General features: G+C 35.8%; 4 protein-coding genes across 20 annotated transcripts; 2 read left to right on the forward strand and 2 right to left on the reverse strand.

Moving 5' to 3' along the window:
* Positions 1-2,796: 2,796 nt before the first annotated feature.
* On the reverse strand, positions 2,797-37,957 carry TMTC3 (transmembrane O-mannosyltransferase targeting cadherins 3). 4 transcript variants are annotated; one of them, XM_051770036.1, is made up of 16 exons: positions 37,430-37,719; positions 31,158-31,273; positions 30,356-30,572; positions 28,475-28,693; positions 24,847-24,946; positions 24,044-24,159; positions 22,236-22,408; positions 21,154-21,406; positions 20,107-20,255; positions 17,716-17,836; positions 17,022-17,133; positions 16,161-16,264; positions 14,819-14,988; positions 13,752-13,978; positions 11,465-12,271; positions 2,797-6,962 (listed from the first exon to the last, which is right to left on the reverse strand). In XM_051770036.1, the coding sequence occupies exons 3-16, from the start codon at positions 30,542-30,544 to the stop codon at positions 6,958-6,960; spliced, it is 2,745 nt and encodes a 914-aa protein (XP_051625996.1). In that variant the 5' UTR covers positions 30,545-30,572; positions 31,158-31,273; positions 37,430-37,719; the 3' UTR covers positions 2,797-6,957. The 4 variants fall into 4 exon arrangements, with proteins under 4 accessions (XP_051625996.1, XP_051625994.1, XP_051625995.1 ...); XM_051770034.1 differs by lacking the exons at positions 2,797-6,962; positions 37,430-37,719 and adding an exon at positions 37,848-37,957 and having other exon boundaries at positions 10,321-12,271; XM_051770035.1 differs by lacking the exons at positions 2,797-6,962; positions 37,430-37,719 and adding an exon at positions 37,836-37,915 and having other exon boundaries at positions 10,321-12,271.
* An 11-nt stretch (positions 37,958-37,968) lies between these two features.
* On the forward strand, positions 37,969-93,987 carry CEP290 (centrosomal protein 290). 11 transcript variants are annotated; one of them, XM_051770013.1, is made up of 55 exons: positions 37,970-38,249; positions 40,310-40,424; positions 40,988-41,110; positions 41,250-41,327; positions 42,044-42,113; positions 42,411-42,457; positions 42,748-42,891; positions 43,088-43,141; positions 43,831-43,983; positions 44,322-44,504; positions 44,857-44,946; positions 45,022-45,144; positions 47,048-47,171; positions 47,700-47,872; positions 48,238-48,400; positions 49,023-49,123; positions 49,216-49,303; positions 49,782-49,894; positions 51,430-51,514; positions 52,620-52,762; positions 53,343-53,507; positions 54,480-54,629; positions 55,632-55,747; positions 58,648-58,750; positions 61,401-61,631; positions 62,886-63,059; positions 64,433-64,544; positions 65,338-65,543; positions 69,140-69,291; positions 70,275-70,386; positions 71,161-71,616; positions 72,674-72,838; positions 73,058-73,165; positions 73,253-73,387; positions 74,072-74,335; positions 75,093-75,200; positions 75,772-75,962; positions 76,634-76,847; positions 77,035-77,172; positions 77,275-77,496; positions 77,834-77,950; positions 79,350-79,495; positions 80,571-80,726; positions 81,312-81,435; positions 82,004-82,651; positions 83,702-83,836; positions 84,132-84,218; positions 85,941-86,105; positions 86,433-86,555; positions 86,861-87,021; positions 89,934-90,075; positions 91,651-91,724; positions 91,871-91,965; positions 92,812-92,897; positions 93,185-93,987. In XM_051770013.1, the coding sequence occupies exons 3-55, from the start codon at positions 41,009-41,011 to the stop codon at positions 93,371-93,373; spliced, it is 8,004 nt and encodes a 2,667-aa protein (XP_051625973.1). In that variant the 5' UTR covers positions 37,970-38,249; positions 40,310-40,424; positions 40,988-41,008; the 3' UTR covers positions 93,374-93,987. The 11 variants fall into 11 exon arrangements, with proteins under 11 accessions (XP_051625982.1, XP_051625973.1, XP_051625974.1 ...); XM_051770014.1 differs by having other exon boundaries at positions 40,310-40,366; XM_051770011.1 differs by lacking the exon at positions 40,310-40,424.
* Positions 93,988-93,997: 10 nt separating this feature from the next.
* CUNH12orf29 (chromosome unknown C12orf29 homolog) lies at positions 93,998-100,546 on the reverse strand. Its single transcript, XM_051770069.1, has 7 exons — positions 100,404-100,546; positions 98,581-98,698; positions 97,868-97,963; positions 97,345-97,461; positions 96,813-97,007; positions 95,511-95,680; positions 93,998-94,943 (listed from the first exon to the last, which is right to left on the reverse strand). The coding sequence occupies exons 1-7, from the start codon at positions 100,491-100,493 to the stop codon at positions 94,755-94,757; spliced, it is 975 nt and encodes a 324-aa protein (XP_051626029.1). The 5' UTR covers positions 100,494-100,546; the 3' UTR covers positions 93,998-94,754.
* A 706-nt stretch (positions 100,547-101,252) lies between these two features.
* Positions 101,253-117,582, forward strand: CUNH12orf50 (chromosome unknown C12orf50 homolog). 4 transcript variants are annotated; one of them, XM_051770066.1, is made up of 12 exons: positions 101,253-101,368; positions 102,813-102,936; positions 105,131-105,250; positions 106,572-106,649; positions 106,744-106,857; positions 108,150-108,269; positions 109,337-109,447; positions 110,743-110,850; positions 111,079-111,276; positions 112,731-112,820; positions 113,468-113,559; positions 114,123-117,582. In XM_051770066.1, the coding sequence occupies exons 1-12, from the start codon at positions 101,360-101,362 to the stop codon at positions 114,183-114,185; spliced, it is 1,227 nt and encodes a 408-aa protein (XP_051626026.1). In that variant the 5' UTR covers positions 101,253-101,359; the 3' UTR covers positions 114,186-117,582. The 4 variants fall into 4 exon arrangements, with proteins under 4 accessions (XP_051626026.1, XP_051626025.1, XP_051626023.1 ...); XM_051770065.1 differs by having other exon boundaries at positions 105,131-105,295; positions 114,126-117,579; XM_051770063.1 differs by having other exon boundaries at positions 105,131-105,295; positions 114,123-117,578.
* The last annotated feature ends 26,597 nt before the right edge of the window (positions 117,583-144,179 follow it).

Genomic DNA, 144,179 nt, shown 5'->3' on the forward strand with positions numbered 1-144,179 from the left:
CCTGAATCACAAAATGTAGTTCTATATTATTACAGGTAGCATTTCATGCATTCACTTTCAAAACTGTTCATAGCCTTAGTTTAAAATACCTTTTTTTTCCCTCCCCTCACCAGTCTCTTTTAGAGATAGTATCAAAATATATCGTTCCAGTAGACTGGGCCTTTTACCTCATTTCCAGTCTGAGTATATTTATAATTGTTTTCTCTCTTTTTGCTCTTGTACAAACATTGGCTTTTAGCCTAAATGGTAACATTTCTGCCAGTTTTTATCCTCCTACTAAATATCTTAACAAAGACATGCCCTTTTGACTTGTTTAGCCTCAGATAACAAGCTCTAGTTCTTAGCAGAAGTCACTTCAGCTTTACTTATTCACTCAGTAGAGATTTCACATAACTGTTTTGGTTTGAATTTATTGATCTTGGACATAGGCAATCAAAATAAGCAAGTATTCCAGATAAGCATCACCAGTGTCTTTATTTCTACTGGAGTTAACTTTTCAACACAGTTATCTCATTATCTGGCTAAATGAACTCACTAATTTATAATCATGCAGTTATGTAGGACAGCCAGTACATTTCCACCTTATTTCTTTGCAAAATTCTAGCTTTCAACAGAAGTGTTGATACCAGTAGCAGGGTTGTGATGACCCACCCTTAAGGGGAAGTGGGCATCACTTGATATTATCTATTATTGAATTTCATCCCATTTCTACTAATCCAGTTGTAACGAGATTTTCATACAACACCCTACCTTGTATTGACAATGCTTATATATTTATATTGTCACCAAATACAATCAGCATTTTTAGTGTATTTCTACCAGAGCCATGCCTGACATTATTAAAGAAGTTCAGTACTAAGTTATTTTAGGAACATCACTAGTAACTACTGTGATATCAGATATTGCAGAACTGTCTGCTGCTCTTTCCCTTTTGCAAAGCTTTTATCCATCTGCCAATAATTCCACCAATTCTTGTCATTTGTACTTTAACTATTAGTTGCTCCTGAGCTGAATTTTAGAAAGATGATATCAACTGTTTTCTTCATCTGTTAAATCAACTATAGAATAGCATCTCAATCTACATAGATTGAGAACATTATGGTATTTTACTTCCACCTTTCTCTTTATTTATCCTATCCTTTTAATTGTCTTAGTATATCTGTGTATAAAATCCGCCTTTTGCAGAATGAGACATGGATAACAGCCATTTAATTCCACTTAATTCAAAATAAATCCATCTGAGTTTGTTTTTTGTCTTTGTTTTTAATGAAAAACTAGTTTTGGTTTGGTTTTTGTTGTGTGGTTTTTGGTTTTTTTTTTGTCATTATTTTTACAGCCATAACCTCTCAAACACTCCACTGTTTATCAAAACTCATTTTAATGAATGCCACCTTCTGCAGGTTCACAGCCTATCTACCTAAAAATCGGCTGGTCAGCATGCACACAACTATCCAGGTCCTACCATATCCTTGGTATTTGTCCTCTAGTCTGTATCTGCAAAGTCAAAGTTTCCCAAGCATTTCTCTGTCCAAAAACATTACAGACAAAATCTTCATCTATATTTATACAACCAAAACTGGAGCTACAATAGATAATTGTTTATTCTATGTTACTCCAAACAAAACTTTTCTACTTTTTTTTCTCTCTAATGATTTTGAACTTAAGAATAATATTTTTTATGGTATGGGTCAGACCAAAAGTCAATTTTGCTTGCTGTGGAGTCTCTGACTGTTTCTACTGCCAAATGGTTAGGGGAAGAGTTTAGGAATCATGCAAATAACACGGTAGTTTTTCTCTTGGTACATCCTACCAGGTTTTGGGAATTTGCATGAGTGTCTTCCTAAATCAAAAGTTGCATCATATTTCATAGATCTTCACTTTCATGAATGTCGCTATTTGGTTCTTAGGATCTTTTAACCGCAGCATCTTGCAATGAACAACAATTTAATTTTGTGCTCTGTGAAGATCTTATTTTTACCAACAAAATTTTCATCCATTGAAGTCATTCAGACTGGTACTAAGAAAAATAAAGAAATGTCAATTCTGGTTCACTTTTCTTCCCTGGAAAATCCTTGCATAAGTAATGCTTGACTTTTGTGATGCCTTTGCATTAATTTAGTCACTGTTATCCTTCTCTGTACCTTTTACAATTCTAACATGTATGCCCGGACTTTGCCCCTGTGGTATCTGTCACTGCAAAATGTCTCACCCTGGCTCTGCTGAAGTAGTTGGCCAGCAGTCCTCTTCTCACTGGGACATGGCTGTTGAAGAGTCTGAAGCAGGCAATATGTCAAAGGGGTGATGTGCCTCTGAATAGTATGATCATCTGCAAATGGGAATGCTGAGAACAATTATTTTCTTGCATTTAGTTAGAATTTCCCCTGCTGCAGCTTGTGTCTATTATCTTAAGCATTATTTGCTTCTGTGCAAATACCTCCATAGAGTTGAAGATGGCAGTAAGAAGCCCCTATAACCTTGTCTCTTCAGGCAAAACAGAACGAGCTGCTTCAGCCTCTCTTCACACCTCATATGCTACAGCCCCCAAACACCTTGGGTACACCACGGAATTCCTTTTAAGAGCTACCACACCAAATGAAACCATAGTCTATGTCTATGTAACCCACTTTCAGATACCGAAGGTGAATGCTTAGAAAAAGTGAAAAGCAAGTTGAAGTGACACTGATCCAGCGTATACTCAAGCATCCAGTACTCTGTGGAATAAACACGTCTTGACACACTGATTGTACCTTTGTACCCAAAAGTCTTGGACTTATGTTTTTTATTCCTCTTAATGCTTTCCAGTCATGTTGTTCCTGCAATACTCCAAACATGGTCTTCACAGCACTTTAACTATTTGGTGCAATTCTATGTACAGATGCTTCAGGATTTATGCACAGTCATGCTGAATTAAAATTAAAAATTTGTGATTATGAGATTTGACAGTAACATTTAAAAGCAAATTACTAATTTTCCTTTAATTATGCAGTTGCAGATAAGCAATAAATCCTTAAGAAAAAAGTCACAGGCCTGGAGAACTGTTAACAAGCAATATCGTGAAGATTGTCATATTTCAGTAGAATTAAGAAGCTTTCTAAGACACTAGATGCTTTATTGCTAGTTCCAAACATACAATGAAAATGCCATTTTTATTTATTTCCTAGTTTAGATCATCACATTCTTCCATGATGACAAATTTCTCAGGCCAGAGGCCACATCTTCCAGTGGTGTTATCGAAAGCATTGCAATTTATCCTGTCACATATAGAACAGGAGTTGGATTGCTGTTTAAGATTTATAGTTACTGGCCTAAGCTGTACCAAAGCTGCTACTAGGACTATGAGGATGACATTCTGTAACTTGCTGAATGTAGGACAGAACTACAGAACAACGGCAGCTAATTTCATCCTTATCTGTAGATTGATATAAACATGATCTGGAAATCTTGTTCTAGTTTAGCCTGTTGACTGAACACTCTGCTTCTCTTTTTAACAAGAGAGTTACCAAGAGGTCAACTACAAAGATAACAGCCTTCACCTCTGAAGTGATAGTGAACAGCAGATGAACAACAGTCTGTACAGTTGCTGTCCCTGGAAGCAGAAACTCCTACCTTTTCAACATCCTGTCAGATCATGAGCAATAAAGAAATCCAGTGTTAGGACACAACAGCAAAATTCAGTCACACATGGTGTTATGCTCTCTATATTACACAACTATATTGATTTATTTATGCAAGTCTCTACTGTTAGCTGATCATTTGTGTGATTTATGCAACTGCTTCACAACAGGTAATAACCTGAAGCAGTAACTTGGTCATCACTGCTTGTATGAATTTTTCTGCATTGCTGTTCCAAATAACAATAGTTTTGAATAATAAACAACAATGAGCACTTTTCATAGTGAATGTTGAAATAATTGTGTTCCGGTTCTTTAGCAAAGTCTTACATTTGCAATTTATATACTTATATATTTTATTCATATGTATTTTAATCAAAAGCAAAGAGCAGAACACTAAAGATGCTTATTAGTTATATATAAATACTTAAAAACCTTCAACTAGCTCCTCTTTTCACCCTTCTGTCCTAGAACACTTGCAGTGTAAGAAAGTATCACTGCCACAGAAACAAAAAAAGAGAACAAAGAAAAGACAACCTAAAGATATTAAAAAAATACAGAGACTGTGCTACTGAAATTCAATCTCACCTTCATTCCCTTTATATAATTTTATTTAGTGCTGAACAAGAAGCAGTATAGTAGTAAAAACAACCATGTAGCATGGTTTTTAGACTCTGAAGTTGCTTTATTTCCTCATCAGCTAGAAGGTTTAGGACATCCAGATATGAAACAGCCTAAGATAACAGTATTTGTTATTTTGTTATTAACTTTTTAAAACAAAACTGCCTAGATGTCTTCTTGCATTTCAGTTGCTTTCTGCTTTATGTATTTTTTTCTTTTTCTACAGTCACTGTGTGTATTGTGTTTGCAAGTTCAAGGATTATCTATCAATTTTGTACTCAGAATTTTTCTAAAAAGCTGTTATTTAGGGGAAAAGGTCTTACAGTCAACAAAAAAAATCAAAAGATAAAAGGAAGTCAATGGAAAGAGGGTTCCTTTTTATCACAAGAGAAAACAGTGCAGATAATTAGAAAATCTTTGAAAAATTCTTTTGCAGCATTTTAATTTCTGAATCTTTATAATTTCAGTGGTGCTTTTATCATTGTGCAATACATATATTTTTTATTCCAACCTATATTTTTCATGTATGTTGATCAGAAGGAAAAAACTCCTAAAACTTAATTATGCTTCTTATTTTTGCTTTTCATGAATATTCTAGCCAATTAGCTGTTTTGCACTATCTATTAAGACATCTGAAGGATTACCTCTGGAAAGACAGATTTAAACCTAAATATTTGTACTAAAACTTTGATTGTATTCACCCAAGTAAGGGGCAGAAACACAGTGTGACTTATACAAATAATACTTGGCATTAAAGATCATACTGTAACTTCATGGAAACCCTCTCATATAAATACATCTAAAGAAGTACTACAGAATTCAGCTTATGTTTTTGCACAGTATTTGCATTTCATGAGATTTAAGCTTTCACATACCTTTCCATTGTCTTTATGTATTTGTTTGTAGCTATTTATTGTGGAAAACTGATAAATGTTTGGAGTTGAAGAAAGCCTAGCATTCCAGATCTGTTTAAAATTTACTCAAGGGGGCAGGAAGGGTATTCAGAAGCTCCCTTTGAACTTCTTTTATCAACAGAGAAAGCACTATATCTTGCAAACTGACATAATCATCCATAATGACTGATATTTTTGTAGATGAAATGAGCAGTCCACCCAAACAAACAAGCAAGCCTTGATTATTCACCCCGAGGTTGAGAAGTGATAACAACTAATTCCCTTCTCTATAAGCACCAGCTGTCAGAATCTCATTTGAGCTCTTGGTACTGGGCAGTCGGTGCTATAGACTGATGCTCACGTACAACAGAAGTGCAGGACTGGGTTAAAAATTGTAAAGGTGAATGCATGTTCAAGATGGTATTTTAAAATCAAGATTTATGACTTCTACTTTTGGTAAGACATCCTGTAATTGTTGTACTTTCCTCCTCCACCTACTCTCATTGTGCGTAGATGAATACACATATAATTAAAAATACCTTGCTATGTCTATTTAAAAAAGCAATACCTTAATAATTACATGTAAGGAACAAACATACATGCTAAATAGGTGTAGGATATCTGAACAGCATGTTTTATTGCAGTGTTCACTTCTGCTCTATATGGAATCCTTCAAGGCTTCACATTTCCAACAGTTACCATGTAGAAAAGACAAAGAATTCATAGACTTATATAAAGCTTTTGAGTTGTATCACCCTCCAAAACTATATCAAATACACCGATTTGCCTGCTACATTGACCTACCAGTAACTAAAATTTTGCCAAGCATATATACATTTTTCCACAATGCCAAGGTCTAGTCTAGCATGCAAAGCCCCACCAATCCCAAGTGTTTCGATTTTTCTCTGTTTCTGTCAACATCTGCAAAAGGCTGAGTTCACCCAAGTAAGCATGTAACCTCTAAACTTGCTGTAAAGAAAGTCAGTGCTTCTGTATGAATGCTTAGCAAAAGACATTTACAGTTCTGTAAGCACTGGTGAGAACACAAGCTGAACAGGGACCTTTTACTCACTTTTATTGTATCTTTTTTATACTGGTAAAGATGTACCAGCTAACAGTTGTTTGCATTATGCTGGAGTAATAACATTATATTAATATTTTATTTTAAACAGAACTCCTTAGTTCAGAGTAAATGGTATCCATAAAGTTCAATTCTCTTTCCAGCAGTCTTTTAAAGTATGACTGCCAGGGAAGGTTAAATGTGTTTTTCCAGGATGATTTCATAGGCCAAGAAAGTTATATAGCTTTTTATATCATTCCTGTACCAGGATAATTATGCACAAAGTTCTGTGATATTTTTCTTTTCTTTTTTTTCCAGTTTTGGTTTGGTTTTGTTACTCTTGTTTTTTGTGAGTTGATGTGTGTATGACTTCTTCTTGCTGTTCACGAGAGACAGATAACGCACATGCAGAATCACTAATTTGTAGACAGGTACTAGACCGTAGAGAGCAGTTTTTTTCTAAGAATATTAGCTGCATTACCACTTACTCAATGCTATAAAAATAATGTCATATCCATCTAGGATTATTTAAAAAAAAAAAGCATTATAATGGATGTAACATAGTAAGCTATGTTATTTTGAACTTGAGCAGGAATATCTTACCTTTTCGTAAACTAGGTTGGAGGTTTGCTGGACAGGTTCTTCTTGCTCAGTTGGAACACTACACAGAATGTTACATTTTTGAAGGGAGAGGAAATGAAGTGAAGGATGGGTGGAAGGTGTTTTCCAGCCTTTCCATTCTCAAGCTTTCTGTCTAAGCAAAGCAGGATTCCTAGGCTGAAAGTCAAAGCATAATTTTGGTTACACAGCAGTAGCTGAAGTAGTACTTTACAGGAGTAGCAGGTTCTGCTGTACTTCCAGACATTGTGCCAGGCAGAGGTGGATTCCAGAACTTTCAAGAAAAAGCCCAGCCATGTACACTTAGTCAAATTGGGACCCTTCCTGGAGCTCTTGTGCAACCCAAAGTTTGCAAGAGCCTGGGGCGGGCTGCTAACTTCCCAGAATTGTTTTGATCTTCACTGAGTCTTTCCAAAAGAAACTTCAGGAAGGAACAGATGCCTGCATGTTCAGCACAAAGTTCCATACCCTGGAAGAAGGTATGTGAGCAGCTTTAAATCTACAAAGCACAGCTAGGTCTTGCAAAAACCTCATCTGACGAGAGAGGCAGATGGCTGAATGACTGGGCCTGAAGAGCTGCTCTCAGTGCCCCTTGGTCTTGGATTGACCAACAGCTGCAAGGAAAGAAAAGCTGCTGATATGTTGCGATGGACAAACCTACACGCATAGTGCCAAAATGTTTCAGGACCTTTTGCTTTGTGAGTTCTTACTCCTCTTTCAGCAAACTGACTTTTCTCACTGCTTTGCTTTGAAATCCCATTAAACATGAGGCTGCATATCCCCCAAGCCTATGGTTCAGCCAGCTGTGCTAAATGAAGGTTAAGTTACACACCTTACTGTTGTCTGCAATTTAAACACATTTAGGGGGAACTCAGAAACCATACTGTTGTAACTCCCAGAAAACAAAGAACATGTGCATCTGTTGCATCCCACGGGCACAGAACAAACCTGTGCCCCCTCGAGTGGGATCTTCCAAACTTGTCTGCTTCATGCCAGAGCCAGTGGGGAATGACAAGCTGGATGAGAAGTCTCTGTAGGTTTTACAGCTATGCAGGTATTATTTCCCAGGTTGAAGCCAAGACCCACTTACCTAAGATTTTAACATGTAATTTTCCTTATAAATATACAGAAATTACTGTTAGGTTCCAAGAATAAGGTGCAGTTCAACAAGTCTCCACAGCTGGGCATAAATCTAAAACTTCCTACTTCTTTCAGCTAAAGGCTCTGGCAGCACAGGTGTTGCATGCTTTCTTTTCTTTATATGAAACTCTCCATTCACAGCAATCTTCCTCTATGCCTAGTCCTAGCTTGACTTTATCTCTTCCAGTATTGCCTAATCAAGGTACAAACTGCATTGAACAATGCAACAAATTTTCTGTCCCACTTAATCCTTTGACTCCAATCTCCAACACTTTGTACATGCCTTTTTGTAGGAAAATACTTCCCAGTCTTCACAAGACAAGACTACTTCACTGGCAGCTGATAAAAAAAAATCGACAATTAAAAAAAAAGAGATCTGACCAATCATGTTTTTAACCAGTTGTGATGCAAAGGATAATATTTTGAAAATAAAGAATACTTGCAATACTTAGAAAATTAAGTCCTAGGATGTTTCTTTCATGGGCAAAAGAGACAAAAAAAATTCTATACTCAAAGGTTAACCTACACTTGCATGTTGTCCTTCTGCAATTGCACTACCTGTAAGTATTAAAGTGTCCCAAATATATGCATGCATATCAAATTAATCCATATGTTTATATGAGTTTCTCTCTCTTTATGCATATACTCACCTGCAAAAGATCCAAAATCTAATCTGACAAATGCATGAGTCTGTACTGAAATTGCACGCACAAACGTGTGTAACACCTAAAATGCTTAGTGCAGCTGTACAGGTAAGTTTGAATAATTTTGTGTATGTATGCAAAGATGATAGAAGACATCTTTTCATGGTTTTTCAGCAACCACAGCAATTGCATTCTATGGTAAGAGGGGTACAAGTTGTTTTAGTATGCCTGTCCCACTCTCAGAAATTCCTAATTCTTGCGTATTAGTGAAACTGGGAGTTCTGAAAAGGGATGACATTTGTAGTGTTCTTGCACATGATGATGGTAGGGAGGGGAGAAAGGATAAGTTGAACTGGAAGGGGAGAAACACCTGTTGATTATTCTGTTTTACCTGCAAGCAGACAAAAATGAATCTATTCTCTCTTTGATAATTTTCCTATGCACAAATGCTATTTTGACTATTTTTCACAAGTTATGCCACTTCCATTTACTGAACAGTTTTTCTCATGACAGCTTAATTTTAAAATGGTTGACACATCCTAACAGGCTAAATACAACTCAGCACATTGATGTTAGCAAAAATATTTGTTTTTACTAAAATTTCTTTAACAGAGACAAAGGGGAAATAATACCTGGTAACAGACTGAAAGACATCCAGCATCCTTCCATTTACATTCACCTGGTGATTTTAGGTAAACCTGATGGCACTTCTTAGCGTCAATAAATCTAACAGTTCTGGCTAGTCCCTAAAGAGCCACTTGGATGGCCAAGATGAGAGCAGCATGACAGAGGCTCAAATGCAGAAATCAAGAATGTGTCTTTCCTCCCCCCTTCAATTCAGAGACCAAATAAAAATGGTGACAGTAGGATTCTAGGAGCTTTTAATATAGAAGAGGGAAGAATCCTGATCTCCTCTATCAGAAAGTACCTTTTCATACTACTTAGTTCCTGCCATTTTCAAATGAACATTCCTTCATATTGTGCAGAACAATGACTAATCCTTTTGCAAAACAAAGGTTTGCAGGAAGACTTAATATGCAAGTTAAAGTTTCTATAAAGGTCAACATAGCAGCTATTTTAGTTACAAGTATTTGAGTCATTCACAGACAAGTGATTTTCAAGGTGTGGTCAACAGATTCCTGTGAGCACTTCACTACAAGTAGCACGTCAGTTTTTTGTATGATGAACAGTTGCACACCATGCACTTGTTCCTGTCAGCTGCTTGTAAATCATGTTTTGTAAAACCCACTTTTTTCCCCCCGGTTATTACCATGCAAGCAATTGTTGTGCTAACATTATGAATGACACATAACAAAGAAAAGGTCCATGCAAGGAAGGCCTTTAACCATTTCAGATCCCTCCCACAGAGATAATTATTACATCTTACAGCTGGATTACTGCTTGAAGCAGAAAACTGAGCAAGTATGCAAAGGATTAAGTTCCAGGAGTAGAGTTGTTAAGGAATACTTCCACATTGTGAAATAAGACGAAACATAAAGAGTAAGTTAGATTTAATGATTAATGAAACTACTAACGAACCCAGCTCTTACACTTCTTTTCTTTTTTTCTTTCTCAGAATTAAGGAAAACATTGGGTTTAGGTAATCGGTAGTATATTTGAAAAAAAAAATATATGCATTGCAAAAGAATAAAAGCAACACTGAAACTGCAAAGATATTCATTTCATATAAGAAATTAAAATGATGCATTAGTGAAAAAGTGTAAATGGAAATATTTTAGTAGTCAAAATAAATATTTAATAAAAACCACACACCCAAGACAAAGTATCAAAACAACAAAACTCAGTATTTGAAAGGACACTACCTACATTGCCTTGTGTTAAACATTGCTAAGTTCAGTTGGCTTAATTATTATCACACTTCCTTCAGCAATCATTGCTTATATTAGTGTTGTAAAAAGTCATGAGAATAGAAATTCTGTTCCAATGGTAGAAATAGTAAAACCAGATAAAACAAGGAAGAATTTACTACACTAAGGAGTCAATCCACAGCCATTGATACAAAGTCAACAAGGACTACTGCATAGCATACTGGTTACTGTACCAAAGTGCATTTATCAGAATTCAATGAACTGGGGAAAAGTGACAAACCCATCCTTTTTAGTATAATTTTACATGATTGACAGTTGAAGAAAAAAACCACATTTCTTTTAAAAGAAAAAGCTTTGTCTAAAGATGTTAAGAGCACCATAAGATTTCATATCAGGTAAAAGATTAAAAACCATTAGCATTGTAAGTAAAGAACATCTAAAAAGTTATTATATCATTCCATATTTAGAATGCAATTGAAAGTTTTAGTGTGTTGTTGCATCTTCCTATACTACAGTCAGTGGCGTTTTGATGACTTTTTGTTAAGTTCTGGAAACAAATAACACAAAGAAAAACAGTTTTTCTTGTGTAACAGAGGTCTAGAAAAATTTCAACTGATGATGTGTAAACCAAAATGTAGATAATGTTAGTACAAAGAGATCTGTATGGGGGAAAGAAGCAGTGCCTGGCTTATCCTGGTAATTCTCCATTCAGCTCTTCCACTGATTCTTTGAAAGTAGCATTACTTAATATCCCTGACTACCAATGATTTTTATGAGTGCTATTTCCTCACTTTTAGGGTCCTGCATTGAAGATTATTCTCAACCTTTTATCCTTTGATTCCCACCCATCCCTCCATCATATTTAAAAGTTGCAGTTTTCTCACATAGAGCATTGTAATGTCTTTTGCTGCTTGATAACTGATATGCAGTCAACATTATTTCTATTTTCAAAGCACTGAGAACACTTTCCAATTGGCTTACAAATTAAACAATAATTAAAAATAGTATTCTCCCCTTATTCTTTTGTGACATGATAAAGTCTATTCACCATTTAATATACGTTCAATCTCTTCGAGTCTTTTCAAAGCAGCAACTCTCTTTTTCTCAATGTCTTTGATTTCTTTTGTAGATTTTTTGGGAGTCTCTTTGTCTACACTGTTTTTCTCTGTTAGTTTCTTATTTTTTGAGTGTTCTTTATTGTTATCAACTGCTGATTGGGTGGTTGTCTTCTCATTTTTTACTTCTTTCAAATTCTGAAATGATTTTTTTTTTTCTTCTGCAGCTGCAGTTCCCTCTGATGGAAGTGATGACTGTTCCATAACACCGAGCGATGCAATTTTACTTCTAACTATGTTTAGATGACGCTGAATATATTCTTCATGAGGTGCCAGTGCTAGTGTTTCAACCAGACATTTTTCTGCCTTTATTAAGTCTCGTTCTTCAAAATAAACCACACAAAGATTATGCTTTCCTTGTACATTGTTGGGATCCAATTCCAAAATTTTTTCAAAACACATTTTTGCTCCAACGATATCCTTCTTTTGGTTCATAAGGATATCTCCTTTCAAAATCAGACCTTTGGTATGATCAGGGTAGTATCTCAATAGGTCTTCCAAGACGGGCAAAGCCATCAATTCTTTTGCTGTCTGAGAATAAAGCAGGGCCAAATTGAACAAAGCACTTCGGAAGTTTGGCTGTAACCTTATGGCTTTCTTCATCCATGCCTCTGCTTCCATATCTTTTTTATCATCCATTGCCAGCATACCCAAATTGAAGTATCCATTTGCATCCTGGGGTTCTTCTTTCACATAATGTAACAGTCTTTGTTTAGCTTCAGGTCTAAGCCGAGCATCACCTAAATGATGGAGAAAACATTTAATTCTACATTTAGTCTGAAGGACTTTTAGACCAGGCCTGTGAAAGGCTAATCTTTATACAACATAAAATGCAACTGTAAAAGGGAAAGGGTTTAAAATGCTATTTTTTATCATTGTTGTGTAACAGCAAAAATAAATGACATCTACCTTCTTTACAGAATGAAACTATGTACAGTTGATTTGTAGCCAAAGTCAGCATCATTACTCTATTAGCTGTTGAATAGTATTTAGGTTTGGTATAACAGACACAAAAGGTGTCTCTATAAGTTAAAAAAAGTTATTTTCATGCAGAGTTTAGCAAATGGAATGTAGAGCAGATGTCAGTTCTGACAAACCAGCTCTTACAGAGCCAAACTTTGAGCAGATCTAATTTTATGAAAGACAGACTGAAAAAATTTAGACAGAGATCACATAGGGTGACTTCTAATGTAACCAGGCTAAAATATCTTCTAAACCCAAAACAATAAAATCTGTAACTCCCATATTTTAATTTGCATCAAAGTTTGAAAAAGATATAGTAAAACAATTTTATCTCGATATACCAGGACTGGCTAGATGAGCTTGTGGCCTGCACTATTTTACTGAATAAGCCAGTGAATATATTTTAGTAAAGAATTTCAGTCCCAGACTTACTGAAGGACCAGGAGCTGCTTTCAACTGCCCTCGTTCAACCTCCTGAAACAGTGTTGCACTTTTTAATATGAAAAATTGAATACTAGATCATTAATGCTTCTGCTTGTTTGAAGCAACCTGTGCTTCTACAGACAAGGAACAATGCATGTCTTCAACTTACAATGTGTGAAGAGATGAAAAATTATCAATTGGCCTCTGTTTCTTAGAGGGAAAACAAATTTTACCAGTTCACTTGCCAGTACTCTTTGCAACAGCTTTAATTCACCAAAGGCTCACACTTATCCTTACCCACAGAGCTAGAAGCTACACTCATGAAAAAAATACACTCATGAAAAAAATAAATTCATGAAAATCCAACTGAATTATCTTAATTAGCAGTAGCACAGAGGAACCTACGAATGCATTCACTGTTCTGGAGCTAGACATAAGCCCACAGAAGTCAGCTATATTTCTGAGTCAATCATTAAATCAATCACTATAAATGCAAAACATAGATATTACACATTTTACTAAATATTACTTTTTAAGATTATATAGGCACAATTTTGAAGATGTTTGTGTAACACTACTCTTTATATGTATAAGACGTTATATTGTAAAATAGCACTTGTATTAAAGATGCCAATCAGCTAAGGTGTATGCACACTTTGGACAAATTCTATACACTACAAATTACAAAGCTGTTATAAATAAACAGTTTCTTTTTTGATGATGCTATGTACTTCTCCTTTCCAAAAATAAAAAAGTTAATTAAAAAAAAAATTAAATAGTATGGATCCTATAAATGCAAATATGCAATAATTATAAAAGGGACAATTAACATACCAGATTCCTGCATTAGCAGTGCTGAGTTGAATAACGCCAGTTTATGCGTTGGGTTGAGTTCTAGCGCTCGGTTGAAATTCTTCAGAGCTTCCGCTGGATCTTTCAGTTCAATGTAAACAATTGCCAAGTTGTACCACAGGTCTGCATTGGTTCTGTCTAGTTCTAGAGCTCTAAGGTAAGCTTCCTTAGCTTTCAGAGGTTTGTTCATTTTTAAAAGTAATTCTCCCCTGTTAAAGAACCAGATTGAACTTTCAACTTTTATTCAAAACCATATGAAAATAATTGACAGGTTTTTTTAAACGTTTGCCTTCCTATAGACAGTAGATGTGAGATGACAGTGTTTTTTCTATTTTGTTTGTTTTAAACACAAAACAATACAAGACCCTATTTACATAACATTTCTAAAGCTTTCAGGTCTCCGAAGTCTGTATACAACAAATGCATAAGCAGGAAAACAAAAAAAAGTGATCAAGGGTTCCTGATTCAGCTCTTTAATTACACCGCAGCAGCTATAGTTTAGCCATTTTGCACCACCCTAAGTCCCAATGGGATCACAACAAACTAAATAGTGAACAGAAGCCTCAGTAACCATATTCATATTACTCTTAACTCATCATGGCTAGGCTTCGCGAACGAAGATTTGGGACTCTTAACTAAAAAGTACACTAATATCAGCTAAATAGTTAATTCTTGCATTTTCTGGACAATCTTTAACGAAGAAGCATAAAGAAAGTTCCATGATTCAGACTAACCAAAAGTTTTTCAGTTCAAAACTAAACTAGGAGATTGGAAATTTCAGTTAGAGATTCATAAAGAAAGCTAATGGAAGTGTCTTGCTATACAATGTTTGAATACAAAACCTATGTGGAAACATGCCATTTCAAGTAGGAATTTAAAAGAACAGGGCTTTTAATGAATAACTGATAATTGTCCCAAATCATCATCTCATTTGGAAATGAAGAAAATCCAGCAGCTAATTCAACTGTATGAACTAAATACTGTCCATAACACTGTAAATACAAAAATGTTTATTCAAGAATATATATGTCTAAAATTAGAAAATATACCTGCTGATGTAAGCCTGCTTGAAATCCGGCCTCATACTAATTGCCTGTCGATACAACTGATCTGCTTCCTCAAGGCGAGATTCGTTTGCTCGAATTAAGTTTGCAAGATTGATATAAACGTTCAGATGGTTAGGAGCAACTCTTGCTGCATACTTTTTACCTGGAATAATCTGTCAAAGAGAATATATGTACCAAGTACAGATGGGTAAAAATATGAAAGACGATCAGTATAGAACTCCTCTTCACTCTGCCACTTTTGTTTTAGGGTACTACTGGACATTAGTGTGCAGGCTCTTAATGATCACAAAAAGCAATTCTTCTTTCCCAGAAAATCATACCCCAATATAAACAAGAGTATTTTTTATTCTTTATTTGTATGAAGACACAGGCGACTTATATCATATTTAAGGTATCAGGTAACTAAGTTCTGCTACTACCTAACTGGGCTCATGCAGATAGCCATTAGAAACCAATCAGACCTTGCAAAACTTTCCCTATTCAGACAAAAAATATTTCCTAATGCCTAAACTGACATTCTATCAAACATTTCCATTCCTTTTAATAACCCTTCAGCCTAAGGTAAGTGTTTAAGTAAGATTTTACCAGCCACTGATATAGCAAATGAAAAGTAGTCAGGAAAGATAAAAATGCTATGACATTGCAACAGTTGTAGTGTTTATACTTCATCCATTTAGAGTCTTCATACTGATGCACAATATAAACTTCTGAATGCCATGCTTCTAATCAAGGGGCTGCTGATTTTTGTTGTTAGTCTCATTGTAACCACAGCTTTTGTTACCTTCATACATTCTCCAAAATACTTCTCTGTTTTTCTCCTAAAGAGCTGAACAAGTAACATTTGCTAGCTATAAAAATAACTTAACAAATGGTAAAGGTAACAAAACATGTTTATAAAAGCATGTTAAGGCAACAATTTTTTTGTTGCTGCTCTGGCTACTTTCTCGAACCTACAATAATGTATTTAAGCCTTGTCTTGAGGGATCAAACTCAGTCACCATCAATGTATTAGCTGTAATTGAAAATAAACCTATTGTCACCAGAAACTGTAGGTGTACATTTTTAGATGCTGCTTTCTTTTACATCCTCAATTTCAGGAAAAAAACCCCACAACACAGTATTATAAAAAGCAAATCAAAACAATTTTAACAGAATTCTCAATTAGCATTTTTAACAGCCATGATTGTATTCTTCTCATAGATCAGTTTTAAAAAAACCCTGACAAACTTTAAAGACTACAGCCACACAAAATTACAGGAAAAATACAAAAAATGTATATTGAATATAGGTTCTCTCCTGTGGTGGTAGATAAAGTTATACTGACCTGTGGCATCAATGATTTAGCAATCATATATGATTCTTCAGCTTCTTTAGTTTTGTTTAGGTTCTTGTAAGTTCTTCCTACATTCATGTGGGCACCAATATCATCTTAATAAAGAAAAGAATGAAATCTAAAATACTTCCATGCACTGAGTATCGTGAAAATAAACACCTCTGCCTTCAGAGTAGTGTGAAGTACAGGTACTCTGCATAGACCACCACCATCACAAAAAAAAAAAATAAATCCAATTCTATATAATTTTTCATCTTAATTATGAAGCTAATAGTTTAGCCATGAACTAAGGAGGGATTATAAAGTTACTCAGGAAACTGTAAAAAGTTCTAGGTCATATCATATACTTCCAGGTATCTATCTTTAATTTCTTGCTATAATAGAGGTACATAAATTGAAGGTTATTTATTAGACTTCTAAAAGGAAAAAGGAAAGATGGTCCAGTACTATCTAGAACTTCTTTTGCAACAATATGTAAAATAGATTAAATATGTACTTTGATGTTATCTAGATTTTTTCACTTTCTTACACACCTCCTTAGTTTTAAATAAGAAAATGAAGTAATAAGTAGCCTCCATAAGAAATTACAGTTTAAGTTACTTCAAAAAGAATGTCATCCAAATAATAGTTTTTAATCATAAGTTTTTGCATCTTTTTATAGACAGAAACTTTTTCTGAAGGACTTTTTTAGATTATTTCCAAAAACTATGGACCAAATAATTTATTATATGACATTGTTTGATGTTCAGTTTAAGAAAAACAGATCATTGAGAAGATGCTAATTAAGCTAAGCATATTGAAATACCAGGAGTGCAGAGATGACATTCAAAGGTAGTTAGTTAAAGCTTTTACCTGGTTGCACTTGTGTGGCCTGTATGAAAAACTGCAAAGCTCTTTCAAAGTTCTTTTCATTTTCTAATGCATGCCCCACATTGTTCCATAGTTTTGCATTATTCTTATTTACCTAAAACCACCAGAAAGATATCAATGCATAAGGTATTAAGCAGAAATTACATGGCAATTGATTTTTTCTTATCTATGCCTTAAGACATAAAAATGCACAGCAAATGACTGATTTCATGAAGCTTCTATATGTAAAGGATAACAAAACACCATATCCAGAATGATTACATTCAACTTGTTGCTCAACATCAATTTATTTTAGTTATTTGGCCCTAGAAATACCAAATATTATAACATTCATTGTAATTGTTATAGGATCTTTTACAAACTGTCTTATCATGCCATATGAACTTTAAAGACATTATTCTATGAATCAACCTTTTAGCAGATTTTTGTACTGAAACATATCTTGCTTTGATCCAGACAAGAAAAATTACCATCTATTTCTTGCATGAGAATTCCCATGTATGCATGACACTGCTTTTAAAGCATTTCCCAAAGCAACTGATTATATGTCAATACTGTCAACATAGAAATTAATGTGCCAAAATAAGCATAATTTTTCTCCATTTTTATCATGCTCTACTGCAGCTTTACAACAGCAACAAACTTTCCATTATCCTTTCCAAACAGAATACAGTACCTTTAAAGCTGACATAAATAGCGTGTACTCCGACTCCCAATCCCAGTTCCTGTGCAGTGTTTTTAAGGCATGAGTGAATAGTACCGCAGCCAAACAAACCCAAGAAATTTTTCTTAGCATGCTATTAAATAAAACAGAGATTTGTTGTAAGCACACAAACAATTCTAATCTTAATTAAATATCTCATGCTGAGGCAAACAAACCAAGAACCACATTTGTGAATGGCGCACTCTAGAGTTTGAAAGGAAATAATGCCTAATTTCAAATTAATTTTGGTTTTTACCTGATGTTTTTGTTATGACTATGTAATTCCCTTAAGAACAAATGCAATTCACATAATAGAAAGTAAACAAAAATATACAAAAATTATACATCTGTTAAAACTTAGCTGTAATTTAAAACAATAAACATGATGGCAAAACCTGAGGTTCTCCAAAACACTATACAAAATTTTAAAAAATAAAAAAAGCAACTAAAATATCATCCCATTCTTTTGTTTCATATCAGACAATTCCACACAGGTTTTTTACTGCACACATTGCCAATCTTCCCCACACTGCAGAATACATCTTAACAGAGAGGTAAGTGGAGACTATGCAATCTTCCATAAACAAATATAATCCTAGTGCTACTGTAATATCTAAATAGGAGAAAGGTTTAATGTCCTTCTAGCGATTTTATTTTTAAAGCTGCAAATTGGGGCAGAAGTCATCCTCTATGGCAAGCTTGTCAGGAATAATCTTGATTTTGTGCAGTTTATTTTTCTGGAGTTTAAACATAACATATAAAACATATGCCTTAACATGCTGATCATTTTGTTTCTGAATTCTAACTTCATTATGAAAAAGCATGTCAAACAGTCAGTAGCCTTCCTACAATTATAATTTTGTTTTAAGGAAATGTAATTCTCGAGAGGACATACAGTTGTTCAGCATGAACAGCTATTTCTTATACTTGACTTATGCAATGGCTGTTCACACCACTACCTACTTCACAGGGGTTTGCTAAAAACTGAAAGGTTTTTTTTCCCTCCACTTTTTAAGATATACAAAATGTTGTGCAGACTTAGACTACCATGACTGGTTTTAAAAATACTAAAAAAGTGGAACTGTAAAATTGTAAGCGAGAAATTCTTAAACACTAGCAAAGTGATCAATGAGAACTTGCATATACAGTAATCTATATGCCCATCAGGCTTACAAGAAAACTTTTTCTTTCCACATATTTCTAAAGCAAGGAGTCTTCTCTCTCTCATAAGACTTTTTAGAGTGCTGATCCTCAGTATTTTTGTAGTAAATGACACTGCTGCCTGATTTTTCTCCCCAGCCATCTTCTCCTGGTTCCTTGCTTTCTTTCACATCACTTCTATTTTTACTGCCTTGTAGTGGGATTTGTGAGAATACTTTCTCCTCACTCCCACAAGGTATCACTAATTTCTCGTTATGCAGGTGCTGTCAGCTTCAGCAGCACCCGCTGGCATAAGTGATACTGCCAGGCCTCAGCTCTTATGATAGCAGACAACACAGGACTGTGAATTGCTGCCTTTCCATTTGTCTGAACTAGCATTAGGATGCCATCAGGGTAATAAGGGTAAAGCATCCACGTCAGTGGGAGGCTTGTGCAGATCAATGTAGAAGATACCAGAAAAAAACAAAAGCATGTGCAAAAAATGCTTTTAAAGCAGAATTTCATAAGGAGAAATTGTTATCCGAAGAATTCTTTAGTTTAGCAAATACTGAATGGCTCTGATAGACATTCCTAGCACAGCATATCTGAAAATTTAATCAACAGAAGATATTTTAACTTGCTGATGCACACACATTATATAAACTTCAGTCAGTAATCACCAGAATAGAGTATAAATTAAATCTGGCCAAGAAATACTTTTTGCCTAATCCTTAAAAACGTCTAGGACTTAAACAGAAAATATTTTCTTTTACAGAAAAGAGATGGGTTATACTACTAGGATCATAGGAAAAGTCTATTCTGTAGCAATGTGTAATATAAGGTACACTGCATTCTAAAAAGGTTTGGTGCAGGCTGAGGTTCTTTCTATGTATACATGTATGCTTATATATAAAATAAAAAATATATTATGCACTTGTGTGTGTATATAGATATATTTGTATATCTTTTAAATAAATTTTATAACACTGTCAGGATAATCCACCAGTTGCCTAAGAACTTCCTTGTTGTTGTTTGTTCACATAACTGTGAAATGGTTTCTTGGTCATTACTCTGCAGTCATAAAGAACTTGAAACAGAGTAAGAGCTATAATGTAATAAATTCATACTGATAAAAGCTCTAATGGGAAATCTTGTAGTTATAAATGGTTATCTTCTGTGAAAGTAAGAGATGAGTTAAACTAGTTTTAGGTAACACCACCTTACCTTTTATTTGATAATTTCCTCCATCCATGGGCTACTAAAATGCAGAATCCCATGCTAGGAACATACAACACTCGTTCTGCTACTACGAATCCAACAGGAAAAAACAGGTTTGATGCAGGAATGAATGGCAGCACTATTAAGCAGAGCGCCTAGAAAAGAAATGCAAATGGCATTAGTAATCAAGATCAGGTGGTGACAAACTGTACCCAGGAAACAAATTACATACTAACTACAAAAATAATCCCAGAAAAACAGACATAGATAGTAGATATTTGGCTGTTTTTCTTTTCAACAGTAAGATCTGTTTTACATGGAGACATCTCTGAATATGGCAAGTAGTAACCTGCAAATGATTCTACTCCTTATTTAAGGGCTTACAAGTCTATTCACTTTTCTATGCTATTGAAAAGAGCAGCTGTATGATAAATCACTAGGATCAAAAGATTAATTTCAAAACAATGTTTTAATAAGAGTTCCAGATACAAAAATAAGACAGTCTAAGAACCTTGGGCATTGTGTTTTATAACACTTAAAATTTTTTATCAATCAATATGATGCCTAAAGCAGCTATTTTTACATTACAACAGAGTCTGTTTTAGGTTTCTGTAAGAAATGTGAAGAAATAACATAAAAACCAAAATCAGCCACTGAATGAATAAACATCAGTGTTTAGACAGTGCACTAAGAGCACCCTAGAATACTTAAAGCGACAATGATCTTAAGAACTGTATAACTGCAGGTCTTAGGTTGGTGACAGACTTCTTATCAAAAAGTGTGTTTATTAAAAGGCAGAGAAATCCATCTACTGCAAAGGAAGTGGACATGACCATTTCCTTTATGTCCTGGGTCACTGTTAAATAGCAGCTTTCCAATCTCTGGTCCAAAAAAAGACATGAATAATTATTCCAAAATATCTGGCCTCCAAGTTACAAAAAACCTGACAAAACCAAACCCGCAGAAATGGAATGTTTCTTTGAATAAAGAAGAATTTTCTAGAAATTTTCAGTACAACTGGTTGATAGATTTAAGCAAAACTTGAATTCATACCATCAATACTGTCTTGGAGGAATTATCAGGATATCGGAGACTGAAGACAATCAAAGCTCCCAGAAAGCAAAAGAAGGTCAGGGTGGCAACATTTCTAACATCTAACAAAGACTCCACAAGAGGAATAGTTCCCATTGTCCAGTCACAGCATAGTTCTGAGGGGTTGAGAAGAAGCCAAGCATTTACAGGGAGGAGGTAGTTGAAAGTCAGCTGTCTTGCTGGGGATGGACTAACAGCAGCTGGGTTATCAAACCTTAAGCAAAAGAAAGGAGAAAAAGGAGCTTTTAATGAAAAAAGATGTAGTCTTGATTCACTTTGTGACAAACATCAGATTCATAGCTAGAACTACCAATTACAGACATGTACAATATCCTAATCTTTCTGCATTTGTCAGGTGTGGAACTTTGGAATCACGTACAATGATTCACTGCAGAACAGGACAGAGCCTCCAAGTTTATGAAACTGGTTTGGGATATAATCAACTTAAGTTTGAAGAAACAGAATGATTTACACCTAAGGTTGAGTTCAGTGGCCCTTGTTCATGTTTTTAATAGTTTGTCTAATTTTTTTCAGGGACAGTAACAGATTCTTGCATTTCTACATTGCTCAAACTTAGGATAAATTAGTTTTTCAGTTCTAATGCCATTCATATACACTTACCTTCAAGCAGTCTATCCGAAGACAACCATGTTTTCTGCATATACATACCTAAAATGTATGTTTTTCCTCTTGAGGAAAAACTCAAGAGGTTTAAAGTATTCAGCAAATGTCCACATAAAGAGACAATAAAAAATACCTAAGCAATAAGACATTAAATTTACGAATTACTAAGACAAAGTCTTACAACTGTAAGTTTTTAAAAAAGGCTGCCTGCTCAGATACCTCAATACCTTGGACATTCTTGTCAACAGGTGCTGAAATATATCATCAATTTCTCAAAAAACGTAGTATTGTACAGACATTGGTTACCAATATTAAAATTAGTTCATAGCACTGAAGGTGATGTATTTTTGGCCATTTCATTCAGACCTCATTAAGTCATATCTTATTTATCGGCATCTGTAAATAAGAGACACTATTACCTTGTAAACACTGGAAGTTGAGACTGGATAACCTGGACTCTGACAACTACAAGCAGCAGTGTACTGAACATTAGGACTATGAGCTTCAACAGTGTTTGGAGCATAGAGAAAGGAATACTGCCCTTCCCTCGAAGAATCTGTACAGCTGTATCCAACAGCGTTGGCAAGGTGTACTGCAAAGCAAAACAGTGTTTATAATCAGTGTACTCATTACACTGAGCTTAAATATGAGCTACCTAATTTTTTTTTCCTTAGTTGTCTCTAAATGTCTGCTCCCAAGAGTTACTTAATTCAGCTTCTTAGTGTTTTCATGACAAACCCCCAAACCAAGTCCACCATTCTAATAATCTCTATTCAAGTATTCTTGCTAACACTACCACAGTTGAACCTGTATGCCTGGAGCTCTGTATTTTGCACTGACAGATTCAAAAATATTGTGCCAACTTTGGAGACTTCAATAAATGAATCATAGGTATGACATAAACTGTCAAGAAGAAAAATCACTATTTTTAGAATTCTCAGCTCTTCTGAAAACTTGTCCTATAAACAAAATTCCTTACAAACGGTAGAAATGCTATTCACTTTCTGATTACCCTGGCTTTCTATTTTATATTATATATATTATATATTAAATAATGTTATATTTTATATAACATTATGATCTTTCATTATTCCCCTTTACATGGCTTAATTTCTTCCCTGTGTACCTCTTTCTCTAAGTCTTCACGACTTCTGCTGGAGATGATTTATTGCTTCATATACACTGGTTGGCTAAACTACAGAAACTGAGAGGTTTCTGAGAACTGGTCAAATTCTAAGTTCATACGACACGTGTGCATTCAGAAGAAGCCTCAGCTTGGATTCTATCTTTCCTATTTAGTTGACTTACACAAACTAAACTTTCATGAAATTGAGATCAGACCTCAAGATACTAAAAGAAAGGAAGAGTGGATTTAAAACCAGTCACACACTGATGATTTCCTTAGAAACCCAGTTTGAAAATTGTATGTTTATTCACTAGACTTGTAAAGGCAACAGTTACAAAGACATCTATGTGATTTTGGTATTTTGGCCTTGAATATGTATTCCCCAAACAGATAATCTTTCAGCTTTTATTTGGTGCATTTTTTACAAAATATTCCTTCAAATAATTAATTTAAACTACAAAATTTTCTTGTAATATGCAGTCATACATTTTTTAATTGCATTTGTTTTGACTATTAAAATCCAAGAATTATTTAATTGCAGGAACAACTTGTTTCTTTAAGCAAATTTACGATTAAAGGTTTATCAATGCTTAAAATGAAACCTATCAGCTAACAAAAAATTTTGAAAGAATATTACTTATTCAATAGGACTACTCCAAAACATCTGGTTACCCATTAGAAAATGATAAAGTATATTTGTATATAATGTGTTCTCTGTTTTTACTAGAGGGATTAAAAACAAATAATCCCCCATCTTTATGCACCTCAGACTTTAATCAAGACTGTTACATGTTAGTATTTGCAAATTTCAGTTAACTAAAACCTTAGGTTTCCATTAAGACCTATTAAGTCTTTATTGAATATATTTGCTAACATCTCTGTATGGCATGTAAAGGATAACTTGGAAATCATTTGATTCCCTCACCATGAACCATTTATGTCAACCATTAACTGACTTGGAAAAAATCTGAAAAATGTAAAAGAAGTATTGAGTTTGCCTAAACTGAGAAAAATCAGCACTGAAATAGGATGCTTCAAAGTACTTTATGCATCATAACAGAATTCCTGAGATGAAATCCACTCTATTTTTCAACAGCTTACCCCTTGAGCAATAAATACTTCATACACACAGCATATTCCAACCACTGTTATTCCTTGTTCTTTACACAGTGTTGCAACAGCTACTAGAAACACAGTCACTGCAATTGGAGTCCACACTGCAAATAAAGAAGACATTACTGAAAATGCTCCATCTTACAAAAAACACAAACACACAATAAAGTAAATTAACCTAAAAAGTGAAGACTTTGGCTCTTCATGTTTGAATATGCCAGGTTTTATAAACTTGTTCAGTATGTAATTTCTTAGTAAAGGGAAGATCACCAGTTTTACTCTACAGAAAATAATACATATGTATCAATTTTAAAACTGTCTCTCTTAAATTGAAAGAACTAAATGAAAGGTAAAAGACTAAGCTATAATAAAGAAAACAAAAAACCTTCTTTCTTAAATCACCAGAGCACTTTTAGAAATGGAATACTTTATAGGGAGTCATGAATTTGCACAGGGAGAATTTAACTCTGGAAAGGAGGAAAGCCTCCTTCACTTACACTGAAACTTTGCAGCTTATTTGTGATTGAACATCTGAAGCACCTCAGCATACTTCCACTTAACTTGCAATAAAAGTCAGTGCATGAGTCCCCTACTGCAGATGTTACAAAACTAATGAAGAAATGCCTAAGTCTTGAATTAAAAACAAAAGGAAAGCAGTATTACATGGGTATCTTGGGGCTGATGGGGTTTTTTACACACTTGCTGAACCAGTACACCTCTATTACAGTTTTAAGAGCTTTGTTATCAGTGATAAAGAAATTAAGTTATATATCTATTTGTCAATCATTTACCTATGGTATTATCCGGTCCTTTAGATTTTGTATATGACAAAAAAGCAGCTAGGAAAAAAATAGATGATAAAAGCTCTGCTCTGCCCACAACTCCAGTTACCTGAAAAGTAAAAGAAGAAAAACCATAATTATTATATTTATTATTATATTTTAAGATAGTACTTGACTAGCCTCACAACAACTCACAGAAGCTGTGATTGTTATTTTTGTTTGTAGCTTTTCTAACCTGTTGAACAGACCTGAATCTGAAAGCAGCATTCCCTCAACCGGTGCTATGGCAGCTCTCAGGTGAGCAGTCAACAGTCACAAATAAATTGATGGGAAGCCAAGTGCAATAACGTTAAAGAATGACTCAGGCTTTACTACAGGTCTGGCAATTTTCTGAATGAAAATTTGGTTGGCAATATAAAAATTACAGGTAGTGACCCCTTGATAATGAGAGAGACAGGAATGGATTTTATGAAAATCTGGAGAAGTGCTAAAACCCATAGGGCAGAAGGTTGTTTCAGAATCCCCAATGAAATACAGATTAATTTCCACTTCAGGAACTGTTTTCAAAAAACACTGAAGTGAAACCAACCAGAGATGGAAGACAGATCACTATATTAATGGTTACTGCAGTAGCCACTGTGTTGACTGGAGTACCTTCTAGGACCACTGTTCCTCCTCACTTGTCCTCTTCTGTAATGCCTCTGACTGCTTCCAAACTTTTGCAAGTAAGATAGCTGAAAAATGGCATGCTATCCTGAGGTAGATGGTCGTATTCAGCTAAGGAAACCTCATAGCTCATGCTTTAACTATGATGATGTTGAAACCTGACTTTTTGCTGTCCAGCCCCAGCTCAAAATTTTTATTGCTAGGTACATTCTTGGTCAAGCATGATTGATCCGGCACAGCGTAAAATGAGAAAGTAACTCAATATCCAAGGTCACAGTGTAAAGATAACCATTCAAATCTGAATCTGAAATCATACACTAGTGTTTCTTTTTGGAGCACTGTATGTTTACTAAACAAGTCACCGAATCATGCACAAACACTGGTAAGACACCACAGTTTGTGTTAACATTTTGAATAGTATGTAGTTGTTTGTTTCCAAAATATCTTAAGATGTTTCAAGGATTCCTGGTCTGGATCTCAAAATTGTCCAGCATTAAGACAGACATTAAAGAAAACTTTATCTGTAGATCAGTTGGGAGACCATTAGTAAAGCAAGTGTGCTGGTGTGCCTCCAGGGTCCCCCGCCAACAAAAGAGATTCTATTTTTGGATACAAAGGTGATTTATGAGAGAAAATTCCAGCATTCACACTGTTAGTTGTAGCTATAAAGGTGATCAACATGCTTCTGGCCAGAACAGTAGCAAAGCAGCTAGAAACACTAAACTGGAAAGACAAGGACAAATGAAACTACAGTGCTGTTATTCAACCTATTTCATCACAACTTAGATATTACCACTGCAAGAGCCTACTACTCCCTGAAGTCAAACAAAAAATTAATTTCTATCTATCTTGCTCTGCTAACTTTTCCAGGAAAAATATGTTTATCCTAAGATAGGCAAAAAGTGTTGAAATATTTATGTATTGCATCTGCTGTTTCAAACTCTTGTGCAGGTGACTAATAAGTAGTAAATTAATTTGAAGGCATTTAAATCAGACACATTTCAATTATAAAAGATACAAAAGATGCCATCAAATGACATAAAATGTGGAAGTGAGATCTGGTTTAGAGTTTTCACTAAAACCTGAGTAAGTCAGTCAGGACCCAAATCCCCAGCCCTAACCTAAGTCTCATTATTAGCTCCTCTCTTCCATGCATGGAAACTGTCAGTTATTCTGCCTTTTATACATCTGTAAAAGTCTCAACTGCCAACTCTACAAATTCTCGGTTGCATATTAAGCAGAATTCTCAATACAAACATATGTAAGGATAAAATGCACTACTTCTCAGAAGCAGAGAGCTTAAATTGAAAAAGATGGGGGTAGGCAGAAGAAAACCCTCTAACTGATTCTTCATTGACTAGTTAAGTACAACAGCAGGGGAATTCAGCTACAATTGCACTTTAAACCTTACACTAAATATTTCAAGCACACCTCCAAGTTCCACCAATCCCAGTGTTACAGTGCCCTCATGTGGCTGATATCAGGCTTTACACAGTAACTATGTAATACATTGCCTTACACAAGTAGTTTTTGTTACAGATTGTGTTATAGGATTTGTATAATACTTTTTGCTAACTCTGATGCACAGTATAAAAGCACTTGTGTTAACTTGTTATTTCAGACAGAATTGACAGTTCAAGCATAATCACTGAATTTGGAATGAAAGTGATAAAAATACATAGTCAGATCTAAGCCGTGACCCACCACTATTAGTCACTGGCAAGTTGCTAATGCTCCTGTAAAGATACTATCACATTTATAACACAGATGCAAAGCCAAACATGGGAATTTAAAGCACGTTTTTTCAAAGAGCAAGAAAACCTAAAGAAATAAACACATTTTTTTTGCTTTGGAACAAGCAAAAATTTTTAGATGGTTAACTTTTGCATTTTTAAACATTCCACTAATTTCTAGTAAGGACATTTTAGTAGCTCGAATAGCAGCCAATTTTAAACTCAACTCAGTTCCTATAAAGATTTGCTCAAAATACATGGATGTAGTTTTCCGAATTGTAACTGACAGGGATTTGTGTTGTTACTGATTAAAAGAGAGATGTAAACTCTTCACATAAAAAAGACAACACCTCCAAAGAATCAAAAGATCCAAACACTTTCAGTTTTCTGAAAATCAGCTAATGCTGTAAGAAAAAAAGAGACTGAATAAGGGCTTTGCAAAACCTCTGTACTGGAATCGAGGAAAGCCAATCGAAGTGATGCAGAAATAACAGCAGAAAATGCCACAAATCTGCTTTATCAGTGTTTCTGATGGAAACAAATCTAGTTAATGGCAATCACAAGACTTCATTTACTCCACAACACTGCAAGCTTGGTTGGCCATTAAAAGGTATATAATCAGACAGCTTGTACAAATAAAGCTTTTCATAGCAGTGAAAAACTCCCTCAGAACCACAGGAAATATGAGAGGACAGAAACATCTTTCTTCTTCCTTCTATCATATATGTTAAAAAAATGGAAGGTTTAAACAGAATGGCCCTAAGTTGGATATAGCGTTAGCAACAACAATCCCAGAGAAAGTCACACTGAGATAGAGATATCGACATAAAAGAAAGCAGACAGAATAGACTTGGTGATTAGCCAGAGGGGAGTGCTTATTGATTCCGGAAATGAATTAGGCATTCAGAGTATTTGAAAATAGGATACTGGATGAATCATCCTGGAACATGTCTATGTAAACTAAAGTAGTCATCACCACAAAAGCCAGTGTTCATAGCAGAGACCTAAGTTATTTAATAACTAAATTAACATTTCTTTATTTTTCAGTAGTTGCAAGTAATATAAAACAACTTTGAGCATTAAAATTTGTCACTTCCACCAGTCATTGCAAAGGGAAGAGTAAGTATGAGTAAAACTACATTTTCTGGAGTTACAACATATATACAAACTTAGAAACAAATCCCGCAAAGTTTAATTAACACAGTTTGAACAAATTAGCCCATCACAGCTATACCTACCGCTTCCGTATGTATTGGGTGCACTGCAAAGAGTAAGGATGCAACTATGCTGCTCCTGTTGTCCAGAAAGAGCTTACAGACTTTGAGGAAGACTATGCAAACCACCACATGAAAGACCAGATTTAGAAAGTGGTACGAAACTGCATTTAATTCGCTGAACAAGTAGTTTAAGCGAAACGTAAGAACTGTAAGGGGACGGTAAGATTTGTGACTCCTCTCCTAAAAGAAAATAAAACAAATCAATCAGTCACCACCAATTTACAAAGTGACTTTCACTCCAAGATACCTTTCTAAAAACCTATGCATACATGACTCCCCCTCTGTTCTCAAGCATCTACTTTCAAAATAAAGGTACAATTGGTAATAGGAAAAAAAAATTTAAAAATCTAGTTAATTTAATAAAAATCTGATTTAAAATTACAACGTTAAGCAGAAAAAGTTAATTCTGACTATTTTTCCTACTTTCACATAGTTTTAATGTATTATTCAAGTATTTTGATTACTCTCCAATTTCATGTTTTAGATCAGTATTTTATAAAATAAAAATGTGGTGTACTGAGCTAAATGTATTATTTACATATTTGCAATATATCTACCAGTCAATATGTGTATGTTGCCACTGACTCCATCCAAAAACCCTTTTAAATACTACAATAACACCACCTTCATGTTCCAAAATGCATTTGTTAACAAACAGCCTATTGATATTTTGATGAATTTGTCCACAAAACAAAGGAAGAAAATCTAAGAAAAAAATGGGAGGTGGGATGGGGAGGAAAACAGATGGAAGGCGAATCAAACTGAACAGACAGACAAAACCACAAAATAAGAAAAAGTATTCTAAAAGCCATGAACAATCAAATTAATCTCACTTAATTTAGTTAATTTAAGATGACTTTCAGTTGGTTTTAAGTGCAAAATCAACTCTGAATGAGACTTTTTTTTTCTACTACACATGGTTAGGGATTTTTTTTGAGAAATGACATGTTGAAAAATACTACTTGGAACTTTACTGAGAGAGTTAGGGGAACCCACTTAACCCTCAATGAATACAGGACTAAATAACTGAAAGAATCTGGAAGTTCTTCTTAAAGGGTTATATGAAAATTATGTATCAATGTCTACTCATAGAGCTAGCAATTAGTATCTCACAAGTATGTTATTGACATAAGAAAATATTATATGGTAGAATACCTTGATAGGCAGAAAACCTATGACTGTCAGAGAATTTTTGTTCATTTGCTCAGCAATGGCACCATCTGTAACTTTTTAAACTGTATCTAAATCCTTTAGCCCTTGCCATGTAATGATGCTTATCAACAACTTCAATGCCAATGCAGCTTTTCAGCCACTCTACATGGGTTACAAAGCAGAAACTCTGATTTCACACAGATACACTTACTCAAATAAATTTAAAGGATTCAGTGTCTGTTCTCTAAGTCCAAGTTTTTTTGCTTAAGTGTTATCTTTCCTTCCAGACTGCATTTAGAAATAAATACCCCTGTATGTCAACATATAACTTTTGCAGGGAAGAGAAATTGGTCAGAGTTGTGTAATTTTGATACTGGAATTAGATAGTAATCAGCATTTTGCAGCTGTGTGCTGTCTATACAACTTTATATATATATATATTTTTATATATATATATATATATATATATATACACACGACTTTTCTTGCCAGTTCTTTTAGTGAACAAAGGGAAAGAATATAAGCAACATATGTTCCTGATATTATAGTACAAAACACTAACACCTCCAAATTCCGTCTAATCCAAAATATTCTCTTAAAATCACATTAGGAAAAGAAGTGGAAAAACTCTCTGCAAGGGTGTTGTTTTTTTTCATTTCCTAAAGCCTCAAAGTGTTTTACAAAGTTTACCTCAGACATGGGAGTGCCCCAGAAGTCATTTTGAAAAAGATTTTTTAATGGAGTAGAAGGATGCAAATCTTTATTGTCCAAAATCGCTGAAACGTCATCAAAAACAAAGCCACAAAAGAGACTGTTCCAGTAGCAGGCTGCCACCACACCAACTATCAGTGCTGCTTCCTTCAGGCTTACATCAGCCATCTTCTCTAAGAGTTTTCATGGACAAAAGCTGAAATACATGGACAGAAACTTAAGTAATTTTAGTAATTAGAAACTAAACTTGACAAAGAAAGTGAAATTAAAACAGTATTTTATAAGTTAATGACACTACCTACCGAAAAATCAGTAAGATAGAAAGTTTTCCTCAAGTCTCATGCATGTTACACAATTTAGTGTTTAAAAACTCTCATTAAGAAGTCTCACCCTTAAAAAGCCTTTGCAGAAGTTGGATACACTGCTATCTTTCATGTTTTACAGAAAAAAAAAAAGTATTGATAACATATTGTGATGTAGTTTTTGCAGACAGCTATGCAGTTCAAGCAAATGCTGCAAACTGAAGAACTATGAAAATTAAGTTCTCTAGAATCCTGAGTAATTTAAAATATTGACACAAAATTCTAAGTTACAGGACACATATGTGTTAATTATTGATGGGGTTTAGGTTTAAAGTTGTTTTTCAAAATATTTCAGAAGTAATTAAAACAAAGACAAATTTCAAATAATCAGAAGATCAAACAGGAAACTTCAAGAAGTTCATAAATACACGTGTTCAACAGGTAAAGGACATTAATAATAATTAAAAAGTTAAATTTACCATTGAAGCTCAAACCTTGCTCATTTGCATTCTTCATAGAAGTTCATGAAAAGGTCATTTTTTCTCTCCACTCTGCCAATTGCTCTGGTGTCACTGACTGTTCATGAGAGTCCTGTCTAAAAAAAATAGATACAAAAAAGACACTACAAATGAACTTTAGCTTACATTATTTTCTCTCATCTTGCATAAACTTCCTAAACCCTAGAAATTATTAATCAGCAATATTATGATTATTTACAAAATACTATGTGGGTGAACTGATCAAAAGGTGAAATTACTGTGTATTGTGTTGTTTTAAATTACTGTTCTGCCTTGGAAGAATAAGAAGGTAACTACAGGTCAAAGGCATTATTTTTGACCACTGGTTGACACAGCATGGATCACTGCCAACTGTTGGGACCAAAGACATTGAAAAGCTACAGAGAGTTAAACAATTACTTCATTTTGAGAAAAAGAAGAGATGACCGAACAAAAAATATTTTCCCCCAAACTACAGAGGGACACAGAGCAGCTAACATTAGCCAGATAATGCAGAGCCATAAATATGTAAAAACCCCAGCCTTATGTTTATCAGGGTTCACACATCAAAGCTGATGAGCTCTTCAGAAGCTGTAGTCTGTTTTACCATCCTAAACCCTGAAATCGTGGTGATATTTTTTTCCTTTGGTTTGTTGATTTTTTTTTTAATTGTGCAGATTTATCACATAATACCTGGGGTTGGAAGGGACCCACAAGGATCACTGAGTCCAATTCCTGGCCCTGCACAGAACAACCCCAAGAATCACACGATGTGCCTGAGAGCATTGTCCAAACCCTTCTTAAACTCTAAGAACAGGCCACAGAGATCTCATCTAGAGAGGTGACCTTGGTTGTGGTTTGCAGCCTGGACCTGAGAGCATGTCAATCACCTACCACAACTGGGGACAAAGGAGTAGTGGTACAGGAAGGAATACATGTGAAGCAAGATGCTGGTGCAGTTAAACTAAAAACCAGGACACAGATCATTTAAGAGGAATGAAACCAAACCATTCCTTATTACTCACATAATGGCAGTGAAGGGCTTTTTTTACTTTTCCAGTAAAAAACCCCAAAACAATGTTAAAGGATGTTGCTACATCTGTTTCATAGAATCATACAATGGTTTGGGTTGGAAGGGATCTTAAAGATCATCCAATTCCAATGACCCTACCATGGGCTCAGAGTACTTTAAACCACTAAACCAAGATTACACCTGAACATATTTACAGTCTTCTTGGCAACCAGAGATATCTTATTAAAAAAAAAAGAAAACAAATCATACTGCAGGAATACATGAAAAGACAGTCCACTTTTGAACTTCAACTTAAAGTATTTTAGTTCCCCCTCTTTCAAAGGATGTGGATAAGAAACTGATGTTTCTCTCTCTGCTAGAATTTTTGCAACAGCTTCTGAATAGTGCGCTTTCTACTTCTTGAAGGTCACTAATTCTACTGAAAAGCACTGACATCTGAAAAGCACCGAAAATCAATATGTAATGACTTTCCAACATACAAGCCTTTATTTTTTAAAATACTGTGAAAAGATAACATTGTGGCACAGAACCAATTTTAAGGTTTATTTAAATTCACCCTTTAAGAAACAGCATTGTAAAACAAGTAGGGTTTTGGTGACCTGAGGTATTAACAATATGAATTTACTGTATTGGTTGAAGCATCAAGCCCTTGCAGTTACTGCTTGCGCATCAAAGAGAAATTGTGGTAATCCTTTAGCAATACTTTTCAGAAACAGCTACTGCTACCCAACAAGCAAAAAACTAAGACCGATTCCCAAGTATTGCTTCCTATCAAAAGGAAAAGCTTAACCAATCTCATTAGCTCCTTCAACTACGTTTTGTAGTAGAACTACTACTTCCTGCTGGGTCCACCATCACACTCCAAGCTTCAAACCTGCAATCATCATTAACATGTTGAGAATGCAAAACTAAAGCAGAGGGAGGCTTGTAAAAGCTCATCTGTACTTGGTAAGCCAGGCTAAAGTATGCCTGCCATTAATCTCAAGTAGAAAACAGCAATTGCTACCAAAACTCTTCTCATGCCAACTAATCTGTTATCACTTTGATGCTGGAAACTAGGAAACCATGTAAGGAGTACACAAGACTGAGAAGCTCATAAATCACAGATGTGCAAGAGGCTGCTGAAGCCTTGGTATGACTGGGCTCCTCAAGTGAATGGATACATTCCCCTTCTTACCCAATAGACATGTTGATCAACCCAAGTATCGTCTTGCAAGTGCCAGTATTTCACCACTCCCAGTGTTGATAAACTCTTGTAAAATACCGCCTAACAACTCCTTTCTTAACACAGACTTGCTGTGAGAGAACTGCATCACTGTTTGATAACCACTGAAAGTCCTACACGTGTAAACAGACTGACAATCCCTCAAGTCATTTTTTCATCTTACCTACCTGCTACTTTCACAGCTTCTAAGGCTGCCCATCAGATACCTTAACCACCCTTTAGGCTGTATGACTGCCAGTTCATGGTCTAGTACACAGACACAGAGCCACTGTTTGACTGGATGAACTCAGGACAGACACATAGTTTATTACAAAGACCTCTGTTGGATGTTCTAATTTACAACAATATCTGACCATGCCATGAGGAATACACAGCTGAAAACATTAAACAGCAAGATAAGCCTTGAGAGGCAGAAACTGCACAGTCATGAGAGCCAACTGTGTCAAAAATACCCAAGCTGTGCAAAACACCCGATCGTTGGTCTAAATTTCTTAAGCTGTTTGGCACAGAAATCTGCATTTTGCACTGCACTGTTTCCACGTTTGTACAGAGAGATTAAGTGGAAAGGACCAAAGAGAACTAGAACTCTCAAGGTAGTTTGGCTTGTAAGGCCAAAGTTTTCCTCTTCCAACTTCTTGAGATCCCTCTAACAATTCATCCAGTCTTCTCCTTCAAGAATTACAAACAAGACATAAGAAAACCCTGTAAAACTGAAAAAATACACCAACAAAAAACCCAACCAACCAACAACAACCAAAAGCCAAAGCACTTTTAGAAAGGTAGGAAAACAAAATATTTCTCTTCTCTAAACCCATGACACTATAGATGGTGCAGCACCACATGCTGCAAAATACAGTAGTCTGCACAGAAAAACTCCAACATAAATAAAAAAAGGCATAATGATGTTCTAAAAGTATCCTCAGTTGGGAAATTTGGGAGTGCAGAAGACATTTTCTACCCATATCAATTTAGAAAAAAATAGGAAGTGTGTATTTTGGTAGGAATGGAGCTGCAATCCCTAAACATGCAAAAGCTATTTAGCACTCCATAATTAGCTATCAGCTAATAATCATGCTATCTGCCACATTATATTAACAGACCCTCACAGACACAAATATATTTGTGTAAGTAAGTCAGATAGTAAGGCACATCTTACTATCTAACTTCAGAAACTTAAAACATACATTTAAATTTTTTCTTCTAGGGAGTAATGGCACTTTTCACACCCTGAAGGTCATTAATAACAACATGTGTTATGACTGTTTGCTAAAAAAAATAGTCAGGCATTTCTGGAAATTTATTCACTACAGAGACATAAACTTTGCTAACCACTGAAGGTCTTGAACTGTTTAAAACGTATTTACAGTTCAAACAGAAATCCATCAAAGGTGGAAGAAAACAAAGAGCCACTCCCAAATTTAATTTTTTTTATTTTTAAACAATTGAGCAATAAGTTCATCTAAGAGGGGTGGCTTGAACTGATGAATATCAGCAGAGATATATATATATAAACCAGTAGTGCAGTCACTTAAAACTAGCATTTTAATTCAGCTTCTAAGGCTCTGCTAAATATCCTACTAACTTTTGCATACTTTTATTTTGGGCTAAATCGAACATTCTTCCTGCTGATTTGATACAAGTGTTTAATGACAGAAATCATAACTTTGTTTCTGTTGTCCCTTTCCAACACAGCCATTAAATTTATCTTCTCTTAAAAATGTCACTCTAACGTACAACTCAAATGCAAAATAACTTAGATGCACAGTTGAGATTTAAATGATTGAGTCTGAATCTGATCTAGAAGGGAAGCAGTATTTGGGAAGATGGGAGGAGAAGTGATACAAAGCATGCCTGGATTCCCCTTTCATCTTGCTGAGATCCTAGAAGAGAATAAGGTATAGCAAGAAAAGCTTTATTGTGAAAGCCTTCCTCTGCAAATACTACCAGATCAAGAGGGATGGCATCAATACAAAGTAATCTTTGCTACCCAGGAGACAATGCCATCCAGCCTGCTCTTCATACGGTTCTGAAGGATCAATCAGTAGAGGACTGGCAGCTCTGATATGAAGTCAGAACATGTTGCAGGCCAGATGAAAGATTTCCGAAGGGGAAGACTGGAGAGCTTGCTGGCAACCAAGCAGCTGAACTAACACTCAGAACATTTTAGGTTACTCTGGTACAAGCATCAAAACATAACACAAATTTAAAGTTGGTGAGATGAAGATACTGATTTAGCTGCTGATTTAGCTTAAATTTGTTCAGTGTGACTGGTATAAATCAGCTGAAATACAAACCACACAGGTCTAGTCTGTATTTTAAGGTATTTTATAACTTAAATCATTAACAGAATCTCACATTTCAAAGTTATACCTTCAGGTTTTCTAGGGTTGAGGTTTTTTTGCTACATTCAAACAGTAACAAAATAACACCTGTTCTATTTTGAGTAGCTACATAAAAAATATTTTGCCTCCTCATAGGACACTGATGCAAAAATAGCATCCCTGAAATAACATGGATCACCACTCTCAGTGTTCTAGAAATGCAACAGCAGAAACTGCATGTTTGTTAACTCCAAAGAATAAACAATCAAAAGCTACATGGGAGGTATAAGCTGGAAACACAGCTTTCAGGCTCTGCTAAGCATGTCCTTATTTAGTATGCTGGGTCTGTATATAATTTCTTGTGGTATTTTAAATAACATTCCATTAGATCTTTCATATCAAAGGTCCTTGCAATAGCATAGTGTTATCAAAGCTGCAGTTTAACACAGACACCTAACTCTCCTGTCAATCAGAGTAGGTCATACTGTGATCTAAGGACATAAAATAACTTTTGCTCCCAAACTACAAGCACATATTCCCAATAAAAGAAGATCCACTTATGCAAAGTTCATCAGGTGATTAGATGTGATGCAGAACAAAAGAAAAACTAATTCACTTGGTTTAAGCCATGTTGTATTTTAAGTGTTTCCTTATTTTTTGTGGGGTTAACATCTCCATTCTTTTTACTCTTTTTTCACTTTTGGAGTTTCCAGGCCCACCTCAAATCCAATTCCTGCACCAATCTTCTTACTAGATGCAATTAGAACCTAGATGTGGTTTCACTACCAGTCTATGTAATGGTGTGTTTTCTGTTGATTGTGTAATAGGACACTAAAAAACGCTGAAGCATGTTAAATAGAGCACACTAAATAGCTATACAGGCCTTAACAGTTTGTTAACCTGATGAAGAGGATAAAAAAGAAGTTCCTATAGCTAAGTATCCTAACATCAATGAATTATTTTCTCTATCACAGGAGGATCCATTTCCTGAAAGTTTATTTTGTAGCAAGGCACCATTATTCTCAGTGCGTCACTTGTTCCACCTATAAAAGTCACTGCTACTAAGAAATTGTTCTACACTTAACCAAAATGAATTTTATTTTAGTAACATTACCCATTCATGAAATATAGTCTCGTCTCTTTCCCTTCCCTAACTACACAGTTTGCTTTTTGTAGCCAATATGGAACTATAATTAATCAACTCTAGATACAGTATAAAAGTCTTCACTTTTAATCTAAGAGCCATGCTGTAACTGGAACAAGTTGCATAACTATAACGAGTGCCAAGCATCTTGCATCTTGTCAGCCTCCATTAAATATCAACACTAATGAAGAAACAGCAAAGAAAATTAAAGCAATGAATAACCCAGAAAAAGGGCAAAAGCACAAAGATAATATTATGATCACCTTCCCCTTTCCATTAAGAAAAAAAATAAACAAAACAAACCAACAAATCCCCTTCAACTCTCCACAGCTGTTGAATGAACAACTACAAAGACATAAACACGTCTCGAATGGTTGCTGGCCTTCCTTGTTTATTGGAAAAGATGCCTTCACACCCATTTAACTAAAACACAAGATCCCTAACTTTTGGGGCTATCAGACTACTACTAAAGCTCGGACTGTCTTGCTGGTCACCAGTACCCTATGGATTCGAGCAGTTTATAGATGTTACCTGTCTGGTGCACTACTTCACTCCGCAGAATAAACACCTCCTGGGCCCCCGCTATTCCACACTTACACACAAGGCACCCGCGCAGTCCCGCAGGCCTCCAGCGGCCGAGCAGGAATGAGCATGCCTCCAGCAACCCTGGGGCGAGGTACACAACGCCAGGCCGGGTTGAGCGGTGGAAGGGCCGAGCCGGGGCGGGTCCGTGCTCTGCTCAAGGGGTCGAAGCCGCACCGCAGCCCCGCAGGCCCGGAGGGCGCACCGCTGCGGCCCGGCAGGCACGGCAAGCGGGGAGAGGACCGAAACGACGGCGGGCAGCAGCTGCACCGGGCCCGCCCCCCAGCCCGCCCGCTGCCGGCCGTACCCGAGGCCGTACCCGAGGCCGTACCCGAGGCCGTACCCGAGGCCGTACCCGAGGCCGTACCCGAGTCCAGGGGGACGCACCGTGGCTGTTCCCGGCGCCGGAGCCCCCACCGCACGCGCACCGCCACCGCCCTCCGGCCCGCGGAGGCTGTTGGGAAGGAGGCGGGCGGGGGCCCCCGAGGCCTGCCGGGAGCTGTAGTCCCGGGGAGCCGCCCGGCGGCGCGGGTGGTGCTCGGCATCCTTGCCCCGGCGGAGCGGCGAGGCGCGCCCGGGCGGGATCGCGCCCTGCCTGCCCGCCCCTTAGGACGGGGAGCGCCCGCCTGGCACCGCGGCGCCTGTCTGTGGGTGCTGCGGGAGTGCCGACTTTCCCTGCGCCTATGAGTACCCGGCTGTACGGGAGCCGAGCTGGCGGGAGAGTCTGACTGCGTCGCCTGGCAGCGGCCACCGCCATCTCCCGGGAGCGGTGAGGCCGAGGGGCGGGCGGTGCTCCGGGGAAAGAGAGTCAGACCTGCCGGCGGCAGGGGCGGCCCGCGCTGCCCCGGGAGCGCCGCGGGCAGCCGGGCTGGGGGAGGCGGGGGCGGCCGCGGGGCCTGGGCAGCGTCCCAGTGCGGAGCACGGGAAAGGTACATCCCGCTGGGGCTGCGCTCGGCTGATGCCTCAGCTGTGTCTCGTGGTGAAGGCGGCCGAAAATAAGGCAACTTGTTAGTTCATCAGAGTTGGATGAAACGGAGGCAAGTGTCTCTCGGCAGCATCTTGGAGGGATCGCGGGCTGTCAGTGTATCATTGCTGGGGCTGGGATATATACCAGTTGGGAGAAAACTGGAACCCTGCAAAAGATCCTCTTTTGGTTGGGGTTTTGCAATTAAGATCTCGTTCTTCAGAGAGCTAGGCCAGGTAGTGCAATTTGAAAGTCCAGAAGTAGCTTAATCTGAGTTGCCCATAGTAAATAAATACAGAGCTAGCCTTGTGTCTATGATGCTTCTTGGTATTCAGTCTTGCTCAAGTGTACATGATTCTGTGCTGGCCATTATACACGCCTTTGCAGAAAAAGAACAGCTGTGCCTACTGGTGCTTGATTTCACTGTGTTGATAAGGTATCATCATGTCAGCTTAGCCGCCTCTTTACGTGGTTTCCTTTAGGCAGCATGGGAATTGTTGGTCTGATCGTACTTGAACACACTCACCAGATCTTTTCTATCTGCCCGTGCTGCACTTTGCAATATCTACCCGTTTTATGTATGTTTGGTTCCTTGAGTAAGTCAAGAAAGGCTTGTGATAACTAATGTCACATGCATGTCTATTTCACTCGTTTTGTAGACCCCTGATCTCAGTGTCTCATCACACAGATCATCTGTCCACTAAAGCCACAGGTTTAACTGAAGACAAGGGATGAGCTAAATTTTATGATGGAAAACTCTTCAATTAAATAAATTCTCTCTTGTTGTCCTACAGTATGTACATACTGTAGAACATACTGTATGCATAGGTTGTGCCCCCCCCATACCTTCCTATGGTCTCCCAACAAGTTGGATTATTTTGTTTATGTACAGATATGTCTCCTTTTGGATAAAATTTTCTGACATTTTCTTCAGATATTATTTTGTAAGTTAAGAGAAAAAGATATTTGGAAGATGGAAGGTAGGAAAGGATTGACAGTAGTAAGGTTGTATATTTGCTTTCAGAATAGTTTTGATTGTTGGCCATTTCATACTTGTAAGCCCTACATCTCATTATTTAAGAAAAAATGACTGTGTTTAAAAACTCCGATTGTTAAACAAGTGTGTTATTGAAATCAAGTAGTATTCAATTAACTGAAGAAGTGCCAAGATCAATATTCTTCTGGTATTATCCTTTGCCACCTACAACAATGCAGAAAAGCAAAAATCTATATATGATGTCATCCTTATGAAGTCATGGATTACATATAATGCATGTTTTATATTTAGCAAACATTGAAGAAATATAGTTAATATTGGAGAGCTCTTGACTAGTTCACATATTGAGAAAAGATGAGGAAAGGTTGATTTTTATCATCCCTTAAGCATACAGCTGGATTTCAAGGTCCTGCAGCTCTTCTTTTCAGAATGCTTAGGCATATTTTTTGGCAAAGTAATACCAGTAATAAAAATTTCCCTTTTATTAAGGGAGAAGTTTTCAGTTGTTAAGTCTTTCAACTGCTGAACAGTGAACGGGGTACATGACGGAAGAGATCTCAAAATATCATGCTCAGTGTAGAGCATTGGTAGAGGTACTGATTGAGCTTAATTTTTTCCTATAAAAGAGAATGCTCTGACATTAGTTTTTAAAATAATTTACTATTCTGGTTAGTTTTATTTCTTTCATAATTGAAAATTATTTCTTGAGCATTTATACCATGTTAATAATTTAGGAGAATAAGTAGATTAAAAATGCTCTGTTTAAAATTTGGCAGAATTTACTGTTTGAAATATTGATCATAAAGGCTAGAGATAGCTCCAGAGGATAGAATAATTCAAGATATTCAATCTCTTCTGCCTTTTTCAGACACTGTATTGGCTTTTAGGCATGTGAGAAGTCACCACGACCCACAACAAGCAGTAGGTAAACAGTAGAACAAAACTTTCCACCACTTTCGGATCAGATTTTTGTCAGTTTCCAGGTAGATTCATGTCCTTTGTCAATTCAAGTATTCTAATAATCCCCCCGATATTTAACTGAAAGAGTTTAATATCTTATAAATTAGTGTCAAAAAATGGGTGCTCACAGTATCAAGCTTAAAGAAGGTGTTGGTTGTGTTTTAAATATTAGAAATAGCGATTTTTGTGACTGTAAGGAGATGTTTATCCTACAAGGGCTGGTTCAAGGGGCATCCAGTTGTGTTTGTTCATTAGCATGAAAATACTACATTGCTAGATGGGGAAGAAAACAACGATATTAAAGTTAAAATATGGGTTTCAAAGATGTCCCGATCTTCACTGTTAGTGTCAAAAATTCATTGAGTATGCATGATGTAATTTTTAACTTAAAGAAAAAAGGTTTTACTATGACCTCCTAGTTTGCAGTAGTTCAAAATGTGAATGAAGTGTTAATCAGTGTTACAAATAGATACAATTAATAGAATCATCTTGTGTGGTTCAGTGGCCAACCTCCATTTAATCATTTGACCTGAAATTGACTGGCACTGATAATACTTGATAACTGTTATTTTTATTTTTGTTTTAGGAAAACAATCGTAAATTCAGTATGGCACCTATTTTAGATTGGAAGAAGCTTATGAAAGTTGATCCAGATAGTCTGCCTCATCAAGAGGAACTAGCAGACAGGTTGCTGGAGACCATGTCCAAGGTACTTAAGAGAAGTAGAGAACATAAGGGTTTGTTATATGTTCTTCCCTAAATTGTCTCTGGTCCTTCACGTACCTGAAAGATTTATTTTGTGGATTTCATAGATATTAGTATAAAAACACTGTTGTCTCTTTCGTTAGGTTGATGGGAGAGACTTAAAAACTGAAACTCCAGAAAAACTGATACATCTTTTTAAAATTACTCAGTCTCTATTGAAGGTTTGTGTTAATCCTCAATTACTACAATTCTGCAGATGCATTTGTTTATTTTTTTGTTTAAATGAAAGCATTGTTATTCTTTTTTTTTTTCTGAGAACACTGGTTACTCTAAGATAATTTATATGCTAAATGTGTGTTGGCACAGAGTACCTGCATGTAGCTGTAGGCATTTAGTAGTGGGAAGTGAAGTGAATTGGACTAACATAGTTATATAGATGGAAAATGCAAACAAATTTCTCAAAAATTGGTTAGATGTTGTAAGTTATTTGTAATGATTTTAATTTAATAGAACTTTTTGTGGGACATTGAAGTTTTAGAGCAAATAAAATTATCACCATGCATGAAGAAACACCACCATTCTAAAACTGATCCTATAAATCTGCCATACATTCTTGTATTTATTCATAAATGTACCGAAAGGAAGAAATAACAGCAGCATAGGGTAGCACATTGGTTTTAGAGAGGCTGTTTTACTGCCTTTAATTCTCAGCACTGTAAATGTTTTGAACGTTTGGGTGTCCCTATAGAATGAATTACTAAAGAAGATACTCTGAACTTCTTAACTGTCCACATAAGGAAAAATGGGAGTAATTTGATTTGTTTAAAGAAAGTCCATGTTCTTTTGTAAATATTGTCATCATTTTAAACATGAGATGTACAGAACAATCCTAATTTATGTTAATAGTAAATATTTGTGCTTACTGTATTTTTCTCAGATGAAGACTCAAGAGGTAGAACTGGCACTAGAAGAAGTTGAAAAAGCTGGGGAAGAGCAAGCCAAATGTGGTAAACAAGCTTTAATATGCTGTTCCTAAATGATTTGTTAAATGTATTTTTTAGTATTGTTGTTGTCGTTGGTTTTTTGTGGTTTTTGTTTTGGTTTGATTTTTTGGTTGTTTTGGGGTTTCATGGGTTTTTTTTGGTGGCTTTTTCTTTAAGTTTAGGGAACTGGACAAAATACCAACTGCTCTGAAGTCAATTTCTTCAATGAAGCCAAATTTTTAAAGATTGAGGTTAACCATTGTTGTTTTATGTGCTTTCTGCCTTGTTGAGTAATTCACTATATCTGTTCTATTTTAACAGAAAATAATTTTAAAACAAAGATGATGAAACTTCAGAATGAATTAGAGGTATGTTTTAAAGTTTTGTTAGTTTATAGAGTGCTCTTTGGTGAGGTTTTTAAAAGAGTTTTTTTAGACTAGTATTTTAATCTTGTAAAGAGATGAAATAGCCCTACACTTTAGCAAATTCTATTAATGGGTTTTTTAATATTCACTGGTCATGTGTGAGTAATTACTTGTATTTTATATGCTTGAATAAATCCCATTTATTGTAGTCTTACCATCTGCTTTGTTTTTTATTTTTTTTTCTGTTTTGAATATCTGTACTGTATTTATAATGTTACTTTAATGCTCATAAGAAGGCACAACGATCTGCTGGTGGTCGCGATACTCGTTTTCTGCGTGATGAGGTGCGCCAACTGCAAAAACAATTAGAACAAAAAGAGAGACAGTTAGCAGATCTAGAAGAAGAGCTGGAAAAAGAGAAGAAAGTGAATGAACAGGTAATAAGGACTTCAGCTTAACATCTCTAAAAGCTGTTCTGTCAAATATTTTGTAAAATTGATGTTCTGAAAAGAGCCTCTGTAATTAAGAAGAAAACATTGATGAAATAGGACTGCTGTGCATTCATTTTCTTTTTTGTTTCTGGAGTTTTGAAGTGTTTGATGATACATGTAAAGGTTTTCCATCTTCTTGTAGCTTGCTCTTCGAATGGAAGATGCCGAAAATGAAAACATCAAATTCAGGAGAGAGGTTAGCAAAAAATTGTTGCCAATTTACTGTATTTTTAACTTTATTTGTAGATATATTGCTATCTTTCTATATTTATAATTTTTGGTGTGGCATGATGTTTAATTCTGTTTTAGGACATTTCCTGGTTACTGCTACAAAAAGAAATTTAACTAAATTTAGTAAATATGTACTATATGTGCTCCAATGAAACTTAGTTAATTGAGGTTAGGAGGCATCTACATTCGAATTCGCATAGTCCTACTGTGCATTAATTTGGATTTCATGTTTTGAATTTTTAGTATTTTTCTTAAATACTGTTGCTAAGTACATTTGTCTAATTATTGTCCTGGGGTAAAACCTTTTGAATCATTTGTCAAAATACCCCTTTGCGTATGTGTGTATGTGTGCACATGCATGCACAGGTATATAGAAAGCCATTTTATTTTGTCTCTATGTCAATTAATATTTAGTCTTCCTAAAGCAAAGCTAGTTTCTAATATTTTTCATGCTTTGTTCTCTTGGTCTTGTTTTCTCCTTTTTAATATGAAGAAAAAGCGCATAAAGAAAAAGGTGAGGCTTCTGAGTTTTTTTAAAAGCAGACTGTAGGAATTTGTATGGGTTTTGAATGTCTTAGCTCTTTGTGTTAGCTTGCAATGACTTTGTCTTCAACTTGTAGAAATAGCATTAAGTTTGGATTACTTTTTATGCAGACTGAACAATTACGCCAGGATGTAGTTGACTATCAGAGGCAAATAGATTCTCAAAAAGAAACAATTCCATTACGAAGAGGAGAGGACTCTGATTACAGATCACAGTTGTCCAAAAGAAGCTCTGAGCTTGTCCAGTATTTGGATGAAATTCAGGTAAAAATCTATGCATGCTACTGAGTATCTACTAGACTTTTACTGACAGTGTTTTTCATGACACTATGTCAATTTACAGATCGAGTCACATGGAATAAGGGAATTCATAAAGTAGTTGGGTTCTGTCATGTATATACTCTGCACCTACGAATCTGGCAGAGGTAATGCAGTCACTGACAAGGGGAGATGTGTCTTTTATTTGCTGTTAGGATTTGTTGAAATTGATGACCTAGAGGTGAAATCCTCTCTTCTGTGCTACTTTCATGAAGACTTTCAAGTTCTCATTCAGATATTAAGATGGGCACTTTCTAAAAGCAGCTTTTTCTTTAATTTTTCAGAATTTGACTGAAGCTAATGAGAAGTTAGACATTCAAAACCAAGAAATGAGGAAAAATCTTGAGGAATCAGTGCAAGAAATGGAGAAGATGACTGATGAATATAACAAAATGAAACTAATTGTGCAACAGTCTGATATTATTATGGATCAGTTACGAAAAGAGAAAGATCAGTACAAATTTCAAGTAAGAACTGACTCATTATTTAATGTGTTTGTTTTAGATTTATACTGTATTTTCATATTTTAGCTTAACTTAAAATAACAGTCAATCCATCCAGTTAAAAACACCCACTCCTCTGAAATAATGCTTTTTAAAAGTAGTGTGATCCTTGAATCTGATGCAGATTTTAAAACACAAAAGATCACAAAAATTTTTTTTACACAATGTGTCATACACTGTTCTAAAGAGTCATTCCCTTGCTGCTGTAATGCTAATCTGTTAAATTTTATGTGCTGGATGTAGTGCATTTGTACACATACAGTGGTTAAGCCCAAACATTTCTGTGATACAATGTTCACCCAAATGTCACATCTAGGTTCAGGACCTTTCAGACCAGCTGAAAGCAAAGAATGAGGAAGACGATCCACTTATGGCGGCTGTAAATGAAAAAGTTGAAGAATGGAAGGTATTTTTTAATACTTTTCTTTATGATTTTTAGGAATTAATTCAAGATTCTAATGGTATTTTATCTTCTTTTCAGAAAATCTTAGCTTCAAAAGATGATGAAATCCTAGAGTATCAGCAAATGTTGTTTAACTTAGAAGAGAAAATGAAAATAGTTCAACTTGATGTCGACAGAAACAGCATACTGGCCCTTCAGCAGGTACAGTCCATGTGAGAAATTGCACGCATAGAAATCACCATTCACTAAACATGCAAATACCAAACATATATTTAGTCTTTCATAGTTTGCAGATATCAAAATATGCATTATTTGTGTTTGAGAATTATGAGACAGCTCAATTCATTCCACTGCAGAGTTAGCTTAATAGGTAATTTACAAAGGAAAGTTCTCTTTATGTATGTATGTATGAACTGAACTCTTGGTAGTCGCTTCTGTTACTTTCATATTTATCTTTTTTTAACTGTGATTAAGTTACAGCTTGGTTTCTGTCCTAAATTTGCTAGTTAAGGAAGAATCTTACCTATTGCTTAATTTTCTGTGTTCATTTGTCTCACATCCTGAGATTAGCTCAGTTGATTAGAACATGGTGCTAATAACACCAAGGTTGTGGGCTTGATGTGTATGGGCCATTTACTTAAGAGTTGGACTCAATGATCCTTGTGGGTTCCTTCCAACTCAGAGTATTGTGTGATACTGTGATCTGATACATACTATTGAATGATAGTTCAGTCTATGATAGAGCTAGCTGAATATAACTATCTCTCACATTCATGCAAAATTACATAGTTCTTTGTGATTCTGAAAGTCCTCACTGTCTTGAAAACCATATAAAACCCCAAAATAATGTGGCCCATTAGGAACCTTGTAATATTAATTATGGATAGCATACCCTGTGATTCCAGGATAATGTCTAATGACATTTGTGTTACATTTTGGGTTCTTGTAGACTGAACAATGCAGTGAGATGTATTTATTCAGTCTTCCAAAGATAGCTTCTCAAGAGAAAGAGGTGTAAATTACAAATCAGTCTTAGATAATCAGAAGAGGAAGGCAGCTGAAAGTAACCTGGATAAGCAGTTGTAGAGTTTGGTTTTAGCTGACTAGATGGTTGTAGAGGTTGTTTTTTTGGGTGACCATCATTAGTATGACATTCTGAACTGCTTTGTGGAAATAAGCATGTTTTATAAGCAGACACTTAAAAATTAAATCAAGGCACTGCTCTGTGTTTTTAGTCTAATGAACTGAGCTTGCTATCATTCAATGTATGTTTAAGAGACTGTGTTTAGCTCCTTACAACTTTCCTAAACTCTGTACCTTTGGATTTGAAATGTGGTTATTTGTCCTCTAAGAAAGCTTTAGATTTTCTTTTTCAGAACATTAGTATAAAAAAAGGGCAACAATCTTGAGATTTTTACATTTTCATTATTGTTACTGCCTGTAACTTTTTTCAAGTCTCTTTTTTATCTTTCTCCACTTTTTTTATTCATGACAGAAAAAAATAACATTAAGCTTTCTATGTTGTTTCTGAAGTTCATGTACAAGCACAGAAATAGTGTAATATGAATAGAAGCCGCTTTCACAGTCTGTATGTACTTATTAATGTATATGCATGTGAAACAATGTGTGATGAATGTTTAAAAATTAGATTACTTGCTGACAGGCAGACTGCAATTCAGGTGTCATGTATGGTTGATCGTTAGTCCTTATAAGCTTGAACTTGTACCTCTCAGTTCCCAAAGGCAGTTGTTTGCGAGGAAGCAGGAAGGAACATGTGTCATCTGAACCTTTTCATCTAACATTGACAAAATCTGAAAGTACTGTTTCCATTTAAAATTGTTATTCTAAAGTGCTTTTTTTTTCTGTGTGTTTGATTGCTTTATTTTTACTTTTTCTTTTATTTTTCCTGCTTTGCATTTATATACCAAACTTCTAGATAATATCTGAACTCTCTGTTGTAAGTATAGTATATTTGATGTTCTACAAATTGCTTTGTATTAGCTACATGTAATTTCTTCATTTACTGTGTGGTGTTCTGTGTTGGTAGTTTGCCTCTCAGTAAAGAAGGATCCTCTAATGGAGTTTTTGGTTTTTTCATGTGTAGGGTGTGCAAGAGCGGGATGCTCAGATAAGATTGCTTACTGAGCAAGTTGAACAGTATACCAAAGAAATGGAAAAAAATGCATTCGTTATTGAGAAATTAAAAAATGATCTCCAAAAAGATAAAGGTAACATGACTATTTTATATTAATGTCTATGGAAAGGAAAATAAGAAACCACAAATTTATTGTGCATTCTTTATTCTCAAGAAATACAGAAAAAAAATAATTGCAGTATTTGAGTAATTTTAGTCTTTAATTTTTTTTCTTAATTTTCTGTTATTAAACTTTCATGAAGAAGTTATCCACACTACCTCAGTGGGTTTTGTGGGTAATAAAACTATACCTGGTCTGTAAAAGTTAGAGCATAACATATAAAATCTCAGCTCCATCAAGAATTGAAAATAAGTAATAGCATGCAATTCAGAATAAATTCTGATATCCCTTGTATGCACTTACTTATGATAAATATTGTTTGAAGGACTAATGAGGGGAAACAAAACCAACCTCTCATATGTAGTCTCTTGTAATTCTTTAATTAAAAAGAGCAGAAAATGAAGATGTCCTTTTTAATGTTTTCTGAAGTGTTTCTGTCTTGCTTAATGGCAGATAGAATTCCTAGTTGAATTGTAAACATACCAGAAATTTTCTTTCCAGGTCACTCATCTCTTGGTCAGCAGAATCATAGTGAGGATATGCAAGAAAAGTTAAAAAGACTGGAAGAGAGAACTGCGGAGGCTGAGAAATCAGCAGAATTAGCAGAAACAGATGCTAGAGAAAAGGACAAAGAACTTGTTGAGACTTTGAAACGAATGAGAGACTATGAACTGGTAAACTCAGAGTGGACAGCGTATTTAATCATATTTTTAGGACATCATTTTGTGCTTCCCTTCCCAAAGCTTCCCTTCCCTTTTTGTCCATTGAACAGCAATTGAACACTCAAGATATGATTCTTCAAAGAATCATGTAGTAAGAGGGCTCACTTAAAATGTGCAGACTCCTTTGTAGTCAAAGACAGATTGTAGGATCTGCTTTTTATTCAGTAACTTTTTTCAATAAGCATAGTGCAGAAGAGTGGTACGGGTTGAAAAATATTTTTTCTTGTCTGTGTAATGAAGAAAGAAAATTTCATGATTTATTTTAGAAGTCTTCTGTTGGTTGTTTTGTTTTTACTTCCCATTTGGGGTTTTTACAGGGAATATATGGTTTGGAAGAAGCTGTTGCTGAGATCAAAGATTTAAAAAAGCAAGTCAAAATACGAGAACATGAGATTGAATCGTTAATTAAGGAAGTCAATAAACTTGAACTTAAAATAAATGACTTACTTGATGAAAATGAAGAACTCAGAGAGCGCTTAGGTATACTGCATCCAGTACATTTTCAATTATTTGTTTTGTAAGAATTGAAATAAGATTTAATAATGGATTTTACTATACCAAGTCACTGGAAATAATTTGGTATATTCTGCTAATATTTGCAAGTAGTTTTAATTAGGACAAACTGCATGAATAAATGTGGCTTACAGGTTTCTTTGACTGAAGATAGTAGATTCTCTACTGTATTTTGGTTTTGATTCCTCTTTGACCACACACTGCTTAATAAACTTCATTGTATGGTGTTTGGAAACCATAACATACTGAAGTTGTAATGCTAGATGGAAAAACACAGAGAAAACTTCAGACAGACTTATTTCTAAATAGAATAATATAAATGTAAATAAAGTTAATTTTAGGTGACATTTTATTGCATTTTGGGTTCTGAGTAACTGAAGTAAAATTAAGCTTTTTTCTGTTGTTATTACATGGAGTATATGTGCATATATTTTCTAGATACATATTTTTATAGGTAGTTTATGTTCAACTATCAACAAATTATTTTTTTAATTCTACTTGTCTAATTATATTCTTATTTAAATTAATTGCATTAACTAACATTAATGTTCCTCCATAATGAATAACTGTATAATATACTGTGTTTTAGGTCTTGACCCAAAGACAGTAATTGATTTAAGTGAATTCAGAAACAGCAAAGCGCTGAAGCAGCAGCAATATAGAGCTGAAAACCAAATTCTTTTGCAAGAGGTAAGTGATAAATCTTTTTTTTGCATAAGAGCTACGTAATAAAAATGCATTTGAACAAAGTGGGATACTAATCTGTGAATAATAATATGCAGATTGAAAGACTAGAAGAGGAAAGAATTGAACTGAAAAAACAAATTCGTAAGTTGGCTCAGGAGAAAGGAAGAAGAGTTGCAACAATAGGTAGGATGTTTTTATTATAAATTGTCCTTTCAAAAACATGCTATCTACTTATTAATGTTTTTATATATTTTATATTTCCTTATTTGTTTAAATTAAAAGGCTAAATGCATTTCATTGAATCTTTAGGAAGAGGTGAGTGGTTTTAGATTTCGTAGTCTTACAACCCAGTATCTTCTTGAACTGTGATGACTTGTAATGTATCACTGAGACTTGTGTCATTGCCTTGCAGTTCTTGGGCGCAGGATGGTCTCCCCAAAATTTCCAGTAATGTACTTAACATATGTGTTTCAAAAATCCTAAAATTTCAATTCCGTGCCGCTCAGGGTAGTGTAATACGTTCAGATGGAAAGGTTTACAGCTTCTTACTTTGCAGATAGAAAACTAGAACTCAGATATAATAAATGAAATATATTCCTTTGCTTGGAGACCAGTTAAATTTTCAGAATAATTTATTACTTGTACATCTACGTGCAATTAGGATTGGATGCTGATGATATGCAGATGACTGATAGCTTTACTGAAGAGAAGGGAATGAATAAGAGGAAGTTGGATTTCTTGACCACACATGACATTGCTGAAATAAAAGCAAAGGTAGGTCCATAAAGCAGGTTCATGAACATTTATTGTATTTCTCTTTCAAAAATTAAAAAAAAATCCTATTTTGTAAATATCTGTTCAAGTATTTATTAAGCTGCTTTTATTAACTGCTTTTAAAAATCCAAAAATGAATAATTTGTATTATTTTTAGAAGACCAGTGAATATTGTATATTTTTTGTGAATACAGCCTAGCAGCTCATGTGAAGTGGAAGTGTGAAACAGACTTGCAGATAGAGTAGCCCCAGCTGAAGTCAGAGAAAAATATAGCTGAAAACAGTAAGGCAGTGGGAAATCTACCTAGAAGAACTTCTGGCATACATGAGAATTTAGATCACTTGGAAAAAATTAGAAATACTTTTTCTGTTCATTTAGGTGCAAAACATGTGATAGAGTGGCAACTAATTAATCACAGGTGTAATTCTGAAGCTCTTAGTATTTTCATATCACCAGAGCTACAAATTATATAGTCTCACAGACTTTTGGTCTGTATCATACTGCTATTCCAACTTCTGCATGACCCAAGAAAACATGTTTCCCTATGACCAGAGAGTGTTATATGGGGATACACCTTGTGTCATTCTTCCAGTGAATCCATTCCTGTTGCCATTTCAGGCAAGAAATCCATATGTGGACTGGCTAACTTTCATGAATGCATACTCCAAATTTGAAAATGTCTGGAACTAAAATATTAAATTGCTAAAATTAGATTTTGTGTATTTTTGGTCTGAGAGAAACCATCTAATAATGTGATGAGGAAACCTATTTTCAATGCATAAATTAAGCAGAAGGTCTTTCCTATCTTTCACAAAATGTTTTGGAACTGATGCCGTTTCTGTTGAGGCTGTTGAACTGTGTGACTGATCAGTGGAAAGTATATGTCTCTACGTATCAGACTTTTTTCAGCTGTACAGGTTTTCCATGCTATAGTACTATGCTTTGCTGATGTGGTTTCTTTTAAAATAGCATCAACCAAGCCATGAAATTAATAATGCCTACTAATTGCATTTTCAGTAGAAAAAAAGTGTTGGGTTTTTTTTCATATTTTGGAAGTTGCTATTGGAAGTACTTTCTTTTCACATATGTATGTGTAAATGGATGTAGAATCCTATACTAATAACTTATTGCTGGTTTTTTTAAGAAGGAACAGATATCCTGAGATTTGTTGGCTAAGAGTATGCTAAACAGTTACAAAGAATTGCAGAAGCCAGGCAGTGCAGGTAGCACAAGCTTGTAAAAAAAAAAACCAACAAACAACTAAAAAGGATAAATATTTTATGTAAAGTTTATTTATGGTTTAAATAATTTTTTCCTGCGAATTTTATTACTGTGAAGATGGCCCTATTTCTTTGATTGTTGCTTTTTATATATCACCTAATTTTGGTTTACATACTGTGTAATTTCACTATAGACCATATGTGGATTAACAGTATTTTCAAGCTTTTATTCTTATTTAACCACAGTCTTAATGAAAATTCTAATAGTAAAATTCCTAAATTGCAATTTTTGAGTATTTGATTGTTTTTTTTAGAATGAATATCTTGCAACTGAATTAAATGAGAGAGAGAGAGATTTGGAGAAGAACAGGACGGTAATAGCCAGATTTCAATCTAAATGTAAGTTGTAACCTGGTTTAAAACTAGGGAATATTATCAGGTACCTGTAGATAGTTTGCTTATTTAGTTGTTCTGGTTCTATAATTTTGACCATAAATTTCTGGCTTTTAAAAAATGTTGTGTTTAAGTTAATGTATATCTTTGTGTCTGTGTGTGTGTATAAATATATAGTGTTGCTGAATTAGTGATAGTACTTTAATCATACTAAATTCATTAAAATGGGCTCTCTCATGTTTTTCCTTCTTGATTGAGACCTTATAAGGGTTTTAAGTCTGTGAATAATCCCAGAATTTACTTGTGTCATTGTAGAGCTTTCCTGGCTCACAATGTTGGGGAATTAAACCAACTTGCTGCTTACTTACATATGTATGTTAGCTGAAGTGTACTGCTTCCAAACTCAGAAATAAAAATAATGCAAATTTCTCCGGACAAGAATCTTAATTTCTTCCCAGAGAATGTGAATTCTTAAAATTCTTTCTGACTTTTCAAAATAGACTTCGTGAAACAGATTTTGCAGTTCACTCCTGGTCTTCAGGACATTTAGACATATTGTTTGGATGCAGAGAATGTCCTGGAAGGTTTGTTGGGTTTAATTCAAGTTTTCAGACTTCTTGCTCTGTGCTAGAAACTGGAATTCCATTGAGAAACTACTGGTTTGTATTTCTTGAGTATCTTTGATAGCCACATCATTTAAATGCTCGTTTTTGTCAGTCTGCAGAAGGAATTCAGGCAATTCCTATATACTCCATTGTTACACCCAAACATTTCCAAGACAGCCATGTTTCTGGATTTGTGAAAGTCTGACAGGCTACTAAAGAAGTTTAAAAGGTGGAAGGAAACATTGAAGACTGGAAAGTTCAATAAATTCAATTGTGTTCCCATGAAGTATTTAATTATTTTTTGTGTTAGTATTTCACCAGTAAAATATACTGTCTAGATATTCCTAGCAGCTCTGCTTTTAATTTCCTAATTGGTTATGTCTATGTATGTATACTATGAACATTATTTTAGTTTATCAAATCAACAGGTATCATAATGAAGTGTTCTAGGAAACCTTAACTTGTTTTTCCCATGCTTTTAAACACATTTACAACTTTTAATACAGTAAAAGAGTTATCAGAAGAGAATAAGCAACTAGAACAAGGAATGAAAGAAATATTGCAGGCTGTCAAGGAAATGCAGAAGGATTCTAGTATGAAGGGAGGAGAAACAGCCTTAATAATCCCTAGTCTGGATCGTTTAGTTCATGTAAGTTTGCTTTCTAAAGTATTATTTAGCTTTATAGAATTGACAGGGTATTCTTTTCCTCCTCAGTTATTGGGTTATTGTATAATTTAATAGTAGTTTCCTTGTATATATGCTTTCATACTTGCAAGTAAGAGTAGAGTGTGTGATTCCTCTTTAACAGTGTAAATTAAAAATATAAAGGAGAAATTGCCGATAAAATTTAAAAAAAAAATCCTAACATCAGCTGGATAGTATAAAGCTATCTGATGTCAAATTTATTGTGCCAGTGATAAAGCTTAGGTAAAAGTTCATTTGCATGTCTTTTATCACTATGGGACTTGCAGGAAATGTTTTTTAAAAATTCTTTATGCAAACATCTTTCCAAAAATTCTGTTTTTTACAGGAAAGTTTAACCATTTAAGTCACAGTATATGGCAAATATACCATCAGGAAACTGATAAGTAGATTTTAGAATGTTTAAATGTCATTCTTTTTTCTAATTTCATGTAGTCTAAACTTGATGGCTCCAGTTTATTATGAAAACATTAAAGCTTTTCTTCACTTTTTCTCTGTTCTGTTATTTAAATGTTTACTGCATTAGGCAATGGAGTCAAAGAATTCAGAGGGAATCTTTGATGCTAGTGTGCACTTGAAAGCTCAGGTTGACCAGCTTACAGGACGAAATGAGGAATTAAGACAGGAGCTAAAAGAGACTCAGAAGGAGGCAACAAGTTTGTCTAATCAGCTGGCAAATGCAAATGAAAAGGTAAATATTTTATTTTATATAATTTATATTGTACTTCAAAAGTGTCTACTCTGATAACTTAGAACCACACAATGTATAAGATATTGAATTTAGCTTATGTAAACGGTATACAAGATTTGTATAGTAGATTTGTGCAAATCTTCCTGAAATTTACGTATTGGAGCTATCAATTCATCAATTTTAAGTTCAGATCTTACTCTTCTTAATGTTACTTTATCTTTGGAATATTCTATCATGTTAAACACCACACACGCCTCTCTTTTAGGGGAGAACTGTGCCCAGAAAAGCTCACACATCTATTTCTTTAAAAAAGCCAGGAGTCTTGCATTTGTTATTTATAAATAAGGAACAGAGATTAAGTGTTTGAAATGATGAATTGTTCTTTGAAATTCTGTATCTTGTTTTAAGTTGTACAATTTATTCTGTGGAATGCTTCTTCCAGGGAAGGTATAGGGAATGGAATATTATCTTAAAAGAAGCCACATTTAAATTTGCCTTTTATAGCAGCTTTGGTGATACAAAAAGATTTGCCAGAATCTAATGCTGTAGAATAGTGTTTTGTGTACTATTAGAGAACCAGAGAGCTTTTAAGTTAAATAAAAAGGCAAAGATTTGTTTAGAATAAGCTGTCAAATAACCACTGCAATAATTATTTCCAAAACTTAATCTTATTAAAGGAGTAGAAATGCACTGTGTTTTAAACAATTTTGAATAAAACTGTGGTGATATTTTTAGTTGCCCTGATTGCTGGAGTAATTTGATAAATTTGGGTAAATATATTATGCATTTAATGATTTATGGAATCACAGCATTTTTAAAAGGCTATTTTACGAGTTTTAGAATGCTTTAGAATATAAGTTGAAATGAATTAGGTTGCTAATAACAACTGATGTAGCACAGGGAAGCAATATATTTTCCATTTTGTTAATTGAATAGCAAGAGCTCCTTTATGGTTTTGTATCCTTTGTTTAGATTGCACAACTGAAAAATGAGATTTGCTTACTGCATCAGTCAGAAGGTCCCAATATTGTCTTGCAAACAGTGAATCTTCCAGAAGGAATGGTTCCTTCAAGTGTTAATACGATTAATTCTCTGAATGAATATTTAATACGTCTTATACAGGTAACTCATATATTCCATGATATCAAGAATATTTATAATGTAGCTAATTCCTCCAAAATTTAGCACCATGTCATGTATGGATATGAAAGAACTCTCCAAAATTATTTTGATGTTCTAACATCTAACTCTTTGGGCTATTTTGTTATTTCAAAGCTGTATGTATTTGTTGTGCTGTAAACCTGAAAGATAATAGTTAATTAAATATTTGACATCAAATCAGATTTTTTGGTTTAAATCTGAATTTTGATCTAAATATTTGCACTCTTCCTTTTGCTTCTGCCGTTGCACTCTTTCTGTGAGAAATTCTCTCTTACTGCTCTCTGAATTCCACACCTGAGTCTGCATATGCAAATCCTACTTGAACAGTTTTTCCCTATAGAGCAAAGGTCTCTATTAATTTGCCATATGAATTTTCATTCCATTATTTGTCAAAGCAACAACTGTAAAAAGAGGCATAAATTCATTGAAACAGAAGCCAGTGATTTCCATGGGAAGCATGGCAGACAGGTACCTTGTAATGAAGATTTGACTCATTCGGAGTAGAAGTAAAAAAAAGTTACCTTTCTATTATTATTAAATTTTCTTTTTTTTGCTGTTTCTGATCACTTTTTTTTTCAGTACAGAATATTTTTTCAATTCTATATGCTCATAAAGTAGAAGAGTATTTGGGAACATGAGAAAAAATGTTGTTTTCCAGTTAGACGTTCAGTTAGTATTCTTTGTGGGCTAGCAACAGGTCATGGTGTTTTGAACTTCGAGAGCTGTCACCCACAGTGCAGTTGTGCACTATTTCACACCTATTAATAGGAATACTAAAGCTCATGGTACTTTTTTCATCTGTTGCTTCTAAAGAAAATACATGTTTTATATCTTGAGTTCACATTGTTCATGACAGAAGCATCTATCATGAAAGCACAAAGGAATGGCATTTTGATTAAGTTAATAATTTCATGTTTAAAACCTATATTAATAATTTATTTTTTTTAACTTGGAAATCAATAGGAATTGGAAAACAAAGAAAAATTGCTTAAGCAGTTAGAAGATGCAGTAGAAGACTATAAGCGAAAATTTGCAGTAATTCGTCATCAACAAGGCTTGTTGTATAAAGAATATCAAAGGTATTGTTCTCTCTTCTGAATTATGAAAGCTCAATTATCTAAATAATTAACAATTTTGAAATAAGATTTTCCGCTCTGTTGAAGGAGTTCTTTGGTTAAAGTAATAAATGCTGCTGCTTTTGGATATGGACTCCATATATTTTCTTTAGTCTTGTCATCATCATGGCTGGGCTTCGCGAACGAAGATTTGGGGAGGGCTCTACCCACGTTTGTTACAAGCGTGCTGGTGGCTAAAAAGGCCAATACGAGATAGGCATGTCTGGTTGCAAAAGGCACAGCAGAAAGACTCCTTAGGCGGTATGTTCTGCATGACACGATTCTTTCTGCGTTGTCTTTTCTCCTTGAGAGTGATCCTGCGTGCTTTCTCAAAGGCATCAGCAGCATTATAGATGGTGTGTCTCCAGGCCTCCCGATTGGAGGCCAGAGTAGGCCAGTTATGTTGATCAATATGGCCAAGGCTGAGATGTTGTTTCAGGGAGTCCTTGTATCTTCTCTTCGGGGCTCCTCTCTTGCAGCAGCCAGTGGTAAGTTCACCATAAAGCAAGATCTTAGGGAGGCGGTGGTCCTTCATCCTTGAGACGTGTCCTGCCCAGCGCAGCTGTGTTCTCAGCAACATGGCCTCAATACTTGTGACTGCTGCTTGTTCTAGAACAGATGTATTGGTCACATAATCTGACCAGTGGATGTTTAGGATTGTGCGGAGACAGTGTTGATGGAAGCGTTCTAGGAGTCACAGGTGGTGGCGGTAGATGATCCATGATTCAGATCCATATAAGAGAGTAGACAGCACTATGGCTCTGTAAACACTGATCTTTGTACTTTTCTTTGAGTGCTTATTTCGCCAAACTCTTTTATGAAGTTTTCCAAAGGCATTGTATGCCTTTGCTAACCTGTTGTCTGTCTCTCCGTCAATCTTATCATCCGAGGAGATGAGGCTACCTAGGTAATTAAACTGCTGGACTGATTTGAGCTCTGATTGGCCAATGGTGATATGGGGATGATGGAAGACTTCCTGAGGTGCCAGTTGATAGAGAACTTCTGTCTTCTTTAAGCTGACTTCCAGCCCAAAGAGCTCAGCAGCGTCTGCAAAGCAGGATGTTAAACGCTGCAGAGCTGCTTCTGTGTGGGCGACAAGGGCAGCATCATCAGCATGAAGCAGCTCCTGGACAAGATGGTTTAAGGTCTTAGTGTGGGCCTTCAGGTTGAAAAGGCTTCCGTCAGTACGGTATCGAATGTAGATACTGTCCTGATCATCGAGGTCTGCCGTGGCCCTTTGGAGCATCATGCTGAAAAAGATTGTGAATAGGGTTGGTGTGAGAATGCAGCCTTTTTTCACACCATTAGTTACTAGAAAGGGCTCAGAAAGTGCATTGCCATATCTGACTTGGCCGTGTTGATCCTCCTGGAGTGAGATGATCATTTTGAGGAACTTGGGGGGGACAACCTAAACGTTCCAAAATCTGCCACAGACCTTTCCTGCTCACAGTATCGAAAGCCTTGGTGAGGTCAACAAAGGTTACATAGAAACCTTTATTCTGTTCCCTTTCTGTTTTCTTTAGTCTTGTAAAGATTCAGAAAACTATAAAACCATTTTTGCTGAACTCTTCTGATGTCGCATATTTTATCACGAGGATTTCATTGTGCTTTCTGTATCTGATATCTTGCATTTTATTGGAACCTGGTATGGTGGACTTTTCAGTCTCATTTTCTTTTGCTTTCAAGTGTGGGTTCTAACAGTTTTCCTGGAGGTGAAAGAAAAACACCTGCTATCCAAATACAGTCAGAGATCTCTGAAAATTTCAGGTTGTCAGGACATCGTGGTTGGTTTTCTTTCATACTCTTAGTTCCTTTATATACTTCAGTGAATCTAAATTCTATAAAATTCTTCTCAATGTCCAAAAAGAAAAGGATTTTCATCTGTTAGGAGCACAAGGATGAAAATGGTGATTTAGATTTTTCAAATAACAAACAGTTGAGTCTTCTGTGTCTTTGGATTGGAATATAACAGTCACTGGATGGCTTTTGGAATAAGGGTGTTTAATCTTTTAGAGACTTTTTTTGTTCATTGAATAAATTAAGATTCCCAGACAATGTTATCTCTGTTCAAGGCATTAAAGGTATAGCTTTTTTATTGAAGGCTGTAATACACTGCCTCCTTTACTCCTAGATTAGCTATCTCCAATGACAGGGATAAGATGATGATTTGAGGCTACTTCTCTAAAACTGTTACAGATTGAAGTTACAGGATGAGATTCTTTGACTTGGTATCCCATAGAGTCACTTTGAGAGAATTTTCTTTTCTTGTCCTCCATTTTTTTCTATTATGGAAGAAACTAAGATATCTTCTTTAAAGAGAAAATACTACTTCTGAAATACCCTTGATTATTTTTTTTAACTAGCATAAATTATGCCATACAGTCTATAGAAACTTGTTTATTAGATTTGTATGAACAGTTCATAGTCTGTTTTGTTTCCAAATAAATAAATAAAAATGGATAGAAGAGAGTAGTTTGGGCCAAAGTGAAGCTGTTTTTCATTGAAATAGCAAAACGTATAGTGGGAAGTTATGTCCTTTATGCATCTGAAATAAAATGAATGTAATAGAGGGAAAAATTTGCAGGCAAAAAAGAAGGAAAGTAAGGCATCTCTATCTCTGCATTATAACACACATTTGAAGAAGTAAGACACTGAAGAATTATTTTCATCACTAAACCAGCTGCAGCCTAAACAGAGAAAATAGTTTTTCAGTAATCCATCTACAGTTTATAATGTTTTTTTCAAATTACATTACTGCTCAAAGTACTTTGGTTTGTAATATTTCAGGGTTGCTGTTAAAGTTACAGTTTTAAAAATCATCCAAGTTTTTTATCATAATTAATGAAAATGCATTACTGTTTTAGTCAAAAGGAAAACTGGCAGAAAGAATCAGAAGGTATTAAAGAGGAAATGAAAAAACTAGAAGAGCAAAAAGAACAGGATGCTACAAAAATAAAGGCATATTCTGTAAGTAATTCTGTTGCTTTCATTTTTCAAAAAGATTTTAGAACATAGAACAGAGGTTTTAATACAAAATTATAATTTTTTAGATGGGGAAAATGTTGCAGGGAAAAATGGCTCAATTTGAATCAAATCAGGAGATTTACTGATTTACTAGTGGAATGTAAATAGCTAGCTATCTGAACTGTACATTCAGAATCAGCGTCGACAGCACAAAGGTAAATCACAATATTAACACGCATATAAAATCTTAGTATAGACCTGAAAATCTCTAAGCACCAATCAGGAATTAATCCCTAATATTTCTCATCCCACACATCCACCTGGCCTCTTCAGGTTGCCAGGACACACACTTTTTCCTGAGAGTACAGGTTCCCTGTGTACACACACCTCCTGTGTGTGCTCCAGGGTGCTGAGCGTATGTGGGGCCGCTCCGGTGTTACGTGTGCCTGTCCACCTTTCTGCAGCGTGATCCATGCACTTGTGAGAAATCACCCCAGGAGGTCACATCGCACACCCGAGGTGTGGGCCCCTAATTGTTGCACTTAGTACTTCCAGACCTTAGCTGGAGTGCTGAGGGGTGGTGTCCAGCAGGGAGGAAGCACTCACATCTGCACAGGAGATGGAGGCATGGGGAAACTTCTGAAGTTGAACTGAGTTATAAGTGCTGCATTATAACCCTCTCTGCCCCTGCTGTTAAAAGTTTTTATACTGCATTTATACTAATTTTGAAGCTGACTACTTCTTTATTTCAAATCTCTAGTTTTACGGTTACTGTTCAGTCTGGTTCATGGTGATCTTCTTTAAGATTATCAGTTTTGAACAAATACCTTCTCAGGCAATCTCTGTTCACACACACTATTAACACTCACACTACTCTCTTAACAGCAGTTGTTACCCAGGCTGTTTGACTGGGAGGAGGAGCAGTGCAAACAACTTGTTGAAAAGCACAATAATTTGTACTAAGAATTAAGATCATTACTTTGAATTGCATCTTATTTATATATAATTGTTAATGTATATGAATCAGTGTTCCAGAAGAACAGGAGCCAGAATTCATCTTTCTATTTTGATTTACTTCCACCAAGTCCAAATTCAGTCTTGCATTTAGAAAACTGAAAAATATTGGTGGTACTTAAAAGTTCCTGGAATTGATGCAGATGTCTAATCACAGACATAGTGCAGTTTCAGATGGTTACAGGTGTCTTTGGTACCAAACATTGCAAAATATAACCAAAGATATACTGGCCATACACATCCTTTTAGAGAAGCAGATACAGGGCAAGGATTTCACAAGGTGCTGAAAGTAACTGTGAAGGTTTAAACAGCTGAGTTCTAACAATTTTCTTCTGCCGAGGGATAACTGTAGTGGTATATAGTCCTGCTTATAATCCTGTTCATGACTGTAACTGATTAGCAAAATAGGCACTTAATTCTAAATATATTTCCAGGAAATTGAAATTGGGTTTGTTTTGCAGATGTTTCTATTGTATGTCTAAAAAATGAGAGAGAAAGAGAGCAAAGAGAGCGCACGCCATCTTACTTAATTAGTTTGGTATCTTGTTCTGCATTTCCGGAGTCACAGGAAGAGACTGTAGCAGAATTAAGATATTTCTGACATTTGTTTTTTAAATGATTTTAAAATTTAATGGAGTTTAATGATGTTAACAGTGCTATAAAAATATTGCTGAGATATTTTAAGAAATTACCATTTCCTAATAGCTTTTATTTCCAGAGACGTATCTATCCAAACATAAGTAATACATACTACTATTTAGCATTATTTTTTGTTAGTGTGTAATTTTGTTTAGAATTAGTTTAACATTTTCAGATTAAACATTCTTTGAAATTACTTCACTGTGAGTGATCAGTGATAGTGTGATGCTTACTTATGAAAGCTTAAGAAAAATAGGCTTCTTGATCGGAAAAGTATCAGACTTCCAGGACTCTGGATTTTTTTTCTAGCTACCTGTTCATTCTTGTTTATTAAGCTCATAGCAATCTGGGAATTTACAGCTCCAATTTCTACTACCTGTCTCCTTGGCCAGCTGATGTGTGCGACAGCAAAGCTAAAGCTCACGTGGCACCTGTGACCTAAGTTGCCATAGTTTCCTCTCCCCACCACTGCCCCTCCTTAGATTTATACATGTATACAAACACGTGTGCACGCACACGCGTTTCTGTAAGAGGAATCCTGTGGTTACTTTGCAAATTTTATGGGTTTGGTCTTCAAAGTAGGACATTATTAGTGTTTGGAACCACAGGACTTCTATTTTGTTTAGAAAATTTCCCCAATACATTTGTTTTGATTCTAGTAGAAAGGGGAAGACAGATGACAGTAAATGCAGAGAACTATTCTTTTTCTAAGTTTTGAAAATATCATCATTAACTACAATTTTATTTAGTCAGTCAAATGTATTTAGCTTCTGTTCCTCAGAAATTAATAGTTTTGGAGATTCAATTTTTTCTTTTGATAGAATGTTGTATGCTTATGCATGTGTTGAGTGTACGTATGTTTTATTAGCAAAAAGAAATTATTTCAGACAGATTAATGAATTTTTTCCACCTAGATTAAAGAATATACAAGCAAGCTTGTCTATGGAGTTGTGTTTTACCATATTTCTGTTCAAGGTTCTTGTTAAAAAATGTGTTACAGAATCTACTCGATGCACTTCAGCTGGATCCTGATGAAACAAAAAAAGTACTTGCAGAAAATAATAGAAAAATAACTGTTTTAAGAGTTAATGAAAAATCACTAACAAGGCAGTGTACAACTTTGCTTGAAATGGAACGCCATCTTAGAAAAGAAAATGAGAAACTAAAGGGTGAAATAACACATATGGAGACTGCAGTTATAGGGAAGATTGGAAACTTGCAACGATTCAAGGTATAGTTTATAGTAGTAATAGCACACATTTTTATTTTTACAATTTAGGAATAAATCCATTGTTTTTAAATGGAGTTAGCACTAGTTTCTTGAGTGCATTACCCAAAAGCTTCCTAGATGCTGTTATAAAAACATTGTGACCCAGACAGATTCGAGAAGTGGGCCCATGGGAATCCATGCAGTTTAACAAGACCAAGTGCAAAGTGCTGTATCTGGGGCGGGGAAACCTCACGTCTCAATACAGGCTGGGGGATGAACAGATTGGAGCAGCCCTGACAAGAAGGATTTTGGGGTGCTGGTGGATAAGAGGCTGGACATGACCCAGCAATGTGCACTTGCAGCCCAGAAAGCCAATCATGTCCTGGGCTGCATAATACCAAAAAGTGTGGCCAGCAGGGCGAGAGAGAGGATTCTGTCCCTCTACTCTACTCTGATGAGACCCGCACCTTGAGTATTGTGTACAGCTTGGGGTCCCCAGCACAGGAAGGACGTCAACCTGCTGAAGCGAGTCCAGAGAAGGGCCACTAAGTTGATTAGAGGGATGGAGTACCTCTCCTGTGAGGAAAAGCTGAGAGAATTAGGATTTAGCCTGGAAGAGAGCTTCAGGGTGACCTAATTATGGCCTTCCAGTACCTGAAGGGAGCCTACAAGAGAGATGGAGAGAGACTGTTTACAAGAGCATGCAGTGATGGCACAAAGAGGAATGGCTTCAAACTGAAAGAGGGCAGGTTTAGATTAGATATTAGGAAGAAATTTGTTACAGTGAGGGTAGTGAGGCACTGGAACAGGTTGCCTGGAAGAGTTGTGGATGCTTCATCCCTAGAAGTGTTCAAGACCAGGTTAGATGGGACTCTGAACAATCTGGTCAAGTGGAAGGTATCCCTGCCTATGGCAGAGGGATTGCAATGCGATGATCTTTAAGGTTCCTTCCAACCCAAAGCATTCTATGATTCTATGATCATCATATGAAACTTGTTGGTTTTCCCCTTCTGCAGTTGCTTCAAAAAGTTATTTTTGTTGAAAGTGTCATATGAAATCAAATCTTATTCTTTGACCTTGCAGGTCGCTCTAGGAATACCAGAGAAATTTTGTCAATGTTTATTGCAGGCAATTTTTAAAAAGGAAAGGTAATTTAGGAAAATAAACCCATGTCTAAAGCATTATATTAAGTAGTATTCTTTTTACGTGGAGTAATTTTATATTTAAAGATGTAGCTGATCCATTTTATTAACCCACTGTTCATTATTTTCATAGGAAATGGCCAGCTTTAAGATTGCCGCTCTGCAAAAAGTGCTGGATGGTAGTGTACCGTTGTCTGAGCTAGAAGTGGCTAATAAGCAGTACAATGCATTAACTGCTAAATACAGAGATATGTTACAAAAAGATAATTTGCTTGTCCAACGGACAACAAACATGGAACACATGGAGGTAATGTTTGTGTTACATTTGAACCCCAAGGGGAAGAAACTTCTTTTATGTTCATCTTGCTTTGGTTTTTGTTCTCACTTAAGAGGAAGATAGAAGTCCCAGCACTAAAACTGCTGGTTAGAACAGTTTCATAGTGAGTATGAGATGTTTGAGCCAGTCTGACTGCTGCTATTGAATTTTAATTTGCTATCCTGGTATTCTTCAGTGCACTGACAAACATACACAGAGTTCCGGATTTTATTACAATGGGCAGACATAAAAGCATTTTGTTTAATTGTTTTGGTTCTTTGGTTTTTTGTTTGCTTGCTTTTTAAATTAAGCTTTAGGTATGTTCCCTCAGAAATTATTTTTAGTTCTTTGATTACTAAAACCTGGCTGGCAGAAGGAATATTTGCTATCATCTTGAGTTTTGGAGGTCATAAGGAAAGTAGAATGAATGGAAACACTTTCAAAGCTTTCTCTCAAAGTATGTGCTTTTACTAATTCCCAGCTTTCACAAGAATGAAATGTTCAGTTCCAAAAATGAGTAAAGCTTTGGAATTTGACCTCTATAGAAAAAAATCACCAAGGATCGCTCACAATATGCTTGCAAAATGTTGTAGGGACTTTAAATATTTAACTTTTTCTTTGAACTTTTATTCTGAAGTAGAAGTTTCTTTTTATAAATTGTGAAGTTGGCTTCAAAGATGTGTTACTATCTCCCACTTTTAACGGGTGGTAATGAATGAATGATTCCTTGTCTATTTTTTGGAATTTTGTGTGTATGAAAACTTGTGTTGCCCATTTCAGCAATTTCGTAGAGCTAGAGAATCATTTATCAACTAAAAACGTATTTAAAAAACTAAAGATTGAAAATTAACAGGAAGTATTTGATTTGTTTTACTGGTTAGTGTGGAAATCTGTGTTTCTATTTGGGAGTGAAGGAACATTTACAAAACTAATGTTTGGCATCATATTAGATGCCTAAAAGAAGCATATGATACGTCTCAAATATATATTTATGTGCAAGATGAAGTATTGTGTGTGGGATGAAATATCCTCCAGAAGTACTTCTTTTTTCCGAACTAATAACGAGGTGCTTAGTGTGACAAACAAAGACTTCTTCATCTAATTCTAGACACTGTAGGAATCCCAGCCACTGGTAATAACTGTTCATAGTATTATAGTTGGCAGTAGGATAGAACACAACAAAGACTAACATTTTTACACTTAGGAGGAAACATGCTCTTCTGTTGCTCTTTGTTGCCGTATATGTAGGTTACGGGTTGTACATAGGTAACATCTGTTAATCTGAAAGATTTCATAGATACTAAACATGAAATCTGCTACAATTAAATAGTTTGCAGTTATGCTGAAACTTTTCTATTACACAGCATGAGAATGAATCCTTGAAAGCACAGATAAATTCATTGAATAAAGAACTGGAGATCACGAAAGAGAAACTTCACACTGTGGAACAGGCTTGGGAACAGATGACTAAACTGGGTAAGTATGAAAGTTATATTGCAACGTTAAAAACCAAATTGTGTATCCTGTATAAAAGAAATATTTGAAAATGTTCTAAAATCGATGTATCTTAAAATAACCAAAATAAAAAATAAAAACTATTTTATATCTTTCGGTAACGGTCTTAATTTTTTTGGTGAATTTCTTTGTTTGTATGTTACATTTTACTTATCTATTTGACTAAAACCAAGTTTGGCATTTTCCTCTGAAAACTCTTGCACTTTGACTTTTCTTGGGTTACCGGGTCTGAAAGCTTTTAAAGCAACATGACCTGAATTTTTTTCTTAATATGTTCTAACTTGATTGTCAGTCATAGTAGTTCAGAGGTCATCAAGAAAGTGATTTCTTTTTCTTGTTTGGATACTCTGTAACAAAGCATTTTTTTCTTGATAGCTGGGGCTTGTTTGTATAGCTTACATTCCCATTATTCAAGAAGAACTCATTCACATCTGTTTCTTTTACATATTTAATTAAATTTCCTGAAGATTTACCAGCTGAATTAAGGATAAAGTGAAAGGCTAGATTGAAAATAGTTATCAGTTTCAATAACCATGGTTGCAGATATATGCATTTATAATTTATAGTAATATTTCATTCAAATTAGATACTTTTCAAACATGTAATAAGGCAAGTTTAAAAAAATAATACAGGTGTTTTGATGAAGTTTATCTGACACAGATAAAGCAAAGCTCATGTTCAGTTTTGTAGTGGAAATAATTTTCATAGTTGAATCAGCTTCTGTATTCCCTAATTTAAATATTTTTTCTTGTAGGGGATGACAGTTCCATGGACAAGGCCACAAAAGCAATAACCAACAGTGAGATTTTGTCCATTTCTAAGAAAATCACAATGTTGGAAATGAAGGAACTAAATGAAAGACAGAGAGCAGAGCATTCACAACGAATGTATGAACATTTGAGGAATACTGTAAAGCAAATAGAAGAACGTAATTTTGAATTGGAAACAAAATTTGCTGAGGTAAATCTGCTGAGATTTAACAACATAATTTGATACATTTTAAGAGCATATTTTTGAGCTTTTCAAAAAGCATTAATCTATTTTGTATCAGGACTGGCAAATAAACTTATGATTGAAAATATAGCTGCAATTTCGCATGCACAAGACACTGATAAAGGTATAACTAATTAATTTGCCAATAGTTCATTTTAAACATTAGTTAATATCTATAAAACATATTATGAGCATCTTAACAGATAGTTTATATTTTTATCAGCAGACTGCTAGAAAAATGACTGTTCTTGGCCTGTTTATTTCTTTTGTCTAATGCATATGATCTCTTTTCTACTAATTTTTCCTTATAATTTAACAATTATTCAAAAAAAAGGTAGAATGTTGCATCCTTTGTGCAAATAATAGTGTCATGCTTCTGGTACAGACTGGCTATGTCCCCTGTACCATGCCAAACATTGTCTATAGTACGGGAATAGAAGTCATATGCTATTGAAGCTGATGATCCTTAGTATTCCTGTCCTATCAGTTTTCATCTTGTTAGGTTTTTTGGTCTCCACTATTCATATTTTAATTTCTTTATATAAATTCATTTTTTAATAGTGTGAGACTTTTTTATAATTTCTAGTCTAAATGTATTTATGGGAGTTGTACACATTTGTCCTTGTGCTATTATGGGTCTATAATTTAAATGCAAGGGAAGAATAAATATGTTGGCAGAGAGATCTTGACAAATTAGAGGACCAGGTAATCACCAACAATAGGAAGTTGAACAAGAGAAAGTGCCAGGTCCTGCACTGGTGTGCTGGTTTAAAAGTTAACCAGCAGGGGGAATGAACCCAACTCAAAGGAGAGATTATAAGTCAGAATAACAATTTATTAAAATAATACAGTAAGTACAATAATACAAACAAACAATTGGTCTCAACCCACAAAAACCCAAATGTGTAACCCAGTACCCTGGGGCCTGAACAAAGTGGTGTTCCTTGGGCCCTGTTTGAGTCCAAAGTAAAGGGAGAGGGGAAGAACCTGCTGGTGGGAGAGCTGCTGCAGTCTGGCCAGAACTGGTGATCGCAGTCCAGTGGTGGTCTAAGTCTGGTTGAGAGCGATGAGATGCAGCCGTCCTCTGGATCCCACGAGTGGGTTGAAAAAATGTTCCAAAACTCCAAGATTATATATCCTCCAGTTCAGGCAGGAATGCTTGGTACTCCCCTCAGGGCGGGGAGTTCACAAAGGGTGTGAGGACAGAAACATCCTTCTATCTCACAGGCCTCTTAACACCTAGTTTATAGCCTGAGGAGTCAGGCTCTATGGGCAGAGGGTGTGAATAGTCTATTGACAACAATAGTCTAGTTTCTGGGAAATGACATGGAAGGCTATAGAATACAGTTTTGGGTTACACCCACCATGCTCTATAGGCAGAGGGTGCGAATAGTCTATTGACAACAATAGTCTAGTTTCTGGGAAATGACATGGAAGGCTATAGAATACAGTTTTGGGTTACACCCACCATGATGAACTGATCTCAGCTGTCCTAACTAGGACAACTGGGATGGGGCAACCCTAGATATTCGTACAAACTGGGGAATGAGATGCTGAAAAGCAGTGCTGCAGAAAGTGACCTTGGGGGTCCTGGTCAATGGCAAGTTGAAGATGAGTCAGCAGTGCCCTGGCAGCCAGGAGGGCCAACTGTGTCCTGGGGAGCATCAGGCAAAGCATCACCAGCCAGTCGAGGGAGGGGATTGTCCCGCTCTGCTCTGCACTGGTGTGGCCTCACCTTGAATATTGTGTGCAGTTTTGGACACCATAAGAAAGATATTAAATTCTCAGAGAGTCTCCAAAGGAGGGCAAAGAAGATGGTGAAGGGCCTTGAGGGGAAGCCGTATGAAGATTGGCTGAGATCACTTGGTCTGTTCAGCCAGTGAAGAGAAGAGGAGACTGAGGGGAGACCTCATTGCACTCTACAACTTCCTCATGAGGGGAAGAAGAGGGGCAGGCACTGATCTCTTCTCTGGTGACCAGTGACAGGACCCAAGAGAATGGCCTGAAGTTGTGTCAGGGGAAGTTTAGGTTGGATATTAGAAAAAGGTTCTTCACGCAGGGGATGGTTGGGTCCTGGAACAGGCTCCCTAGGGAAGTGGTCACAGCACCAAGCCTGACAGAGTTCAAGATGATACTCTCAGGCACATGGTGTGACTCTTGAGGATGGTCCTGTGCACTGCTAGGAGCTGAACTCCGTGATCTTTGTGGTTTCCTTCCAACTCAGCATATTCTGTGATTCTCTGAATGCTGATAGATTGTATTCGTTCCCCCTTCTTGTCCTTTGCTAGAGTTTAGCCAAGCTATTTTAGATTGCAGTTATGTGACTCCCCATTTCTCTGTTGTTTTAGTGGTGTTTGTTACGCTGTTTTGCTTTAAATTAATCCGGATGATGGAGTAGCTGAAAGTGTATAAAGCTATTCAGCAGCAGCATTTTTAAAGCTTTCCTGGTGGGATGACTTCTTTGTTTCCTTAATAAACACTTCAGGTGACGCTCCCTAGTGTCCCATTTTACTTTTTCACATATATTATTTGTCCTGTGATACATTTAAGGTCTGCTGGTCTTCCTTCATTATGAGTTGATGAACTCCTAATGCCACAATTTTTTCTTATTAGTACCTCTGCATCCCTTTTTGTCTCATTTCTGTAGCTCCAGGACATACATTTTCTGTTTAATATACTTGTGTTACCAGTGCCTCCTAATCTGGTATAATTTCTTTTTTTTTGAGACGGGTAACATGATTGTGCTGAGGTAATTAATGGAAGTTTTAAATGATACCAGTCTAAGAACTGATACCTAGAAGTCTACTGTACATCTTTTTAACTCATAAATGTACTTCAATATGACTGTTTTCCAGATAGTACTGTCTCACATATGCAAAGTGCAGATAATAAGAAACCCCACACTTTTTTTTAATTTGTTTAGGAAATCAATTATTTTATTAAGAAGTGGTATCAGATTAATGTGCCACAACTGTATGTACTAAATTAAATCTTGAGACTTGTCTGTGTTGTCTGATCCTTTTCAGATTATCTATCTTAATGCTCTTTGGTTTGAATTGAAACATTGGTTACTGAGTATTTAATAATCAACTTGAAAAATCAGGCTGCTTGAAAGAATATCACTTAATAAAGAAAATTCTTTTTAGAAAGAGTCTTGGCACTTATAACCTTTGTGTTACCAATCCCAATATACTAAGTAGTAAATAAATATATAAGACTCTCCATTTTCTGAAGTGCTTATAGTATTTTTTTATTTTTTTTATTTATTATTTTAGTTCAGAGCAAGTTGTTGCAGTAATGGTTTTAAGAAAATTCACGTGTTTGCTTTAACATCCTTTTCTGCACCAGAAACCTGTGTTTCTGTTCCTGTGTGTAAGCAACACTGCAAACAAAAAGATGTTTAAGCAGAGAGAAAACAAAACTGGGTTTTGAACACAACCTCAACTCAGCTGAACAGTGTATTATAATGACTGGAAACTGGCACTGCTTTTTCTTTGCAGAGTTTAGAGTAGTTGTGTGCTTAGGATACCATTCTGTTTGTTTCTCGTTTTGATTTTTTTAAGCTCACTAAAATCAATCTTGAGGCACAGAAAGTGGAACAGGAATTAAGAGATGAACTGTCAAAGAGTGTAAGTAAGGCAGTAAGTGATGCAGATCGACGACAAATCATGGACCTAGAGAAGCGCGAGATGGAGCTCAAGATTGAAGTGTCAAAGTAAGTGTTGAAGTAACAAATTTGGAATGCAGTATGTTTGGAAGCATGCAAAAATTTAGGCTATATTGATCTTATGGAATACACTACTTATGTATCACTAGCATAATTTTCAATGCCTGTTTTCTGACATTTATATATGCCAAATTTAGTATTGAAAATGAAGCATTTAATTCCTAACTATAAAGAAAGCAATTTGTTTCATTTTAATTTGAAAAATTAAGTGCTGACCTAGATAGACAAGGGTAAGTGTGCAATTAGATACTTATAGAAGGCCTTTTAAACTAATTAATTGAGGTTTATTTTGTTTCTGTGCCACAACCTCCCTTATAGGTATGAAAATCTCATAAAACTAATTGGAAAGCAGTTCTTACTTCAAAAGATGCACAGATACATCGAAGGTTAAACTGCAGTAGGAGGGAGGTTTGTCATTTACTTAAAAGAGATTAACTTTGCATAAATTGAAAAATGAGCTTTTTAGATATGTTGATATGGACATTTGTCTTCGAGTAATTAATATAATCCTGTTATATTCCTAAATCTACAAAGTCTATGGGGATACTTGCGGTGATTTTTAATACTTAAAATAAATGATTAAACTTGGAGAATCAGAGAAAGGAATTGAGAATGAGACTTTTTGAACATTTAGAGGATTTTGAGTATATCCTGAAGTGGGAGAGAAATAGAGGACAGAGATGCTTAGTTCAGGTAAAAAACATGGCATTGTTTTGCTGGAGAATGTTAACCACTGGCAGACCTCTGTATAACTTACAGGAAGACGTCCTGTGAAAAAGTTGAGAGACAATACAAACAAGAATTTTCTTAATAAGAACTCTGAGTAGTAGATAAGAGTATGCTGAAAAGAACAAAGTCCAAATGTTTTGATTTGAGGAAACATGCTAAGTATCTCTTCTTAGCATTGCATTGACAGACTTAAAAGGTTACTCAATGGTTTCAAGTGACACAATACCCCTTTTCCCTGCAAGGTTAAGAGAACTGTCTGATGTAGCAAAAACGCAAGTTGAAGCTCTGGAGGCACGCCAGCAATACAGAGATAAAGAAGTGGAATCTCTTAGAATGCAAATTTTAGATTTTCAGGTAAAATTCAACCTTTACTTACACTACTGTTTGGATATTTTTTTTTCCTGGAGTGAGGATAAATGAAGTAACTTCGCAATGAATTAGAAAACTTCAAAAGTATTTCAGAAGGATCTTTGCAAGCTGGTCCTTGTGGTTGCCATACCCTTTCAAGATTTCTATATTACATTAATTATTCCCTTCTTCATTTATTCCATTTCTAGCTGGGTAGCTATGACAGATCCTGAGCTTTTTTCCATGTTGTTTAGGTAATATTTCTTCCTGTATGATTAATAGATCATGGTCAATATTTAAATACAGTGTCAGGAAAGTTTGGTCATTTTTTACAAGACAAGAAAGGACTTGAAGATTTGCAGTAGACTTATTATAGTACCTTGTTATTAGCTGAAACAGTTTATTGGGATTTGGTTTCGTCTTCTAGAATGGTTTGAGTCCTTAAATCCAACACCTATGTCAGCTTTTACATTACCATATTTTCTAAGTTTAGGTATAGATTTCTTCCTCAGTTTCTAGTATTTTGGAAAGAGAGTTTTTAAGATCAGTATCTGAAAAGGTATACTTCTAAAATGTGGTTGTAGAAACAGCAGTGGAAAAATAAAAAGCTGTTAGAGGCTAATTCTTGCTCTTCTCTGTGAAATAAAATACATGCAATATATAAAATAAAAAATGGTGCTGCATATAATAAATAATATAAAATAAATAAAAAATATAAAATAAACTGTGCTAGCATATTCAAAATGAAAAATAAATTTGTTCTATGAATTTTGTTCTTAGGCACAATCAGATGAAAAAGCAGTTATTGCAAAACTACATCAAGATATCCTAGCCCTTCAGGGTAGTGAATCTGTTGCTGTAGGCAAATTGGAAACACTTAAATTGAAACTACAGAAGATGGAGATCCAAAATCTACGTTTAGAGCAGAAGCTTGATGAGAGAGATCAAGCCTTATATTTTGCCCGACTGGAAGGAAGAAATAGAGCCAAACATCTGCAACAGACAGTTCAGTCTTTGCGGCGACAGTTTAGTGGTGCTCTGCCTTTAGCACAGCAAGAAAAATTCTCTAAAACAATGATTCAGCTACAGAACGACAAACTGAAGATCCTGGAAGAAGTTCAACATGCCCAGCAGGAGCGTCGAAATGCAGAAAACAGGACATTAGAGCTGGAGTTAAAACTGAAAAGTTTAGAAGAATTAGTAAGTGCATTGAAGGATACAAGAGGAGCTCAAAAGGTTTGTGATTTTACAACTTTGAATAGCTTTGTTCATCTGATCTGCATTTAAATTACATTTCAGTTTAGCTTGTTCTCTAAATGTCTGTTTCAATGTAGAACTTAATTATTTCAAAATAAACTTTGTTAGAATGGGAAACCAGTAATTTTTTGTTTTCCATAAAATCAGTGCAGTCAGATTTACTAATTATCTTTTGTGCCCAATTAAGTCACATAGGAGCTAGAGGCTAACTAGGAATGCAGTTACATTAATTTGAATTAAATTATGAGTTTAATTAAATAATGAATTAAATTAAATTAAACAGAGAATAGCATTCTGAAGTGCCGTTCCATGAGCTGGCATTGAAATATTCACTACAAATCCATGTCATTCTAAATAAATCTAGGGGCAATAATTTAGCAATATCATCAGAAATATTACTATAATCATGTAAGTATGCTTACTTATATCTATTGTAAACAATGTTACCCTGAAATTTGAATAAGTCTTTCTCACTTCTCTTCAAGATCACCGGGTATTATATAATATGATTATATCTGTTATGACTAAAGTCTGCATGCAAACAATCAACGATTTTAATGCTCTGGGCATGTTTTAGTCTGAAATCAGTTTTCAGATATTTTTCTAGAGCATTTTGACATAAATATGTCTGTTATTCTTAGTACATGTGCATTTTTGAATACATACAGTGCTTAATGGTTTTGAAAATCTTCTGCTCTTTTAGAAAAAACAAACCAAACTTCTTGCACGCTTTTTTTTGTTCCATCTGGACAGGTGCATAGGGTAGGGTATAACTCTAGGTCATTTGAAAATTGTTTGCAAAGCACTTCTGTCAGTGAGGGAGAAACCTGTTGCCACTCCAATTGTCTGCTGCACTTATCAGTCATTCGTCTTGCAGTTTCATATACTTGCCATGCTTGCTGACTCAAGAAAAGTGAAGAAGCTGAAAAAAGCAGAATGTTTGTCTTCCTGTTGGTTTGATAAGTGCCATAAGAGTGAAGCTGCATCTAGTTGGCCTGTGGTAAATTATAATATACCATGTTTTATTTATTGCTAGGTAATTGAATGGCATATGAAGATGGAAGAACTCCATCTGCAGGAACTTAAACTCAATCGAGAATTAGTCAAGCAAAAGGAAGAGGTGAAATATTTGTGTAATATCATTTCTGAATATGAACGTACAATCAATAATTTGGAAGAAGAAATTGTGCAGCAAAACAAGGTATGTATTTCTGCATGCTATTTGAAAAGCAGCATATTCCTTATTTTACTAAGTGATTTTCCTAATAACTTTTTAACATGGATGTTTATATCTTGGTTTCATAATTCTTTTTAATAGCACATTTGAGTATTTTACTTTTCTGTAACTCTTCTGTTGAAGTTGGTTATAAAATTTCTATTACCTTCAATAAATAAACTACCTTTATCAACCATGTTACAGTTTCATGAGGAAAGGCAAATGGCTTGGGACCAGAGGGAAGTGGAACTGCAGCGCCAATTAGACCTGTATGATCATCAACAAAATGAAATATTTAGCACTGCTTTAAAGGTACATGCACTGAATTAACTAAAAGTAGACTCATAAGCATGTTTTCTTGAGCTGTGAGATTACATGAATATGAATCTTTCTGTGCAGTTAGAAGAGGCTAGAGGCTCAGTTCCAGACCCTAGTTTGCCAATCGCACAACAACTTGAGTTGGCTTTAAGAAAGATTCAGGAGCATGTTCAAACAATCCTGGAAACCAGGGCAACCTGCAGGTCACTGGAGGAGGTAATTAAATATATAAATTATCCTATAAAGTAACAAAGTTTGTATTCCTATGCCTGTTACTTTTTTTCCTCTATAATAAATATCCTTTTTTAAATGTCACTTAGATATATTTAACCCAGAGAAAATGTAAATAATATAATCACACCATGAATAAAATTAAATACTTTTTCCATTGAATTTTCTAGTGTTTTTATTCTTCCATTTAGTAGGGTAAGATGTTCTTACTGTACAAAATTCCATTGATTAAAGTTAGTTAAACTTAACAAGTGTTACATTAAATTTAACAAGTAGCAAAGTAGCATAGCAACATACTTTTATCTTGGGTTAGTAAATTGCTATTCTATTACAGAAGATACATCATACTAAATGGTTCTAGAGAAATTTGTAAAACACAGGCATCTTAGTTTGGTAGCACAAAATCAGTTGCTTTCAGTGTCTTGTGCCAAGCAAAAGACAAGGTAATGATATTCTGGGACTTTTCTACACTTAATGGTAATCCTATACAGACAGAACCCAGTGCAAAGCATTTTGTGGTTATAAGTCCATTTAGACAAATCTTTCTGGTACATTTCTTAAAAAGTAAGAAATGCAGTTTTTGAATTCTTGCAGTTTTTGAATTCTTGCAGTTTTTGAATTCTTGCAGTTTTTGAATTCTGGAAATGCAACAGTTGCCTTTCGTTGTAGAAATTAAAAGAAAAGGAAACCGCTCTGTGGAAAGCTGAACAAAATGTTTTATCAAGAGACAAAGTTATAAATGAACTAAGACTTCGATTGCCTGCATCATCAGGAGAGAAAATAATGGCTGAATTAGGCAAAGGAGAAGATGATCCAGAGTACCATCATGCCATTAAAATTGCTCATCAAACCATTGCAAATATGCAAGCAAGATTAAATCAAAAGGAGGAAGTGTTAAAAAGATACCAACATATGCTTGCTAAAGCAAGAGAGGTAGTTAAACTTTTTGGATAAAATTTCTTCCATTTTTAAGTTATTTTAGTTGATTCTCTGTTTTCACATTGCTAGTGAAATCTAAAATAAGTTTCTGAGCTCAGATGTAACAGAACAGAGACAATTTGTTATTTTTATGTGAGAGGTTCACATAGAATTTTTTAGCCTCTTATAATAAGAGAACTGCTTGGTCCAAGACTTTATGTATCTAATGTCTGTCTAGGAATTAAAGTAGTGTGACAGGAAGAAAACTAAAATTCTGCTGTGAGAAGTGGTATGTCGTATATTTCTATGGGATTTTTCAATACTTGCAACAGTAAGTTGCACTGTATCTGGACTGTATCTGGTAGATATTTGGAAGATAGAGGAAAGACATTTATGGAAAGCATATTTTAAATTAAAGCATTTTTAAAAGCATAAAGTGTATCTAAACATACTTTATATTACTTAAGCATAATTAATATTGGCTTTTTATATATCCATAAAGCATATTTTAAAGCATAAACCTTTTGTCTCAGAGGTACTTCAAGACTAAACATGCATCAGTTTTAGTGTGTTTGGATCAGGAGCACATTTCCAAAGCAGACTTTCTATCATATTCACTTAGTGTGCTTTGATTAACATGTGTAGCTATTTCTTCAATCTGTGGAGTAATATTGAGCAATGAGTGAATAAACAGCTTGAAGGCACTGTTGTTTCATGACTTTCTGTGATAGTGTACATCCAGTAGAGTTATACTTTTATTTTGAACTAACAGGAACAAGAGGAAATAGCAAAGAAGCATGAGGAAGACCTAAGAGTTCTACACCAGAAATTAGATTTGCACACTGACAATTCCCTTAATAAATTCAAAGAGACTGCTTTGGTGAGTTATGTGTATTTGTGGGATTAGTGAAGTTGTTCCTATGTTTTTTAATTTGTTGATGAAAAGAACAGGTTTGCAGTCAAAAGTAAGTAATAATTGATGACAGGAAAAAGAAAAGCGTGATTGATACAGTTATTGTATTGTTCTTGAGAGAATTCACATGAGATGGATTAGAAGTCATGTATAAGAAACCAAAGTTACCACCTCAGTCCCTATTTTTGATATCATCCTTACGGAGACTTCTAGGAGAGAGAGTTATATTTTGTTTTCTATTCATCTCATTCAATCTATAGTTATATTAAACTATCCCATTTCAATATGAAATTTCTCTCTACACTTTATGATGAGGTGAAACCTGTTTTAACTGGTTATTCTGTTGATCATCAGATGCACAAAATTCTTTTCAAACCAGTGTGACTGGTTTCTCTGTGAAGAATCACATCTCAGTAAATAAATGTATTAGCTATGAATGCTTAGGTATATTTAGGATTGAGTTAAAAATGCATCACTAATGGTTGTCTTTAATTTAAAACTTAAAGTGTTTATCATGTGCATTTGCTCTATTTTACAGGAATTAGGGAAAAAGTCTTCTTTATCACTCTCCAACAGCAAATATTTTCACCGCTTAGAGCAAACTGTAGCCGAACAGGATAATTCTCTTGCTTCACTTGTTGGAAAATTAAAGAAAACATCATCTGATTTGGAGAAACAAAAACAAATTACTATAATGAAAATCAATGAGTTTGAGACTATCAGAGTCCAGTAAGTTTTTAGACTGTTAATGTAAGTCACAACCTGGAGTGGATCAAGTCAGTTATGTGTTGCTACTACAGGACTGATCTATCAAATTGAACATGTTTTTGCTGAATTTAAGATTTAACTGAAAAAAACTAACTCAAAAGCATTAGTATAGTTGGTAACTATAAGTTAATTTTAATCTGTAGCCCTTCACTGGGGATAATACTGAAAAACTGTGGCTTGGAAAAGTGCCTTTCAGTTGTTAGCTTTGTCCCAATCAGTGAAAAAGTATTTGAGGAGTCTTGGTAAGAAAGTTATTTTTAAGTTACTGTATTATCTGCTGTCTTGTGTTTTGTTGTTTTTCTCCCCCTGATACATCCGTTTGGGTTTGCTGACCAGTTTAAACTCATGAAAATTTAGCTGGTGTTTAAAAGGAGAAAAGTATGATTTTTTTTTTAACCTCTAAGGGCCAGGAATGAGAATGAACAATACTCTAATCTGATTTTGCTGACTTTCTTGAGTAATTTTCTTATTAAATGGAGGCCACCTTTGTTGAGTCAGTCTTTTTTTGCTGTTTCCAAATCTGAGTGTCATTTGTTTTAATAATAATAAAAAATATAAATCATGTCCTATGTTACTTATTTGGAATTTGTCAATTATTGCAGTGTACCCTATTAATGCTTATTTTTTATTAGGCTTCAGGAAAAGCACACAGTTGATATGGAACAAATAAAACATGAAGCAAATGAATTGAGGAATATGTTATCTCAGAAGGAGAAGGAATTAGCAAATGTAAAAGCTGAACTAGAGGTCCAAAAAGAAGCAAATAACAGAGCACCCACAGCAACACTGAAAAACCTGGTGGAACAGCTGAAGAGCCAATTAGCCATAAAAGAGAACCAGCACAAAGTTAGTTAACAAAAATTAGTCTCCATGCCACTTAAATGTTTACTGTTTCTCAATGCTTAAGAATCCTTTGTGTAGTTGAGCAGAAGACAGAATATAATTGCATAATATACCACAGTAAAATATAATTGCCTTTTCTTGTTTTTTAGCAGCATCTTCACTTTAAAAAAATTCAATTAATTACTTTCAGGCTTTGAGTAAAGCACTTCTGGAACTCCGAGCAGAAATGACTGCTAATGCTGAACAGCAGATTATTTCTGCTGCATCACAAAAAGAGGCATATATGAATGTCCAGGAGATTGTTGACAGAGAAACAAAGGGGCTTACGGTGAGTACTAGGTAGAGTACTAGGTAGCATCGTTGTACTGCTTTGTTGTATCGTTGATAACCCTGATTTGTGGGCTTTGCTGGTTTGTTTGTTTTCTTCTAGACACAGATAGAGGAATTGAATAATCAGATTACAAAGCTTACAGACAACCTTAAAATAAGTAAAACCAAGGAAACTTCTTTGTCTGATGAAAGGGATGAGTTGAACCAAGAACTTCAGAGGAAACAAAAAGCATTTGCTAAAATATCGAGGGAAAAAAATGAAATGGAAAAAGAAAATGAAGAACTGAAGAACCGTATTAGGAGACTGAGCAGTAGCATTCAGGTAGAAGTGATTTTTCAAACTGTTTCATGTTGGTCCAGTTTCTGTATAGATGCACTGGTTTGGGGGGAAAAGATAAAGTTTTTTTGGCTTCTCCTGACTTACAGGAGAATCATCTAATTATTTTTTAAGAGTTATACCTGCTGCTGATTATTCAGTTCAGAGTGCAAAGTTATGTTCCAATACTATAATACTTTAAAGATAATTTTAAAAACATCATTGAGGTTCTAAACAAATTCTACGAACTTGGAATTAAAATCCTTATTTTTTTACTTGAGAAAAAAACAACTTAGGTAGCAATCACTAAACTTGAAGTTTGTAAAAATTTGTAATTTTTCAGAGCAAAGTTGATGAACAAAATCTGATAGATGTGCTTCAGAAAAAAATTAAAAAGTTGGAGAGTGAACTTGAGACAAAGTGTGAAGAAACAGAAAAAAAAGGTGTAAGAGAAGACAAGGTATGTGATATTTATATCGTGGCATTGAAGACATCATCAGCCTAGATCAAGGCAGTTCTACTCTCCCAGTTACTTCTAAAACCAACCAACCAAACTTGACCAGAAGAAAAGCAGTTTCATGGCTGCAACTTCTTCATGTTTCCCATGGTCTTTGTTACTGCCCTTGTTACTTAGTACTGGTATATTAATGTTTTCCTGCCTCTTTTGTAGAATTAAAGATCCATTAAAAATCTTAGAAAACTAGATTTTGTAGGTAGCAGTTAAATTTATTACGTAAGTGCTGTCAAATGTGCCTCTGTGAAATCGATGCAATGGTAAAAACACGAAGTAATTAGGAGCAAAAGAGTGAATCCTAAAAGGGATGATATCTCTATAGGTGATTATCCTTCACAGTAGTGATCTCCACATACAAGAGGTTCTGAGCAATTGGAGTTGTGTTAATTTACCAGTTGTTCGGTGTTTTCCTTGTTACTACTTCGGTAACTAATTAGCAGCTTCTCATACTAATCATAAAGTATACTGGAATATTACAGCATGCTTGTATAATGACATTCAGACTAGTTATGATATTAAGTATTATTCTAGGACTGGACTTATGGATCCAGTGAATTTGAAATGTTTTTAAATACCTGTTGCTTTGTGTCTAGAGGTATTTTTCTCACACTTAGCATGTATTTTTCCTGTTTTCTGAGATTTTCCTTTCCTTCCTTTCCTTAGTAGCAGTAACTGTTTAGAAAAAAGACAGACAACGAAGTATAGGGGATAACTGGGGAAGGGAAAATTCCAATTAAAAATAAACAAACAAACAAAACCCCAAACCAAACCAAAAACTGCTTACAGGAGTATTGACTGTGATCTTTCAGTAGCCGTTTGCAATGCCATAGGTACTGGTTTTAACCAATGTATCATTTATAGTTACTGAATTGTTAACTCTAAGTAGAGATTCCATTTCTCATAGGAAAAAAAGCTGTGCAGAAGACAGATAATGTTTTAAATAAGCCCCTAGAGAGCTGCAGAAGACAGATAATGTTTTAAATAGGCAGAGAAAAACCCCTGCTTTTTCTTAAATCTGTCTAATGTGTAATTCAAAGTAAATGGATAGATTGCACTGGCACCTCTAATTTCATAAAAGGTGTTGCTCCTTTTTTTGTAAAATGACTATTAAAAGCTAAGGAAGAATTTGGTAACAGCATTAAACTGTATTACCTTTATATACTTTACACAGCATATCCACCCAAACCTGCTATTTAGCTGTGGTAAATCATACATGCCTGCTATGGCTTCCTGGTTTAAATTGATAAATGAAGAATATATTATTTAGTTTTCTAATGTGTTTTCTTGTTTTACTTCAAGAAAAAAACTCGAAAGGATATACATAATTTGCTTATGTTCTTCACAGACCCCCAAGGAGGAAATAATTAGATGGGAAGAAGGTAAAAAATGGCAAATCAGAATGGAAGGACTGCGAAACAAACTAAGGGAAAAGGAAAAAGAGGCAGATGCTTTATCCAAACAGCTAAATACATTGAAGGAAATTTATACAAAGTGAGTTGGTTTTAATCGATTCAGCTACAAAATGATGACATAAGGGTAATCTAAATATGATTTTCATGTAATAATTATTGCAGTTTGTTGTGTTTATAAGATTGATGGTGAGAATTTGACATTGCTATTGAGATTAAAAGGATTAGTTAATTTTCAAGCAGCAGACTACTTACTCCTCTAATATCATTTCCCTTGTAGAAGCCAACAACCTTTATTAGAAAAAACTGTATCAAAATAAAATTAATTTAAGTCCTTTATTATGCTTCCTGTCTTAGGATTCTGTTATTCTCATAAAGCAAATAACAGCTTTAGGAAGACAGGCTGTTTCTCACCTCTGTGTTATTTAATCAGGCTGCTAGAATCACTCTCGAGGAAAAAAGACAACGCAGAAAGAATCGTGCCTTGCAGAATATACCACCTAAGGAGTCTTTCTGCTGTGCCTTTTGCAACCAGACATGTCTGTCTGATATTGGCCTTTTTAGCCACCAGCGTGCTTGTAACAAACGTGGGTAGAGCCCTCCCCAAATCTTCGTTCAGGAAACCTAGCCATGATGAGGACTGGATGCTGTGCTACTGTTACATGTAGTGCTACTGCAGTAGTGACTGTTCTAGGCTTATGAGATGGAAGCCTTTAAAAAAAAACAACCATATGTGCAAACCCTCTGCAGGTTTTATATTTACTTCGGTACAGTAATAGCAGGGTTTTACTGACAAAAGATGCAGAAGAGAAAGAAAACTGTGATAGTAATTGTAGCTGTTGTTAAATGGTGGATTGAAACTGCTTAAAAATAGCATTTATTCTTAGCACGTCTTGCATGAATTTCACAGTGAACAAAGGCAAAACCAACAAGTGGTTTATGACATGCATGATACTGACTTGATGTTCATTGTTTTTTTCAGGTTTAGGTCATGTTTTTTTAGTATCTCCATGGTGACCTTGTTAAAAAGAAAAGGGGGTATGGTTCACTGAGCAAACAAATTGCAAATGTAGATTCTTTAAGATAGGAAATATTTTCTTCTAAAGAAAGCAAGTTAGCAAATAAACTTTTAAATGTAAGTTTACTGGATGTTTCAGGACTGAAAAAGAGAAAATTGCTCTGCAGAAGAAACTGAAAACTACTGGTGTCACTGTTGACCGTGTTGTTGGAGTAAGAGCCTCAGAAACTGAAAAAGAAGTGGAAGAACTAAGAAAACAGAATCTAGAGTTAGAAAATGAAGTTGCACACTTGAGGTGAGAGTCTTTTTAAAAGAATCTATAAAAAGCAAAAAAAAATCTAAATTAGTAAAAAATGTGTGGAATGAGATGGTCTCTAAGAGGCCAACTAATTCAGTAAGGAAAAAAACCAGACAGGAATTAAAAAAATTATTCTTTGAGTCTGTGATGAGCAAACTTAAAACTATTTGGGAGCAGTTGTGCATGTTAAGAGAATATGCAGCATTTGTTCATTATTCTGAAAAGCTGAATAATGTAAAAAACATACGGCTCCTACTGTGTAAAATTATAACTACAGTTTAGAGTTGGTGGAAGTTACTGAAACTGCTAAGTGCACTTAGGGAGTGTATTCTTAATCAGCGTATTCACTATGACAGTGGATAATGTATCAGAGTAGAAGAGGCTGTACATGTATGTATTGTCCATTCACAGGTGTTAGTTCAAATAGTTTATATGGCTAACATTGATGTAGAATAACTAGCTCAGTAATACTGGAAAATCCAACATAGAAATCCAGAAGTTCATGGTGTTTTTACCTTAAGGGATGTTTTTCTGCATTAATAGCTGTTTGTTTGTTTTGCCTTGACTTGTTTTTCGATGTAGAACACTGCAAGCAATCCCAAGAGATTCTGTTGTAGAAGATTTACATTTCAAAAACCTATACCTCCAGGAAAAGCTTCATGCATTGCAGAGACAATATTCGAGAGAGACATTTTCGAGACCCTCAGTAAGTTAATAATATAACCATATTACCTAGAGGAAATGCACCTACTTATCAAAAATATTTGTTATCTATTTGGTATTCTGTGTCATTTAGGTGGTTTTATTCAAATGACAGTATTCTAGAACATGATACAAAATACTCAGCTTTTAGTGGTTTTAAAACAACAAAAGAAACCTAAAAAAAAACCCCAACCCCCAAAACTTATAGTTTCTGTGTTCTATGGGTAGACACTGAAATATTCAGTATTCTAGTATATGTGGAGAAATAAGGAAAATGTATTTTTAAATATATGCGTCTGCAACCAAGAGAATACTTTTATATTACATATTGATTGAAAATTTAGGATGTACAGAATTTGGGGAAATACTGAGCTGCATTTCAGTTACATTAGGTGTTTTTGTTGTGCTTTGATTTTTACAAAGTTCATTATATTGCAAGCTTTGCGTTATTAAGTTACCTTAATCTTTCAAGAATAGACTTAACAGTACATTCTAGTTTTCTTTATTTCCTGTTTTGTTTTACTGTGTTCTGCTTTTTTTTCATGCTTCACTCTATCTTCAACTTGAATCAGAGTAGATGTGACCAAACTAAACTGACTGGATCTGTTCCTATCACTGTCAGTAAACAAAAGTATCTGAATTTCTTTCAAAAGAAATCTGTTTCGAGTAGGGATGAAATGAAACATCAGGCTAATAATAGCATTACTGATGGCAATGAAATAGATGAGGAAGCACACACACAAACCTGCATCATGCATAACAACGGCCAGGAGGCTACTGCAGATGCAAGCACAGAAGTGTCTTCTGAACAGCATCCTGAAGATGGTGAGAAACGGAAGGACACAGATTTTTCTACAGAAGTATTGGAAAACAAAAATATAGCTGAATATGATAAAGAGAACTGCAGTGAAAAAGAAGAAAATATAACCCAGCCTGAAAAAGGAAAAGTTAATGAGGAATGTGAAGAAGAGAGCAAGCAAGAAATCTTCAAACAATCAAATGTGGATGAAGAAGAAGGTGTAGAAGAGCCTGATACTGACAGAATGAGCTGCAATCAGTCTGTTTCGGGGGAACTTTCTACTCAAGCTAATGACTGTGAAGCAGACAAAATAAATGTGAATAATGAAATGAGTCAACACACTGCAGAGAATAAACATGAAAATTACCAAAGCTGTACAGAAAGGGTTGAAACAACCTCAGAATTGTGTGAAATGCCCAAGGTTTGATACTGTAGTGTCCCCCTAGCATTTCTTCAGTATAAATGATAAAGAAATAGAATATTTGATTTTGATAAAGCCATGCTCTCCTATGCATGGTCTGCAGGGATATTGAAGTCTAGTCATCAAGTGGTCCATAAAGCAAACCTTGTACTTTCATGATAGGCATGCATGACAACTCACAAGTAAGCTACTGTCAATACTAAAATTTTGATTCAGAGTTTACAAAAAACCTCAATGATACATGCAGCTAGCTGATGATCTTCATTCTTTAAGAGACTTATGATATCTTCTTACTTACACTTACTTACTTCTTACTTAGACTTATACTAAAAAATATGCTTTATTGAAGCAAATACTTTATTCCTGTTATTAGTGGTAAAGTAATGAATCATCAAGTTAATTCCATAATTACATAAGTGAAAAACACTGATTATTATATCATTAAAAGGTTTTATTCTGTACTAGTCAGGCAAAATAATTTACCATATAGTTATGATTTGAATTGGCAATATAAAACATTGCAAAGCACTCTTCATGTAATAGAAATTACTAGCCTCCATGGATAAAGACTTAAGATTGTAGGAGATAACAAACTAAGAACAAGAGTTACATACTACTGTTCCTGACTTGCTCTGTGATCTCTTTGACATAACTGAAATGTCTTATGACATATTTACTATTTAAAAACTATCAGAATATATCCTTAAAATTAGATGCTGTTCCCAGAAACAGTGTCACAACTTACTACACTCAGTAGCTCTTTTGTCTTTTAGATTTTGGAATTTATTTCTACCCAATAGTTTGAGAGTTAATTTTGGTTTGACGAAATTTCTACTCATTTATACTGATTTGTAAACTTCCCTTAACATTAAGCAAGTTTAGGAAATGTAAGAGGTGTTAAAGTAGATTAGATCAAAACTGGTGATAATGCCATCTTGTTTTATTTCTGTGAAAAATACTAATCTGTTGCTCTTAATCAGCTACAACTGATAGTTGTATTGAATTAGTGCATTACCGCTTAATAATTTTTTTCCCTTCTGTTTTCTCAAGACATCAGGAATAGGGTCAAGTGATCAGTATCGAAGAGAACAAGAAGTTTTAAAGGAAAATCTAAGATTGTCATCTGAAAATGTTGAGCTAAGATTCCAGCTAGAGCAGGCCAATAAAGATTTGCCAAGACTAAAGGTAACAGCTTTTTACCTTTAGTCCTCTTTATTCTGACACAGGTTAGGGAATTGTTTAAAAAGAAACGGATATTTTTTCTGTACATACTGTAAGTTTTTCATGTTTTTACAGAAGTTGAGAAGGTTGAATTGCTGGTAGAAATGATAGAAAATGTCATTAATATGGGAAAGTGTTTTCTCTTAAATTTTTCAAAGTTAACCAGTTGAAATACCAATTGTAATTTTGTTCACCAACTGTTCATGTCAATTTGAGATATAATTAAATTGCTTATTGCTTTTTTTTTTTTTTTTGGTAGGACCAAGTAGATGACTTAAAAGAAATGTGTGAACTTCTCAAAAAAGAGAAAGCAGATGTTGAACGAAAGCTGGGCAGTGTTAGAGGGGTGAGTATTGTGTCAGCATTTTCATCATAATTAAATGAGAATGAAAAGAAAAAGCCCAAAGTTTTATTGAAGCAAAATTACTTGGAATCAAACAAAAGCAAATATTAATTGTTCTTGTTTATTTTATTGATAAACTGCTATAATAAATTAATGAAATAAAGTTAACAGGACCATTAGAAGGACTACAACTACACTTAAATATATACACTATCATGGCCTTATTTTATCACTTGGATTAGTTATCTTCAGAAACATATTTATACAATAAATTTCAATTACAGCTGTAATAATGAAAATTATATTAGTGTATTTATTTAAATTATTTGACTTGATGCAGATGTTACAAAGTGTAAGTTATTGCTAGTGAAGGTTTTTGTTTGTTGTACTACACAAGATGACACAGTTAAATTTTACTCCAGCTACTGTTAACTACTTTAGTAGAACAATATTTCAGAAGTTAAAGGAAAAAAAGTCTTCAGAAGCCCAATATGTTTCTTGCCCCTAACTTGTCAGAATAGTATGACCTTTTAAAGGAAGCTGACTTAATTAAAAGCTCTTTAGTGCCTTCATAGCTCTTTCAGTATAAAAGGAGAATGAGTTCTGCTTCTGGGTACCTGGAAAAGATAATTTTCCATTCTTTTACTCAAACCTTGCGTGAACTGCTTGTTTATTTTTTCTTCTTGTGCAGTGGTAATTTTTGGACAAGGCAATGAAACTGTTGTATGCAAGGGTTCTGAGAAGGCAGCAAATTTTGTTCTTTTCTTTCCTTTTCAGGCACCAAGATGTGACAGGTTTTTCTTTAACTCTGTTGTGTACCAACGCAAACCTCCTAATCCTTCCAATTATTTTAGAGAAGAAGAATAAGTGATTTTTACTTCTGAGACCTGGTTGCTATATAGATTTATGTGGAGCTCCAGGGAGTAAAATATTCCCTATTTTACACCGTACTATGTTACACTGCTTCTTCCTTAGAAAGAAAAGGAGGTACCTCATGGGCCTGGAACTAGAGTCAGCATCTTTAAATTATTATTGCTGAGGAAATCACTACAAAAATGATGAAAAAATAAATGGTTTTGAAGACTCTTTAACAGCTTTTCTAACTCATCAATTAATGTAGTGAAAGAAGAAAAATGGAGAAATTACAAGATTTTCCCCCACATTTATTTATTTATCATCCTTCAAGAAGAATATATGCCTTTGGAAAGGGAGATCTATGCTTTAAAATATAGTTCTCCTGTGACTTTAACTCAGCAGAAGTAGGGTTGCTAAAAATCGGCTCTCTTTTCCTCCCTCAAGCTCCCAGCCATTCTTCTCCTCCAGTCCTCCCAACAGTATTAGCATTTAAACAATTGCAGTCTGTTGGACTGGGGAATTGGTCTACTAAAAGAAAAAGCTAAAAATTAAGTAGTTCTTTGATTTATTTTTCTAATGTTTCAGTTTAGTTCATAAAGTACAGCAGATTTTGAGACTTAACTGCAGCTTTCTTGGGTAACAGAGAAAATGCAGGAGCTGGTACTTTGACTTTGGGGGTGAATATATTATTAGACATTTTGGGGAACTAAGCATGCAAAGAATTCTAGGGTTCAAGTTATACCAAAATAATGCATCATTTTTTTATGAGTTGCAATGGGAAAATAAGCAATAAAGTAAGATTTAGAGTATCTTAGAATGTTAAGATGAACTATTTGCTTACTTTTACTTTTTTTTCCCCCCTCTCTATAGGCTGGTAGAAGTGGAAAGACAGTCCCAGAATTGGAAAAAACAATTGGTTTGATGAAAAAGGTTGTAGAGAAACTCCAAAGAGAAAACGAAGAACTGAAGAAAGCACCAGCTGTGGTTTCAAATGAGAAATTACTTGGTCTTGAACAGGAAAATGAGGGGCTAAAGGTACTGAATTATCTCCAGTGACTATATTTAGGTAACAGTTTATATGCAAGTTAGTAAAAAAAATGAAGCAGCAAGGCTGTTGTTGATATTGATTGGCACAAGTGTTTTAAAAATATGAAACATATAGAACAGAAAAGCAGAACTTAATTTTAGCATAACATACTGGATAAGGTATGTTGTACTTTAAGGATATATTTAATTATTTGACAAAATGTTATGTTTATTGTGCTATGTAACAGCTGTAACTATGCTGTGTTTTAAAAATTGAAATCTGAAATTTTCTACTAAGCAATGTATATGTGCTTTAACAAACTGTTTGATATTTAGTCTGAAATGGAAAAAATGAAACGTGATCTGGGGGACCAGCTGAGTATGCGTTTTGAATCTAAAACCAAAGGAATGGAAAAAGTCATTGCTGAAAACGAAAGACTGCGTAAAGAACTGAAAAAGGTACGGTCATTATAATGCATCCCTTTACTCCACTGGTTGTGGCAAGTATATAAATACATGGTTGGTTTGTTTGTTTGTTTTTTAATGGTTGACATAGCACTGATGTTGCTATGACAGATTTTTTTCATTATATGTAGAGAAGAGATATCCAAGGACTAGGGCAAGACAGAATTAAGAAATTGAAGTGCTAGTAATCCTGGATGCAGTTTTCCTCTAAATCAGCCTATGTCACCATCATTTTAGATAATACTGTGTTTCATGTAAGGTTAAGTATTCTATAAACATTTGGTTTTACTGAACAACAGGAAGCTGACAGTGGAGAGAAGCTACGAATAGTGAAGAATAACTTGGAGATATTAAATGAAAAGTTAACTGTACAGCTGGAGGAAACCATTAAGAAGCTAAATTTGGCTGAGAGCCAACTTGATGGAGCTGACAGCAAAAGCTGGAAGTCTATTGTAACAAGGTAGGAATTAAAAATGTAGTAAGGAAGATAAACACAAGTGTTAAATCCTCTTTAAATATTAACAAACAAGTTACACTTTCATAATTTTTCATCTCTCTTTTGAAGATAGTTTTATATTATCCATAATTTATTTTCTGTTTCTATATTAATATATAGAATCAGTATACAGATCTCTGATATGAATCTAGCAGAGACCTAGTGTCTTTAAATACTGGCCTTGTTAGCTGTTTCCTCTATATAGAAGCCAGTTATTTATCTCCATTCTTCAGATCGGCTCTAGATCTCTGGATAGTTCAGGTAAAGGAAGTATTTTGTGTTCTCTGCTGCTTGAACATATTGTATTTTTGCTCTGTGCAATGTCAGCATTTCTGCTGAACACAGAAAGTATTTCAATAATTTACTGCATGAACAACAATCTGAAACAAAAAATTGAAGCCAGAAACCTGCATTTTCCAGTTGAGTAGCATTTGAATCTACCTTTAACCATATGAATGTGCAGAGGTGTGTTAGAAAAGCCACTGTGATTTCTATAGTCTTTGGGACAAGTAGGCACAGCAGAAGATCCTTCCTGTGTGTTTGTAGGCCCAGAATTGCAGCCAGCCTGCTGCTTTTTGTAGATTCTGCTTTTTGTAGAAGGGAGAAAAACTGAGATCAGCCATATCTTTTCCAGTATATAAAATGAAGTTTGAGAATCACCATTTCTAGATTTTTAGATAAAACTCAGACTTGGAAATCAGCATCAAAAATTTGTTTGCTAATACTAGTAAATGTGAACAACTCTTTAGCAATAAGTTATCTGAAACTTACCTATCACTTGTATCACACAACATGGAACAAACTAAAAAGAAGTTTTATGATTGTATGCCTAAGTTGTAAAGCAGAATTACTTTTTAATTTATCTTTACCTCCACAATTAGTGGAATTTTATACTTTTTCTGTGACAACCTACTTACACAGGCTGGAGATCTTAACTCTACAGCCTGAACAGCTCTAATTCCATTCATTCTTTTCTAGAAACAAGCTCTTTTGCTCTGTGGTTTCTGGTTTGCTGACAGATATGATTTTGGCAAATGGTCACTCCAAAGCCATGGTCAGTCCAAGAAGCGTTACTATTAAACCCATTTCATTAATGAGCTGTGACTAGCACAAAAATAGTAGTTGTATGTCACACTAACATACAGATGAACAGATATAATGAACAGATTGATATAGAATATTCATTATATATATATCTCAAGATATGTTCACATGAAATATGCTCATGATTCATCAAAGTGAACAAGGAAGGAGAATTTTGCCCTTCTTGAGGCAAGTTTTTAGTTGGATATCATCTCATAGTGCTAGACCTCAGAAAAGGACAAAAGAAATGTAACAATGCTTAGGCTATTAAGAGAAATAAGCAGCCTGTGTCCTGCATAAGGGTTGAATAGAGCAAATTTTTGGTAAAAAATCCTTAGGTCTGGAGTCCTGTATGATCTCAGGGTGAGATCAGATGATGTACTGCAAAAGTACTCTTGAACAGTTGTAAACAGAAGTGAAAGGTATCTACAAAATCAGAACCTCTGACAGTAATCTTATTAGGGCAGAAAATCAGCTGGACAGGAGAGAGATTTCTCTGATTTCATCTTAGGTCAGATCACTGTTGATATCCAAGATTTTACCCACTTTCGTCTTGCAATCCCACACGATCCCTTGGGGGAGTTCTTATGCTTCTCTGGCATATTGCTGAGCCATTTCATTTCACTAAGACTTCAGAAAGCCATTCCTTTTTTTCCCCATACTATCTAGTGAGATAAAATGTCTCTATGCAAGGTCATATTTAGCATAAGGAAGGTGGGCAAAACTGGCTGCTGACCACAGGAGAAAGATACAAACATGCAGTGAAGATGGTAGGCCTTTAACAGCTAGTGTAGGTTCAATAGTTTTAATACAGTTATTCTTTTAGTTCTTCACTTCTTTGGAAGAACATTTCTACTTAGTCCTATATACTTGATAGAGATACGTAGTTGTGTAGACAGCTATAAAACACATGGTTGTGCTTAATTGTACTTGCCTATTTCAGCTTGTGAATAAAAACTTTTATGTGCATTTAATTTAACATGAATTTAAAGTAAGTTAATAACATTAAGAAATTACTAATCCAGAGGAGCTGCTTGAGGCACTTTAACATGCAATCCACCTCACTAGCACATATTCCAAAGCATATGTGGTAACAGAAAGTATTCAATAGGGCAAAGGGGTATCATCCAAGGGACCCTTCAGAAGGCTCTTTGATGTGGAGCAAAATGTTTGCTGTCTGATAATCCACTTCAGATGGGAGACTGGACTACATGATCTCCAGAGGTACCTTCCAACATTTTGGATTCTACACAAACCTTTTTGTAGCCTTGTACGGCTGAAAGCAAAATGGAATCATTCTCAGACTGCTGTTACTTCAGGGTAAAATAATTTATTGTAGAACAGTTTTGCCCTTGGAGTCTTCCTCTTCTGTATCTGTATTAGCCCTTTTCTCAGTACATTATTTTCCATAAATTATTAAATAATAAGAAAAATACTGTCAAAGGTACAACAAGGACCCAACCAGTCGACATACTGCATCAGTAGCAGGCATCCTTTTAGCATGAAGTAGTTTGGGGTTTATGTGCAATAGCATGAAAAGATTCCCATCACCCTTTAATAAAAGGTAGACACAAAGAAAGATCCACAAAAGTGTAATATCTGGAAAAGCTTTTATTCTAAGATTAAATATGTATTTTTCATTATGCTTCTTTCAGCACCCTGTATTTATAAGACCAGTAATTATTTTAAGGCCAATGCCCCAAGCATATTTTAGGGTTTATTTTATGGCATTTATTCTCATATTTAAATCTGCATTTCTGCCCTTTTCTTTTTCTAAATAAAACTACTACCAGGATGCATGAAACTAAGTTGAAGGAAATGGAAATGGATATTGCTAAAAAAACCCAAAGCATTGCTGACCTTAAACGGTTGCTTCAGGAAGCAAGAGAACGTGAACACAATGCCGATAAAAATTTACAAGATCTAAAAGAACAAGTGAGTAAAATTTAGCCAGATGACTCTGAGAATAGAATGATTATTATTAATTTATGTCTTTCTAATGTCTGTAGTGGCAAAGTAGTTATTTTTTCTCTAATCCTTTCTTTTACAGTTTTTTTAGTCATAGTTGCCTCAAATATATTTACATATTTTAGCCAATTAATGAGGTTTACCACATATTATCAATATATATTCTTGACTTGCAGCCTTAGGGGGAAACTGTGTTTTTCTGCTATGTTCTTCTGTATGCCTTTTTTTACTATAGTTTCACTAATCACATGGAAGCCTGTAAGTACAGATACTTCCAATGGTCTTTAAAATCCTTCTAGCTTGTTCTGCAGACTTCTCTACTCCTTACAGGTTTTCGGTGGGGAGGATTGACTTAGCCATCCTAAATGGGATCTTGATTTGTTTCCAACACGGCCTCTTACATGTAGCCTCTCATAAGTCTTTCAGATACTATTTTATGTGTGGAAGAGGTGATGTAATTTTAAAACTCAGGTACCTTTGAAAAGATGTACCACATTCTGGCTTTTAAGTACTCCAGAGATGCAGTCCTAGGACTATTCACCTAGGTCAGCTTCCATCTTCTCGTTTGTTAATATGTACGTGTTTTCTTCCCCACACTGTACAATGATCTTGTACCAGCCATTTTCAGTGTAAGGCATCAAATACAAAACTTGCAGTGTGGGAATTCATATGTATATTATGTAAGAAAGTAGATGTGTTCAATAAATAGAACTTGGAATTGATTCCTAAAAAACAACCATTTTGTTAATTTTTGCTTGTTTTCCCTTTTCTATAATGTCAGCGTTATTAACATGAAGTGTATCCCAGCAGCAAAATTAACTCAGAGATAAAAATCTTTCATTATGTGGTACCCAGATGCTTACCATTTTAGGTAGAATCAGAACAAAAGCCTATCATTAACAGTAGCCTCATGAGGGTTCATAAATTGTCACCACATTCATAAACTGTATATTATCTTCTATTTAGAACACTATTTTTTTTGCTTTAGCATCTTTACCAAAAGGCACTTCTAGAGGCTTGTTCCCTCTCTGGTCAGGGACCTATTCTAACTTAATGACTGCAGGTCATACCTAGTCAATGTACACTCATTTGGGTTTTCACAGCAAAATTACAGGCTTTTCATATTATCTTTCAAAAGGAACTTGAACACCTAGGGATGCAAATAAGTACATCAGTAGTATTTTTAAAGCACTTAATGATTTAGGCATATCACTTCCTTAAGCATCTGTATAAATTATGCTGATGTAGCTATGTGTCTAACTTTGTTTGTAAATCTAACTTCTGAATACTTTTTTTTTCATCCTTCATGAAATATGTAGCAATGATCTATGCAAACTTTGAAAAGGCTGCTGAGAATTAGCTTCATACAAACTGTCAGTAGATGAACACTTGGTTTCTTTTTTTTTGATAACCTAGTACTTGGTCACATCTTTAGTATTATTTTCATTCATTTTTTAATCCTGGGTCCAAGAAAACTGTCTGAACTGTGTTGTTCATGGATGCTGTTTTCATAAGTAAAACTTTCTTCATTTTTCTTTTAAGATTAAGCTTCTCAAATATCTTCCTGAAGGTGCAAGGACAGAGCAAAGGCTCATCAAGGAGCTTCAGCTTTTAAGGTAACGTACTTCTAAGTAAATAAATACCTCAGCCGATATGCATGAAATAAGAATGACCAGGAAATGTCTATTGCACATTTCTAGTTAAAGTTCTAAAATACTTTAATAATTTTTAAAAATTATTCTAAAATTGTTTTATATTCCAGATTAACTAATAATCAATTAGAAAAAGAAAAAGCAGAACTACTGCACCAGATGGAGCACCACAGACACACCTATACAAGTGAAGATCTGGCAGCTGGTAATAATCTTCAATACCTAAAATAAAGATCTTCCTATTTAGAGCCTAAAACTATTTTTACTAAATATATTTGTGCAAAGTGATAATAAATCTAAAGAACTGTTTGATTTAGATTAATGCCAAAATAGTGTAAACTGTAGCAGACTAAGGCCTTGGATTTTTGAGTACATATACAAGCCTTTTGTAGAGAATTCTTAGTAAAAATCTCCATAATCAATTATCCTGAGCAAGAGACTGTAATCTTTGCATGATTTTTTTCCTCACAAGGTGTGTAGTTCATGCCACCACTTGTTTTATTAGCCTCAAAAGACTGTTTGTAAGATATCAGTCATTCACTAAAATACTCTTTTGCTTTGGGTTCTAAGCTGCTAGAGAATGACTGCCCACTTCCAGATAGCAGCTCTGTGAATAACTTAAGGTTTAGCAGGCATCAGTCCCATGGGAAAAGCAGAGCACTACGGAGTAGCACATTGCCATATGACTGGAAGAATAAAACCAAAACAAACTAACCCTCTTGAATTTAAGAATACACATAACAAGATCCTAATGTTATTTCCAGACTTCCTGAGCTTAATTCAGAGAAAGCGTACATGTCATATTTCTCAGAAGTGTGCTAACATACTGGTCACTGGACTACATTCAATCACAAGAACTAGATGCCACTGTCTAATTTTTACAAGAACTAAGGAAAAGCCCAGATGACTTGAATTTTTGGTGATCCCAGCTGGGTTTACACACTTCAACTGTTTCAGCTTTCAGGAGACGCAGAACTACTTGAACAAGATTATTTGTGCCATGGATTTTCATTACTTTAAATTTCATAAAAAATCATCATTATTTTTACAGGGCATAATGAAATTGTAGAGAAGGATAAAATAGTTGACCTCCAGACACAGCTAAAAGCCCTAGAGCTGGAAAAACAGCAATTAAAGGTGAGTTGCAAGGATCATCCTAGGCAAGATAACGAGTAAAATTACGGTTAGCTAGAAAGAGCTGTTTAATATCTAAATTAATATTTAATGACCAAGTCAATTTCAAACCATTATGTTTACAAAGCCTATTTTGTTTTTAGTGAATGTGCTGTTTATGGGTAGAGTTTTTTTGTCTCTAGATAACATCCTTATTATCTCATCATTTAACCTCAAGACAAAGGAAAAAAAGTTGTGCTGTATTAACAAAGTTCTTGATAAAGGTGGAACTCCTTCATTCTTTTCAATAGGAGGAGACAAAAAAGCTGAGAAGAGAATTAGAAAACTATGACCGTTCCTTTTTTGAAGAACTTGAGGATCTGAAATATAACTACAATGAAGAAGTAAAAAAAAATATAATCTTAGAAGAGAAGTTGAAGCAGCTTTCTGAAGAGTTTGGCATCCAAGTGCATAGTCCAGGCAACACTGCTGTTGATTAGGCTACTGTTTAGTATTCTCAGCATTGATACAAAAAATAAATTCCACAGCAGTTATGTAATATTAATTTGTCTGTGGTTATCTTAGAATAATACAAGTCTCTTAAAGTTACATTAGTTTGCACACACCTAAGAATGCAGAATTGGATTAGTCAAGTTATATACTTTCATATACATCAGTCAAAATAAAAGTGAGTTTTACCTCTCCCAGCTCCTTCACAGTATCACATTTTAATTCAGAACAGTTAAACTGGGTAATACACAGGTTTCAGGTGAAGTTGAAACCTTGGGCTTATCCTAAAAGTTGAGAAACTCTTATAATGTCAGCATATGTAGCTAAGTGTGCTAAATTCCAGATTAATAAGAATAGATAATTTGCACTTGCTGTCTCATCTGACCATGCTGTTTAACTCTGAACTCAGGGTCAGTATGTGGGATGGCTGTATTTACATCCCTGGTTATTTTTACCTCAATTTTAAAAAACCCAAGAACAAAGAACTGAAAATTAAATTGGTATTTCAGCCAAACCAATGGTATTTTTGTACATAATTGATTTTTTATTTTGTATATTTTATATAGCTGGATGTATACTTTTATAGCAGAAATAAAATAAAACCAACTCAAACAATCATTCAGTCTCACCTTTATTATTTATATGCCTTACTGTACTTAATATACCCTTGAAGTTTCCTAATTGAGATGCAGTTGTAAGTGGAAATTATTAAGCCATGTCTCTCTCCAATTACTAAGGATCTCCAAAATAAAACTAGTATACTTTCTATTATTTATTCTTTTTGTCCCAAAATAGTGGAAGTGCCCATAGGATAGAGAGTAATTGGGGTTTCAAGTAATAGCATAATGCTTATGTTAAATAATACAGGGAAAAGTCTTGCCCTATAAGAAACTGTTACTACTTAAAAAAAAGTTATCAAATTTTAGACAAATTCTGGTCCCATCAGAAATATGTTCTTTACTGTAAAGAAACTAGATCCTAAATCTGAATCCTACATATAATAGCGTCATAACAATTATATTTTTACAAGTGCAACCTATGTAACTTTTCCATTTGATTGCATTCATTAACTAAGCTTTTAGAACGACCCATTGATAGACAACAATACTTCTTACACTTAATACTGACAGTTTCCAGAAATGGGTTCAAAAGTTAAGGATTTTTCAGAAAAGAAAATAAACATGCTGGAAGCTAGATCTCGCTCTGGCTGTCAGATCTCTGTTATCTAAAATTAGTCATTTAGGATAAACTTAAAATGATACAGTACCTGGGCTGTTGCCTAAGCTGGTAGATTATTTGTAAAAAGTTCTGTGGTAGACACAAGTAAGAGGAATGCAGCACACGGGACAATTAACTTAGAAGCAGAAAATTTTAAGCATCAAACTTGATATCTTTGAGTCTGTCAAATCTTTGACCATCCAAGTTTGAGAAATGGTGAAACAAACTCTTTGGTTCAAAGTCACATTCATATTTAGTTCTATTAAAAGAAATTACAACAGGCTGAGAATTCAGGTATGTCTCTGCAAGCGGCCAGGGTAAATCAAGATGATGGCGATGGAGCTAAAATAAAAAGAAAGAAGATCAACTCAGCAATTTTGATAAAGTAGCACAACTTCCAGGTTGGGAGGGTGTGGGTATGTGTGGGTTCTAGGATCCTCTGCATTAGGGCACTTCAAACCATTAATCAGTTATCTGAATAATATGAGTAACAATGAAGCACAAAAGGCAAACTAGAACCAAGGTGTCCTCCACAGTTTCAGAAATAATACAAACGTGCTAATTAAAAAAAATCACATTCTTATTAATAATACTTGTTCCATAAGTCATCAATACAAGAAACTAATTTTTAAATAAAAGAATTAAGATTTAAAATTAATGATTCCTATACAGAGAGGCAAGAAAATACTATGTTCTCAATTACTTTGTTAGCATAATGTTGGGAATGAAAATGTTCAATGTCATCATTGCAGTGATTCAGTGGCTTGACTAATTCTACTGTCATCTCATTTGATGGAGGAAATTTATTATTAAAAAATTTGGAAAAAGAGACAAAAAATGAGTACTGTACAATACTTCACGTGCTGTGAATTACTGTAGTGTTTTTCACATGTCTATCCTTATATTTACCTTGATTAAACACCCATCATGGCAGTGCCACACAATTCCTTCAACTTTACCCTCACTGCAGCTTTCAAACCAAGACAATATGTCGTTTTGCTTCAAAGTAGGTGGATTCTTTATTTCAAATGCTCCATGTGGTACCAGAAGATGTACAGGGTGCTTCTTGCTTCCTAATCCTATGTTTAAAGAAACAAATATATTCCTGTTAGTTAACATGTGATACCTTAAAATTTTTCTCATTTTCGTTACTGTGGCTATCTTAAAAGTACTCTGTGGATTTCTATTAGATACTACAATATCATCCTGCCTTTAACAAAACCTTAAGTGTATTTTTAAGTATCAGATGCAGCTGTCTATTCTCACATTTTAATTTATTTATTTAAATCTCCTTCTCCTTTGAATAAAATAAACATGACACAGAGATTTTACAGTTGTATGTTTTGTCCTTCTGGTCACCTCCTCAGTAACTGTAATGCTACTGGCTAAATTCTTCACACTTCAGATCACAGTCAATGGCACAAACATCTTAGTTCCAGAAAATCTGGCATATCTTTTCATGAATATGGATGAATACTTAAGCCAGGCTGTTAACAACTGCATTGCCTCTTCACTGACTGTTCAACACAAATCTTCATTTAAGAATACAGCTACTGAATTTTTTTTTTTTTGCAGTTCTTTTTATGTACTAGGAAAATGCTTAGACCAGATATGACTGTCCTTGCAAGTTATCCTGACAGCAAAGCTCTGAAATTAGAACTCACTTGTGCTCATATCCAATTGTTTTTTTGTTATAAGGCTTTTAAAGGAAGAAGCCACAACCAAAATTTAGCTTAAATTACACTGCCTTAAAAAAATTCCTTTTTCATAATTTAAAAATTGCAACTTATGACTAATTCTAGGGGCTCCAAAAATGGTTGAATAAAATTTTCTACTTCAATGGACTAAACAGCATCAGAAGAGCAAGTAAAAAAAGTGAAGAAAAGGCACCAAGAAACAATCTTAAAAAGTTATTTTAATATTTTAATAGTAATATTTAAAACAGCTTTTCCAGTCAAAATATTTTTTGAAAGACTAAAGCAAAGCATTTTTATAGCACTGAGGTTTAATAGAGATAACTAGTCCCATGACAACTAAGCTTTCTAAGGTATTTTTGGGTGACTGTTCCTTCAGCTAGCCCTTTCTCTCCCTTCTATGAAGGTTGCTACCAGAGAACTTTTAAAAAAAACTTACACGAAGAAAATGCATAGTTTTCACTCAAAAATAGCACTAAATTGAAAAAGTATTTAAGCACAGACCATACAAACTTACCATATGGATTTGCATTAATATTAGTCCCAATAAGCTCCAATGTTTGTTCTAGAAGTTCTGATAACGGCACTGGACTGATTTCCAGAAGCCCTGGGTCAGCATGGCGTTTCAATACCAGTGCTATTTCAGCCTCATAATTTATAACAGATGAGTGCCAGCAATACTGCTTACTATTTTTCTCCACAGGCACCCAACCTATGAGAAAACACTGCATTTTACCAAAGTAAGCATCTCAAGTTATTAAGTATGCACTAGACCTGTACATGCATTTAAAAAAAACAAAACAAAACAAGAAACCACAGTTAACTACAAACAGAAAGAGTAACAAGAGAAACTGTCGTGTGTCAGAAGAATGTAAATGTGACATTTATGCTTTCCTGGATAGTGAATGAATGACATTACAACTCTTTTTTTTTTAAATACAATAACTGCTATTTTTAACTCTGGAACTAATTCAAATTCACTCCAAAATTCACACACCCACCCTCACCCACCCCTTTCCCCAATTTTACCTGTGCTGCATCATAGGTACCTGGCATATGTCCATTTTCATCGGGCAATGGATTGCCATTAGAGAACTCTAAGTCCTTTGCTGGAATCCAGGTATCTGGAACAGGCTTGAAATCCTCTTCAATATTCCATGCAAATTCTAAACATATAAATGCGACATTTAGTTTTCAGCAAACTGTTAGCCAATTTTGCTAACAGTTTTCAATGTTTGTTGTTTTTCAATGCAATTATTAAAGTACCATTGATCTAAACCTTGTTTTACAGACAGTAGTCCCAGTTACTTCATACAAGCACCAATATCTGTAGCACTCAAGTAGTCTACAATTAGGATGGTTTAAAGAAGCACGTAGCCTTTAAGTAGTTTAAAAGTTCAAAAACTAACTAAGATTAAAAAAATAGCTCCCTATGCCAGTTTAAACCTCTCTCAAAGCAAAGAGTGACGTTAAAAAAATTGGAGCAGGATCACTGACATTTCCCATGTTAGACTAGTTTTTCCAACTGGCTAACTTACTTTGCCAAAAAGAAGGAAAGAAATCTTCACAGACCTTTGCAATCTTTCAATGAATGCAAGAATTGTCTAAACTTTTTTTCGCCTTGTTTGCTGGGTCTTCGATCCAGTCTGGCCCATAGATAGGGTTGCCCTAGCGTTTCCAGAGAGAGAAAACCAGCATGTTACTGAGGTAACCATACACTGCAGAGTACTGAAATCAACTGTGTAACACGCAAGAATTCTCAACTGCCACTAGAGAAATTTTATATCCAAATCTGCTATTTAAAGTCATAAGTTACACTATATGAATCTAAAAATCTATTTTAGATTCTAGATACAGTCTTGCCTAATATAATACAAAGTTTTTTACAATTTCACGGAAAGGCAAGAACCCCAGTGATGCAATGAATCACAGTCTTCTCATTTCCACCCCAACTCCATAATTCTATTAATCTTCCCCAAGGAAATCAGACGCTATTATACAAGTCCCAGTGTGCAAGGAAGACTTACTAATACATTTTAAAACTGGAATAGTTCCTGGATTGTCATGTTCACTTAAACCATACTTCATGTATTTTAGAGACTAAAATTTGTAACACCTTCAGAAACACCTGCTAAGTCTATGGTAGCTATTACTTTGTGGTCAAGATGCTTCATGACAGTTGACTTCACAACAGCTGTAAATAAATCATACCATGAAAATGAAAACTAAGTAAAGCAAGGCTTCTAGTCAGCATGAGAAATCTGCATATGGGTCTTCCTTCTTACCTTTATAGGTAGTTACGTAACAGCAGGTTCCGTCCACCTTTTCCGTAGGAATTGCATTGTGTATATCTGCTGCTAATGCCTTTCCAGATATAGTTTCAGTTGCCAAAACTTTAAATGGCTGAAAAGAAGACAAGTGGCTATGTTATTGCCTTGCTCTCATAGGGCTCCTTACAGTTGGCCTCTACTGATTTCTAACACTATCGAAACACACCCTTGTTTCTTCAACACTTGACAGTTTGCAAAATGCTCTAAGACAGAAGAACCAAGGCAATCTGTTTGCTAAAAATTTTCTCCCCCTTTCCCATTCTTGATTAGCATTCAAAGATGATTTTGCTTTCCACTTTAAATAGGGCATATAAACTAGAAGGGGTCCAGTCCAACGCTGCAATATTTTAAGATGTGCCTTCCTGTATTAGAGTGGCAATAGAAATTCCTCATGACTAGCTCTCCCAAGCTTTCAGTTTGGAGCTGAAAGTCAATAGCATCATGTTAGTGCAATACACAGACCACTGGAATGCAAGGTGGCCAAAGCATCCTGGTATTAAATACTTAGTATCAGTGCTATCAACTAAATACTTCTGTGCTTCAAAAGAGCAAAGAAATACATGATCTGTGGATCTGAAACAAGTAGCCAACTAATAGAAATTTCTAGTAAGATATTACAGCTTCTCTAACACTTTCACTACAAACATGCAAGCAGTTGTGTTTGGATTCAAATGTTCTCCTCTACAGTCATCATACTTCCTTCTTCTCTCCCCAGTCAACTTTGTCTTTTAAGATGGACACTGTCTCTTTCAGTGGACACAAAGCAAGTCCTTGTCTTGCAGAAGTCTTGAAACAGAATGCTTTTGTTACATGACATGTCTGTTTCACATTTTAGTTATAAATCTGTAACCATGACATACAGCGTATATAAAGACTAAAGATTACATGATAAAGAAAAATTTCAGGGTAGTGAGAAAACAATCCCATTGGTTTTATCAGCACCACCACCCCCTTTCTTCCCTACCAGTCAAAACCCCATTTTATCTTTGCCTAAACTTTGTAAAAAACCCCAAAACAGCATGTGCCAGTTCCAGATCTAATACCCCGTTCACTTTTCCTGTGTGAAGGAACAACAGTGTAGGGATGTACCCTTACATGACCATTTTCGATGGTGCTGGTACCCTGAGTTGAACAATTACATTACTGTCCTTTGTGCAACCATTTCAGGTCTTCGGTCCAAAAGCCAATCGCCAGTGGGACCGAGTCACCCAGCTGGATTCAAGTTCACTACGCAGCTGTTACTAAAATCAGGAAACACAAGTTGGAGATCTGCAGGTGAATGCCACCCCAACCTGCCCACGTCTCACAGCCTCAGATTAATTATTCTGTCATAAGCCTGATATTCCTTCGACCACAAAATGAAAACAAACAAAAACCAAACCAAAACAAAGAAATAGACAAGCTCCTTTTTTTTCCCTACGAGGCTCACAGGCGGGGACAGCAGAGTGGTTTGACACAGGCTCCCAATGCGGTCACGTAGGAGCGGCCTTCACTTAGAAAAAGCAAACACAACATCAGGGCGACAACATTTCTGCGTGGGGCTGAGCTGAAACGGCACCCAAAAAGCCCTTCTTCCCTGTATTTCAGGGGGAGAACCGCTACCGTGCATTTCGCTCAAAATCTGCAGCCAAACCTGTCGCCACTCGGCTGTGGCCAGGCGGCCCTGACACGGTCGGTGCTGTGGCAACCCGCGGCCCAGCGATTTCCTCCGGGCTCGTGCAGGGGCCTAGCCCCGCCTGCCTGCCTCCCGCTCCCCCGTCCCCTGCCGCCCCGGGCACCTGGCGCTCCCTCTTGGCCGACGGCTCCTTCTTCACCTCGGTGACGAACAGACAGGGCACCTTGCGCTGCACGGCGCTCCGCCGCCTCATGGCCACGGCCGCCCGCTCCCGCCGCGCCCGGCAGCGCGCCTGCGCCGCCCCGGCCGCGCTGCGCCACGGGAAATGGAGTCCGCCCGGCCCCGCCTGGGCCGCTGCTGAGCGACCGAGCACCGGGGGCGTCGGGGCCAGTTCCCTCCATCGGCCCTCAGCGAGGCGGTGGCCTCTGCCCGGACCCGGGCCAGGGGCAGCTCCACTTTGCCTAGCGGCGGCTCCCACGAGAGTGGACTCCTGCCTCCATGGGTCCAAGGTCCTGCCAGGAGCCTGCTCCAGCGGGGGCTCTCCACAGGGTCACAGCCTCCTTAGGGTGCATCCGCCTTCTCCGGTGCGGGGCCCTCCATGGGCTGCAGGTGGATCTCTGTTCCGCCGTGGACTTCCATGGGCTGCAGGGGCACAGGTGCCTCCCCATGGGCTGCACCATGGGCTGCAAGAGAGAATCTCTGCTCTGGTGCCAGAAGTCCCTTCTCCCTCTCCTTCCCTGAGCTTGATGCCTGAGGGTTCTTACATATACTCTCTCTGGCTGCTGTTGCCTAGCAGGCTGTGGTATCTTTGTGGTGTCAAAGGTTTGTTCCCAAAACCATAGTTCCATCAACAAGAAGTTAGGTATTATTTAAACCCCACCAAATGGTTTTTTTCCGTTTTACACTAAGGAAGCACTAGAATGAGAGACTCTTTGAAACAGTTTGTTTTTCTATGCTTTCTTGGAAGCAAGAGAGATAAAGGAAGATGTTCAGCCTGGACAGATCATGTAGCAGCATCATGCTGATGTCCCAAGCTGGAGGAGCAGTTGGCAACTGTCAAAATGTAACATTCCATCCTGGCTAACAACTGCTTTCAGTTCAGTTCAACAGTTCAACCACATGGAGAAGGTACCACCTACTTCACTCAGCTATCTTTTGTTTTAGCTACACTGTCCATCTGAGTTTCATTTCATCTGAAGGTCCAGTATTTGAAGGAAAACTACTGTTTTCAGGATAAGATTATGATTTCCCTGACAGCTGATAGCATAGCTTTAATTTAAAGAAATATTTATATTCCACCTGGTAATAATCCAGGCGTGGGTATGGGCTCCTGCTTATTGCATCCATTTTTAAGAGTTGGGGATTTAGGGGTTAATGCCGGGGAGATGGGCTTTGACTCCAGACCCCAGTGTGTCTGGTGGGATGGCCCAGTTGTAGTCACTACAGTCCAAAAGTTTTGGAGATGTTACTCGTAGACAAAGTTGTTAATATCTGGAATTCAGTGAAACCTGCCTCCAAATATTCCAATATTTTCGAGTGTGGCTCCTTTTCTGTCTAAAAAATGACACAAAAAATCATTTAGAAGTAACTGGCAACCTGGCATTTACAGCTCTCAGCTCACATCCAGGGTATAAACCTGAGTTTACATAGTCAGGGTAGTGCTCATGAGCACTTGCCTCTTTGGAATTGCAAGTTTAACATATGCTTGAGAAAGATACCTCAGCTTATAAGGATAAATGAATTGCACCATCAGAGATGATGCTAAAAACTGTAAACTTTAATAAGACAGTGCTATAGAACAATAATTTTATGTATTACTAACAAAAGTCACTTGTCATGAAAGTACTACCTCTGTAGTTTTGTGCAGACATTTTAGCTGGTGCTACATTGATCAACAGAGAAAGAACAGCAGTTTATGTATGAGTAAAGAAACAATAATTAAAAAAATCCATGTAGAGAGTTATTACTCCCATTAGGCTTTTGTTTGTTATCTATAAAAACAGCTGAAAGATGGTGAGCAGTGTGATGACAACAGTCTCATAATGTCAATTCCCATTTCTTCTCATTTTTTTGTTGGGAATCTTTCTGGGTTTTGTTTCTTATCCGATATTTCCCCATAGATCTATGTCTTTTAATAGTAAGACAGTACTAGTTTGCACTTATACGGCACATTTCATTGGAGGCTGATCTGATTTTCCCATTGAACAGGAGAGAAAACTCAGCCACATGTCCGTTAAGTGACTAATAGATTTTTTTTCCTCCCAGCCTCTCATGAAAAGTCTGCAGTAAACTAAGTAGACTGCCTTACTCCTTATCTAGGAACAGTTTTACATCATCAAACTCCGTTGACCTAAGTCAAGATAACTTTAGACCTATCTGGAACTTAAGATAACTTTCAGTATAATTGGAAATGTTGTAAACTATCAGAACATGGTCCCACAAAATCTTAGTTATATGTTTACAGCAGTGTGAACTGTCATGTGTTCAGGCCAGTGTTCACATTGTGCTAATCTATTTAGTCCATTTTTTGATTGTTATACTTACAATACCTGAAAACTGTTTTCTCTGGCAGCAAAACTACAGCAAGTTTTCCTGTTTCTGGGAGACAGAGCCCGTAGGCTGTAGGAGGATAAGCTGTGACTTCTTTCACAGAAAACCCCGTAACATAAATGGACTTTATTTGCCACCGAGTAACAGTGAGTAAAAATATTTTCTCAACAATTTGTTCATTAGAGTAAGGAAATAGACAAAAATGTGCTCCCAGCATTTACTTCCAGTGCTTATGTAATATATAATATGGTCAAGAAATGGACCATGGTGAACCAATCAGGTATGATCTGCTATCCCAGCAAGCTCAAGGCAAAGAAGGATTGTCACATGAATTATTTTACCTGTCATATTACAAATCTTCATATCTATTAGTGACATGAAAGATCAAGTCACAAATGGCAATTTAGGTGCTGAGATCCATGGAGTAAAAATGTTGCTTAACTTGTATTTTTGACAGATCTCTCTCATAGTTAAAATGGTTAGTATGCAGATAATCATTTAAGAGAAATTAAAAGTAGTGTGTGTGGTGGGGGAGGAGGTTGGTAGGGACACTAATAGTAATATTTGTTGATAGACCACATGTTGTATGGATGAGACAACCCTTGAAGAGATAACATCAGATTACAGTGATGTGTGTGCAGATATATTTCCAGTTCATCGTTTTGAATAAAATTTTCAGGCTTGAACATTGGTTGCACGTTGCTGAAGTACGGTAATAGTGTGTAAGGCAGCACACTTCTTTGTGGAAACCCCCACAATTACAAGTTGGGTTTTTTTCCTCAGCCCTCTCTAAGAGGAGCTCTTGACTATTAGGAGTCCTGGTAGGCAGCTGGAACCCAGAACAGGGTAAGAGTTCAGAGCAAAGAACCAAGACAGATGTCAGAAGCAGGAGTGAGGAGAGCAAGTCAACATGAAACCTTGTGTTCCTGAAATTCCCCCAGAAAAACATAGCGTGTCATATCTGAGCATGTGGAGCTTAACTAACCACACAGGACCAAAGCAAGAACTTGAGTGCTGTTTCTCTGAGTGCCCATAATGCTTTTAGCACAGTTCCCACTTACACAGCATAGGCCCACTTTTAGGTGTGGTGAGAGTCACAGTCTATGCCCAAGAGGAATTATGAGCAACGTCCAACCAGCAGAAGCAGAAAACAGACACAGTCCTTTGACTTTTTATTGCAATATGTACAAATTCAAAGTCTGTTTGCAAATACTAAACTTGCATTTATTTGTGCTAATACTTAGAAATGTTGTTAAACTAATTTAAGTTTGTTTTGGCTTATACTACCCGGAGCTAATAATATCCTGTTGTGGACAGCGAAAAAGGCTCCATGAAGTCAGTGTTTTATCTTACACATCTCTTTCATGATATGGAACAAGTCTGATCTGCAACAGTGTTATAAAAATGGGTTTAATATGATATACATGCTGCTCATAGGCAAGCAAGAGATGCATAAGAATAACAACAACTGGAATAATAGAAAAATGCCCACACTTTCTTTTAAACTGGAAAATATATCCAACTTCTTTAATATAATGCACAGAATCCTGATTGGATCTATAGTTGCAAATAGGTCAGCTCGAACAGTGCAAATAGATTCAACATTTTTCATCATTTGTCTTTTCAGTCCATCACATTTCCTGGCTCTTGGAATATGTTATCCCAGTACTGAAGCCATTTTGCTGCAAACATTATATATAGAAAGAAATCCCTGAGGAAAATAATATATTTTCTGATTTTCTTCTAATTAAGTGTAAATTATTTTTATGAACTACGCATTCCTTGTACCTAGTAAAGAGAGTTGATAGGAAAAAAAATATCTGCAAGTTTAAAATGGGCAATTCTGTACTTAGCATTGCTAAATTCTTCAAAATGGATACCATGAGATGATACAACTTGCCTGTTATTCAGCATGTTTAAAATATTTTCATAGGTGGGATCCTAAACTCACCCACTCACTCATTTCAATCCAGGAATGATTAATCATGCATTTCTCTATCTTGTAAATGTCTTAAAAGGGATTGGAAGAAAGAAGTTTGCTGACTCAAATTAATCTATCCACCAGCTGGAAGAGATAACCAGCCTTTTTTAAACAGCTTAGTGATAAAAACGTTCCTCTTTCAAAAGTCTGTATTCAGCAGTGCCTCATCCGTCCATTCAGAGGAGCTAGTACCTGTGTTTTTCCTACTTTCTGGAGTTGGAAGGTGTTCTCTTGCCAACCTCTGCACAAGATAATGCCCAATCCTGATAAGGATATCAAAAGTATACCTGCTAGTGTGAATGTGGATTTGATATTCTAGTTCACTCCTAATAAAGTACATCTAATGCTCTTGTTTGCAGATGCCCCATTAAAACAGGATGTCCAAGGAGGGATTCTGCATCCAGTCCTTCGTCAAGACTCACTCAGAAATCAAGAGAATATTTTATTGCCAATTCATCCTCCACTGATTATAAACCTCGGTGATGAAGAGGATGATGAAGAGGACGATGGAGAGGAAGAGAACTGTAAAAAGTTTTTTTCTTTCTTTCATAAGGAAGTTAAATGGCTTTTGTCAACTCTTGCAATGTACTTCACAAGTGATTTATTATAATAACCACTACATTTTTATAAAAGAGTTGTTGACAAGTTTTTTAAATAGTTTTCAGCTAATCCTTAAAGTGTTGAAACTGACAGTCACCAGATGTAAGCAAGGCAATTTTTTCTAACTCTTGTATTTTTTAGTATATATTTCAATAGTGGTATAATTCACATACCTTTTTTTATTAAATTAAGTTTAAAATGCAATCCACAATTCATATGGCCATCAAAAACTCTTCAAAATTTTGAGATGAAATTACAAGCTTAGGAGGTACTTCTTTTCTGGGAAACAAATTTTTGAACAAGGGCTGTACACACTCATCACTGAAGGTGAAGTCACAGGTTTTTTACAAAAGATAATTGTGTGAGTGAGTTACACTTAATTTCATCAACTGATTTACTAAACTCTGCAGGCAGTCTAATTTTTTTAGAGGAAGATATTCTTAAATCTAGTGAAGAGAGTCCATGCAAAACTCTTCACTAGTTTGACTGAATGTTTATGTGTATATACATATATATATTAATATATTTAAACCTTTGACTGCATCTTACTTAGATCTCTAAGTAAGGGATTCTTGGGGAATGAACAAATTGCACATTCCTGAAGAGTGAAAAGTGAGAGAATGACCTACTCTCAGGAGTGCACTCAGCAAATTATTGTAGTGCCCCAAGCCAAATTTCACCTTCTCCCTGCCCATCAGGTAGGGCAGCCTGCTAGAGCTTCCTAACATGTTTTCAGTCTGAATATGCCACATTAACTCAAACAATATAGAAGGCAGGCCTTTGCTAGTCTTCAGAGCTTTAACTGAGAGAGGTAAGGAGCACTCACTTCACCAGCTCTGATAGCAGACACTACAGAGTAGTAACTTTTGGCAAAGGTGTCACCCTGTCTGGTGACATTTTGAATCAGATTTCATTGTGGGTGTAAATGAAGGATTATTTTCAAAATGAATACCTGAGATGCTTTTGAATCATTTTAAATGAACAAACATTTGCTTCTTAATATGTGTTTTAACTGCAATTCCATTATACATGAAAATACCTAATGTTAAGGAGTCATTTTTCTGTCTGGAAGCAGAGATTGCAGTCAGAAACAAAAATAACCGATGATAGAAATGAAAGTCATTATGGTATTTGATTATTAAGAAATGTTGAAGATATTCGTATAGTTATCTTGTAATCTTTTATAAATATTTCCTACAGGTGTTTCTAACTTGAGGCCCAAGACCACTGCAGATATTGAAGAGGAAAGAGCAATAAGGGATATATGCTATAAATCTGGTAAATATGAAATTAGTCACTCTTTTCTAAACAGCAATGCTGCCAATACAGTAATCTTTGGGCCTTTCTTTTCCCCCTCTTGGGGCATGTTTAGGAGAGTATTATGGAATTCAGAACCCTCACAAAAACCAATCAACAAAACCTGTGTCTTCACCTTGGCAAGATGAGCTACTACCCTTGGAAGCTACTGAACAAAACTTACAGAAAGGCAAGTACTTTTAATTCCCTTGAACTGTGTTTACCACTTTTAAAATGGCTGTAACAGGGCAAAACTATTACATAGTTTGCACTTCTTTGCCACTTTTTAAATTTAGTGAAAATAAAATATTACAAATAACATATTTGTATTTGTAAGCATATTGCCAAACCACTTCATTAATTTTTTACCAGATATAGATATAGATATATAGTCGCACTTATGTGACTACCTGCATCAATTCTACATGGAAAAGGTAGAAATGGGTCATAAAGGCAATGTATGTACTTTCCTGACATGCACAACATAGGTCTTTCATATAAATTTTCTTCACAATCAAGATTTGCGTAGTCTAATTTTAACCATCCTAATGTTAGGAATGTAGTTTAAATTTCTCATCGAGGCTCTCTGTTGTAAGTTGAGAAAGACTGGAACTCTTATGGGGCTATTTATTGCATCATCAGATGCACCAAAGGAAGGTGAGATGAGTCACTTTGCCAGAGGTGCTCTGCCCTCTCTGCTGACTGTCTTGGGTGTCTAGATAGCAAAATGTAGTGATAGAGCAAACTTTTCTATAACTAAATTTAGATTAAGTAAATACCCCCCTCAAGGGTCTTGAAACGAAAGAGTTCCATTTTGTTTCAAATGCTGGGCTTCATCCAGCATAATTCAGGTCAAATAAATACAAATTCAAAAATTATTTACCACAGCTATTATGTTACTTCATTCGTTATTCTCTTCTATTTTCTAAATTTAAAATGTTTGTAAATAAAGTAGTTTCGATAATCTATTTCTAACGCATATATAGATACATTTAGTCTACAGATGAGGGAATCAATAACAAATACATAAATATAGCTTTTAGGAAGTGTATATCTTTATCATTAGACATATTTAGAGGAAAGGATAGATATGTTTCCCCAAAGCAGTTTTTCATTTGAGTTCTCTGAGGCTTTAGGTACATCTTGAAAATGACATAAATTCATTCAGTGAGGATTCAAAAATATGAGTCATGGAAAGTGAGAAACTCATGAATAAGCAGGTAGTTTATAGCTAGGTCTTTACTTTGATGCCACAGTCTTCTTTAGCCTATGTATTATGATATTATCTTAGAGAACATGAAAGTTATGCATCAGTTACACTAGACAGGATCCAAATAACTGATAAAAGAGAAAGAAGGTTATGAAACGGGAGGTTAAGAGAAATTGCACTAATCACTGGCTCATAGAGGTGGGAGGCGGAGAATGTCAGTACCATTCCGTGGGCTTACCCACAGCTAAACATTCTTTCTACTGCCTTTCCAGGTGATGGTAACACAATTCCTACAAAATGTAATAATCCAAGAAAAGAGAAAGAGAGTTCAGAAAGGAGAGTACCAATAGAGAGTACTCCCAGAAAAGATCATAAATCCTTTGACAATGGAGGTAATATACTGTAGCATCAGCTTCTCATTGCTGAACATCATGTGGTAAATAAAATAACCAAAGATGCCTGCAGTAAACTTCACCATTTTACATTTGAGTTATTCTTTGTTCTTTATGTTCTAGACACTCTTTCTCATGCTGCACCATTTATTATAACAGTCAAAACCACTGTTTATGATTATGTATTATGCTTATCTTAGGATTATACTGAAAAAAATCCTTTAAGCTGATTACAATTGACCTTTTTCATACTGAATTTTGGGACAGAAAGGATTATGTGGAGTTACAAAAAAGCAAGTGTAGAGATGCGCACATGATTAAATGTTTTCAAAAACCATTACATTTGTGAGACTATCCCTAGTTGAGGTGAATAAGCTTTAAGTTTTTCAGTTATCTTACAGAGAAATAACAAAGCTGCAGTCCTCTATCTTGTGTAACAGGATCCTATCCTTCTGCATAAACTTGGTTGGTGTAGATGAAGACACAGTGTTTTGGCCCTTTGAGTTCAGTATTGAATTGTCATTAAAGCTGAATAATGCTCCATTCTCCTTGAATTTACTTAGTACTCGGTGGTATTCAATCCTTTTTCTTCATAAATATTTATTAGTGGTAAAAATAGTAGTAATTGTTATAGTATTCTTTTTTCCCCCTTAGTTTGTCAATGCACTACCATGCCAGGGCTACTTGCTCTAGCTTGGAGCAAACTTGTGTGAGTCTTGTAGCTCCAGAACTTTATTGGACAGTAAAAATGTATCCTATGTGCTACTTCTTTTCCTGTGACCTTTATATACAAATGTATCTTTCCTTTAAACATTCTTTATGTTGATAGAAACAGTTACCAGTGGGAAACAATGCAATAATTAAATCTCTGTTGACACCTGTATGTATTCAAAGCTTTGTTTTCCCTCCTTTTATTTTGTGGGCTTTATTGAATCAGCTATTTGGTGGTTGTACTTTTTTATTGATTTCAGCTAAAACCATGCGATATAGAAAGGACACTCTACATTGTTCACCTTTTTCAGGGTGCTCTTGAGCGTAGATAACTTTTTGAGACTCCTTTCCTCCAGGAGTTGGTGGTTCTGGGACACAGAGGAGCACATTTTTTGATGGGACCAGATTTGAGGCACCACTACCTTGGGAAAAAGAACGAATTTCATCCAAGTATTCCAATGTGAAAGGTAATCCATTATTATATATTTCCAAATTTTTGTATTTTAGATCATTTTCGTTCCTCTGCAAGTGTGGTGGGCATTATATATTTTGTGTGAAACCAATCGGAATTGAAATTTCCCATTAACAGTGTGATTTCTTTCACTGCAAGATGACAGCAGTCATTGTATGCTATGGTTTGTTTCTGCTTCTTTTAGCTAGTTTTCATCCTCTGTTAGATTCAATGTGGGCAGGATTAGTCCCTGCGTTATTAAAATCTTTGATGCTCAAGTGTTAGATCACATGGAGCACTGTGCACTTTCCAATTCTGTCAAGTAAAACAGATTTCAATGTAGGTGGTATCTCACAGAACATGGGACTTATTAGAACCAGTAAAAATATAGTTACACTTGTGATAAAGTATGCCTATTAAAAACTAGTCACATACAGCAAATTAAAATACCTACACCAAAGTACCTTGATCATAAGCTTCGTTCTTTTCCCAAAGAATTTCAGAATTTATTTGTCAATGTAGAATATGTATCAATATGATTATTGTATCAATCTGTAGGTAGATTGTTACCCGGTTATTTCTTGGCAGTTTTAGAATAAAAAGAAAAAAAAAAGATTTTGTCTTTAAACTACCCCATAAACTAAAGAAAAAGTAGAGGATTTCTGCCACATTCTGGCCTGAAATGAGAGAAACCAAAAGTGTTTACTTACATTAGTGGGAGAAAAGGAAGAACAAAGCCACATCTTCCTGAAGAGTAGAAGGGGCCAGGAGAAGAGCACTGTTGTTACCTTATACTGAAACTTTCCTTCTGAAGTTCTGTTTGTAGTTTGAAGTGAGCTTATCTATGCAACAAATGCTATTGCTATTTTATTCTCCTCATTATGTATTTTGTTATGTTCATGTACTGCCCATGTTCAGGATGTATCTAGATGCTAGAGGCAGAAATCATTCACAGTTCAGCCAGGTGTCCTTTGGAGTGCATGGCGTGGTCTCCATGGGCTCAACCACGGGTGTTCCAAAGGTCTACACATCACTTATGAAGTGTAGAGAAAGGATGATCTGGTCTTTGCCTGTAGAGTTAATTTTTGAGTTGGCTTTCAAGATTTCTTCTGCTAGAGGGAAGAGAGGCACTTTTAATTTCTCTTTGGAGAATGATACTTACAGAATAATTAACATGTGAAACCATGTTCTGCCCAAGACAAACCATGTATGAGGTGGGAGATTATGTTTTCAAAACACCACAACAGTTTTGGATAAGAACATTTTGTCTGCTTTCTAAAAAAGTAAATATATGTTATTTTAATTCATCAGAGACAAACCACACTGAACTGGTAAAGAACCATCGCTGTAAGGAAGTAAAAGAAAATAAATGCATTTCTGAGGAGCCAAGAAATTCAGCTAATACAGTAACTGGCAAAGGTATTTGCAGAAAACTGCTGGTTTATTCATTTTTATTTACTAAACTGTGAGATGATTTAGCACTACCTAGTTAGTTTCTGTTCTTAGTGTCAAATGTGGACAGTCCATATTTGGATTGGACTATCCACAAAGAATATTTTTTTAATCTTATTGTCTAGCCTCCAGTCTCCTGCAATATGTCACATTTTGAGTAATAGCACAACTTTTTGTTTGTATTTTCACTTCTAGGAATTCAGACTTTGGACCCCAAAGTAAAACCAAGGTACCAACAAAGGGGTCAAAGTAAGAATGATGAAACTGCTTCTTCCAGTCCTTATGGGAAAGAAACTGGAAGATACACTAATTTAAATTCTCCAGAACCTCGACGATCAGCATATGTAGTCTATCGTACAGTCACTCAAAAACCAAAGTTCAATGGATCTACAGGTGGGCTCCTGCTTATGCAGAATTCTTAAAATGACTGTCTGTATTGTGCTGCAGTCAATTGTGTCCCTGCAGGTAAACATGTTATTTATGCCTAAATACAGGTATAAGTAAATTTGATTAAGCATAATTTTGACAAATAGATTTCAACCATATCCATAGACACAAATGTAAAGATTTATAAAGCTTTACAATTTGTCAGAAAGAAAATCCACAAACAATAATTGAGCCACCTTCCCAGCAGGAATTCATGAATGCAGTGATGTACTGATGTGCACAAATATACAGTTACCAAGTTTTACAGCATCTTTTATGTGATTTATTTTTTCCAAATATTTAGTAAACTTTATTAGGGTTAAAAAAACTCCACTTTTAACTTCTTATTTTATTCTAACTAATGATAATAGAAGTAATTTTACAGTAGAATTTATGTTTTGTCTTAAGAAATATTTCTTATTCAACTTTTATTGTCCCAGTAAGGTGTGAAAAAATGACCTTGCTTTGCATAGTATAATTCCACAACTAGGATTTCACCAGAGTTAAAGATTGCTATGGATTTATATTTATTGTCATTATTTAGGGTTATTTTTCATCTTGAATAAACATGGGTTTGAGTCTTATTCAAACTTCTCTTACCAATTTAAATAGAGTGGACATTTTTGTGATTTATATTAGTATTATTTTTTCACATTGGTTATGTTGGACAAAGGACTGAATCCCTTCCTCCTCCCATTCATACAGGATGATATTTTCCTTCATCTTTTTTTCCATCTTTGAAATACTCTACTGTCCTCTTGATGATACATGCTATGTCATTAATTTGACAAGAAACCTACAGGTGGGATTCTGAGCCTTACGTCTTTCTTTCTGGCAATCTGTTTTGGACGTAACTCTGATTTTATAACTTTATTTTTATCTTTCTGATAGAGCTTCGTACATCATTTGGGCTTTATTTACCTTTCCACCTTCTGTGTCCAGGGTTTCCCTGGATAATTGTATTTTTTCATCTGTCATTTTGTCAACAAATTCAGTGGGAAATAATTTAAATAACCATAAGTTCAGAAAGTGATTTCATCTCGCCAGTTTCAGCCATCTTTTAAGCTGTATTGAATCTCCATCTTGAGGTGACTCCCTGTCTTAATTTCTAATAACAGTAACTTCCTTCAGACAGAGTAATGCCTACTTTAAGTTGAATAAAGTTAAGTGACATGAATTCCAACATCACTGCTTAGTCTTGAGGACAAAAGCTGTGTGTTTTTTGTTTTTTTCTCTGAATGGTTGCTTTCATTAAATGTGAACAGGTTGGTATAGAGATATAGAGAGAACATTGTTAATGTGAAGAGTGCATTTTATCAAATTTCCATGTTAAAAAAGGATAGAGCATTTCAGAAAAAATGGTAATCAACATTTTTTTTTGTAGGAGCAATCATTAACATTTTTACTGCCTTTCTTTCTAGCAGTACCTGAATCATATGGTCAGAAATGCTCAAAACAGAAGAATCAGCCTGACAACAATAGGAGATTTTGGACACAAACAGAAAACTATGGTAATACTTACATGTTGTGCATAAACTGAAAATTTTAGGATGATTATTAAATTAATAATTTGAGTTATTGAATTAAGATAGAACTATCTTCTGTTATTATTAAATTAATATTAATAATATTAATTTTAAATCAAATTTTCTAGAAAGTGGCTTGTGATTAGGCACCATACTCTGAGGCACAATCAATTGTCTAGCACAAAAACATAATATAGCCTTGTGCTATGTTATGCTAAAACATATGTACTAAAACATAATCTGGCCTTGTGAAAGCACTATATTATAGTGCTTTCCCAAACAGGAGGTTGGATTATGGATTAGTTTGATTAGTATGGATTAACAATTGATGCCTTTGGGAAGATCTTCAGCACAGAAACATTCTCTTTGTTAAAACCAACGATGTCCATGGCAGAACCACCTTATTTGGAAGATCCTGTATCACAGAAATGCTGCAATATTACAAATGATCTTTAAAGCATTAGAGAGTCTGTCTTTAATATTAGCTTGTGTTTCAGAGGTGAAATGTTGTTCACCTGATGCATTCACTGACACTCAGCTAACGTAATATTTAATTCACATATCACACTAAGAGAGTCTTTCCTAAAATTGTGTCTGAAATAAAGAAACAACATGTATGTTTTCCCCTACAGGCAAATATACTTCAGGATCTTCTAATTCACCAACTTGGAGAAAAAGAAATCCACAGGCAAAACCAATCTCTAAGTTTAAAACAACCACTCAGGTAATTGATAAAAATGGTTTAGTCTTTTTAGGTCAAGTGACATGTCTCCTCACACCTAGAAAATGTAAAGTGCTTGTAAGACTTGCCCAGTCAAAACCTGCAAGATTCTAATCAATGTTAAGCAGTCTGAAAGAGTAGTTTTGTTTGTTTGCAGACATGTACATTTGCCTGTATAACTACCCTGTGATTTCTAAATTTTTTTACAATAATACTGATATGAAAGCAAAATGTGTACCTGCCTTTATCCAAAACAAGTTTTGGATTCTAGCACAGGACAAACACAGTACAGACTATATGAGTGGTGTTTTTGTTTCTCTGCTGGATTGTTCATGAAGCATCAGCAATGGCTGAATGACAAGCAGCTGAGGTCCAAATTCATAAAAGGACTCAGGCTACAAAACATTCACAAGACACTCTAAGGACCATTAATGCATTTTACAGCTGTCTTGAAAGCAGAGATTAGAACCTCTATCTCATGTTTACTGCTTAAATCTTTCTGAAAGAGTATGTAGTTTTACTCTAGTAAATTATGTACAAAATGTTCTGTATATCTATTTTGACAGCAGAGCCAAGAAGACATGGAAGGCAATAGAAAAGGAGAAAAAGAAAAATCTAAAGGAAAATAAGGAGATTATCAACTGGAATACAAAAAGATGATGAACCTGCAAATTCCAAAAAGAAGGTGTAGGAATTACACTGTAATGTTTCTAAGCTGGCTAAAAAATTTAAAAAGTATACTCTGCACAGTCACATATAAAGGTGTTTAATATATTCACTAAGTTTAATCCATTGTGAAAATTTGGCAGTTGAAGTTATTTTTACAGATTATGGCTGTACACCAGAAGACTGACAGTAATAGATATCCATAGAGAGCAAAAATATCCCTAAGCAGTCTTCCCCTTTTTTATTTGACAGATCTTTAAAGGCATAATTCCTAATATGAATAAATACTATTTACTTAGCAGTTTCAGAAGACTTTTGATGTGGACAACAATAGAATGTAGCTGTTCTGGTGTAAAAGCCATATTCTTAGATGGCTTAGCTGTTTACCAGATGTTTGGGGGCTCAGTCTGAATTTGATCTTGAAATTTTGCTATTTTAGCAGAGAAACAGAACTGTGTTATGAACTAAATGAACTTCACAACAAAACTCTCAGAATTAAATGAAATATGTATTTGTACACATTTTAAACTAAAATATGAAGAGTTGGGTAAAGACTGAGAGGAAGACTGATAAGAATGAAATTTTAATATTGCTTCCTGGAGAAACAAACTTCATACTGAGGTGTTACATATACGTGACTTCATATCTTTACCTGAGATGTTTTTCTTTTTTTTGTATTTGCCTCACCTTTGGTCATTCTTAGAACATAATCAATTTTTGAGAAGAACCCTTCAAACTTCTTTCTGTAACACTGACAATTACTGTCCCATAATTATCTTGGTAGCACCTGTAACTCCAAAGCACAGCTTTGGAGTCTTTTATTCATTGTGACTTCTCAGAGCATGAGGATGGATCAGATACCTTCCAGGGTACTTCTAGATGAAATTTTTCTCTCGTTCTATGAGAAATATAGTCATATATTTCTCTGTCCTACTTTACTGAAAATATCTCAATAATGGAATAATTTTTATTCTATTTTGAAATTTATATAGGCATCACTTTTCTTAACTGAGAGAAGAGTAGAAAACCCTAGAGTATCTAGTTTAGCTAAGTACAAGTGTACAAAACAAGAAACACATTTTTAAATTGAGGAATAAGGTGTTGAAAATGTTCCCAACACCCCTAATTAAACACTGTATATGCAGCCTGTTGGTTCATGCCACACAGATGCCTTACCACAGGAGAAAATCAACCAGCTCCTTGGAATAGGGGAACCTGCAGGGAGCTCCTGCTTGGTACAGGTGATTACACCCCCTGCCTGGCCTCACCTTTATTTAGCAGTGAGCAAGAAGTTCTCAGGTGAACATCCTTTCTGTTTGACAGTAGGAATGAGGAATATAGTTGGCTTCTTTGGGAAAATCCTGTAAGAGTTCCAATGACCAAAATAGGGTAACTTTTCCATGGATGGGATCTGCAGGGTATTCTGGGCTATGGTTAGAGGTCCATTCAATGCTGCACAATTTGGGGCTCCCAGCATCTGAAGGGTCATACGATCTATACTATCTTCCTTTTCTTTTTAGTTTGATCTCAAAAAACCCAGGACCTTGAGAGATGCTTTACAGAATCTGAGCACCTTACTGTCTGGGATCACAAACAAAGCACCTCCTGGTTCAACTTTATCCACCTCCTTGCCCTGAAAAGCCAATCCCACAAGCCAAAGCCAAAAGAAAATAATTTTCTGGCATCTTAACATACTAACATCCCAGCAAATGATTGGGCTAAGTGTCAGGCCCAGCTCAAGGAAAAGACAAAGAAATGCAGGAGGAGGTGTGGCCATGAGGGCAATTCTTGGCTGATCCTGGGTTGTGGAACGACAGCCTCAGTACATTATCTCTTCCCTTTTCACTGGAGCTTCCTGTAGAGAAATTACAAATACTGTTCTTTTCTCATCACTTGCTCAGAGGAAGTCACAGATACTAAGAAATATGTCACCATTGTCCACTTAATATATGGCTCAACAAGATATTAACAGTTCCTGTGAGGTGTTAACTGCTCTTGATGGAAATTCGAGGAACAGAAAGAGATCAAGTGCTTTGAGTGATCAAATTCTTATTTAAGATTTCCCTTTCACAGCTTCAAGGACACTAAGATCCTTTTAAATAATAAAAATATATGTGTGTTTTCCAGATCACAGACATTTTCTCTATTATATGTTTTAATCCGCTCTTGCTTGGTCTTTGTCATTAGGGCCTCAGAGAGGAGCCAAAGGAAATTGAGGATATTCAGCATTTTATGCAGCGAGGCCCTAAAGATTACACTTCTTCTGCATTTTCTCATAATTACTGTATGACAGATCTCCCACACTTATTTAAGCATCTAGTACTTGAAAATAAGTCCTGAGATAATGAGCCAAAGATCAGAGGCAGAGGGCTACTGAAATAGAGTTGAATTTGCCCCAGTATTAATAAGTATGCATGGCCATAATCTGCTGCTGAATTGAAAGGCCCAGAGGAAAGAAGTGATTTGTTGATTTCACCCTATACATGTTAAAATATGTTAATGTTTTTCCAAATGGTACTTCTGAAAACACATCAGACGTCTAGTCTAGATGAATCATATTACTTAGTAAAAGGAATAACAGTAGTACTACCTGTGTTTTATCAAAAGTTTGCAAAGCTTCCAGTCTGAGAGTCTGCATTCCTGAACAAAATTATATGGCTAAATTAAAACCATTACCTCCTAGCATCTTAGCAGCTCTAATAATTTAAATAATCTGTTTATTAATTAACTCAAAGTCCATCTCAACACTGGAAGGAGAAAAACATTGATGGTTACAAAAGAAAAACCTAATTAAATGTTCCTGGGAATTGTAGGCATTGTTTAAAAAAAGATGGTTTTCACAGTTTCCATTTGACCTAATGTCTTCAAAGATTGATATCCTTGTTGTTGCTATTCATGCATGATCATAGAATCATAGAATTATCAAGGTTGGAAAAGACCTCCAAGATCAAGTCCAAGGCTTGTTAATGAATTTCCACTTGAAGGATAGAATGTGCTTCTTACATCTTCACAACACTTTCTGCTCCCAAGAAGGATCTTTGAAGATTTTGAAGATTATAATGCCTCACAGGAGTATGTAACAAGCACAACATACTGTAACATGAGCCCTGGTAATCCTATTGACTTCGATAGAATTACTGATATTCTTAAATTCAAGTGTATCTTGATTGATCACAGCAGAGTGGCTTCCAAGTTTTTCGTTGCAGTATGCATTGCAGCCTGACAAATTCATGTTGCTCTTGGAGATGGATGAGGATGTAAAATGTAGCAAGACTTTTAACTTTTGAAGCAGAATTTGCGAGCTGGGGAAATATAGTAGAGAATTGTATGAGGAATAATAAATTATGGAAATGTTACAATCAGTTGCAAGTAATAAAAATTAAATAAAAAAATAAAATTTACAATAAAACATGCCTTGTACCAGCTCTTTCAGTTGGGCAGTGCCAATCAAAACCTTTGTTCTGTTGGCATAGGAAGACAATGAAGAGTACTCCTTAGTAGGAGTGCTGGTGAAGAGGAGACAGAACTCTTAAATAGCTTGTGCTCATAACAGACCATTAATATACAGAAATTAAATATTTGTTTTGAGGTAGTTTTAAGTTTATTCCATTATGTTTATATCGGTAGGTCTTTCTCATAGGCCAAAGCACATGTCAGCAAGAATAGTGTCAGTATGGTTTGGACAAATGGATTGCTGAACTAAACACATACTGCCAGCTGTCAAGAGAAGTCTTAAGTCCATTAAAGAAATAAAACTGAAAAGTGTGTGGCCATATTTTTGTGTCCAGTATAAGGAATTGAAAAATATGATAAAATATTTTGCAAAGTACTTAAAACTGGGTCTTTGGAAGAGGGTATTGTTCAATATTTTGTGAAGTGACAATGATGTATTTCATAGTCAAAATGCCACATGATGGTAGTGCTGAGATTCCTGATACACTAACAGTAAAATTTCCTTCAGGTAAGGCAGCTGCAATGTTTCAATTCTGGAAACTGGCAGATGTTTAACATTTCTTAACTTCAGGCCACAGATACCTGCTGTTTGATTTAAGGCATTAGAAAAACTACCAGCATGGCTTGAAGTGAAGTTGCTGTAGAATAAATAGGCACAACAGCTGAACTCTTTTGATTTACTATTGTTTTATTTGCTCAGAGTCCACTGCACTATTTTAAAGTGACACACCTCAGGGATTCACAGCAGACTCTCTTTCCCTTATTCCAGTATGACTTATTCAACATTTGGTTTACTGGAAAAAGCTGTTTTAAGAACCATTATTTTCAAATCCCCATGATGGTACACACTACAGTTATTTAAAAACCAAGCGATAGTAGTGCATAAGATTTATTCTAATAGATTAGCAACCTCTTTTTATTAGATTACGTAATGGAAATAGGTTTTCACTTACCAGATCATATAATTCTTTTCTCAAGAATTTGAGAGTGCCTCTCATCAAAGCCAGTCTTGAGAAAACTACGTATTTCCCATGTAAACTCCAGGCAAGTGGAAAAGAGATGATGTCCTGAATAGAACGCTTCCTGATTCTATAGATCTATGTATATAGATAGATATGGACATGTCTGTATTTTTTTGGAGTGTACACAGGAGTTAGCAGGCCTTGTTGTAGAGCTTTAAACTACTTTGGAAGGGAGAAGGGGAGAAAACCAGGCTCACCAGTGATAAGTGATGGGGTATTGTGCCAAAACTTGAGAAAACAAGCACTAATGGGATCCCCCATTCTGCTTCACCAGGTGTTGGCTACAAAATACCACACCTGAAATGTTTCTACACTAATGCACGCAGCATGGGGAGCAAACAAGAGGGGACCAAAGCTTTGGTCCAGTCCCAGAGATTTCACATCATTGGTACAAGTTAAACCTGGTGAGATGAGACCTGTGATTGGAGTGCCCTGTTGGATGGTTACAGGTTTTTCAAGACAGTCAGGGCAGAAGAGGCAGAGGGGTGGCACTGTGTGTAATAGAAGGGTTGGAATGTATGGAGCTCACAGTTGGCAATGGCACAGTTGAGAGGCTCTGGGTAAGAATCAAGGGGCAAACAAATAATGGAGATGTCATCGTGTGAGTCTGCTACAGACGTCCTGGCCAGGACGATGACACCAACCAATGATTCTTTGAGGAACTAAGAGACACTTCCAAGGCAACTGCCCTCATCCTTATGGAGGGTTTCAACTTGCCAGAAATTAACTGGGAGCATCACACAGCCAGTACAATCCAGGCCAGAAGATTTCTAAAAAACCTGGGTGACAACTTTATGGAACAGGTCCTAAGGGAGCCCATTCAGAGAGATACTCTCCTTGATCTGCTGCATGTCAACAGAGTGGATTTCGTGAGCAAAGTGGAGAATGGTGGCCGTCTTGGCCACAGTGACCACACAGTGATCGAGTTTAAAATGTCTGTTGACAGAAGGAAAAGTCTCAGCAAAACCTCAAGTCTGGAAGCGAGGAGAGTAGACTTCAGATTGAAACTCTACAGGATAATAAACTCTGATTTCCTCAGACAGATTACCAATCCAGATATCCCAATAATGTTTCCAATAGTGATCAAAAGAGGATATTTCAAGGGAACTGCAGGCACTTCCAAAGATAGGGAATAATGAGGAGTACATGCATTAGAAAGTTTCTTTGTTTAGTAGTGTTTATGGCTCAAAGTGAGCAATTTTAATTTTATTTTACAATATATTTTCCCCCTGACTTATTGGAATGGTGAGTTCCACAGCCTTTTTTTTTTGGTGAAATTAAATGTATTCTTTTTTTAAATCAAGTTTCAACTTCCTGACTTTCTGTTCTATTAAATTATGTGCCCTTTTTCTATGAACAAGTAACTACACTGAAGACATATAATTGATATTTTTATTATTTTAAAAATTCTGACATTTGAAAAAGGTTACAATTCAGTATTTCATTTTGTACAATTAATGTCCCCCTTGTAATTTCTATCAAATCAGAGGAGTTTTCTATCTCAGTTCTTTGGAATTCTGTTATGCCACTATCTCTGTGTTCCCCCGAATCCTGTGAGCACAGCTTTCTACAGGCTGTTGTCAGAGAAATTGTAAACGTTACTTGGATTTAAGAATGATAAATAAGGGAGTTCTACAGATTAGGGGAGAAAGAAAAAATTGTGCATATTAGAGTTCTCTGGGGAAGAGATGCATTCCCAGATACTTCCAAAGGAATATTTTTTCCTACAAACCTTTACCATAAGAACAGTAAGCCTCAGGTGGATATGCTACTGTGTCCTTTCACCTGCCCCACATAGATGGTGATTGCACACCACTGTCCCTACGGCCATCACCTTCAATGAAGTGTGAATCCTGTTGCTGCTGCTCATCCATCTCCAGATTTCTTATCAATGATGTAGTACCTGCTGCCTGACTCACTGCTGATCGCTGCAAAGGCCCAGTGAAGGGTGAGGGAACAGCAGCCTTATTCACACACCTGAAGCATATGAGTAAGATGCCTTGATGGCCTGCTCTCAGCCCTCACAGATCAGGAAGATGGGTTAATAACATCCTTGGAGTCTCTGTGGTTGCTTTGCACCCTGTTGATCAGTGATCATGTCTAGGGTATGATGCAACACCCAGCTTGTGGGGCATCATTGTCCTCAGGACAAGGGGTGACCAGCAACAGATACAGGAAGACCTTCGGATGTGGAAGGGCACAGTGGAGGCATTCTACCAAGAATTAGTCCCATGACTTTGACATTGCTCAACATAAATGCTTTTCAGGATTGACTGTTCAGGATAGTGGTTATCACCCCATACAGCCTTATTACACCCAACCTGGCTATTCACCAACCAACCATTCTGCAGCAGGTAAATGCAAAAGACAACAGTAAAAGCTATCGTCAAGGTGTCTGTAGACATTCTCCAATCCTGTTCTCATGAGTAGTGTTAATGAAAAACGTGAATGAGATAATCCAAGTCTTTTCTCACTGGGAATACCTGAACTCTTTGGATTTTGCAAATATCATACTATCCCACTCCAGCACCTAAATCACAGGAGCAGACCTAAACAGTGAAGTCTACTATTAAGTTTCTATTTGACCTTTGAAAGACGACTGGTGTAAATTCACAGTTGTCTCAGAAGGATTCTTGGGAAAAACACAGTGCTTGCACCCTTTGGTTCACCTTGGATTACAGTCAGTGTCTGCCTACTGCTTTCTTTTATGAAGAGGAGCATCCTAAATGAACAATGAAGGATAGTGTGTGCTCAACTCATACTTGTGAAAACTTAAAGGACTCAAGTGGAGAGACTGGAGATTTCTTGCCTTTCTACAAGCACAGTGTTATTGCAACCAAAGTTCCCCGAGCATCAGAAATTTGAAGTTTCAAATTCTTGCTTGTCCCTAGAGTGGCTTTGCCTTTGAGTTTTGAAGCTAAATGATCACTTGTTCTATATCTGAGGAAGTTCCTTGCACACATCTGCCACAGAAAGTTGGGATTGCAGATAGCCCACTTGGAGGAAATAAAGCATCTTTCTAAAGGGAGAAAAATCCTGGACAGGGAGAAATCTTTGCTGTGATTCCTTTGAAATATTTTTTTGAATGATACATTCTGATAGAATACTTTGTTTTGACAAATTCACATTTTCTACCGGAACCAGGCTGTTAAAAATTTTCCAGTTCTCCGCAAATTAAACTTAGTGAATGTGTTATTCATGGCACCCTAAATAGTACCTCTCAAAGCTGAACTGTTTCAGCAGTTTCATTCTCCACATAATCAATGTTTACCCAAGCCTCTCTTCATTTTTGTTGTTTGTTTGTAAACCTTTTGTCATATCCCTTTTTGATGAAGTGGTCAGCACAGAACAGTGGTTCAGAGGAGACTCTCTCATTGATTTATGTGATGGCATTCGCTTTCAATACTGTTTTCAACACTGCTGCGTTTGCATCCTAAGATTGTTCTTTTGATTGATGCAATATATCGAGCAGAAACAGTTATTGAGTTTTTCACAGAAGTTTCCAAGTCTTTTTCCCCCCTCTCTGCTGTTACAGATAATTTAGAATCCTGTAAAGTGCATTAGTAGGTCAGATTATTCTTCACAGTATCTATCATTAGCTTTTCTTTCTGAGCCCTGCAAGGAAGGCTGGCAGTGGTGTTGCAATCAGGCTTCCCCCAGAGTAGCACAGCTTGAAATTTGACCTGGGACTCTGCGAGCACACTGCACCATGGCAGCCATGCAGGATGGGCACGGAGGTAATGTCTTCCCCACAGAGACTTGTCCTCTTTACCATCAATGTGACACTCCCTTGTTCTCACAATTGCACACTCCAGATGCAGGTTATCGGAGGAGCAAATACTAAGGAGAGGACAACATGTCCTTAGTTTTCTCAAAGAACTGTGCTTCAGAAGCCTAGGTTTTACTGTAGAGTGTATGATGTATGAAAAAATTATTTCCTACTATTACCCTAAAAATCATCTGATACATAATTGGCCAGCACTATGATTTAGGATGAGAACTGGCAAGATAACTGCCTTAATTTAAATTACTAATCTCAGTCCTAAAAAATTTTCTGTGGCTTTTGCTTAAATAATATATTTTTAAGGGACCTGAAGGCTTCCTGAAAAACTAACCTCATAGCTGCTGTGAAAATGCTCAATGTTTTGGGATTTTGTTATTCTTTATTATGTGCTTTTAATTGGCCTTCTATCATCTGTCTGCAAACTGTTCTGTGAGTCGAGTTCACCATGCTGTGAGTTGAGCACACGAACCAACCAACACAGGCTGTCTGGTACAGGCAAATACAAAAAGCAAATAACACATAGGAAAAAAAAATGCAAAATGTATTCTAACATGGAGACTTTAAAAATTTTTTTGCCACCAAACAAAAAGTTTAATATTAGAGTGGTCAGCATGGAAAAACCTTTAAATGAATAAATGATCTAGATTTCATGGATGAAGATTTTCTACCTTTAGTAGGCAACTGCTGAGAGATCAATTTAGCCTCTTGGGCTATTGCAGTGTAACTGTTTGCTACATATAAAACAAATAGCATGGATTAAACTAGATTCATTTTTTTCTGGCAGATTAAGCAGCTGTCTTCTGTCAGGTTCCCAGCTCAGTACTTGTTGCCAGTGCTTGCTCATAAAAGAAATTTGTCACCTACTAAAGCATTGAAGTAGGAATGATTATTTGAATACATTTATAAGTAACATTTCAATAGTAACACAAGTTGTATTTCCAATTTAACTTTCAATTACTTCCTGAAGGAGTACTGTCCAGAAGAGAGCTTGTTCACTGTAGCTTGGTCAGTCACGTCCTAGAAGTATGATTAAAAACAAGTGTCACAAGAAACTCTTTCTCCTAAAGGAAGGACATTACACATCCTTTGCTCTTGCAAAGGGATGTAAATATAGTGTAACTGTTACCTCTGAGTAATCTCCTAATATGAATGATCAATCCACTAAAAAAAAAAAGAAACCCAAACCCTCCAGTCTTAGGAGCTGTTAATACTAAAATCTCAACCAGGCCTCCAGAAATGTGACATTTTTGTTTTTATTTTTCTTTCCCAAGGAATGATCGACATTCAAAATGAGAAGAAATCAAATTACCTTCTCTATGACTCATGTTCAAACTCCACTCTTCTGATTAATTTATGAACAGCATTGTGGCTAATCCAGGGCCTGCAGTCAGGATTGCTGAGGTATAGCTTAGCAGAGTTTAGCAGTTAAGCTTGTTAATGAAGCGTGAGAACTAGCATCGTCCTGCTCAGCCTCTCTGCTGTGTTGGGGACAAATGCATGACTTGCTTATTTTGCATAGGGTTTTCTGTACCTGAATGGAAGTTAAGTGTAGGAATGTGAACTCGATAGGGTAAATTGTACGTTCCCTGTAAGGTGACACTTTTCCGCTCTCTAGTTTTTCCCCTCTCGCCTGGCCCCAGGAATTTCACTTACAAGTGTAGAACAGCTATACCATTTTCAGGGGGCATCAGAGAGGCCAGTTGTTTTGGTTCAGGTCTTAAGAGATAAATTAGATAAAGAGGAAAAACTCTAGGTAGGGCAAAAGGCTGTGGCAGTCTACAGTTACTCTCCGAGACACGACCCAAGGATGGGAACATAGAGGTACCTTACAGTACTGTTTAGGCTCATGGGAAAGAAGTGGGGGTCTTGGTGTAACTTCCCTCACACTAAGAGGAGTGAGAAGTCATGAAAATTCAGCCCCATTTCTGGAACAGAAAACCATTAATGGAAGTGTAATCAAAATAACCAAAGTGACAGGTGTGGACCAGCTAGAGACAAAGCATGAATCACAGAAGTTATTTGGTAAATGTTGGAAGTAAAACAGCTGAGGAAGACTCATCTTGAAGAAAAAAATCTACACGATAACTCAAATGATGTACTACCTGACCCTTTGGCAACTTCTGCTTTATACAGACCTCAAGCATAAATAGACATATGAGCTGCCATGGAGATGCAGTGAAAATACATTGGGGAAAGTCCTCAAGAACAGCTGAATGGCAAGCTGGTCAGACATGAAATGTGAGAAAAGCAGCATAGTTTCTGTACCTATTACAGAAGCTGGAGGTACCTTGTCTTTCTTGGTACTGTGGATTGCCTTTTGTATTCAGCCTTCTATAAGCTATCTATCTCTGATCAGCTTGAGGTTTTTAAAGACCTTTTCCTCAAAATGCATTCTGAGACTGAGGATTTCTGTGGGTTCTTTGACAATAATAATAAGTATTTATTGTGACTTGGGAAGGGGGATCAGAATTAGACAAAAGAATTTGGTTGGTTTTTTCTGTTTGTAGTAGGTGGCTTACTTTTTCATAGAATTTATAGGAACTTTGATATTTTGTAATAATCTTCTTTTGTTCTACAAGTTTCTTAGCAGTCAAAACATTATTTTGCACAAGATGGCAGCAAAAATCAAAAAATAGATATGTGTTTCTTTTGGGAGCTGCTTTCTTTCTGAAAGAAGAACAAAACCTTAAACAAATCATAAAGGGCAGCTATAAAATAAAACAAAACAGAAAGTAACTATTTATTTAGAATTCTGTGTCTTTGAATGAAAATAAATCCTGCTATTATAATTGTGAGAAATATCTCTAATTAAAATTTCGGAGACGACCAAATAAAGTGAAACAAAGAACTTTATCAACAGCGTGCTGGGTGCACTGCACTCCTGAGAAGGTCCGAGCACACTCCAAATGGGAGGGATGAGCCTTTTTAAAACCCTTTAATTTACATAACCACTCCCTCGCTCCTCCCATGCCAACCCTCACTCTTTTCTTCCTTAAAAGGTGATACAGTCTTCTTCTTGCAGTCCACTGGTTGTTTTAACCAACCTATCAAGTTGTTTCCCTTCCCCAGCCGCATGGTCCCTTGGCAGTGAGCCCAGACTGGTCTTACTGCCTTACATTCTTTCTGGCCCACCTTCACACCCTAACTGTAAGTAGCAGTAAGTAGCTGTAAGCAACCCTGTAAGCAGAACAGTAAGCAGCAATAGGTAACTGTAAGCAGCCCATCAGTCTTCGTCCACAAAATGGCTCCCCAGCTCCCCAGATAAAATGACCTCCAGGTATCTCAGTGTGGTGGTTTGGACCTGGCTCCCTGCCAAGTCTCCTAATCCCACCGCAAGAGCTCCCCCCCACCAAAACCAAGGGAAAAGAAAAAAAACAACAAGAGAACCAAAATAAGAGAGAGCTAAAGCAATATATATAAATATATTTACACTTATATTACATTTATATACAATTACAAAAACTATATACAGATAAGAGAAAAAACCCAACACCCGAAAACAGAAAAGGGAAAGGGAAAAGGGACGAAACAAAAAAACCCCCCAAAATAGGTATACACACTCAATAAAGAACTAGCCAAAGAAAACCTTAATACTTTCCTTGAGATAGCACAATCGTGCTCAATGCTGCCGCCATGCTACCGGACCCCGGATTGGCAGAAACAACAGGCCCCGTAGGCCCAGCCAGGCCTCAGCTCCCCCCCAGGAGTGAGACCGGCTGCCGGGAGTCTGCTGTCTCCAAACCTCGCCGGAAGGGAAGAGGCTTCCCTCTCCATCTATTTATATGTTTGATTATGTAAAGGAATGGATGGAATACTTACTTACTTCCTTCCTGGCCAGGAAGGAAGGCCTAGACTCAAAACCATTACACTCGGCACAAGGCAACCATGGAAACCCCTGCTTGAAATAAAACTGTCTTATTCATTTCCTACAATAATCGCTTAATTTGAGCTGCTAAGAAGTGATCAAAGTCTTAGTGTTGCTCATAACCCTCTGCCCTTGATACTCTGTACTGAAGTACAGAAAAAAATGCTATTGTACTTTACCCAACTTTTCACAATGTCTGCTGTCACCATCATGTCAGGATTAAATAAATGAGAAATAATTTTCATTTTGCCAAAAGAAAAGAGTTCCACAACAATCAAGATATTTCTTTAGAGGCCAATATTCTCTGATTGGCCTGATCTTCTCCTGTGAGGCTTTGTTATATCTTTTATGAAGTTAAAATCTCAGGTTTTGCAAGGTTCTGCCTCTTGAGGTCTCACAGACAATCACTGCCACTATATTACTTTCTGTTCAGCCAGCTTTTGCTCTATGAATGAATCATTCATGAGCTGAATGCTGTTACATAATCTCAACTTCAGAGTTGAAGAAGATTAAGACTCTAATTTCATTGCAGGCAGCCACTGTGGGCAAAAGGATGTGCTGGAAATAAAAGTGCTAGCATTGGTGAAGAGTGGAGACAGAAAAATGTAGGATGCTTATGTTTGATCTGTTGTAAAATACAGATTGAGAGAGAATAGAACTGTGAATCTGTCAAAGTGAAGAAAACAAAAATATAGTGAAGAGGTAATTGACACAATGCAGCCTCTTTGGTGAAAAAGAGACAACTAAAGCATAGGATTTAGTTTGCATTATACCAGGTAGGCACAACCCACATATTCCTGTGAACCAGGAAGTAACTCTACAACAGTGGGGGGGGGAGTTTTGGGGGGAGGCTCCAGCAGGAGCAACACTATCACATGTTGCCTTTTAAATGCATTGATGCAGTGTACATCTTAGTTTGCTCTTATCTCCTTCATCAGTGTTAGTGATGGACTAGAGTGGGCCACAGGCTGTGGCTTTTCCGAATAAACAAAGTTAGAGCCGACCTCTAGTACTGCTGCAATATGACCAGGACTGATTTTTCTATCCAGCTGCTTTAATCTAGTTCTATTTGCTCGTCTTCTTCTTTACAATAAATATCCAGAATTAATCTATGATTGATATTACAGTTAATTGCATTATATGTCTATTTTCTAACATCTTGCAATTTTTGCATGAAGAAATGTAGATAAATGCCAAATATTAGGTGTAACAGTATGTGGGAGAGAAAAATGCATTTGCCTTCTGTGTCAGAGAGCCTATCCCTGGTAAGTAGTAAAATCCAATACAATGCAAGCTATCAACCGCTGGCACCAGGGTGTTGTCTTGGTGGTAAAGGATGCTAAGACCATCATGGTTCACCAGACTTTGAATGCACCTCCTGCTATTGAAACAGGATTTGACAGATAAGCTAGTCTGCTGTTTTGTAGGTCTGTGACTAGCACTCAATCACTTTATACTATAAAAGTCCAGTCCCCTCTCATACAGTCAGGTTCTCCTGGTATAAACCTTCTTGGGGTGTGTCATGGGTTTACTTTTTCTAAAAAACCAAAAGGGAATTTTCTTTCCCCTGCTCCACTGTCGGGGAGGGATGTTGAATGGGAGATGGCAGTTTTATGCCTTGGGTGATTGACCTACACAAAGGAACCGGTTGGCAGAACTGCGTTCCAGGCTGATGGTCCTCTCTAAGGCTGGTATGTGGGGGGTGTGGTGATGAGTTTTTTTTTTTTCTCTCTCCTCTCCTTGGAAACAGGGACACTTCGCTTTTTGCCTTAATGGAGGCAAGGTGTGTGTTGGAAAGGCTCTGAGGCCATTTTGCTCTCGACCTCATCATCTGGCTGCTCTCTGGCCTTGGCTTGCCTGCACTCTGCTCTGTCCCCAGCCTGGATCTGCTCAGATTTCATTGGAGAGTTTGTGGTCATCGACGAAAAGCGGGGAGTCCTAGCCACAGCCAGCCGCAGCCAGCGTGAGTTTCATGGGAAAGAAACCATCCTTTTTTTCCCTTTTCCACTTCCCCTCCTTGGTGAGGGGGAATCTCCCGTGAACCAGGACCCCACGCGGTGACCGCCAGAGCCCAACAGCACCCCCTGCTGACCACCATAGAGCTCTGCTCCTCCAGTGATCCAACGGCTCCCCCTGCCAACCATGACTGGAATTGTGCCAGAGGATGGGAGGTATCGAACTGTTTCCTTTTTGAAGGAGACTTTTGGGTACAGGATTATTGTTTAGCTGTTTTTGTGTTCTTTTGTTGTGCTGCCAATACACATATATCCTTTCATAAAGGGTTGTTATTTCTTCCTTTTTCCATACTTCCTCGATTGGAGCCTCTTAATTTCTGATTTACAGTTGCTGAGAGAGAGGAGTTTGGTCTACTTCATAACTCATCCTCCTTAGCAAAACACTTCAGTCTCCTTAAAAATAGACAGGGTGTATGCGTGGAGATTCCTCCCTTGGCTGGGGATGCCCTCCAAAGATACTCCTCAAGGCTGAGAGAAAGAGATCTCCCCACGAGCATTGGTATGGGTGAGTTACATCGGATCTATACTTAATAATTATTTCTTTTTCCTAGCTTTAGTATAACTGCTTCAATAATTGCTTTGTTACAGTGCACTTATGCTATATTATACTCTACTAGTAGATTTTTCGTGTTTATATTGTGTAGGAAATAGTTATAAGATCTTTTATCTGATGATTTATAAAAATAAAATATTCATTTTATATAAATATTCTCATTTTGCCAATCATTAAAAGACTGCACAACAAAAGATCTTCAATCACATCTCTATAATTCCTTAAATTTAAACTGTTGACATTATCCGAGGCTTAGATTGGATGCAGCCACACCTAGACTCCTCTCTGAGAAGAGGTATAGAAACAAGGAAGTTCTTTCTGCACCTCGTGACTCAACAGCAGAGATTTTTAATAAATTTTGTCTAAATCTTCCACTCCCACCTGTGACACCTCCTCCACTTGAAAGCAAAGAAGAAACATATAATTGCATGCCTTAGTAATGAGATATATTTTGATAGTAACGAGTTTTTTGGCAACCAAATAAAGTGACAAATGGACTGAATTCTTCAGGTTAGAATAAATGCCTAGACTTCTGTATTTCTGCACCTCACTGCAGGATCATGCACTTGTTACCAGCCCATTTCTGTTCCCCCAGCTATTTTAATCCTTTTGACTACTGCCTGTGGCACTAATTGGAGGTGTTTATAGGCTGGGATAGATATACGGTGCAGTTTCTGAGAGATTCTTTGTTGCTGAGTATGCCTGATGTGTCGGCTTTGCTAAGTATGCACAGATCAAAGATGAACTTAACACTGAACTTACTACCATGTATGATTTATCTGAAGAATACCTGTCTTTTTAGAAGTCTCATAGCTTATGCTGTTGGATGTCTTTAAAAAAAGTATCACAAAAACACCAGGAAAGTTCTGTCTTTTTGCTTTGTTTAACTTGAGATGGAACATAGGATTTTGATGTCTTCTGTGGGATAGCCAATAATTATGCCTTTAGTTCTTCAGTGTCTGGTTTTGGTGCAAATAAATTTATCTTCTCAATTCCTGCTGTTACAGCTTTATAGGATTTTTTTCATATCTATATTATACAAGAAATAACATACTTGACAATGAACTGTTTAGTTATTTGTAATTTGTTCTCTGCCTTCTACCAATGAGGAATAATGGGACTGTAAATGCTTATTTTTCATAGAATCATGGAATGGTTTGGGAACCTTAAAGATCATCTGGTACTAGTTTTTAATAAAGCAATTAATGTTTGGACAAGATTTTCTACTGCAATATTTGGGGATTCTTGTGTTTTTCTTTATGAAAATATTAGTATCAAGAACTGTAACAGAAGATGTCACAGGATTTATGCAGCAGTTTAATGAATTAAAAGGAAAATTCCATTTTTTAATATGGTTAAAAAACTGTTCATGGATACACTGGCCTTGCAGGACAACTCTCAGAACTAGGAAAAAAGTAATATTGTCTAATTTAAATGCCTTTCTTACTCTCTTTTTTTTTTCATAGTTAAAAATGGCCAATATTGACACTTAAGTTGAAACAATGTGGTTTTCTTTAAAAATACATGGTGAGGCTTATTGTCATGTTTTTTTTCAGTCTCCTGGGACAAGACAGGGAAGGTTTTGGTTTTTAGGGTTGAACTCGGTTCTCTAGAGTTTTACTCATTTACTCACATAAGATGGTACTTCAGAAATTATTAGCATGTTTTTTATGAGATTCAAAACCAAGTCTGCTTCCTAATGGCAACTGCTAACTCCCTTGCTTTGAAGTGCTATTATTGATAATTGAACTGTATATGATCAATATTGTGACATTTCTATGGGCCTGGTTCTGAATCATTAAAACTGTGAAAAGCTTTACTGTTAATTCCAGTGAGCCATCAAAAATTCCATCAAAAGATCCATGCTGGATCATGCTTATAGTATTAATCTCCTTTATAACAAAGCAGTATAGGATCAAAAAGTATTTGATTAATTTTTCATAATTTTTATAGTTCTCAATTCTGTAGTTTGTTTCCACCTCCCACAATGTTTAAAGCCTTCATGATTTCTGCTGATCTGGATTTGTAAAGTAATTATTAAAAGTCTTTGATATTTATAAGAGATCTGAAACATTTCTATTTATTAATTATTGATTCCCCAAGTGAATCAATCCTACCAGTTTGTAATAAATATTTAAGATTTCTGTGAAATAAAGAGGGTTGGCTTGGTGTTTTTTTTGTTTGCTGGTGTTTTTTTGTTGTTCTTTTGTTCTTTTTTTTTTTTTTAATTTTGCCCGTATGGTTTTGTAATTTGAAGCAAGACTTTTAATAAGGCTTAACACATTTTTATCTATGTGTATTTTAATGTGAACTGTATATATTTGTCTTAGTGTTGGTGGCATGTCCTTGAAATTAGCAAAACATACGAGTTGTTCTATTTCCAAAAGTATGCATTAAGCCAGATTCCAATCCTGCAGCAGCTTGCACATGTCCTTAATTTCACACACTCAAAATCCTAAACAGTAGAATGTATGGTCTCTGAGAAGATTATGAAGGCTGATGAGGATCTTTATACTGTGTTTTGGGAGAATTGGGACTTAAGAAAATGATTAAAAAAATAAAATCATGAGTTTAGTTGGATCCCAAACCTAGAGCTGGTGGGAAATAGTAAATACATCTAATTTCTGTTTCCTCCATGAAGCTTCAGTGCTGAAGTCAGACAATTCTTTGGCAAAAGGCATGATTCTGTTTACAATTCAGAAAGTAGAATCTTGTCTAGAAAGTAAAGCCCTAACTTTTTTTCAGAATTCTCTGAAGGGACTGATAAGAGCTAATCAGTGATTTTTCAATGCATGACTGCTGAAGAAGCATAACCTAGTGACGGTGTGGTACTGGCTTCTTCTCAGAATGTTTCCTGACAGCTAAAAGAAAAAAAAATAAAGTGGAAAATACGGCTTTGTCATCTCATATTCTGTTAAGTAACCCAAGGTTGACTTAGCTGCAAAGAAAATAAGGTATAGCCAGGACACCAGCACACTCTGCTGAGAGTCCTCTTTCCACCCACTTTGAGCCACTTTGGGATCTTTTACCAGTCATAGGGAGGATCTGCGTCAACTGCTTATTGGTGGCTCAACAAGACATAGATAGCTAAGATTAATTAGCTAGGAGGCTAAGAATTAGTATACTTACCAGGTCCAGTGGAGTGTCTGCGAAGCCAACAGTTGCCTGTCAAGCAGGAGAGGTATAGGCTCCTTGGTATAGGTTAGTTCTTAAAGCTATTGAGTTGCTGTCATATTCTGTGTTTATTTTTTTTTTCACCTTGAAGCTTTTTCACCGTTTTATGTTAGCATCTTTCTCATAAATCACTGAGCTCCTTGCTGCCCCATCTCAACAACATTTTCACTTCTGAAAATGCCTCCATATGAAATTTTTTCTAGTTCACTTCTAAGTCACTTTTTGAATTCAAAGGTTTGAGACTTGGAATTTGTAGGTGACTCATTTTCACTTTCAAAGCTTCTTGATGAAACCAAATATGTCAACCAGGAAGGGGTTTTGGCCAAAATATGAAATATTTTGCACTCTTTGATCCTACCATATGGAGCCACCTAAACATCATCTATGATCTTATCTTTGTGGGCTGAATGTTCTGAGTTGCCATTTCTGCTTTTGGAAAATAATATACACATAATATTCACAAAACTGTTCTTTGTCCTCTGCTACAAGGTCCTTGCCAGGCTGGGCAAGATGCTATTGTTAACACAGAGGCATTCTAATGTTATTAGTGCTTCTATTTAAAAATCAAAGCTATCATTTTCTTGAGAGAGACTTAAATTCATAAAACTAAGCTCTAAAGAATGTCTAAATCATGTAGTCTTACCTCCTCAGTTTGACAGGCTATCAAATTTTACACTGCTGGCTTACATCAAACCCAAAGACTTGTTAAGACTTGAAGTCCTACACTGTTTGTGGTAGGATGTTATCTGTAATCCAGCTCACTAGGTCACTTTTGTTTGAGATCTTTTACTATGCACAATGAAAACAGGATACACACAGCTTATGATCTTTATATCCTTTCATGTGACTATTTTTCCTCCAGAATCCTTGAGCCACTCACTATCTCAACAAGTGCTCTCCATTTTTACTTTTATCATCTGAAGTGGTTTTAGCTCACTAACTTTCTTTCAACCAAGCAACAGTATTATTGTCAGCTCTAAGCCTTGGCCACATAGCTGTGCTCTATCAGCTGAAGCCCTGTGCAGAGAGTCGCAGTATGAGAGTCCACTTAGGAGGAATCGATTATGTGAGACAAGGTAGACAATCCAAGTAGTGTCTCATTGCAGAGATATGACAACTTCCCACATGAACTCTATATTCTTTTTGTTAGATTTTATAAGGTTATTGTTACCTCTTTTAGAAGATGTTTTGAAGAGTCATAAGATAATTACTTACACTTCTGGGTCAATAGACTCATATCCTAAGCAAGTAACCTGCATCTGAGCTCTTGAACACAGGTATCCGGCATTTTTCTGTATTGTAACAAATATTGTAGCAGTGTGATCACTTATTCAATGATTCATGGTCTTTTGTAAGAATAACTTTCTAATTTTTTGCTGCTCTCTTGTGAAGTTACAGTGTGATTTACATCTGTTTCTGGGACAGTATTGAATACATTTTCTGTATAATTATTTGTATATACTCTCTTTTGATCCATACTTTCCACACAGACATGTTCATAATTAATATCACAGGTCTGTATTTATTTCCAGAGATAAAGAAAGTATTAATTCCCATGGCTCATTTGGATCTGCAGGGGAATAGCAATTTTTAGATCTAAATAAGCGATTCAGCAGTCCCCTTTGATTTTTTTTCCAGAGTAACTACTTGAGTGCGTACCAAATGAACATATTTAGCACTAAAATTAACTACATTGAGATAACTCATCCATTTAAAAATCCCTGTAAAACACATGCACACAGGTCTTTGCAACTCTGATTGTAAGCAAAAACAAGGGAAATATGATCACTGAGTATAATATTATAATAAAACATCATAACATGTAAAAACCTCAGTCACCGAGTTATTGGCTTCATATGGACTCATAATTAATTCATAGTCTGCCTCAAATGTGGCTGGGGGAAAGGACATAAACAAGAAAAGTGGGGGTTTGTTGTTTTCCCCTCTGTGACTTCTTTTCTGCCAGACTCCAAATGAAATGAAACCAAAGCTGGCACTACACAAAATTTAATTCAGATGAAACTTCAGACACTAAAGCCATTAAGCATACATTGCCTAAATAAAAAATGAGATGTTTGCAAGCTGCCTTGACATGGTCTGCAAAGTCTAGTACATAAAAAACAGACCATTGAATTGTCAAATGCTACTGAAGTAAATAAAAAGAAAGCAAACCTCCTCTGCTGCTTTATTCCTCCTTTATTCTCCTACAATTACTGTGTGGATACAATACTCCAGATAAAATAGAAAGTTATAAGCCAGAATGCAGAAACAGAATGATTTTCTATATCACTAAGTCATTGAAATACAATTTGAAAAAAAATAGATGCAATAATTTACTATTTTAGAAGTGTTTACACCATTTCAACTTTTTATTCAGTAAATGAAGAACTATGATTCTTGTGTCTTCCCTGAAGATGCAAGTGGTAATTATACCTTAGAAGTTGAGTCTTTTTAGCATGTCCTAGGTGTCCAAACTATGTTACTGAGAAAGGAACAATGACTGTTTTGGATGTATTCCTGTTTGGGCATTAGTAGTGCATTCTAACTGGGATCAGAGACCAGGTTCAAAGCATATAAACGGCAATTTACAGAGCAAGACAACTGTCAATTGGTTTCAATTAGCTATATGTAAGCCTGATTAGCTACTGAAAATAATTAGACATATATAAATCAAAGCTCTGTAGAACTACTGATATGACTGTGACTACGGCTACTATGGCTGCTCATCTTGCTCATGAAATTCATGAGTGAATTTCAACTGTTCTTAATCAGCTGGAGTTTTATATTCAGATCCCAGAGTGTGTATGTGCAGCTAATGATTGAAATAAGCATCTAATTATTGTTGTGCTGTAGCCAGAGCTCAACTGACTCACTGCAGCCGTGCAAATTCCCAGAAATTAGTTTAACTGATACTGTCATGTTATCCTTTGCAATGGCTGAGAGTTGTTGCAATAAGGTCCATGATTCTGTTTATTTCCTCATCTGTAAGTAACCCACAAAGAATGTTAATTAAAGAAAAAGGTTAGTGAACAGACCTTATTCTCTTAAAAAGCTTTCATTGGAGGAAATGACCGTTAAGACATCCCTTCTGCCTCATAGAAGATGATGTGCACCACAAGTCACTCAGTGTGAATGAAATAAAATATAATATGAAAATAAAAAAAGAATAAAATGTCTTTATCTAAGTAGAAGACAAATCCAGCTATATTTGTGTGGATCTTTAGGAAGGTGTTATTATTGTTATGTAGAAGATGTTTGAATGATGAGAAGATAAGCTACAGAATGATACTTCGAGTAGCAAAGAATACAAGATGTGCTGTACTATAAAATCTGGTTTTATTTTCAACTACTCATGCTTTTGTACTGGCCAATTAAAAACTATTCAAAAAGGTTTCTCAGTGTGGAAATGGTAAAAAGTCTTTAAATGGAACTTCCTAAAGGAAATCTTTAAGAAGTGTTCATGTTCTTATTGTTAAACCCTTACAGTTTTGATTTTGTGCATTTAAAGAGAGAATGAGAATAGTTCCGTGTACTAGAGATAACAAATAATGGACTTGCATGTCAGGCCAAAAATCAGAATAAATTAGAAACATGGAATCATATAGTCATAGAATATATTGAGTTGGAAGGTACCCATCAGGATCATCAAGTGCAGGCCCTGTGCAGGACACCCTAAGAATCACACTATGTGTTTGAAAGTGTTTTTCAAAGTGCTGTAATGCAGTCTTAATTGATTTGATTTAAATTGAACTAAAATCATTAGATTTCAGTTCATCTTATGTTTTTAGTCTCAAATTGAACCTTTTTTTCCAAATATTGGCATGTTCTTTTTTTCACTTATATGTACAACCTCAGAACAAACCATAAAACTGGAATTGAGAACAGCAATGTCTCTCTCTGACAGAGAAGTATTTTATGAGACTTAAGTTCTATGATAGTGAGGAGTCCTGAATTAAAGCCTAACCATGAAAAAAATTAATAAGCTATAATGAAGCTTTAGTTATCAGTACTTTCTTTAATGATAAATTATATATATGAAGATGTACTAAGATACAGTGTCTCTAATTCCTTGCATAATTACATAATTACCTTACATAATTACTACTGTATCTTGTACTCTCTCTTTTTTTATTTTTTTTCTGAATTAAAGAATCTTGCCAAAAGTGTATTTAAGTGGGTAAATAGGATATTATTAATTTTTTTTTCCTGGAAATCAGCACAGATTTGAGTCATTTTTTTACTCAGAAATGCCATGTGAGTTACCTGAAATCAACCTTTGAAGAAAAACTAACATATATCTGAAATATAGGGTATTGTTATTGTTTGCCTTGGATGCATGCCAGGTATTCATTGGGCCTGTGCCCAACCTCCCTCCGGAGGGAAAGGGGGGGAGGAGGGAAGGGAGAGAAGAAGGGAAAAAGAACCTATAAAAATTGAAACTGCCAAGAAAAGTGGTTTTACATATACACAGAGAGGGAAAAAAATATATATAAACACTATACACAGAGAGAAAAACTAACAGCAAAGGCTACTTCCTCACAATGAACGCTCTTCTCCCCCGAAGGAGTGGCCCGTCCACAACCGCGCAGCTACCTGGAAGAGAAGGAAGGACCTTACTTCCTTCTTGTCTTTTATATCTGAGCTGATGCAACATAGTATGGAATATCTTATTGGTAAAATATACATCAGGTGATCTATCCTAGTTCTGTTTCCCTCTCAGAGAGGGTAACAAACCCATTACAGGTATATATTACAAATATATCTAACTTCTATAGATCCATAGCTTACTGCAAAAATGAGGACAAAAATATTTGTGTTTGGTTTTGTGCTTGTTTTATAAATAACTAAGGAGGCTGCAGCTTTAGGTCTGAGACAGAACGATTAGACTGCTGAATTTACTCACAAAGACATTGTTTAATCCTACAAGTATTGCTAATAGCATTCTTAGATCACCACCAGTGTTAGAGAAATTATCTTTTGTTTGTCAGCTACTTCTCTGATTTACATAAGTTCTTCTGGAAATATTTTAGTGGGAGAAACAAAGTGATTCATAGACTTAACCAGCTTTAGAATCGGAAAGACTGACATTGGAGAGAGGCAGAAAATTTAAAAATGTAAGAAGAGGAAGTTTACATGCATACACTGAAATATATACTTTGTGTAGACACAGAAAATCTTGGATATTGAAAAGGTCTATCAAAGTCAATGAGAATAGCCAAATGTTGTAACTGTGAGCATGTACATAAATCTTCGCAGGATCCAGGCTTTTGTTAATAAATTTTGTTTCATGACCAAGTGATATATTTGAACAAAATAAACCACATCACTTTGAGAATTTATTTATTTCAAACTGAGTTTAAAACAAAGTGAATTAATCTGTTTTATACTAGTGTTAAAAACTAAAAACGGGTTGGATTATTTTGCCTTTAAAATGTAATATTTACTGGAAAAAAAAATCCCTGCTTGTTTTTCTTTACCTCCTGCCTCCCTCTTCACCTAAATTAGAGAAAAATATATTCTTAACATCTTTTTTTTTTTTGTAATTCACTTTTAAATGAAGGTTATGTGTTGCTCTTTTAACATCTATGAATAAGACTATTTAGACTTTATAGGTTTCAAACAATGACATAAATTCTAATACTACATTCACATATGCAAGGTTGACCATATAATTTTTAATAGTTCTCAGTACTACAGTTAGGAAAACATGTAGGGATGCAGTTAAAGATCAGCAAATTAAAGACCTAGGGGATAATATTTTACCTTTACTCTCTTGTAGCAGATTATTTCCCAACCTGCACCTTTTCAGTGGGGCAAGAAAGTTTGATGCAAGATTTAGTCAAGAGGCAACTTCACATTAATTTTATAAAATGTGTCCAGGGAATATGTCAGGTGATTTCAGATTTAAGCAACTCTTGTCCTTTTGTCTTCATTTACAACCCAGTAATTATCCACCTGTGTGTTTAAATTTTTGACAGAAACAGGTTATAAGCAAGAAATTGGAAGCATGTTCTTCCTCTGTCTGACACCTACATATCTTTTTCATGGTGACTGCAGACTTTTCTCCTCTAGATATGAATATGTGTTTTGTCCACCTGATATTTTTGATCATCTGCCAGTAAAACATGTCTATGTCAGTTTTATAATCTTCCACTGGTCTATATTTATAGAAAACTTTCTTGGGATAGCATCTTTTATTAGGAGTTTGCATTTTCTGCTCCCAGATTGCACTGTTGAGAGTTGTTTTTTATGATTTTACATATTCTCCTGCAACATGCTTAAATCAAAGGGATCTTAGCTCACATTCACTACTTCTTCCCTGGAATAATACTTCTCTGGCTTTGCACATTCACTTTCTGCATCTTAGATCCTGACCTTTTCCATGCATGCACGGTGCCAGAAAGAAAAGGTCCCATAAAGGGAAGAAAATGTGTTACACAGGAATATAGACTTATCGGCTGGTGGACTTAAGATATTTGCTGTATTGGTAAGAAAAGGGAGGGAAAAAATACTGAAGGCTGGCCTCTGATTGACATCAGTCCTGAGGAAATGCTCAACACTTAGTTTAAGATCACATAGACAAACCTTGATCAAATAGAGTGAACGATGTTAGTCTGAAAGTAAATGGGACAAGTTGTTTGTGAGGGATGCTTAACCCAGAAAAGATGGTATGGAAGCTGAAATGTCTACTCATCTTCAGGCTGAAGATTGCTTGTATCTCTCTTAATTATGTTAATTGTTGAATAATAGTTAATTTAAAGGACCAAACTGTGATCAGTTTTTGGCAGATGTTTAGGTAAGATGAGAGATATCTGGAACTAGATTCCCCTGTCTGTGAGTTAATGAACTCTTTAAAGGGAAATATTAAGCTTGTTCAGACAAGTTCTTTTTGACAGTTCTCTGAAATCATAGCCTTTATATGTAGCAGTAACCAAAATGGTCAAGAAGATGTTGGGCATCATCAAAGAAGATATGAAGATCAAGACAGGATTGAAGTGCTGTAAGTAGACAAGAATAGTTAAAAAAAGGAAATTAGAACTATCACTGGGGGAGATCAGCTGCCTAATGAGGAAAGATGGGGACTCTGAGCTTAGAGAAGGCTGAGGAGGAAGTTGGATTTGGAGCTTTTATTTGCTAAGACCCATAATACAAGAATTAAAGGGCACTTGAAATTGGAAAAGGTTGATTTGAATGGGTAAAAGTAAGTAATTCTTTATACATGAGGCAGTGAGCCTCTGAACGTTGCTACCACAGGAGGCTGTAGAAGCAGACTATCATCAGTTAAAAAAAAAATGAGCAGATTTATAGAAATGAATTCTGCTAATGGAAAAAAAGAGAGTAAGTAAGGTTGTACCCTCTAGTATCACAATTATAGTAGTTGCAGGTTCTGACAAAGTAGAGAGGAAGCAGATATAAGAAAATATTCAGACTTGTCTCCTCCCCTGAAGTCTCCCATTGCCATTGTCCGAGACAGAATACTGTGCTAGGTGGAGAAGTTGCCTGAACATGGAAGGTACTTATTATGTTCTGATATGGTTGAACTTAAACTGGGCTTTTTGGACTAACAATAAATACAAACAACTATTCATGAGAGAAAACTGTGAAGTTCTAACCTCTGTTTGAAGTCATTTTAGGACATAACCTGATCCATGTGTGAATGGATGCTCCAGAATATTTTCCTCAGTGAAGAAAATAAGTCTTAACAGAATGCCTTCTTACTGTGTGATCTTCATAAATCATGGTATCCTAGTTTTGGGTGACAAAAGTCAACTTTATCTTGTATGCTTTCTGTACTAAAATGATAAGACCATAGCATGAGTACAATGCAGAGGGTATATAGGAGATAAGTCACTTAAGCAGAGAGAAGATATCTAGATACAACCAAAGAAAGATGAAAAGATAATGATAAAATACTCTTTAACAATACGGGACAGAAGAGCTATGGATATATTTGAAATTTCTGTAGTATGTAATTAAATTTTCTAAGTTCGTTCATCTGTTTTATAATTTTAATTTCTTATGATTTTTCACACTTGCACATCATACTAGAGAAAAATGATTCTTCCCTTTTCTGTTACCATTGCGAAAGGATATCTCCTCCAATCTGAGTTAATTCCAACACTTCAGCTGTACAGCCAGTATTTTTCATGCCACTTTGACAGTAGTACTATCTTTTAAGCACCACAATAGTGATACAATAAAACTAGTTTAATTGCCACAGATGAATCAATGAAATGTCTATACATATAAACTACAGCAAAATCTTCACACAAATATTTGTATTTTGTACATTTATGACTGTCCCTTACTGACTGAACGTATCTTAGTTTTTTCCCCCATGCATGGAAATTATTGCCTTACAGCTGTATAAACAGTGAAAATCAGATGGACTAATTGATTAATCTCTTCCTGTGTTTGTTTATGTTAATAGGTTAACTCACTTATGCTATTGTAATGTGAGCAGGAAAAGACTGACTTTGTAATTTTAAGCAGTCTTGAGCAGAGTTAGTTTTTCTAGAAAAGTCCTAGATAAGGTTGCAAGACCACATACCAGAGTTTCAGAGGGTAATTCACTCCTTGCTATTTTATACCTACTTCATAATTCTTCATTGTAATGGTGAGAGACAATTTTGATAGAATAATGTAGACAAAAGAATCAATAATTTCTGTACATAGGAAAATGTTGCTAGCTCTTTAAAAAGAATGCTTCTTCAATAAAGCACACTTAAGAGAGATGTCAAAACATGCAGTTTTACGGAGAGAGAAACTTACAGTACAACAATGGAGTTGCACAACATTTCTATATCCTTACATAAAGATGAACAAGTGCTGTCTATGATGAGTTCAGTGAACTTTCTCTGTAGCTGATAATGAGATCCAGCTGATAAGAGTCAAAATGATGTGTGTAACTGAGCTACATGAGGTCATTGAGAATAGTAGAATTAGTGTTCCTTCTTTCATGTGAGGAGCAGCTTGAGGGGCCAGAGCTCTGTGGTTGCTGGGAGGTAGTTATTGAGCCCTGAGGAAACATCTGACTTTTGGAGGTGGACCCCATGAAACATTAGTACAGGATCAAGCAATAAATATATATTTGGATTTAGATTGTAAATTTGCCTTGCCTTTTCCATTCCCAAGCATCTGGTTGCATCTGTTGACTGGATCAAATGGTTGTGTAGTTGGTTATTTTATTTTGTTTTCTTCCTAAGATAGTAAAGACTGGGAATGTTTTCCTGGACTGGCCAGACCAGCATGCAGGAAGGGTGTAGGTCGCTCAATAGGGTATAAAAACCAAACAACCAACAGAATAAATTTTGAAGATAGAAATGAGCTTGAGCTGGATTCAATTTAAGTATTAACTACTGGTGACTGGGGATACCCAGTGCCACGATAACAAACATAAAGACCAGTAATAGAAATCATATTTGCATTGTGATCCAATTTTATATTGAATTGTTATGTCCAGCTTGTATTGTGATTTCACTACACTGTCACATCCCTCTGCTAAATCACAATCCAGTGTTGTATGAAATATTTTCCAATATGTAAGTTTAGTATTAAACATTAAACCTTGCTCATGTAAAATGTCTAAAAGTTGCTCAGAGAGTATAGAGTTCTGACAGGACATACAGGATAAAAAGGCTATTTTTCAGCTCCTGTAGACACATATCAGTCTGGGGAGAGGAGATGGAGGGAGAAATCAGTGAAATTGATAGTGTGTTATTTTCAGCTGTTATTTCTTGATGTTAATGTTGAAATTTATCTTACACAGAAAAGTGTTTTTTTATGCAAGTAAGAGAATCGTTTCTTATAGTAAAAGAGAACAGGTTTCTGATAATTGACGATCACTACCTTATAAATAAACATGTTTAGTTTGCCACTAGGTGCCCCCACAACCACAGGAATGTTAATTGTAGAAATCTGATACAATAAAGTGTTTTGAAGAAAATGTAGGCAGTTAGAAATCTTTCTGACGAGTATTATTTATGCTATAACCTATATCAAAGATCTGGTAATACTATAAAATTGTTGGGTTTTACAAGTTATGTGGCTTTAAAATGCCTTCTAAATGCAGTCAAACTAAGAGATCTTCCCTACCTCCATTCTGCATCTTGAAACAGTTCATTATCACCATATTTCTATATTTTTGCTTTTAACTGAAAATGGAGTAGTATGTGTAAGTGGTTAGCAATTATTTTTGTATTTCAACAATAGCTCTGCATGGGATCAATTACAAAAAATAATTATTCTTCTAAAATGGAAACTTCTGTCTGAATATTTATTCAAGGTCATATATGTAATTTTTTGACTGGGACAAGATAGCTGAAGACCAGGAAGATGAAAGTTTTGGCTTCTATGCAACCAGCTGTAGTTGTGACAACTTGCAAGGGTTCAAGTCACTACTGACCATACATTTAGATTTCTAAATAAAATGACATGTTGACTCACAAGAAATGCTTGTTACCTACTATATTTTGCTGAGTGGTGGACTATGTTAAAGTTTAACAGAAAAAGGTTTTAGAGTGGGAAAAGTTATTTGAATTTGTACCTGTATTTACAATTTGTCATGCCTCTTATTAGCTGGATACATATATGTAATATCAATGTTTTGCCATCTTTTCTTAACACAGCAAGGAATAATACAATTTCACAGAACTCTGAGATAAGAGATTTGAGAAGAATAGACACATTTTATTTTGGGCAAGCATCACTTGTAGACTTCAGCTATGAGGGCTAGAAATCATAGTCACTGAAAAATAAACATTTCCAGTTCCAGAGACAGAGAATAGACTGTTATTCTATGTAGCCCATTAGTCAAGAGCATTGTTTAAGAAAACAGCTACATAACTATTCTTTGTGTTTGAAAATGTGAATGGTTAAGATGGTGGTTGCACTTTGATTTGCATACCCTAGATGTTCACTTCGTGGTAGACAAAGAAAAAAGTCAGCTTCTGACTTGGTGCTCTATACAAACAGAGTATGTCATCCAAGGAGTTAATTTGACAGAAGAACACCTGCAATAACACATCTGTAATACTTTCTTGTGTGATTAGTATATTTCTTTCCAGAATGAAGTGGTTCCTGACACTCTCACAATTGTACATTGATCTTTCATTCTCCTTGACCCCAATCCCACTAAGCAACTTCATCTTTCTTCCCTCATATTGAGGTACTGCTGCAGCCATCTCTGTTTGGCTCCTCTCGGGTGGGGGAATTGTGTGAGGTGATGGGCTGTAGTGGTGGTAGGAGGAAGGGCTGCGGTTGGCACCAGTTGCAGGGGGGGAGGTGAACTGCAGAAAATGGTACTGGGATGATGTGGGGCTCAGTAAAAAAGCATTAGTCAGACTTGCTGAACTGTTATTGGCTTCTACCTGGCTTCGAGGAATGGAATATGTCTATGGGTTGAGAGATCCAGGAGCTATGACCTGTCTGGAATAGGCAGAGTAGGCCTGGGCATATTGTTATGCCACTGCCTTTTTTCCTTTTAGGGATGAGTGTGTTCTGGGTATCTGTCTTTAAGGGGCGGGAAAGTAGTAAGTGGAGCTGCCAGAGCTGAGCTCCACCCCGTAACTAATGGAGGCAGACTTGTGTTGAAACCTCTCAGTTCAGTTTGCTGCTCAACTCCTTTATCACTTCTACTTTGTAATTTATTTTTTTTAAGTTGAAAATTAAAATTATTAACCTAGTTCATAGGACAGAAGTAGTGGATACCCCACCCCTGAAAGCGTTTAAGGCCAGATTGGATGCAGCTGTGAAAGGTCTAATGAAAGGTATCCCTGTTCACAGCAGGGGGTTTTGGAACTAGATGATCTTTAAAGTCCCTTCCAACTCAGGCATTCTACGATTCTGTGACATTGGATGCTCTTTTCCTGCTTCAATAAACATTCCTGTAGACCTTCTCCTGACTAGTCAATGTTGCTTCTCCTTCCATAAGTACTGAAAAACTGGAAGGAACTATTAAAAGATAAGATTTAAAATAATAGTTATTTGGTTGAAAAGTTGTTCTCACTGAATATGAATTTATATATTTGGACTAAAAGTGAAAACTAATATAATTTTCCCAAACTTCCTTGTGCATTCTTTAAAGATGTTA

Source organism: Manacus candei, unplaced genomic scaffold, assembly GCF_025592945.1.
Source record: "Manacus candei isolate 608988 ecotype Guabito, Panama unplaced genomic scaffold, ASM2559294v1 h1tg000114l, whole genome shotgun sequence".
In the NCBI taxonomy this organism is placed as follows: Eukaryota; Metazoa; Chordata; class Aves; order Passeriformes; family Pipridae; genus Manacus; species Manacus candei.

Excerpts from the sequence above, each read along its gene's own strand:
- CUNH12orf29 (XM_051770069.1), bottom strand. The coding sequence starts at position 100,493 with ATGAGGCGGCGGAGCGCCGTGCAGCGCAAGGTGCCCTGTCTGTTCGTC. Across the intron at positions 97,008-97,344 it reads TGAAAATGGACATATGCCAG|GTTGGGTGCCTGTGGAGAAA; the intron begins GTACCTATGATG and ends GTTTTCTCATAG. Across the intron at positions 94,944-95,510 it reads ATGATGGGTGTTTAATCAAG|CTCCATCGCCATCATCTTGA; the intron begins GTAAATATAAGG and ends TTTTTATTTTAG.
- CUNH12orf50 (XM_051770063.1), top strand. Across the intron at positions 102,937-105,130 it reads TTATTTGCCACCGAGTAACA|ATGCCCCATTAAAACAGGAT; the intron begins GTGAGTAAAAAT and ends TCTTGTTTGCAG. Across the intron at positions 106,858-108,149 it reads TGAACAAAACTTACAGAAAG|GTGATGGTAACACAATTCCT; the intron begins GCAAGTACTTTT and ends CTGCCTTTCCAG.
- CEP290 (XM_051770013.1), top strand. The coding sequence starts at position 41,009 with ATGGCACCTATTTTAGATTGGAAGAAGCTTATGAAAGTTGATCCAGAT. Across the intron at positions 77,497-77,833 it reads GACTGAGCAGTAGCATTCAG|AGCAAAGTTGATGAACAAAA; the intron begins GTAGAAGTGATT and ends GTAATTTTTCAG. Across the intron at positions 87,022-89,933 it reads TGGAAGTCTATTGTAACAAG|GATGCATGAAACTAAGTTGA; the intron begins GTAGGAATTAAA and ends AACTACTACCAG.
- TMTC3 (XM_051770034.1), bottom strand. The coding sequence starts at position 30,544 with ATGGCTGATGTAAGCCTGAAGGAAGCAGCACTGATAGTTGGTGTGGTG. Across the intron at positions 20,256-21,153 it reads CCTCCAAGACAGTATTGATG|GCGCTCTGCTTAATAGTGCT; the intron begins GTATGAATTCAA and ends TTTCTTTTCTAG. Across the intron at positions 13,979-14,818 it reads AAGCAGGCTTACATCAGCAG|GGGAGAATTACTTTTAAAAA; the intron begins GTATATTTTCTA and ends GTTCTTTAACAG.